Here is a 120,477-nt window from a genome sequence, read left to right as displayed (position 1 = left end):
GAAACAGAACCCCAAGGAACCTCTAAAGGGCTCCCATTGCCCTTTAAGCGAGCTGAAGATCTTCACCAAGTAGGCTTACTTCTGCATCCACATCTCCTGATCTTCCATAGTGCCAACTCAAACTGTCTCCAGCCGAGCTAATTGTTCCCCATACATCCTGTGCATTTTGGAGGCCGTTCATTTGTCACTCTACCCCCAGAATATAAAATCCATGAGATTAGGGACCTCGTCTGTCTTGTTCACTGATGTATCCCCAGCAATTTTTTTTAATTACAGTTTTGTTGCGATATAATTGACATGTAACACTGTGTAAGTTTAAGATACACAGCATAGGGAGGGAGATGCATGAGGGAAGGGATGAGGGAACAGATGTGTATGTATGACTGATTCACTTTGTTATAAAGCAGAAACTAATAAAAAAAAAGATATACAGCATAATGATTTATGTGTATCATGAAGTGATTATCACAAAAAGTTTAATGAACATCCGTTGTCTCATAGAGGTACAAAATTAGAGAAATTAAAGAATTTTTTCTTGTGATGAGAACTCATGATTTATGCTCTTAAAAACTTTCATATATAACTTACAGCAGTGTTAATCTATCATGTTGTGCGTTACCTCCCTAGTACTTATTTATCTTATAACTGGAAGTTTATACCTTCATCCAATTCCCCCACCTCCCTCACCTCTGGTACCCACAAATAAGATTTCTTTCTCTATGAGTTTGTTTGCTTGTTTTTGAAGTATAATGTATCCCCAGCACTTAGAACAGAGGTTGTCACAGTTTAGGTGTGCAATAAATATTTGTGGGCTGAATTTGGGCCTCCCAGCTCTGGGAAGACCATGCTTCAAAGTGAAAGCAGGTAGCACTCCCTCTACTCTTTAGTTTATCCTCCCCGTAAAGCCCCAGGCCCCTGAGTATCCACTTTTATAGTTCGCCTTCCTATTAGAAAAGGTGTTCTATAAGCTTCAGTTTGAATTAAGAATGAATGAATGAATGAGCCACTTGGTGCCTACTCATGTTGGTTTCTTTTATTTATTTTTTTTTTGCGGTACGCGGGCCTCTCACTGCTGTGGTCTCTCCCGTTGTGGAGCACAGGCTCCGGACGCGCACGCCCAGCGGCCATGGCTCATGGGTCTAGCCGCTCCGCAGCATGTGGGATCTTCTCGGACTGGGACACGAACCCGTATCCCCTGCATTGGCAGGCGGACTCCCAACCACTGCGCCGCCAGGCAAGCCTCATGTTGGTTTCTTTAGCTGAGTCTTCTTGCCTGATCCTTAGGAGCTTTATGATGCCTTCACTCACCCAAACCCTGAAAGTACTTCCACTGCAGTTCTGGAGGGATGAGCAGAAGCCCTAACTTTAAATAGAGAAAACATCCTTGTCCTGCAGCTGCCTCTGATCAAGTCCTCAGCATCCTTCACCTTGATTATTTACAAAACTTCCTGGGGACTTCCCTGGTGGTGCAGTGGTTAAGAATCCCCCTGCCAATACAGGGGACATAGGTTCGAGCCCTAGTCCGGGAAGATCCCACACGCCACGGAGCAACTACGCCCACGCGCCACATCTACTGAGCCTGCGCTCTAGAGCCCGCGAGACACAACTACTAAGCCCACACACCACAACTACTGAAGCCGAGGCCCCTAGAGCCCGTGCTCCGCAACAAGAGAAGCCACCGCAATGAGAAGCCCGAGCACCGCAACGAAGAGTAGCCCTCACTCACCGCAACTAGAGAAAGCCCACCCGCAGCCAAAAATAAATAAATAAATTTATAAAAAAGTAAAAAATTAAAAAAGCTTCCTGAAAGGACCTGGGCCTCCACTCTTACTTTCTCTAACTTATCCTCCACACCTGTGTCAAAGGTGTCTTTGAAATGCAAATCTAATCCTGTCACTCCCCTGCTTAAAGTCCTTCGGTTGCTTCTCTGTCAGTAGGGTAAAGTCCAAACTCTTCAACTTGACCAGGCACCTGATAACCTGGCCTCTGGCTATATTGTGATCCTCTCCCTACCTTCCCCACCCCCATTCTCCCAGGTGCTGAGCTTTAGTTCTATTTCACTACTTCACATCTTTGCCCGGGCTGCTCCCAACTCCTATTTGCCTAGGGACTCCTAATCATCCTCTAAAAGTCTTTTGAATCCCTTCCTAATCCCCTCTAGCAGAGTTAACAGATACCTTTTCTGTTTTTCCAAAGCATTGTGTCTGTATCTCCACCTTGATTGTAATGTCATTTTTACCTGTCTGTCTCCTCTATTGGGCACAACAGCAGAAGGAAAGAGATGACTCTATTTTCCTAAATCCCCTGCACAGGACACAGTGGCTGGTACTCTGTAGGCACTCAATAAATCCAGTGGAATGATTAAATACTGCCATGCTGACAGCATTGCTGGATGCAGCTAAAGAGTCCAAAAACAGTGATCAGGACTTGTGACAATCCTTTGCAGGGGTTGCTGTTAACATTTCTTAGATAACTACTTAATTTTTTCAGTTTTAAATAATTAATTTTTGAGATTCTGATTGAGAGTTTAGAAGCTCAGGCCTGGATAATGTGGCAAAGCATTTCTCCTGGAGTTTCAGTGATTGCCTAAGTTAATTAGATGTTACAGTCTTAGACACCACACACGTAAGAGTGCACACACACACACAGTTGCGTGCAAAATTTCTCTCACAGGATAAAGGTTAAAACTGATTTTCTTGAGAATCACATATGAGCTTCCGTGGAGCCCAGGGTCCAACTCAATAAGCTCACACCTTCTGTATTTAAAGCCTTTCAGGACACAGCATCATCTATTGGGACAGGAGTTGATGAATACAAGTTCATAAACTTGTGTTTATGGCAGGGTTCATAAGAAAATTTTTATGGCAAAATATATATTCAAAAGGGTGTATAAATATATGTGTATGAGTTAAAGAAAAGTAACAAAAAGAATACCCACACTCACCATGCAGCTTAGAAATGGCAAAGAAATGGCAAAGCCCGGGCTTCCCTGGTGGCACAGTGGTTGAGAGTCTGCCTGCCAATGCAGGGGACGCGGGTTCATGCCCTGGTCCGGGAAGATCCCACATGCCGCGGAGCAGCTAGGCCTGTGAGCCATGGCCGCTGAGCCTGTGCGTCCGGCGCCTGTGCTCCACAACGGGAGAGGCCACAACAGTGAGGGGCCCGCGTACCGCAAAAAAAAAAAAAAAAGAAATGGCAAAGCACTATGTGACCCTCCTTCCTTGCTGGTTGTCCCAGAGTTAACCACTGCTATACTGAATTATATATTAACCATCCCCAGGCTTCCATTGCAGCTTCAATATGCATGTGTCCTAAACTGTACACGTTTTTGTTTATTCTTTAAATTGAGGAAAAGATGTATTTAGTTTCAAATTATATAAGAAAAAGAAATGTTTCTAGGAAGAATAAATGGCTCAGTTAATTTATAAAAACACCACAGAGAGGGCAGCTCAGCTTAAATAATACACACAACATTCTTTTTCTTTAACTGAAACTCCCCAGTATTCATAAGTGTGGTCTGAACTATACACTCACATCCTTACTTATATTTTTTCTAATATTATTGACCAGATGATAGATGGAGCTAGAGCCTGGGGTCCATAAAATAAAGACTATACCCTATATTCACTTTGAATTACTCATGATACCTAGATTCCATCTGTCTATCTCTTCATTCAGTTGTAATTAAAAATAATGGATAGATGAGTACTCAGCGAAAATCTACACATTTTGGCCTATTTTTAAACGTAATATAAATGGAATCACAGTACCTGTGTCATTCTGTGATTTACATCTTTCACCTAACATTACATTTTGAGGCTTTATCCATGTTGAATTGAGCTTTAGTGCATCGATTTTCATTGCTGTATTTCACAACATTCACTCCACTTCCCAAAATGAAGGAGGAGAAGTTGCTAAAATTCTAGTGATGTTGGGGGGAAATGATTTGGCCAGTGAGTTCTCCCCAGCTCTGCCAAAGAAGGGGGCTTTTGGCCCAGCAAACAGCCTCCCCAAAAGTGTTCAGACCTCTGCTGGAGGGGGAAGCCGCATAGCCTTCCTGCAGAGCTGAGATGCCATATTTTTGGTGCTGGCCTGGTTTCCATATCCTCAGGATGCGTGAGGGGTAGAGAGAAAGATGTTCACTTTGGAGCTGACTCTCTGGAGAATCTGGAAGCTGAGGTCAGGAGCTCCCTGCTGGAGGCCAGTGTAATGGGTGAAGCTGGGTAACTCAGTCTCAAAATATCAAGGGGCTCCGTGGATCCTTAGGCAAGGACAGAAGAGATGGCATTTCAAGAAGGTCCTCTCTGAGCTGGCTTTTCTGGACATCTGAGATGCGGTGGGAGTGGGAGATGGCAGGGGGGCAGCCAACCAGCTCTGGCCTCTATCTGCATATTCATAACCCCCCCACACTGGTTGGCTGCGCTAGGCAGCCCTCACTGTCCCCAGTGCCAGCGGCTGCAGCAGGGCTGGGTCTGTCAGATGGTGCCTTGCACTGAGAAGAGGTGGGAGGCTTCCCTTACCCAGCCACAGGCACCAGGCCTGCCTGGGGAGGAAGCAGGGAAACCAAAATCACTTCAGGACTGTGGCTGTGTTGCTGCTCCAGCTCCTGGGGTGGCGAGCCCCACCTGGCTGAAGAGCCCAGGACCGGACCTCCCTGAGGGCGTCTTCTCTGTGAGTAACACCATCCCTCCCATTTACCTTGCCAGAGCACTTTTTATGATGATGGAATGTTTATTTTAAAAAATTTCAAGTATGCAGAAAAGTGGAGAGACTAGAGTAACAACACCTATCTATAAACCTATCACCTAGATTTAACCATTGTTCATATGTTGCCATATTTGCTTCATCTATTTTTGTTGGCAGAAATACTTTCAAGTAGATCACAGACAGTGAGACTTTTCACTCCTAATACCTCACTCTCTAATACCCTGGTATGCATCTCCGAGCAGTTTTGAAGCTCATCTTTCATTAGGTTCTCAGACAGTCTTAGTGAGGGGGTGATTATCATCCCCATTTTAGAAAAACAGATAAGGCGCAAAGTGTGGCTTGAGGGCAAATGGCTGGGAGTAGAACCCAGACCTACTAACTCTCGGCTCGGAGCACCTGTCTCAGCGACATGAAAGGAACTCTTATGTCCAGGGCTGTTGTCCTAGAGAACAGTGAGACATGGAGCCACTGTGTGACCTTGGGCATGTCACTCTACCTCTCTGGGCTTCAGCTGCCTCATCCATACAGCGAAGGTATGGTTTGACAATCAGAGATTCCTTAACACTGGTCTGTGATGTTTTCACTGATTTTCAGAAAAGGCAATGTAAAGAGGTTTTTTTACAAAGCTACATTTATTTGGATAGTATGCCCTTCCTGTTTTTTTTTTAAACAGAGTGGTTAAGATTCTTTTTTTTATGAAATAAAAATAATAGTAGGTTGCAGTCTTTTATACTTATTTTTGTGCCCTTACCACAAAGAAAGTGTCAGCAACTCTCAAGCTGATCCTTTTTTTTTTTCATTTTATTAATGATTGAAATCTAAAAGTCTGGAAACCACCCACTGTACCAGGTGATCCCTAAGCCCATTCCAGTGCTAAAGTTCCAGGGCGATGGGGCCTTCCAAACTTACCCTACGGGGAAAGGAAGCTGCAATTTAAGGAGCACCTATTATCAGTGCTGGAGAGTGCAAGCACTGGACGTGTGTTAACACCTGTGATCCTCACCGAACCCCTAGTAAACGGCATTGTTATCAACCCCATTTTACAGACAAAGAAACTGAGGGAGGGAAGAGGCAAAGTTAACTTGTATGCGATCACCTAAGAGCTGGTGAGTCTGACCCAGATTCAACACCAGTAGATAATTCTATAATTCATGGGCACTAGTCACGCAGACAACTAGGGCTTCCGACTTGGTTGTATCTATGTCTGTCGATGGTCAGGGCTGTGCCTATTGGGCCGTCAGTCTGACCTCCTCTCACCATTTCCATCATCAGCCAGTGCAGTGGGGAGAGCTACTCAGGGCTGGACCAGAGATGAATGGGTGCCCCCGCTCCCACCCACAGCCATGTGGGGGTGGATGATGCAGGGGACCCTCAGAAAATGAAGCAGAAGTGAGGTCGTATATGAAAACACCTTAGTAAAGCATGGAAATGCTGTATGTCCTTGAGATGTGCCACCTTGAACAAGTCTTAGGTGGCAGCTAAAGTTTGCTGAGCCTGCTAAGTACGAGGATGGGAGGCTGTTCAGAAATACTATGGATCAGGCAAAAAGGCATTCGTATACAAATGTGTGATTAAGTGATCGCTATTATGAATCACCCGTGGTGGGCCCTTAGATCCCATGACATCTGCACAGAAGAGGCTGTTTCAGGATAAGGCATTTTCCTCCATATTTCTCCAACCATATTGGAGTGGTGATCTACTAGGCTGGTCCAATCGGAATCCAACTGAGTCTAGGAAATGAATGAACAAAATCCTGCAAAGATAAACACTAAATTTTCCCAACAAAAACTTTGCAGGAACATTATCAAGGAAGTAACAATAAACCTCATATAAATCTGGTCTGAGCATCAGTCATAGGGATGAGAATGACCTAGCATCTCTTGGGCTTCACATGGGGCCTCTTATCTAAGGACTCCTCATAAGCCCACCTTTTTTTATTGATTGGTTCTTAGTGGCCCTGCTGGAGTTTGTCAGAAGTGTTTGCTGTTCCCTAAATGTAGACACACCACAGAAGGGGAAACACAGCCTGTGAGCTGCTGGTCTCACCCCAGCTGGCCCTGTGGGCAGCTCTTCCCCTTTGTCCTCTTGGGCAGAGCTTTTGGGAGATCTCAAGGGAGATCCCATGGAAGGGCACAGACTCGCAGGGAGAAAGGCTCTCATGTCAGGAGGTGATCTGTGCAGTTGAGCTGTCTTTTCAGCTCGTACCCATGGTTTCAAATATTTCAGCTGAAAAGAGATGACACACAGCTTCTTTCTTATGTCTATTATTTACTTGAAATTCAACCTCGCCCTCATTTTACACTTTCTAGCTAAAAAATCCTACATACCTTTGGAGTTAACTTATAAGCCCTGTGTTCTGTGCTTGTGTTTGTAGCTGAATTTTCTTCTCCAGTGAGGTTCTTCCTGTCTGGTGCCCAGAAATGTGTGTCTGGGAAAGTCAATAAGAGCAAAATGCCAGTTTTGTTTGTTTGTTTTAATAGACTTTATTTTTTAGAACAGTTTTAGGTTCATGGCAAAATTAAGCAGAAAGTACAGAGGTTTCCCATAAATTTTCTGACCCCAAACATGCATAGGCTACCCTATAAATGCAAGTTTTATTAAATTATCCAAGGCAAGGGATGCCTTTTTTTTTAATTACGAGAGTGAGAACATACCCACTGAAAATATGGAAAATACAGAAAAGTAAAACGAAGAAATAGAGAAAAAAATTACCTATGGTTCTATCACCCATGAGGAACTATTGCTAACATTTTAATGTATTTCTTTCTCATCCTTTTCTTCTTTGTATTTTTAATACGTGATTTTTCTCTCCTCTCTACTTACTATAAAATAATGTTTGACAAACTCTTCTCAAACATGATTTTTTAAATGGCTGCATAATATAGCATCACATAGATGATATCATACTTTATAATTTATTTAACCACTCTCTAGTCTTATAAATAATATTAAGATAATCATTCTTGATATAAATCTGTGGGTATCAGATCTTTTTTTAAATTTTTTTTTTTTAATTTTTATTTAAAAATTTTTTTAAATTTATTTTTGGCTGCATTGGGTCTTCGTTGCTGTGCGTGGGCTTTTTCTAGTTGCAGCTAGCGGGGTCTACTCTTCGCTGCGGTGCACAGGCTTCTCATTGTGGTGGCTTCTCCCATTGCGAAGCATGGGCTCCAGGAGCACGGGCTTCGGTAGCTGTGTCTCGCGGACTCTAGATCACAGGCTCAGCAGTTGTGGCGCATGGGCTTAGTTGCTCCGTGGCATATGGGATCTTCCCGGACCAGGGCTCGAACCCATGCCCCCTGCATTGGCAGGCGGATTCTTAACCACTGCACCACCAGGGAAGCCCTCATTTTCTTTTTTTAATTTTTAAAAATGTATTTTATTTTTTAATAGCATCTTGATTTTACTTCGTAGATGTAGAGTCATTGACTCAAATGATATAAACATGTTTAAGTTTTGTAATATACACAACGTAACTATTTCTCCCAAAATATATGAAAAATGAGCAAGAAATACAAATGATGAGATAACATTTTCACCCATCATATTGGCAAAGATTTAAAAGACTGACTCTGACAAAAGACTGACATGCTCAGTGTTGGTGAGGATGAGAGGATATGTGTTCTTTTAAAGATATGTTGGTAAGAGAGCAAACTGGCTATTTAAAAGTGTATATACAAGTAATGCATGAGTACTTTCTTATGAAAATCAATTAATACAGAAATATACAGTCAAAATTGAAAATTCTCCTTCAGACCCTCATCTTTACTCCCAATCAGTTGGGTGTAAACTGGAGGGCAACTGTGTGACAAGTATGAAAGTTTAACATACGCCTTGTTTTTGACCCAGAATTTCCACTTCTAGAAATGTAACATAAGAAAATAATAGGATAAGTTGCCAAGGATATAGATAGGAGTGTTCAACCCAATACTACTCATAATAACAATAGCAATTTACTATGTGCCAGGAGCTGCTCTAAAAATGTGACATCTGTTAACTCATTGGATCCTCACAACACCCCTATGATAACAGTAGGTACTATGGTTATTCCCATTTTGTTGGCTGGAAGGCTTAGTACAGAGAGGTCACAAAGCTAGTAAGTGGCTCTAGGGATTCAAATCTAGGCTGTCAGGGGCTTCCCTTGTGGCACAGTGGTTAAGAATACACCTGCCAATGCAGGGGACCTGGGTTCAAGCCCTAGTTCAGGAAGATCCCACATGCCTCGGAGCAACTAAGCCCGTGCGCCACAACTACTGAGCCTGTGCTCTAGAGCCCGCAAGCCACAGCTACTGAGCCCACGTGCCTAGAGCCCGTGCTCCGCGACAAGAGAAGCCACTGCAATGAGAAGCCCGCACACCACAACGAAGAGTAGCCCCTGCTTGACAAACTAGAGAAAAGCTCGCGGACAGCAACGAAGACCCAGTGCAGCCCCAAATTAATTAATTAATAATTAATTAATTTTAAAAAAAATCTAGGCAGTCAGACTCCAAGGTCCATGCTACAAGTATAATGGTGAAAACATAAGAATGAACTAAGTGTCCCTAGAAAGGGAATTTATTAAATAAGTTATGGTATGGGAATTTATTAAATAAGTTAACTACTGTATGGTAGTTATCCATACAGTGGACTAATTGACTTTCACAGTGTTGCTGTAGATTAATATTCATTGACACAAAACAGGGAAAAAATTGGAAGCTACAGAACTATGCATTTATGATTCCATTGTTGGTTTTTTAATGAAAGTAATTATGGAAATTTATCTGCACATAGAGAAAAACATTGGAAAAAATGATGAACACCAAAATGTTAGCTGTGATTTTTTTTCTAGGAGGAAGCATTATAAGTGTCTTTCTTCTCCTATTAATACATTTCTATATTTGGGGTAAAATGATTCTATGTTACTTTCATAATCTAAGAAAGGCAGTAAACCTGTTTTTAAAGGGTTGTGACAATGGCTACTTCGATCAGTGAATGTGAGAGTGCTGCTAGTTAATTTTCAGACAGAAAGCATTGTTGCTTCAGGCCACACCCAGATCAAGGACTCTGGGCAGCAGGCTGGCCCCAGCACAGAGGTTTCCTGTTTCTCAGCTGCCCAGATGCAGAGTTTCCATGATTGTCCTACAGAGACGGACGTAAACGTCTCTGGGCACCCAACCACAGCAGAGTCTGGCTGGACTTCCAGTTTCTGACCTCAGGGCATTCTTGCTGATTTTTGCTTCATTGAACACACTGAGTCCTGTCTTTTACTCTAGCAGTTGTGCCTTCCGGGGGCACAAAGACTACACGGAACACTAGAAACAATACCTTCAATAACCCACAAGGGAGATTTGGCAGTTGGTGGTTCTATGCTGTTCTATCTACCTGTCTGTCTGTCTCTTGGTCTGTCTGTGTTGATTTTGTTTCATGCACAAGGCTCTGTACTAGGTGCTAAAGAGATCTGAAATAATGTACCTCTAATGAGGAGACAAAAGTCAGTCCAAAGTGCTGAGAGAATAATTTATTTAACTGAGTCACCACAAATCTGTTTGGTGACAATTCGCGGTCAGGCACCACTTGGGGACACAAGGCGGGAGCTCAGAGTCTGAAGGGGAGATGCACTGATAGCTTCAGAAAGGAGCTGACATTTCAGTTGGATTTTGAAAGAGGAGTAGAGGTTTCTCAGGTGGAAAAGCAGGAGAAGGGCCTTCCAGGCAGAGGGAACAGTAGGTGCAAAGACCCAGAGGCATGAAGGGGTTTGGTGAGCTCAGGAAACACAGCCCAGGACAGTGCAATGCAGGTAACTGTTTTTTGTTTTCTTTTTTACAAATTATTATTGTTTGTTTGTTTGTTTGTTTGTTTGTTTATGGCTCCACTGGGTCTTCATTGCTGCGCGCAGGCTTTCTCTAGTTGTGGCGAGCGGGGGCTACTCTTCGTTGCAGCACATGGGCTTCTCACTGTGGTGGCTTCTCTTGTTGAGGAGCACGGGCTCTAGGCGCCTGGGCTTCAGTAGTTGTGACATGCAGGCTCCGTAGTTTTGGCTCGCGGGCTCTAGAGTGCAGGCTCAGTAGTTGTGGCACACGGGCTTAGTTGCTTCACGGCACGTGGGTTCTTCCTGGACCAGAGATCAAGCCTGCGTCCCCTGCATTGGCAGGTGGATTCTTAACCACTCAGTGCAGGTAACTGTTGAGGGTAGTGGCTCCAGAGGAGTTAGAATAAGAGGAGCTGAGACATCTGAACCTTATGGTCGATAGGAAGTCAGAAAAGGCTTTGATTCTATAAGCAGACCTAAAGTTCAGAAAATTCATGCCAATGACAGTGTTGCTGAGAAAAGTGAAACAATCAAAAGGGACTTCCCCCAGCTCCCATCACCGCATCTACCCACATGCCAGCACCTGCCCACGTACCTGCCTTTCTACTGCCACCACCGATGAACTGAGGGTTCTCCTCTCTAAAATCAGCCCTCCTCGTGTGCAGCACGTCACACCCCCTCCTTCCTACGCAAGGACAAGGCTCCAGAAATTCTCCCCCTCTTGCTTATATTAACAAATACTATCTTTCTACAACATCATTGCTATCAGCCTGCAAATATCCTGTTATTCCTCCTGTCTTGAGAAATCCTCTCTTTTTTTAAAATTTATTTTTTATTGAAGTATAGTTGATTTACAATGTTGTATTAGTTTCGGGTGTACAGTTATACATATATACTCTTTTTCAGGTTCTTTTCCATTATAAGATATTGAATATAGTTCCTTGTGCTATACAGTAGGTCCTTGTTGTTTATCTGTTTCATATATAGTAGTGTGTATATGTTAATCCCAAACTCCTAAATTATCCCTCCCCCCCATCTCCCCTTTGGTAATCATAAATTTGTTTTCTATGTCTGTGGGTCTATTTCTGTTTTGTAAGTAAGCTCATTTGTATCACTATTTTTAGATTCCGCATATAAGTGATATCATATAATATTCGTCTTTGTCTGACTTACTTCACTTAGTATGATAATCTGTAGGTCCATCCATGTTGCTGAAAATGGCATTATTTTGTTCTTTTTTTATGGCTGATTAGTATTCCACTGTCTATATATACCACATCTTCTTTATCCATTCATCTGTTGATGGACATTCAGGTTGCTTCCACATCTTGGCTATTGTAAATAGTACTGCTATGAATACTGGGGTGCATGTATCTATTTTTTTATTTTTTTCCACCCTGCATGCGGGATCTTAGTTCCCTGACCAGGGATCGAACCCATGCCCCCTGCAGTGGAAACACGGAGCCCTAACCACTGGACTGCCAGGGAATTCCCAACATGTAATCTAATTCTTTTTGAATTAGAGTTTTCTCCTGACATATGTGCAGGAGTGGGATTCCTGGATCATACGGTAGCTCTATTTTTAGTTTTTTAGGAACCTCCATACTGTTCTCCACATTGGCTGCACTGGTTTGCATTCCCACCAACAGTGTGGGAGGGTTCCTTTGAGAAACCCTCTCTTGACCCACTTCTCCTTCCAGCTACTGTCCCATTTCTCTCTTCTTTACACCTTGAAAAAGTTGTCATAGTTAATGTCACCAATTCCTCTTCTTGTCCTCTCCCTAAAATTCAATCCAACCAGGCTTTCCCCCCCTCCACTCCACCAAAACTGCTCTGATCAAGATCCCAAATGACTCTGATTAACATCTGGAATTACTAACTTGAATGGTCAATTCACAATCCTTATGTGACTTGACCTCTCCCCACTCCTAGAAACACTTTCTTCACTTGGCTCCCAGGACCTCACACACTCCTAGACTAGACTAGATTTCTTCCTAGGACTGATTGGTCTTTGTGTTTCCTGTTCGGGTCCCCTCTTGCCCCAGCCTCTTCATGCTGTTAAGTCCTAGGACTCAGACCTCAGCCCCCTCTCTATCTACACTGACTCCTTGATGAGGTCACCCATCTACACACCAGCAACTCTCAATTTTATATTTCTAGCCCAGATCTCCCCACTGAACCTGAGGCTTAGTTATCCGACTGCTTTCTCAACACCCTCATTAGATGTCTAATAATTACCTCACATTTATCATGTCCAAAACTGGACTCCTGGTATTCCTCCCCAAGCCCGATCCTTCTGCAGCCCTCCCCAGCTCAGTCCATGCAACTCCATCCTTCCAGGCCAGACACTTCAGAGTCATCATCAGTCATACTTCTTTTTCTCTTGAGCCTCACATCTAATCTGCTAGTAAATCCCATTGGCTCCAACTTCAACATATATCCAAGATTTGACACAAGTTCCCACTTCCATTACTGCCACCCTGGTCCAAGCCATCTCATCTGGATTATTATCATCTAGATCATCGCAAAAGCCTCCTAAGTAGTCTCCCTGTTTCAACCCTTGCTCCCCACCCCCTAGTTTATTCCCTACCCAGTAAAGTATGACCCTTTTAAAACTAAGTCAGGTCACATTGCTCATAACCTTCCAATGGGTCTTCGTTTGTCTGCGTAAAGCCCAATGTTTTTACAAATAACCAACAAGGCCCTATATAACGGCCTTCCATTACTTAGTATGTTATTACATCTGCCTCCCTTTTTATGGATGTTAGCTTCACATGGGCAGAGGATTTTGTCTGTTGTCAGCACTCAATCCATGTTTGTTGAATGAATAAATGAATGAATGTAGAAGAAGGACCAGAGTAAGGAGAGGCTAGAAGATGGGGACCAGTCATGAGGTATTGGAATTGTCCAGGTGAAAAGTTATGAGACGTGGAATCAGGAAAACATAATGGGAAAAGCATGGCAGAATGTAGTTCAGAGACATTTTTGCCCCAAAATTTACCAGCCATGGTGACCAAATCAATGTTGAGGATAAGGAGGTGGGCAGGGGTCAAAGAGACTCTCCAGCTTCTGGCTTGAACAATAAGATAGGTAGCAGAGAGGTAAGGCAGAGGGGCAGCTCTAGAGTTTGGGTTTGAAAATGTTGAGTTTATGGGGCTTCCCTGGTGGCGCAGTGGTTGAGAGTCTGCCTGCCGATGCAGGGGACACGGGTTCGTGCCCAGCCCGGGAAGATCCCACATGCTGCAGAGTGGCTGGGCCCGTGAGCCATGGCCGCTGAGCCTGTGCATCCGGAGCCTGTGATCTGCAACGGGAGAGGCCGCAACAGTGAGAGGCCCGCGTACCACCAAAAAAAAAAAAAAAAAAAAAAAAAAAGAAAATGTTGAGTTTAGGAAATATTCACTAAATAGTTAGAATAACTATAACCAAACCCCTCTTCTATTTGGAAGCTACTTAACTGAAAATATACACGGTTTATACTATTGTTGTATAGTTCCTCTTGGTTAAAATATCAATTCTTCCAGTGTAGTGATCATTATTAGAAAGCAGCTAAGGCATGCTCAATGACCCAGTTATGCTTATTAGATGATATGATTTTAAAATAATTTTTTCATATGATACAAATAATATATATTCATTGCCAAATGATCACAGGAAGTTAAATCTTTCTCTCTCCAAGAGGTGGTAAACCATCCAAACTGTTTGTAAAACTTGGCGATAACAAATTCTTTAATTTATATTAATTTGGTGAGTCACTTTTTTTTTAGTAATTTACAAATGTATTACTTACTCGAAGCCAGAATCTTCTAATTACTCTGACCTGAGAACCTAGCCTTCTTTCAGTGGCACTTCCCCCATGACGGCACAGCAGATGCCACCACCTCCCACCCTTCGCCCTGGCACTTGGTATGACGTTGCTCATAGAGCGCTTGTGCTCTGCGGCTGCCAGTCACCTGCCAGATCCAGGTGGAGGCTGTGGTCAAGTCTACTGACTAGAACCCACTGGAGGCAGAGGAGCTGAGATTTCCTGGAGCAGAGAATTCCAAATAAGCTTCAGGATGAAAGTGGGAAGAAGAAAGCAAGCTCTCTCCCACCATCATTTGGACCAGAGCAGCAATCGAGAGTGAAAATTTGTAGAGAAAAAAGAAATTCACTTACCTTTTCTAGGAAAGGATGAAACTTTTTAACAGGCAGAGAAGTCGGTCTCTTATGCAGGTCTTTTCATCTTCAGGGAGGGAGCTGAAGTGTGGCTGCATCAGAAGACTTGGAATCTTGTAACCGAGAGCCACTCAGTCTCACTGAGCCTCAGTTTCCTCATCTATAAAATGGGAGAATTACACTGATTCTCAAGGTTGGTGTGAGATGCAGTGATGTTACATGAACGAATGTTTCGTAAACTCAAAGTGCCTTATACCTGCTACCGGAAGCCTCCTGGTTCAAGTGCAGTGTACTTTGATATTCATGGGAATAAAACAGCTTTACTCAGTCTTTTCTAACATAGCTCTCTCCTTCTCCCCATAACTTCATCCCAATTTCCAGTCCCTTATTGTGCTTTTTCTTCATAGCAGTTAGCACAACCTGAAAATGTACTTATTTATTCTCTCTTCTCGTTACACGCCCAGCTCTGTGAGAGCAAGACTCTGCTGTCTTGTTCACCACCGACTCACCAAGTGCCCAGAAGCCCTGATGTATAGTAGATGCTTAAAAAGTAGCTGTGAAACGTTGAAAGATAGATGCATAATCTGACACTTCCAGGAGAAAGATAGCATAGCAGTCAAACAGCAGGTTCTCAAAATTTAGTTTGCTTGTTTCAAAGGCAGGTGCCCTGCCCCAGCACCGAGAGATTCTGATTAATTAGGGCTGGCGGGCCTACTGAATTTGCTTGTTTTAACAAGCACCCAGGGTGTTTCTGTGGCAGATAGTCACTCTGAATCAAGACAAATATTGTTCTGACTCCAGCCTGACACTTACTAGCTGTATGACCTTAGGGAGGTAACTTCTTAACTTCTCTGAGCCTGTTTCCTTATCTGTAAAATAGGACTGACAACATTCCCACGGAGCTGTTATGAGAAATAAATTAGGTAATGGATGTAAAGTTTTTGGCCCAGTGCCAGTTATGCAGTTAGCTGCCATTATCATTATCATTACAGATTATTTTATTGTTATGCCCTGGCAGGAGAAGAACCTTCTCCTTGGAGGATTGCTCTTCAGAATCTCCTCAAAGTGTGGTCTGGACCAATGGCATCACCTGGGAGCTGGTTAGGGATGCAGAATCTCTGCCCCACTCCAGACCTGCAGACTCAGAATCTGCATTTTAACAAGATTCCAAGGTGATTTGTTTGCACGTACAAGTTTGGAAAGCACCGCTCAAAGTCACATGTACTGTTTTCTCCTGTCTCTGATTTCAGAGTCTGACCGGGAGGTGGGTACGCCCCAGCATCGCAGAGTCTGAATCCTTCCTCTTAGTGAAGAGAAGCCCCCAGCTCACTGTAGGTGCACCTCCAGCTGAGGACCTGAAGGGGAGGAATTCTCTCACGGAACCCTGACTAACAGCCTCTGTGGAGCCAAGGGATGGATCCAAACTTCAGCTTGCTTTCCCAGCCATCCCGGGCCTGCTCATACCTGGCAGAACCTTGTACCAAAGATGGAAGAAGCCCGTCCCCCAGAGAACAGGGCAGAGACTCCCCATTTCCCTGGAGCCAGGTCCCCAGCTCCAGCCTCGCTGACCCTGACTGGTTTTGGGATGAGCACATCCAGGCAAAGAGGGCCAGAGTAGAGACCATCGTCCGAGGCATGTGCCTCTCCCCTAACCCTCTGGTGCCAGGCAATGCCCCAGCCAGGGACAGCCCGTGCTGCCCAGAGAAGGCCCGGGAGCGGAAGAGGAAGCAGAATCTTCCCATGCAGCAAGGCCCCCTGAAGCCAGGCCCTGCCGGGGACCGGGGAAGCAGGAAGGGGGGCCCTCAGGTGAGAGAACAGCTTCACCTGCTGAAGCAACAGCTAAAACACCTGCAGGAGCACATCCTGCAGGCTGCCGAGCCCAAGGCCCCAGCTCAGGGCCCGGGAGGCTCAGAGACAGGGAAGGACCCTCTGAGTGTAAAGCAGAGGAATGGCTCTGGGTCTAGGTCCTGGGCTGTGGACAGTGACCACCACCAGTGTTCCAGCGGGGACCTCTCCAGGGTGGAGAAACACAGAGTGTCTGAGGTCAAACACCAGTCTGAGGAACCCAGGTTCCTTCCTTCTGGAGCACGAGCTTTGCTGGAGATTCTGAAGAAAGACTTGACGGGGGCCATATCCCAGGCTGTGGACTCAGTATTACAGAAGGTGCTATGGGATCCATCAGGCCACCTGACTCACCTGGGCAGAAGCGTCCTGGGGCTGGGGCCAGACGGTGGAAGCGAGCCCTCGCCTCCTGAGGGAGGGGCCTATAAAGATCCACTTCCCCTGGCTGCCTTGCCCAGGAGGGCCCAGCCACAGACAGGGGCTCCACTGGGAAACTTATCTCTGGCCAAGCCTCTAGATTCTCCCAGGTACCCTGTCTCTCCGAGAATGATCCCCAAACCCTATCAGGGTCCCCCAGCAAACTGTCCCTTGACTGTGCCTGCCCACATCCAGGAAGATCAGATTCTCAGCCAGCTACTGGGCCATAGGCCCAGTGGCCACTGGAGGGGCAATCTTCCACAGGACTCATCTCCCCTGAGCCACCCCTCCTCAGAGGCGGCCCTGCGACCTTGGCGAGCTTCCAAACTGCGACCACTGGCTTTGAGCCAGCAACAGTGCCCCTGGCTCTTCAAGTCCACCTGTTTGGAAAGACTGCCCCTCGTTCCCTCAGTGAAAATGGAGCAAGGTGGCCTGCAGGCTGTCACGGACGCACTTCCTTTCTCTTCAGCCCTTTACATATCCTTTACTAGTAATCGAAGTTCTCATTGTCACAGCCCAGAGAGACAGGAAGTCTGGACGATGAGGGGAGGGGGGGACAAATAACTACCCAGCGTAGGGAACAGCTCTTCTTTCCCGATGGTCTTCTTTGTTTGTTTGTTTGTTTTTAATTAATTAATTATTATTATTTTTTTTTTGCGGTACGTGGGCCTGTCACTGCTGTGGCCTCTCCTGTTGCAGAGCACAGGCTCTGGACGTGCAGGCTCGACGGCCATGGCTCACGGGCCCGGCCGCTCCACGGCACGTGGGATCTTCCCGGACCGGGGCACGAACCCGTGTCCCCTGCATCGGCAGGCGGACTCTCAACCATTGCGCCACCAGGGAAGCCCCCGGTGGTCCTCTTAACGTTGCTTCTGGGCCTCCCTGTGGCTCGCATTTGTTAGGTTCCTGAGAAAGTGTTGACCACATCCTGGGATTTAAGCATGCTTGGAGGGGTCTGTCACCTTCTTCTGTGACACATCAGATTCTCCCACTACTGACTTAGTCCTTTGGATTTGAAAGGGTTTTGTCTGTTTTTAAACCCAAATTGGCTCCCAAAATACCCTGTGGAAGGAAAAACCCCATCATTTGGTTGTCAGCTGCCCATATACCTTGGCAGCACAGGTCAAAGAAATGGCCTCACCTGAGGCATGGCTCCTGGAGCCTCTTGGCTCTACAGGCAAGAGGCCTGCTCTGACCAGATAATCAACGGGGAAGAGACGAGGGACCAGAAACTTCTGGAGTAGATGGGAAAGGGGAAGTTTTCTGCAGGGACTAGACCTGAGGGGTAAGCTGAAAGGGGTAAGAAGATTTCAGTTTAAGGACTAGCTTCTAAGCTGCAGCTGAGGAGAGAGCCTAGGGTTGCACACATGTGGAGGAAGAGAAGGCCCTCATGGGGAAGGCTGCAGGGCCCAGGCTGGTCTGAGAGGGTCCGAATCTTTTTTTTTTAATTTTTATTTATGTATTTTTGGCTGCGTTGGGTCTTTGTTGCTGCACGTGGGCTTTCTCTAGTTGTGGCGAGTGGGAGCTACTCTTCGTTGCAGTGCATGAGCTTCTCATTGTGGTGGCTTCTCTTGTTGTGGAGCATGGGCTCTAGGTGCGCGGGCTTCAGTAGTTGTGGCACTCAGGCTCAGTAGTTGTGGCTCGTGGGCTCTAGAGTGCAGGCTCAGTAGTTGTGGCGCACAGGCTCAGTTGCTCCGCGGCATGTGGGATCTTCCTGGACCAGGGCTCGAACCCGTGTCCCCTGCATTGGCAGGCGGATTCTCAAACACTGTGCCACCAGAGAAGTCCCAACGGTCTGAATCTTATTGCATCATCTTTGCAACCCTTAGGCAGACCCCACTTTTAAACAGTTTTTTCTTCAGAGTAACTCTCCCTCAGGATGTTAACAGTTGTTGAAGTAGGAGAAAAAGTGGCTTGGGTAAATAAACACTGGGTTAGTTCCATTACTGTGGGACTCCTCAGAGCCATGCTTAAGTCCAATGAAAAGCTCTAAGAGGAGAATGTATGCAGCCCCAAACTCATATGACCAAAGGACCCTTTTCCAACAGGCATCTGTAGGACTCAAGTTCCTGAGAACATATTTTGGATGTTGCTTTTTTAGGGAGACAAGCTCACGCTGCTGCTTCACAGGGACAGCCTTAAGTCGAATCTCCTTGTGCCTGTGGAGTCACACAAGCAGGTGTGAACAGTCGTGCCCTCTTCCTGGCAAGCTGTGGTGAGGGTGCAGGATGGGGTGGGGCCAGCTCACTACCACGCCAGGCCCGCCCTTGTGTCCTAAATGCTATGAGCACCCCCTGCTGGTCACAGGTGTTGGAAACACTCCCGAAGCTCTGGCACCGCTGCTTGCTTTCCTGGCAGGCAGTGAGCAGCTACAAAACCAATGCTGAGAGCACCTCACCAGCCACCAGCAGGCATAGAGATAACAACATAGACAGAATTTCTCGTCAGGTGATAGCCCTCTGTGAGGAAAGCTGTCTGTTGGGTCTTTGATAAGAGGCTACTGGTTAAGACTCTCTGTCAAAATCAGGTGGTGGAAGAACCTCCAGAACTCAGTCCCCAAAGATTCTCTGCTGTCCTTCCCCTGTGAGGAGTGTGCTGCTATTCCTCAGGCACCTAGCCCTGAGAAATACACATGAAGGGGTGTGCCTGGCCCTGCCTCTTGAAATGAGGATTGGGCTCCAAGAGCTTCAGGAGGTTTGGGGGGGCACCCACGGAGCCTGGCTGCCCGGGTCAGGTACTTGGCTTCCTTTGGAATGATTGGGGGCCCCCAGACAGCATCCTGGCCCCAATTATTCCCTCATTCCAGCATTAGAGATTTATTCCTCTGGGCCATGAAAGCCACCTAAGAGCAAGTTCTTCACGTGGCACGTGGAATACAAAGATGAATGGATAAGGCTCTTGCTCTCAAGGACCTTCACATTCACGATACCCCTGTGAAACAGGTAGAGCGGCAGGCACCACGACTGGCAGTTCCCCTGCTCACCCCCACTTAGCCACAATTCTGAGACACAAAACGCTCTGAAAATCTCTATGATTTCTTTCCCTAAAGGTTGATGGGAACTCACTTGGTTGCAAAACCTGACCTGCACTGATAGGAGGCTATGTATAGACTATCTCACTTAGCATAATGAGTCATTGATTTTGCTGTGGGAATATTAAACGGATTAGACTCCTGCCACAGACCCTGCTGTGGGTGTTAACACATTGTACACGCACCATATAACCTTTACAAAATAACAGGGATTCTGAAGTCTGGCCTCCCTTTGGCCCAGCGTTTCACATAGCGGATTGTGGGCCTGTGTTATCTTACCCTCCTCAATCATCCACTCTAGATCAGTATCAGGGAGGCAGGGACAGAGAAGCAAAATAACTTGTCCAAAGTCAAAGACAGACACATGCAGAGACAGGATTCAAACCCAGCATCTGACTGCCAAGCACAAGCTTCAACCACTATACTCCATAGTTTAGAAATGAGGCCCAGAGAACATTAAGTGGCTTGCCCAAGGTCACATAGGGTCTTGGTGGCAAAATCTGTATCTGAAACTGGGTCTTTGGACTCAATCCAGGATTCTGTCCACAGCATTTATGAAGGATAAGAAGTAGGGCCAATGAGGCAGGGGGCAGGGGCCTCCTGGACAGCAGCCTGGGTGCCTGGCCAGCTATAATTATAATCAGTTGCTTGGTTTCCTTCGGGTAGACTGACATATCCTACTGAGAAGTCTTTTATTGTCCTAGGGCTACAGCTCTCAGGCCTGAGCTCCAGGGTAACTCTGTATGCTTGTCACTCAGCCCTAGGAGTGTTCCTGGGAATGCTAAGGGTTCTTGTGTAAGAATCTTTTATTTCCCTCCCACCCTGGTGCTAGTTTTCACACCACAGCCCCCTACTCTTATTAAAGGGGAAGGAATCTGTTCCCAGAGTGAGGAATGAGTTGGAATAGAATTGCCATATTTGTGTATGGATTAAAGTTGACCATTTAAGCACTCACTCATTCCTTCATCCAAGAAACATTTATTGAGCACCTACTATGTTCCTAGCACCGGGCTAGGCACGTGGAATACAAAGATGAAAGGATAAGGTCTCTGCTCTCAAGGAGCTAAGAGTCTAAATGGGGAGACAAACATGCAATAAAATTCCAATAATGTCATTGTTACAAAAAAAAGGTTTATACAAAGAGTGTTGGTAGCCCAGGGTAAGGAAGGCCTAATTTGGCAAGAAAAGGTTTCACAGCAGAGAGAACATCTGATCTGAGACGAGAAGGATGAGGGAAAATTCTGCCAGGCAAATGGAGAGCAGTTGCAGCCCAGCAATTCAAGCTTCGTGAGCCAAAGTTAACTGTGATCTGGTACTCAGTCTGGTTAGATGCTCGTTGGCATCAACACTGCAAAGGCAATGATGAGAGCCAGAATGGGGACCATCTAGTCGACTCCTCTCATTTTACAGATGAGGAAACTGAGGCAGAGAGAAGTAAATCTCTACTTGAGGTTTTGAAATGGTTTATCTGGGAGAGAGTTGCCGTCTCTGCCTATCGTATTGTGAAAGCACACACACAGTACAACAAACTGTATTTGATATCACATATGCCATAGAACTTTCACACATCAAAATGTTTTGTAAATTCTGCAACTTTACTGTACATATATGGTATTCAGCATCTGGAAAGAAAAAGCTTATCTGATCATACTTGCTAGAGGCAGAAAAACAGAGCAAATACATCATTCAACCAGGAAAAATAAATAAAATAGAAACCATAAGGAACAGGGCAATTTACTATTTGGATAATTTGACAAAATTATTTGATAAACTGGTATTAGTTTTCCTTGACCCTGGGACAAATCCAGGAGGGCCTCAATCCTGGTCACCTGAAGAAGGCCAAACTAATGTTTTTCTTCACACGCTATCCCAGTTCCAACCTCCTGAAGGCTTATTTTCCTGATGTTCAGGTAAAGTCCTTCAGCCTCTGCAGAACTCCCAAGTGGCAGCGGGTTTCTCCCATGTGAGGCAAGTCCTAGGTCATCATACGTGCACTTTAGCTCCCCTTCAGGTTGTGGATAGAACTGGTGGCATTTTTGGTCTGGGCTGAGAAACTGCCTGAATCATCAGGGGTAATTGTGGGGGTAGGAAAGTTGGGTGTCTGAATTTAAGCTTTTGAACTGTAGGTATACCCAGAAACACATGGGGAGAGAGGCAGGGTTAGAAAGAACACTAGGAAATGGCATCTTTGGCCTAGTGTTCTGTCTTTGCTGGGGACACTATGAAAAAGAGAGTGTATCAAGAGTTGGTCGTCGTCCCTGTCAACTTTACATTCAAACTGCTGTGTTTCAAAATCGACTGAAGGTGCATACAGATCAATGTGACAATAAGAAAAATCAAGGTCTGATGGTTGGAACCAGGCCTTGCCTGTTTCCATAAAGTTTCTGAGAGCCTCCTTTACCCTGGGTATTGGGTTAGGGGCTGTTAATACTTTGTATCTATATCATCCCTTTGCTGTTTTTGAGCTCTTTCCCTCATATCCAATTGCTTGGTTGATCCCTGCACCAAGCTCTCATTCTGATTCATTCTGCAACTCTGAGGTGCCAGTAAATGGCTCTCTGATCTACACCTTTACCCCTTTCCTTGGCTCTTTACCTGGCAGAGGGCTCTGGGGCTGCCATGCAATCTACCTGGGTGCAGCAGAAGCTGGGACCACACTAGTCTTGACCCTGGACCCTCCCAAAGTCACACTTCAAGAGTGAAAAACCTTTATAAATCTAGGCTATAAAATACAACTATTTTCTAATGGGCATTATGGCTAATTCAGATTTTTCTGTGTGTAACTGTATAGGCTTAGAAAATAGCTGTGGCTTCTTTTTTAAAGAAAGCCCTTTTCAGTGTTGGTTGAAGCCATTCTTGTTAACCCGTGTTGAACTGGAAGCTGACAGTTCTGACTCTGAGCACCTCCTGGCAAACGTCTGACTTCATGGACCCTGTTGTTTGTACAGTTCAACCGCTGCATTACCTCCCAGATGATCAAGTGGTTCAGCAACTTTCGTGAGTTTTATTATATCCAAATGGAGAAATTTGCCCGGCAAGCCATTTCAGACGGTGTCACAAATCCCAAAATGCTGGTGGTTCTCCGCAACTCAGAGCTTTTTCGAGCTCTCAATATGCACTATAACAAGGGAAACGACTTTGAGGTAAGATCATGTGCTTGGGTCCCAGGTCTGATGAGTGCCTTCCCTTTGTGACTGGAGTTTTAGAAAAGATCCCCTTCCGTGTCTGTCCTCACACCACGGAGAGCAGGGCAGCTTGGGGCCAATCTCTGTACCGTCCACAAAGATTACAGCCCGCACATCTTCTCTTAGGCAACTAATGGATGCTGCAAACTGAATGTACAGCCAGTCTTTATTCATAAACTTGGCCAGAGGTCAGCCGTTACGCCATTTTAGACAATACTCTGTAATGACCGAGTTACACAGCCTGTCGACCTTCTCACCTTAGCGCCAGGAGGCCCAGGACTGAATGCAGGGCTCGGCTGCAGCACCTAGTCTTGGCCTCGGTTTTCTTTACAACAGTCTCTGTTCTTTCCATCATTTGGTTCTTATCTTTATTCTCCCTTGAACAGTTTTATCTGTGGGTCTTCCATGGCAAGTCACCTCAAATCCTTTCTGGAAATAATAAACAATACTCAAGCTTCTCAGTCCTTTGGGGATCTCTGTGAAGGCACACTGGTGGCACCTTAGAGGTAAAGCATCAGTAAAGGGTGAGCAAGTGGCCTAAGTGTCGCCGGTGAGAACTCACCGTCTTCCTTGTGCGTGGCCGACAGCTCTGTTAGGCTGGCATCTTGTTCTGCAGGTGCTGGGTGTGTCTGGTCACCGGCTACACTTCCCTCTTCTCGCATTTCTCACTTGACTGTGATCACAAAGCAGTGTACTGACACCTCCAAAAAGGAGAAGAACTGCTGGCATCCACTGGTTAGATGCTCCATCAGAATATGTTTGGAAACCTAAGCCTACCTGTGGGGAAAATGGACCATGCCTCCTTTGTGAGGCTCGTGGGGGTCAAGGCATGTGGACGGGAGGCAGTGCTGCCACGTCGTTCCACGTGCAGGTGTCATCTGGCACGCAGGGGTGGCAAGCCCCAGGCCAGGCTGGATCTGGGGGCCCTGTAGGATGTCCCATCATTAATGGTGCCAGTCTGGGTGAGGTCCTGGAACATATCCTTGAGGCCCGCCCCCAACCCCCGCAAGCCTCCTGGTTGGCTTTGGGAGCAGGAATGATTCCAAGTCCTTCGAACCCAGTCCCAAAGGATGGCAGAATGAGGTACGACAGTTGTAAGTTCTTTCCGCGTGAGGCACTTAGGAAAAGAATACTAAAAACCTCTTCTGAACCACAGCTTTAATTTCAATCAGAGTCAGTCTCCCACTAACTAAAAACGTCACTCATTAGTGGAATCAGCTACTCCTACAAAGGGAGTGTCCCTAATACGCTTTCTCCCAGGGCTGTCTCATCAGTACCGTCATTTGAAGGTACGTATTTGATGAGGGAGGAAAAGATTCCACAAAAGTCAGGGGCCAGTAGAGCAGGGATGCTCTGATCAGCCCACAACCCTAGGAACAGGCAGCATCCGGCAGTGAGGTCTGTATGGTGTCAGTGCTTCACAGCCTCACGTCTTTTCTTCCTTGTGGGTCTCTTTGGGAGTGCAGGTCCCAGATTGCTTCTTGGAAATCGCCAGCTTGACATTACAGGAGTTCTTCAGGGCTGTCTCCGCAGGCAAAGACTCAGATCCTTCCTGGAAGAAACCCATTTACAAAATTATTTCGAAACTGGACAGTGACATCCCAGAGATATTCAAATCTTCCAGCTATCCCCAGGAGCTGTTTCGGAATTAAGGTCCCACAAAGTGAGGGGCGACTGGCCTGGGTTTCCTGGGTTTATCTTAAATGGCAGTCAGTACAGCTGTAGTCATATAAAAAGAGCATAAGGAGAAACCCCTCAAATAGATACCATTACCATTTTTGATCATTTATTTCCTTTTCCAGAATTACCAGAGGTTTAACATTAACTATAAAATATTGTAAAAGGAACACAACAGTTTGGAACCGGAAGAATCTCCACTCGTTTCCAGGTATCATGACCCTGGGAACTTGCAGGTGTCTCTGCATCTGTAACATGAGGTTGTAAGGATAAAAAGACATGTCCTAAAGAGCTTTGTGAAATGTTTCTCACTACACAAATGTTATTTTTTTTCTCCTTCATCTTTCAGATAAGGCTATCTTATTTGGGGTTTTTATAAATGGCTGTTTTGAGTTACCTATTTATCAAGCTCCACTTATTTGCAAGACACTTTCAAATACATTACCTTTAAGCTTTTTACCCTGAAACATTTTTAAAACAACCAAACACAAGTTTTAGAACTGGAAGATAAGTCGCCAAAGGCTATGAGGCTAAGACATTTGGGTTGGTAGGGGCAGTCAGGAGTGTGGAGGAACCCATGGCCTTCTGATGCCAGGCTGCGTGTGGACCACCTCATGCTGCCGCCCATGCTCTCACACAGGCCACCATCCCCGGTGAGCATCCAGCATGATGCAGCACTATCTTCTGACAACCCCTGCCTGGCACTTCGGAGTGCTTCATCACCCGGACGTCCACTGATCGTTCCAGCAAAGCCGACACAAACTTTCTGCAGGACCTGAGTGTTGCTGTACATTCACATTTATCTGCTGGAAGAATTTATCAGCTGAATAACCCAAACAGTCTCTAGGTGAGCAATGCAATTAATGCCCCAACTTCCTATGTGCAGAAGAAACTGAACTTCAGACCGTGAAAGCTAGAAGGGCCGTAGGGGCTCATCTGGCCTACCCTGCTTAAAAGAGGAAGGAGGAAACTGAAGCCCAGATGCGAGGCTTTACACAGACTATGGATGGCTTAAATGGGACAAATACAGCATCACATAGCAATGGAAATTCTCCTGCTCCGTAAGGACATTACAGCCCATGGTCAATCTTTCACAGATAAAGGAATTCATGAAATCAACATTTCTTTCACCTACTGCTCCAACACAAATTGTGACTTGCTCTGAGCATATAGGCAAGACATCTGCAAAGCTGAGTAACTGTATCTAGCTTCCCAGCTAGTCAGAGTCAAGTCTTTGAAAGCATGCCAAAGGTGCGCAGGCCAGGATAGGCATCACAGAGCTTGAGCTCTGTGTTCTGATTAAGGGGTGTCTGTGACTTCATTAGTTTACTTCTTTTCCCTCTGTGCAAAACAAGTTTCCACATTTAACTACTCCACTTCCTTGACTTTTCAGGTCAGCTGGATCAGATAAGATGAAATCCCTAAATTATTGCTAGATGTATCAACATAAAAAGGTAGGAAAGATGACTTTTTCTTTTGAATTTTCTCTTACTCCAAACAGCTAAGAGGAAAAACTAAACAAACATACTCAGCCCGAACCAGTCTTTTTGGGTTGCTTTAAGGCTATTTGTAAGTGTCCTTCATCACATCCAACTGCACTCAGATGATCTTTGCCCTATTTTCTCCCACAATGTTCTCTTTACAAAAATGAAGGACTCCGCCAAACCTCAGTTTTAAAAGCAAGCAAGCACTGAGTATCCTGAGCAAGGGCAATCAGGCATCTGTGTTTGCGGACAGGAGAAGAACCTGCTGTCCAGAGTGACATTACATAGTTATTTAAGACATTCCTGGGAAACAATTCCAAGTTCACATGATTGTCCAATATGAACAGCCACTTTCTGTCCCAAACCTGAAATTCATTAGTGTTTTAAACACTGAGCCAAGCCACCTCCAGGGCAGTGAACCTTGTCCCAGGGACCAATTAGATGAAATGTACAAGCTCAAATTGAAAACATTTGGGTACTGCAGTCTTTCCAGGAAGTGTTCTCTAACCACTGAGCTAAACACACAAGAATGCATAAATATATATGCTCTGCCAACAGAAGAATTCTAGTTTACTATATTTTTCTGTTTCTACCAAGCATGGTGGGAACACATTCGAGCATAAGCTGAGGTGGTGGTTGTGTTCTTTTAGGAGCCATAATATTGCCAACGGTCTGCTTATTCTTTCCATCAAGGTGTATGTGGATACTATTCTCTCCCAAATTAGACATGCTCAGTGTCTGGTCAAATACTGCATAACTGTCCAATCCTTGTTGGACAGTAGGGGCTGGACTGTGGTTTAAGATGATGGCACTACTGAGGACTTAATGTCCAATGATCAACTGAAAGCAGGCAGTTAACTGGCATTCCATGCAGAAAAATGTTCATTAGGACCCTTTATTTCAAACATGGTTGTATATAGTATACACAGCTCCAGACCGGATTCCTACGGTGAAGAGGCGAAAGGCATCTCCTAGGTATATAAGGGGTACCTGAGCCATTTTCTTTCCATCAGAGGAAGGGCATACCTGGCAGTGATAGCACAGCACTCTTTAATAAAGTTCTGTACCCCAGACCCAGGGAGGTACCCAGGTCCACTTTTAAAAATTGTCTTTGTTTTCAATGACGTACTATAGAATCCTCAGAAAAAATAATTTAAAATAAGGCTTCCATAACATAATTTTACATGTGCCTTTAAGAAAATATTTCTTTTAAAATCTTTATAAAATTTGCTGAAATTCTGGTAACCAGTTTCCTGGATGAAGTATATATTCTAAATATTCATAATCTTTTTTTTTTAAGTGAAGTACAGTTGATGTGTTAGTTTCTGGTGTACAGCAAAGTGTCAATGTTCATAATCTTTGATTCTTTTTTCTTTTATAGTTTTGAACCTTTGCTCTGTAAAGCAGATCAAACATAGTTTGATGATGCATGCATTCAAAACAAAAATTTTAAAAATCCATTGATTTTTTACACAAACTCTATTAGTGTGTATTTGTATTTCACACAGTGTAAGATCATTTTCTCAGGACTGAGAAACTCAGAAAAGATAATGAGATAAAGTGATGAGGGGGAGAGCTAAAGTTATAGTTCTGTCAGGCTGATGCTTGTGACAGTATGGCAAATACAATACTTCTCATGAAAGTATACACGTACTCTTGGTCAGATTTAAGTATATACAACACACACTGTAAAGACAGCTCTGGTTACGCATTTGAGAGCATTAATAATGCACGCTGTACCTCTGAGGTAGATCGTGGTACCTACACTTAAACCTGTGTACTAAGTGCTCACCCATGGAAAAAGGTAATTCATGAAAAGGGTATTTTTCAGGGGTAGACAATTCCTAGAGACCAGAAGAAGCTCTTTCAGACTATATAAACCTAAAGAGTATAACCAAGTGTCCAGGAGTTGAATGCTCAATCATATTCTTTTAGAAAACCAGATGCTAGGCCCCAGAGGAAGGGAATGTCTGATGAAACGCTGAGGGCAGGTACAGACAACGAAAACAGTATAGGAACACCCACTCCAAACCCCACCAGTTTCACACATCCATCTACTCACACTGAGGAGTCTGCCTTCTCTTTCACCAAGAGTCTCTCGGGGTTATTTGTTTCTAACAATCTTACCCTTCACACTGACAAACTCTTGTTTTGCCATTTCCGAATTCTCCAGCATCACCCCTCAAACAAACGTCAGGTCCTAGAGTCTTCCCTTAGAAAACCCTTTTTCTCCCCGTATGTACTGATTTCTGTGGCTCAGACTCCTATCTCCTTGACAACTGCTTCTCCTTAACTAAGTCTGAAAAGTAAGCAAGCACTGAGTACCTCAAGCAAGAATGTCGTCTCTCCCCTTCCCTTTCCCCCACTTTATCCTCAGCTATCTGATCTGCTGCCCCCCCACCCAACCTTCACTTTCCCCCTCAACCAATACCTTTCCTAAGTAGAGTTCTGTGGTTAGGTGCATGAGTTCTGGAGTGTCTTGTCATTCCGGCTCAAGTACCTACCTACCAGCTCTGATCTCTGCAAGTTACTTATTCCCTTGGCCTCAGCTTTTCCATTTGTAAAACAGAGATAATAAAATAGTACCTACCTCATAGTACTGATCTAAGTTTTAGGTAAAATCATACATGAAATTCTCAGCACACTCCTAGCGTACAGTAGGTGCTCAGTAAATATTAGCTATATTATTACTCAGCAGTCATAAACTGTTAGCAAGATCATGAACTTGTACTCCTAACAGTGAAGAAGAATTGTTTCTTAAGAACGGCACTGATGTGTGACATTACTGATATAAAACATTCTGAATTTCATTTTTACTATAACCATGTAGTAACATGCACTAATACCTGTAAAGATAGCAAAAAACTTAGCTTTAAAGTGGTATGTTAACGTTTTCTGAGAGGTACACAAAACCCAGCCTAAAAAAAAAGCCATGTGCCATAAACTCTATATGCTTCCCTCACTCTTTAGAACAATCCTATGTTGATGTGTTTACTTGACACATGACATAGCTATTATTGCTATTTGCTAGTTGGTTGCTAAGACATCAACCTGCTTTTCTTTTCTGTAGGCCAATACATTGCCTTTTTGACACCCTTTTAATTATAAGCTTTGTGACTGATATAGTATTTCTAAAATTATTCAACTTGCTGTCTTCAACAGCTGCTTTTTGAGGCTGTTATCAGGATCCATTGGATAGAACGTTTTTGGCCTGAGTATTTTCTGAATTAACTTCTGCTATTTATTCAAAACATCTTTGTAGTTGTTCCACTTGTTAAAGAGGCTGTTTCATTGTTTTCTTGATTGGGTGGGTGGGTGGGTAGGGGGAGCATGTACTGACACAACCCTGATTTTCCTCTCTTAACCTTTAAAATCTATTTACATTTCCACAAAGATAAGCTTGCTTTCTTATTGAAAATAACTTGACCTCGTTTCTGGTTCTTTTTCATTTACTAGTCATTAAAGTTGATTATTTTCTTCCTCTGCTCTTTCATGAATATGGGTCAGTGATTACCTTTTTCAGAATATTTAAGACTCTAAATGTTTTTTTGGCTACTGTTTCTAAATAAACTGACTTTTTCAAATCAAGCTTTATGAGACAATAGGATTATCAATTTGATGCTTTGCTGAATTCTCACTATTGAATCCCTAACAAAAAAACCACATTACATTTGGTAGAATATATTCTTTATAAATACCCCAAAGCTGCTTTTTATTCAACATTACTATCTTGGTGTTTAGATACTTTATTCCTCATCATCTATCCCCTTACTTCATCAGGGCTGAGCTTACTGACTCTGGACCAACCAGAACAAACTCCAGAACTCCTCTCCTATGGAACTCTTGCCAAAAATAGTGTCAGAAATAAGAGTTTCTAGAGAAGAGAATGGGGTGCAGGTATTAGAACAGAACACACATATAAACAGTTTATGCTAAACTGTAGATTTGCCAGCAAATCCTGGGAACAGAAAGCTTAAAAACACTGGACTTACATTCCTAAACACCTTAGTTTTGCTACACTAGATGCAAAGATAATTAAAATCCTCATACCACGTGAATGGTAGTTATGATAATGTATCCTTTGGCTCTTGAGTGAGGCAGTTTAATATGTTGACAATGCTGAGAATATGCTATTAAGTGACAGTTTTCACTTCTTTACTATAGAATCATGCCTATTCACTTCAAACGTATCAGGGCATTTCTCTGGCAGATGGACAGTCTTCTCACTGTTTCAGGAACTAGAAAGAGGCACTATTTATTGAGCAAATCTCAAATGTTCTAAAACTTGGCAGAAAAAGAACTCCCAAGCATTCAGTCCATTGCTGTTTTGCCAGAATTGGTGAATTTGCCCCCACAATGAAGATCAATAACAGATTTTTCGGCTTTGGGGTATATACTTATCAGTTCACTTCCTTTAAATAAAGTGACCACAATTTACCTCTTCAAAGCATAGCTATTGAGAAACACACTTGTATTGATGATCCCAAGAATAAAAGACCAAAAGCCACTTGAGGTTGCAAAAGCTATGTGGCACCTCCCAGCAATACAAAGTCCTGAACTCAAGTTGGGGATGGGACTACGAGCAAAGTGACCCATTCCATATCTTTTAACAGTTCTTCAAAATCCCATGTGAAGTACTGTATCATGATTATGGTAGTGGTTACACAAAGCCACACATGATAAAACAGCATAGAATTACACACACATACACACTTGAGTGCTTGTAAAACTGGTAAAATCTGAACAAGCTCTGTGGAGTATACCAATGCTAATTTCTTGGTTCTGATACATAAACTCTACTTATGTAAGATGCTAACATAGGGGAGGCTGGGAGAAGGATGCATGAGGACTTCCCTGTACATTTTTTTAAACTTCCCATGAATCTATAATTATTTCAAAATAAAAAGTTAAAGAAAAAAACATAACCCACATAGAATCAGAATCTTTAAGAAAGGGTTCTATTGAAGGAGAGATGTACTCTAAGGAAGAAGCATATAAAAGCCCACACCAGCACAGACTGGAGTGCTTCTATAAGGACACAATTTTCATTTTGTTAGGGTCTGTTTGCTTTTGTTCTGTTCTGAGTACATAGATGATCGAACTATCAGCTAGTTCTGCTCTCTTTGGGATCAGAAAGAAGTCATGGAAAAACAACCTGTCCTGCGTACTCACCACACTCCTCATCTATCTACAACCTCCCCACAAATCACATTTCCCCTCTAAACTTCCAAGTTTACGTAACATTGTACAGCAATTCATTTCTTTGTATTGTTAGGAATCTTCACCACAACTATGAACGTCTTGGCTTGTTTTCAGGTCCAGGGGCACATATGTGTTTTAGATTAAAAGACTTTTTAAATCTTGGCTTTATTTGCTCCCAATAAGCCAGATTCTTCCTGTGCCTAAGCTGTTCCTTGGCTATCAAGTACCTTTGGAAACTACACTAACTCTTTCAGGCTAGTTGGATTTTATTTTTCACTTTAGGAGTTCCCTATTAACAAACAGCCTTCCTACACCTCCAATTTCTTCCACACATGCAAAGTTACTGACAGACCAGGGCCTTTGGAAATTGTGATCAATGAACCTACCTTCAGACAGAGATAAAATAAAATTTAAAATCTCCTTTAGCCTACCAGTTCTCAAACTTGGCTACACATTGGAACTACCCAGTGGACTTTAAAAATTACAAGTGTCTGAGTCCCACCTCTAGATTCTGATTTAATTGCTATGAGGTGTAGCCTGAACTTTGGGAGTTTTAACAGATCTCTAGATAATTCTTTTTTTTTTTTTTTTTTTTTTTTTTTGTGGTACGCGGGCCTCTCACTGCCGTGGCCTCTCCCGTTGCGGAGACGCAGTCTCAGCGGCCATGGCTCACGGGCCCAGCTGCTCCGTGGCATGTGGGATCTTCCCGGACCGGGGCACGAACCCGTGTTCCCTGCATCGGCAGGCGGACTCTCAACCACTGCGCCACCAGGGAAGCCCCCCTAGATAATTCTTATATGCAAAGTTTGATAACTACTGCTTTAGCACACAACTGTTCACATGGAACACTTTTCATATTCATCACTCTTCCAAACATGCATAAAGAAAAGAGTAATCATATGCTTGAGTGCTCATGAAATAGAAGCAATTATTCAACTTGAAACATATAAATTATTGGATTAGGGCCTCCACTGTCAATACCCTTCCCTGACCATAAAACTTTGGGAATGCCTTGTAGAGTCCCTACTGACACGCTGAGGTTCATATCTAATGAAAGCGGAAGGCTCATATGAAAAACAGGAGATCCTCTCTTTTCCTCTCTCTCTCTCCCCCTCCCTCTCTGTCTCTGTCTTTCTATATATATATATTTTAAAAACACACTTTACTTTTTAGAGCCATTTTGGGTTCACAGCAAAATGGAGCAGAAGGTACAAAGACTTCCCATATATACTCCCTGCCTCCATTTAAGCACAGGCTTCTCCATTATCAACATCCCCACCAGAGTGGTACATTACAAATGATCAATCTACATTGATATATCAGCATCATGCAAAGTCCATAGTTTTCATTAGAGTTCTCCCGGTGTTGTATATCCTATGGGTTTGAACAAGTGTATAATGACATGTATCCACCATTACTGTATCATACAAAATACTTTCACTGCCCTAAAAATCCCTCCTTTTCCATTAACCCCTAGCAATCACACTAATCTTTACCGTCTCCATAGTTTTGCCTTTTCCAGGATGTCACGTAGTTGGACTCATGTAGCATTTTAGACTGGCTTCTTTCATTTAGTAATATGCATTTAAGTTTCCTCCATGCCTTTTGATGGCTTGATAGTTCAATTCTTTTTAGCACTGAATATTCCATTGTCTAGATGTACCAGTTTATTTATCCCCTCACCTACTGAAGGGTATCTTGGTTGCTTCCAAACTTTGACAATTATAGAATAGAGCTGCTGTAAACAGCCATGTGCAGGTTATTGTGTGCCCATAGTTTTCAGCTCCTTTGGGTAAACACCAAGGAATGTGATTGCTAGATTGTATGATAAGAACATGTTTACTTTCGTAAGAAACTGCCGAACTGTCTTGCAAAGTGGCTGTACCATTTTGCGTTCCTACCAGCAGTGAATGAGAGTTCCTGTTGCTCCACATCCTCACCAACATTTGACACTGTCCACATTCTCGATCTTGGCCATTATTAACAGGTGTGTAGTTGTACCTCAGTTTTAATTTGCATTTCCCTAAAGACATATGATGTGAAGCAACTTTTCATATGCTTATCATCTGTATACCTTCTTTGGTGAGGTGTCAAGGTCTTTGGCCCATTTTTAAATTGGGTTGTTTTCTTATTGTTGAGTTTTAAGACTTCTTTTTGATTGTGGATAATAGTCCTTTATCAGATATGTGGTTTGCAAATATTTTCTCCCAGCCTGTGGCCTGTATTTTTATTCTCTTGAATGTGTCTTTAGCAGAGCAGAAATTTTAATTTGAATGAAGTCCAACTTATCAATTCTTGCTTTCCTGGGTTATGCCAAGATCATCTAGATTTTCTCCTATGTCCTCTTCTAGGAGTTTTATAGTTTTGTGTTTTACATTTAGGTCTGTGATCCACTTTGAGTTAATTTTTGTGAAGGGTGTAAGTCTGCATCTAGATTCACTTATTTGCACGTCAATGTCCAGTTGTGCCAGCACCATCTGTTGAAAATACTATCTTTGCTCCATTATATTGCCTTTACTCCTTTGTCAAAGATCAGTTGATTATATTCATGTGCGTCTATTTTGGGCTCTCAATTCTATTCCATTTAATTATTTTTGTCTGTTCTTTCACAAATACCACACTGTCTTGATTACTATAGTTGTATAGTTAAGTCTTGAAGTCCAACTTTAAGTAAGTAGTACCAGTCCTTCAATTCTGTTCTTCAATACTGTGTTAGCTATTCCAGGTCTTTCGCCTCTCCATATAAACTTTAGAATCAGTTTGTTGACACCCACAAAAAATTTTGCTGAATTTTGATTGGGATTACACTGAATCTATAGATCAATTTGGGAAGAACTGACATCTTGACAATACTGAATCTTCCTATCCATGAACATGCAATATCTGTATTTAATTTCTTGCATCAGAGTTTTGTACTTTTTCCTCATATAGATCTTGTACATGTCTTGTTAAGATTTATACCTAAGTACTTGATTTTGGGGGGTGATAACGTAAATGGTATTGTTTTAAATTTCAAATTCCACTTGTTTATTGCTGGTACATAGGAAAGCAACTGACTTTTATCAATTAATCTTGTGTATCCTGCAACCTTGCTATAATTGCTCCTTAGTTCCAGGAGTTTGATTCTTTCAGATTTTCTACATAGACAACCACATCTTCTGCGAACAGCTTTATTTCTTCCTTCCCAATCCATATACATTTTGTTTCCTTTACTTGTCTTACTGCATTAACTAGGACATCTGATAAAATGTTGAAAAGCACTGGTCTGAGGGGACATCCTTGCCTTGTTCCTGATCTTAGAGGGAAAGCTTCAAGTCTCTCACCATTAAGTATGATGAAGTAGGTTAGCTGTAGGGTTTTCATAGATATTCTATATCAAGTTAAGGAAGTTCCCCTATATCCCTAGTTAAATGAGAGTTTTACCATGAATAGGTTGGATTCTGTTAAACACTTCTTCTACATCTATTGATATGATGTGGTTTTTCTTCTTTGGTCTGCTGATATGATGGATTATATTAACTGATTTTTGACTGTTGAACCAGCCTTGCATACCTGGTATATTTCCCACTTGGTCGTGATATATAATTCTTTTTCTACATAACTGGATTTAATTTGCTAATATTTTGTTGATGATTTCTGCATTTCATGAGAGAAATCTGTAGTCTGTAGTTTTCTTGTAATGTTGTTGGTTTTGATATTAAGATAATGCTGGCATCATAGTATGTTAGGAAGTATTTCCTCTGTTTCTATCTTCTGGAAGAGATCATAAGGAGTTGGTATAATTTCTTTCTTAAGTGTTTGATAGAATTCCCAGTGAACCCATCTGGGCCTGGTGTTTCCCGCTTTGAAAGGTTAATAATTATTGGTTTATTTAATAGATATAGACCTATTTAAATTGTCTATTTCTTCTTGTGTGAGTTTTGGCTGATTGTGTCTTTCAAGTAATTGGTCTGTTTCATCTAGGTTATCCAATTTGTGGTCAAAGAGTTGTTCATAGTATTCCTTTGTTATCCTTTTAATTTCCATGGAATCTGTAGTGACATCTTCTTTCATTTTCAACACTAGTCATTTGTGTAAGGAATATTCTTTTAATAAAAGTTTTAATACCTAAATAAATGAACTAGATTCTCTTAAGAAAATTGACCTTCACTAACACAATATATATTTTTTTTCATGAAAAGGGCACAGTATCAAAACCTACACTTTCCATGATTATTCAAACTACTATTTTTTAAAATGTGTGATGTGAGAAAATATTTTCATGGCTCCTATGGATTTAGCTGTTATAATTCCAAAGGGAGCAGAGAAAGACTTGGAGAAAAGAACTTCATGATTAAGGGAGATTATCTTCTCAATTGAAAATTTAATTTCCCCACCATTGTAACACATCATCCAAAAGCTTATTAATTTTGAACCATGGCTAGAACTTAGAACCTATTTTGCTTACCCATATCAATTCTGAATTAACTGAAAAGGCAGAATTCAAATGACAGCAGCATAGAAAATTAGAATTCTAAAATGCCACACAGAAAACTAGAATTCTGAAATTCGAAAACTAGAATTCTAAATACAAAAGCATTTCTTTTGAAACCCTGGACATTAAGTTCGGACTCTCTCTAAAACACATGGATAGATAATTATTAGGAGGACATAAAAACTGTTTCCCTGTGGCCCAGTAATTTAGTTCTGTATTTTCCCTGGAAAATTTGAAGACATACCCCAAAAGGGGCATTTACAAGGATGTTCAATGCAACATTATGACAGTGAAAAATTATCACAAATAAGGGAAAATAATCTATGTTATATACGTATAATAGAATATACACATACACCTATGTATATGTGTACATGTATATGACACAGTGGGTCTGCAAAACAACGTGTAAAGAATATCACTCATGGAAAAAAACAATAAAACTATATCCTTATAGATACATGTATATGTATACAAATGCGCAGAAAATGGTTTGGAAAGCCACACTCCAAAATGATAACAGTAACTACCTCTAAGACTTTAAGGTGTCTGTTGCTCTATGGGGGGTTTTAGTATCATATGTCATATATTTTTTAAAATAATGAGTTCATATTTTATGGCTGAAATGAATTTGAAAAAGATAATGCCCCAAAACATACTTTGAGAAATCAAATATATCAAAAGTATACCCACCTTGACACTGATAGGTGCCAACAAAGAAGCTGAATGACACGCATCCTCTTCCCCCAGAGAAATAGTAGAAAGCAATGGAGAGTTAAGAGAACATTCTGGTCAAATTTGCATCCAGGTATGGCTGCTTAGCTGTTCCACTTAACCAAAGGGAATTCTTGCTGTCTTCTTTCTGTGGGACAGGTGTGCGCCCACTATTTAACTGTGCACACATAAGGTGCTTACCTGCATCTTGATAAATGGAAGCACTGGAAGGATGTTAGCCAAGGAGGGGGGCAATACACATGCTTCCATGTCAAAGCAAGCAATGGACAAAAATCAACCCACTTCAAATTCAGCATCAGTACATTATGTATGTATTACCATCTGGCTCAATGAAAACAGAATTGCTTACTCCAAAACATCAGTTAAAAGGTGCTGGTCAGGGCTTCCCTGGTGGCGCAGTGGTTGAGAGTCCGCCTGCCGATGCAGGGGACAGGGGTTCGTGCCCCGGTCCGGGAAGATCCCACGTGCCGCGGAGCGGCTGGGCCCGTGAGCCATGGCTGCTGAGCCTGCGCGTCCGGAGCCTGTGCTCCGCAACGGGAGAGGCCACAACAGTGAGAGGCCCGCATAACGCCCAAAAAAAAAAAAAAAAAAAGGTGCTGGTCAAAATATTTTTATACCACCTATGTGATATAACCTGTTTCCTTTCCTATAGAATATCTTCTTTGCAATAACTGTCTTTCAAGATTCACCATCCCTTATGGTATATGTCAGAAGTCCCAGAATGATGGCTGAAGTATGTGACTTTCAGATGTGATTTGTTTTATCTCTACTGTATTGTCCCCATGGTATTTTTGAGAAGACTATTTCACACAAAAATCCAGATTTCTACTTTATCTTCATCTGGTAACACTGGGTCTACCTTGCTTCATGGCAACCACTGGCTGGAGAAGAACTGTCTCACTGAGATAGGGCAAGCACTCTGCAACATCCCAGTCCCCACCATGCCTTACTGCCTCCCCAGTACTGAGGCTGAGAGTCAGTTGCCAATATCATTCTGTTTCCACTGCTGTTTTTCTCACAGGAGAGTTAGGAAGAAAATTAATACTTGTACTTACATTTCTACCAAAAGTGGAAAAGCTAAAGATACAGAGTGTCAGATGTTTTAAGAAAAATGGAAAAGAGGATATTTTTCTATGAGAATGAAGAATATTTCTACATGTCCAATTGCAAAAAAGTATGTTTCTGCTGAAAGAATATAACTTAACATGCCATTGTGAAACTACTGGCCAATTCTCTCACTTATGATATTTTCCTGTCCATATTAGGCATTTGAATTTCTAATGCCTGATTTATATAACATTTATGGATATGCCACCAACCAAAAGATAGAGGCAGTAAAGAAGCAAACAAAAGTTGGAGTTCTGTAAATTATATACATTTTTACCGACATGAATTAACTTCACATTTAAATATACCATGCCATCAATTCTAAATATGCTTGTTGAAAAAAACCAAAAAACAACAAAAAAAGGAAAGTATAAATAAATAAATAAATAAATATGCTTGCTGAGCACCAACTATACATAACAGGTACTGCATAGTCAGTATTACAAGGATGAAGATGAATAAAACACTTCTTACTCTCTAGGAGCTTACATTTGGGAGTGGGAAGGGATGGGGAAGAAGGAATAGAGAGGTATGTAAGTTACTCTCCTAGAAAGGCAAATTAAGATAGTTATAATTTCTAAAGGATAAGATAAAAAGGAGGCAGTAAACCAAGAAATTTCAGGGAGTGCTGCGGCAACAGTAAGTCACACAGTGTACCTGCAGTATAGTTAGCGTACATATGGTAAGAAAGGTAGAAGAGAAGGCTGGAGTAGCTGGGATCATGACATTGACAGACGTCACTGCTAAGCTGATGCGTTTGTCTTTAATAAAGTGGGTATTAGGGAAGTTCCAAGTGAAGTAGGAATAACACTTGTCATTGGAGCCAAAGCAAATAGGCTGGTTACATTACATAATAAATAATAAATTACAGAAAACAAAATTATTCCTATAAGCTATCTGAGCTTATAGCTCAGATATAAGCTTCTACATAAGGTAGATAAGCTAGCTGCTTCTATAAGCATAGATACATGAGTGGTTTTCTAGAGAAAACCCCACTGCTCTTGCACAATAATCGATTCAATACTCTTGTCAAATTTTTAAGCTTCTGTGATTAAAAAGAAATGTCAACCAATCTAATAAGTAATAAATGAGAGCCCATGTGTATAGCTATTTTTTGCTTCTTGAGAGGTCAAGATAGTTTCAGAGGTAATCAAATGAGTCACACTGTTCCAGGACCACAGAATTTAGTAAACACACACCTGTGCACATGCACACACAACATACTCAATACTGGAGGATGTGCTATCCTAGAACTTATGAAGGCCCTCATAAAGGGGGTGTTGTAGTTAAGGAAAAAGGAAGTGCCACGTTACAGACTTGGAAAACCAAGTTTTAGCCTTGTTCTGCCATCAAGTAAGTGAGCAAGTCATTTCTCTTCTTTCAGCCTCAGAAACTTCACCTGTAAAATGAAGGAACTCAACAGGAATGAGCTCTATGGTCTCTTCAACCTCTTGCCTAATATCAAGAATTTCAATTCACAGCCTTCAAGTGTGAAATGAAAGGCAGCCTGTGTGCGCTGAAGCATTTACAAACAAACCAAACAAAAAAGTTCCTAGTGCTGAAATATTGAAGATCTCACATAAAAATCCAGTTTTCTCACTTCTCTTGAAACCCCAGAAAATCTGGCAACACAAGATCCAAATCCCCAGATGGCCACAGTCTGCTGTGGTTGAGCAGGTGCCGCCTCCCCTGTAACAGGACCTACCTTGTTTTCCAGTTTGCCAGTCTCCACCCTCTGCCTCACACATGTGTCACCTGTCCGACTCTGAGTGACCACTGCCATACACATAGGAGGCATCCCCTCTATTTATTCACTCTATAGATATGTGAGCCATGCACTGAGCTAGATGCTGTAAAAGAAAAAAAAAATTAGACATGCCTAGTCAAGAAATAGGAACTCACTATCAGAAACAATAGATCTGAGAGTGGGATTTCAAGTCATGGTGGAAGAATTTATTTTAATTCTTCAAATATCAAAGGAAAGGGATCTATAATCTAGATCAATATTGTCAAAAACAAGAATGTGAATATTTGGTAAAAAATTCAAGCTTCTTAAGTAGAAGATTCAAAGTCAAGTTTTTCCCTACATAATAAACCATTAAGTCTACAGGTTCTTCGTAGGATCACAAATGCAGATTCCTGCTAGCAGGCCGAGGGCTGTCCATAACTGCAGAAGCTCAGCCTCAGTCACGAGGATGCTCCTTGACTACAGTCTGATGTGAAAGCAATAGAGCCTGAGATCAGATCAGTCACTGAGGTGCAGAAGCATAAATACCTAGGTACAGAGAACAGTGGACTAAGGTCTCAACTCTTAGTCATGTGTGGACCATAATCATCAGTCTGGCCACTCTAGCCCTCTAAGACACACAACGGTTCTTCACTCTGTCAGAATTCTATCATGCAGGATTTTCCAGGAAACAAGATTTGCCTTTTTCATTTCATTTGTCATCTGCCTTGACAGTTCATCGCTGTGATGTGTTGTGTTGGCTCTTAAGCACCTGTCACCCTCTGAGGATGTCTATGTAAAGGATGCCATTAGTAGTGTTCCTTCATTGATAGAAATTAGGCAAGTATAGAAGTGGCGGAATGATGACAATATATGAAAGTCACAATTTATAACAGCAAAAGACAGCCTAAATACCCATCAACAGAGACCTGGTAAGTTAAATTATGCTAAAGACATAAAATAAAACATTCTACAGCTATAAAAGAGGATGGGATGGAATGCTATTGAGGAATGAAAAGGGAACAAACTATTGATACACATATCAACTTGGATAAATGTCAAGGGAATGACACCAAGTGAAAAAAGCCAAAACACCAGTCCCCAAAGGTTACATACTATATGACTTCATTTATATAACATTCTTTAAATGATAAAATTACAGAGATGGAGAACAGATTAGTGGTTGCCTAGGGTTAGAGATGGGGCGGTGGGAGGGGGAGGAAGATGAGGGTGGATACACAAACCTACACACGTGATAAAACTGTACAGAAACAGACCCACACAGTATATATTCCATGCCATCAAAAGAACAGAAATACAGATAAATTTCTAAAAATTATCAGTAAAGCTTCTTACAATAAGAAGGTACCTTTGGGGCCTCCCTGGTGGCGCAGTGGTTGAGAGTCCGCCTGCCGATGCAGGGGATACGGGTTCGTGCCCCGGTCTGGGAGGATCCCATATGCCGCGGAGCGGCTGGGCCCGTGAGCCATGGCCGCTGGGCCTGTGCGTCCGGAGCCTGTGCTCCACAACGGGAGAGGCCACAACAGTGAGAGGCCCGCGTACAGCAAAAAAAAAAAAAAAAAAAAGAAGGTACCTTTGGAAAATTAAAGAGGAGGAAAGAGAAGAGGGGGAGAAGAGGGAGAGAGGAGGGGGGGGGATGAGAATGGAAATGTTCTATATGACCAGAATGACCTCTAAGACATACTACAAATCAAAAAACAAAAAACACCATAGTAGTGTGTGTAGCACTCTACCATTTGGGTAAACCGAAGCAAAAATGTTAATGCTTATCCACAGAATTTTTCTGAAAGGACACAAAAGAAACAGTCAACACTGGTTGCCTCTATAGATGGGATAGTAGGAGGCTGAGGACTTGGATGGAAGGGAGATGTTACTATACATACTCCTGAACCTTCTGATTTCATACCATATGAATGTATTACTTATTCATAAAAATTACTATTTTCTTTTCACTGGTTACCTGAAAATGCTTCTAAATTATTACTCTTCCAACCTACACTCACTGCACTATTTCATATGGCCTAGCTCAGTTATAGCAGCTGACTATAAAAGGTGACAACTATCTTCAAGCCAAGTGAAAATTTTTAATTTTAAAAGCATATATGAGAACAAGTCAAAAAATAATGATGATGATGACAGCTACCAATTTTTGAGCTTGATACTGTGCCAAGCAGCTTTACAAGCATTATCTCAATTTACTCCTCACAGAAACATTTAATAGGTGAGTTTTGTTATTTTTATTTTATAGATGAGGAAACTGGAGCTCAGATAGGGTAAATAATTTGATTAACGTCACGTAGGTTCTAAGAAAGGAACTTGAACCTGTATTAGGGTCTGTCAGTACTAGAAATGAGGAATCATTCTTCTATAGCCTAGGAAAATGCACCTCAGTTTTGGTAACTCTGAACTCTAAAATCCATCTGAAACAGCTGTATGGTCTCTTTGTAGCTGACACCCTGCTGCTTTTACAGTGCTAGCAGTAAGCTGGCTCTAGAGGTCTATTATTACCAAAATACCTGCACCTTGTGTAGTTAGGAAGATAAAACACTAAACAAAAAGCTGAGGTGCCTCCAAAGTAACACATTTTTAGGCAATCCAATTCAGAACTTAATACTTGGTCTCCAGATGAGATGGCACTTACTTTGATCTGTACAATCAACAATCGGAATTCTTTCACAAGAAATGAATCCAACTAGAAAATTTAAGATTTTATCTTTATCCAAAAACTTCTGAACTAACTATTGATATCTTAACCAAATTTGAACTTCTGGAAAATTATGTGAATCACATAAGTGTCAACAAGCAGACTACCGTGTATTATTAATGGCTTTTGACCTCTGTATCAGTCACAACATATTTTGAATATGCCAGCTTAACCCTAAATAAATGATTCCCAAATAGATAAATTTCTGCATCTCATCTACCACATTACTTGCACGGGAGTTTACAAGTAGAGTTGAATTGCTGAAGTGAGAGGTTTTACATTGAGTTTAAAAGATCTGAAACATTAAAGATAACTGGAACTTTCCCCAACATCGGACTATTTTGTATTAAGACACAGATACCACAAAAGATTTTAAACTTAGTATGTTTAAAATAAAAATTAAAAAACACGTACCAAGCAGCTTTCTGAGATAAGGAAAACAATGTTAATAAATAACAGTGCTACCAAATAAATGCAACCCAAGTTTGGTCCTCTGGATTCCAAGGACATCTCTTAATAAACTTAAAGTATTTGTGTTATCAAGGCAATTTCTAACCACACCAAATTTCTCCAAGATGTTCCTGATCTTTTTCTTCTATTCTGCTTCTAGCAATAATGTAAATTTAAGAATTTCTTAACAGCAAAGTCAAATATCAACTGACTACTACTTTATTTTTGGTGCCTGATCTTTTTTTCATTAATCTCCTTTCACTGAGGTTATGTGTTATACCAATTTCCTAAAGTAGGCAACATACTATGTTCATCGCCTAAGGTCATGTTAATCTGTATCTTCTAAAAATCAGCAGAGGCTATTTCTGACCCTGTTCATTTTTCTCTCCCCCCTCTTGGCATAAGATGGCAGACACAAAGCCATGGCTGCAAGGCAAAAGCATGACAGATTTAAAGGGATTCGTGGGTGATTAACACTTCTAATTTCATTGGCATTCTGAATACTGTCAGTCAGAACATAAAAAGGTTAAGAAAACTGAAGTAAAACATTCTCTATAAGAACAGATATACCTCCTGAACTAAAGAACACATTCTGGAAATTTTGTCTTTTGATGAGAACGGACATTTGGTAGGTTCAGTAATTAGTAAGTTGGTCTTTGTATAAATGATAATTCTATTGACTATCTTGTGATGTACCTTAATTCAACTTGAGAGGCGGCTGAGAAAGATCACTACATAGAAATGTCTTGTCGGCCAATAAGCAATCAAAGTAGCTTGTTAAACACTACAATCACCAGAAGTTACTTAATGTAGCAAATTATACATTCAGTATTGACTTGTTAATAACATAAAGCCTCTTACATGTAAACATTCAGAATTGCAGAAAAGATAAAAAAAGTACAGAGAGCCATCAGAATTTCCCGTTAGTCTTCAGCACTATAATTTCAAGTTCTTGAACCCAAAATGATACTATTTGAATGGTAATAAACATTATAATAAATAATAAATATTATCTCTATTCACACAGTATTTAATGTAGGTCATAAAACTAAAAGGTTTTTATTTGTAGCCCAAAAGTAAACGTTTCAAAATATTCAAGCCTTTTGTAAACAAATTTACAGCTTACTGAGTTAAATTACATAGTGGGAATGATGTTTGAGAAAGAAGTCTCTTCTCTGTCTTCTCTCATGCTGGAAATAACTTTTTTTTTCTTTGCAGAATGAAAAAGGGAAAAGAGATCCTTTTCTGTTTTTAAACAGGAACGATATTTGGGTTTTAGCTCTGTATATTTCTAGGCTCCACCTGGTACCATTCACAAGAGAGGAAATTCTATGCAGAAGGCCATGCTTCCCAATAATGAGCAATCTGGCAAGAACCTGAAAACTTGACAGGCTTAAAGGCTGCCTACCAGAGCACTCTGCATCGCCATACTCCTGCCCTGCAATCTTGACTTAAAAAATCAACAATTCAAGGTTAGCAGTAAGGCAACAAGCTCCCAAGCTTCACGGAGTACATCAGTTTTGTCTAACAGGAGTCAAAGCCAGATCAGGGAAAAATCAAAACATAACAGAACGTGAAGGGAGAAAGTAAGAAGAGGAAGGAAAGAAAAGAGGGAGGAGCAGAAAAAGGATCCAAAAAATAAATAAAACAATAAAACATCATGATACAGAACAGATGTGCTCCAGGGAACTGAGGAATATGTGAAATTGTCTCTACTAGTCTTCAAGACACAAAGATAGAGAAAGAAATCAGCTATAAAACAATGGTAAGTGTTGTGAACATCACTGAGCCTTGTGTTTATAACATGAATGATGGAATCATTGAGCTATATAATATTGAATGGAAAAGAGGTTTTGGGATGTTCAATTAGCATGTAATTAGAACACCATATTAAAAAAGCAATAAAAATAAAATTAAGAATACAAGAGAAAGGGGCTCATGCTGTACAGCCCATGAATCTCATTGGCTTTATCATGAAAGTTTATTTTTTTTAATCCTAGTACAATCAGCTACCAGTTACATACAGTAAAAAAAACAAAAACAGCCACAAAGCAATGATGATAGAGATAGTCTGCAACACTGTACAGTGGAGGAAACGTTGTCTGTTGGAGTCCTCCGGCAGATCTCCACCTGGCCTCGGCAGTTAAGCTATCAATCCCTCCCTCCCCAAAGTAGTTAAAAAGAAAAATCAATGTCTTGCTTGGGTAGAGCAAGATCCTAATACCTCTTGGGGACACTGGAGAACTTTAAAAAACTAAAGCAGTAGAAACAAAACAAAAACTGAAATGTGGAAGCAAGGTGACACACAACGAAGCTCCATGAGGCGTTGGCTTCAGACCACCTCAAAACGAACCACCTGGAAAGAAAAGAAAAGGCTGTCACAGCAGGAAGGAACAGACAGAAAATTCAGCAGACCTTAGTCTCTCTCATCACTCCACTCCTTACCAAATCTATAGAATCCAAGCTTTTCTTAAGTCTTATATTTTTATAAGTAAGCCAGGTTGCAGAAAATTGCTTCCTTTTCTAATACCCTGTATTGCAAATGCTGGCAACTAGCACATACTTACTCTTTTAGAACCAGAAAACAATACAAGAAGAGAAGCATTTTTAGCAAAGCATGCTGTCTTCTTTATCTCAAACTCTTCAAAACAACAAACAGTAGGCTATTTATATGACTGTGTACCCTTACCTCAGAGGAGTAATGACTCCATTCAAAAACTAAGTCTCATATATATTTGGTTCGATTGAGGGCTTTTTCAGCCAGGTGACCACTTTCATCTGTGATCTTCTCCCAATCAGTCTGTCCGACCACAAAACCTATGGCCCTTTTCCTATCTGCATCCTTCTTTTCTTCCAGGTCTGCCCATCTCACCTAAAAAGAACACAGCATTAGGCTGGGCTTTAGAAAAAATAAGTACGCAAAGAGCCTCTTAGCTTTCTGAATAGTCTAATGGGTAGGATAACTAGTTTAAAGCCAGGAGGTTAAAAAATTAGAAGTTAACTGTGGAGAATTGAAGAAAGCCATATACCTTAAGTTACAGAAAGAAAACTCTCTAGTCAATCACGAAGTCCTAACCACCACTCCAGCTCCTGAACAGTTCAGCCCTCAGTTCAGTCCTATCCCCTTCCCCCTCCTGTCGCTCCTTTTTAGTTCACTGGCCTCATTTTTTACCTAAGGAAAAGCACTAACCTCTACCTAGTCTTCCTATCTTTATTCTCGCTCCCTCCGATCCACTCTGCCAGAGGAATCGTCCTAAAATACACACAGGTTTAAATCTGTGCCCTACCTATGGAATAAAATCCAAGCACACAGGTCCCTCTGGATCTGGCCCTGTCTATTCTCCTGCAGCATCTCTGGGCAGTACCTATGGCACTTTATACAGCAACACAAAATTACTTCCAGCTCTCAGAACACACTGGGCCATTCCTCATCTCCGTAAGGCTGCACAAACTAGACTCTCTTCCTGAAACGTCTTTGTTCTAACCTGGTCCACCTGGCATGAGTCTAGTCATCAACCCTTGCTTTATCCCTCTTGTCCTTTGCCAATCAAATAATTAATCATTGCTTCCCTGGAGTTACTTCTGGATTTTGACATGTCTAGTTTTGAACTTCCATACTATATTGCAATTATCCACTTACAGATCTCTCTTCCCTAACAGACTATATACACCCTAGATCAAAGACTGAGTTGTTTTTTTGTTTTTTAAAAAATTTATTTATTTTTGGCTGCATTGGGTCTTCGTTGCTATGCGCAGGCTTTCTCTAGTTGTGGCGAGCGGGAGCTACTCTTCGTTGCAGTGCGTGGGCTTCTCATTACAGTGGCTTCTCTTGTTGTGGAGCACGGGCTCTAGGCACCCGGGCTTCAGTAGTTTCAGCACCTGGGCTCAGTAGTTATGGCTCACGGGCTTAGTTGCTCCGGCATGTGGGATCTTCCCAGACCAGGGATCGAAACCATGTCCCCTGCATTGGCAGGGAGATTCTTAGCCACTGCGCCACCAGGGAAGTCCCGAAAGTCTAAGTTTTATTTATCTCCACATAATAAATATTTTTGAAATTTATCCTTAGAAAACAGGGAGCTGGTATGATTACTTTCATTTATGAGATGAAGAGACCAAGAGACAGACTCAGTTGATACCATTTATGGCAAGATTATAACTACAAATATATAGATCAGGGATATTTTCTATTGGTATTCTGATATTTTTAAAATATGGATTCTTACATGTTATAGTAATAATTTTAAAAATATAAGCAGATATATCCTCTAAAACATGAAATACTTAAAAAAGAGAGACTATGAAACTGTGGTTTGCAGTACCTAGTACCAAAGTCTGCCAAGATTGTATTTTAAATATGGCTTGTGATTTATTGTGATTGTGATCTGTGACAAGGAAAGGGAACCAAAGCATGCTCAACCATGCTGCACCTGGAAATGTGTAATTGCTCTTAGAGGTACACTGACCCTCATTATTATCATTTATAGGAATGGTAATCAAATGACTAGGCTTCTCCCCCCCTCCCCGGCACCCCTGTTTTTAGCAACCAGTTAGCTAAAGATAAGATACACAGTAACAGCTGTGGGGGAAAACTGATAACACCTGACTCTTTTTAAAGTAGATTTTTTGTGGGTAGAAAACCTATGACTCAATTTCTTTCATGGGCCTCAGTAAAAAGCTATTTTAATAAACAGTGTGGGCTTCTGTGTACCAAGATCTCTGGGCCTTCTGCCCATTAATGCTGATGTATTTACTTTGACAGATTCATGCACCCTCTCTCAGCTCTCCCTGGGATCAAGCATACACATTTTAGCAAAAGATGACTATGGTTAAGGGGAATGAAGAATGGATGGACGGACGGACAGATGGATTGTGGCCACTGAACAAAGAAACGGTAACCAGTCCACAGTACTTCCTTAGCACAGAGTTAAACACACTAATCAATCTTGCCCTGAGTAAACTAACAGCTAATTTTTAAATCTGTAGTTTAAATTCTAAGTCTTTAAAACGGATGCTATATCAACATTATTTATTTACATGTTGGGCTCCTCCAGTGGAGGTCCACTCCTTAAGTGGCCTCCAACTGCACAGACCTGACACACAGACATACAACGCTGTAGAAGGAATGAATAATTACCCAAAACACTCAAAATATATGGAGCAAAATTATGACTTTCAACTAGAAATAGCTTCTTAAATGTCAATGTCCCTCCTAATCTTCCTAGAGGTACTTTTATTGAGATTTACAATCACAAGTTTTTGCCATTTATCTTAACTGTAAAAAGAAAAAAAGTTATAATAAAGAAAACTCTTGACCAATACTCAAAAGTTTCCGATACATATATTTTACCCGTTGTCACCAAAAATATTTCTGAAATGTGTGAGTTCAGCAAACAAGAGAAATGTTCACTTTTCCAGTTATCAAAGAAACACAAATTAAAGTCCATTTTATACCCAACTAAGCAAGTAGAAATTTAAAAAAATAAATTATATTTTAAAACCTAGACATTTTGGTAAAATTCGAATATGATCAACTCTACAGAACTACCTTTGTGTTACAGTGTAAATTAATCCCAGAAACCTGCCCAATATTTATAAAAAGCTGAATTATAGAAATCAAGAGACCCCAGGAGGGCTTCCCTGGTGGCGCAGTGGTTGGGAGTCCGCCCGCCGATGCAGGGGACACGGGTTTGTGCCCCGGTCTGGGAGGATCCCACATGCCGTGGAGCAGCTGGGCCTGTGAGCCATGGCCGCTGAGCCTGCGCATCTGGAGCCTGTGCCCCGCAATGGGAGGGGCCACAACAGTTAGAGGCCCACGTACTGCAAAAAAAAAAAAAAAAAAAAGAGACCCCAGGAAAGGAATGAGTAATGAGTCCTGCATTCCTTGCTACCTGTAGGATTTCCTTGATTTTGGTAAGTGGTTTGAGTGTTAAAAACTATTTGAAGCTGATTCACTTTGATATAAAGTAGAAACTAACACACCATTGTAAAGCAATTATACTCCAATAAAAATGTTAAAAAAATTACTATCTCCTCAAAAAAAAAATAAGCTATTTGAAATGAGGGTGGGAGGCAGGGAGGAGAGTGAAAAGAGGAGCCACAAGAATCAGGATGTGTACCGCTCATGCTCTTTGTCCACCCAGCTTACAAAGTAAATTACATGGGATCACATACTCCTGATTGAAGAGAGTAATAGTTACCTGACTAAAAATGAACTAGAGAAAAATATTTCTCACTTGGAATTACTCACTGTTACACCAAATTATTAGGCCCAAGGAAGAGCTATTTCTACTTTTCTGTTGCCCCAACCTTAAAACTGGAATAAGAGGTATCAAGACAAGTAGTCCCTGCGTGGAGCTGGGCACATACGGAAGGCCACTAACCAGGTCTCAAGACACAGACGAGGGCAGGTCTAAGGACTGTCTGCAATATTTTTTTTCTTTCTTTTTTGCGGCACGCGGGTGTCTCACCGTTGTGGCCCCTCCCGCCGCGGAGCACAGGCTCCAGACGCGCAGGCCGGCGGCCATGGCCCACGGGGCCCAGTCGCTCCGCGGCACGAGGGACCCTCCCGGACCGGGGCACGAACCCGCGTCCCCTGCATCGGCAGGCGGACCCCCAACCACTGCGCCACCAGGGAAGCCCCTGCAATATTTGAAAGAGCTTTGAAACCTGGAGTCCTTTGTAATGGTATCCACTGGCATTTTTATTCTCTTACAATAAATATCCTTTTAATATTGAATTACTAAGGGAATTCATAAAAAAGAAATGATGTGTAATGGTAAAGAAATTATTATTAACTTCCGTCTTGCTTAGAGCGATGAAACATGAGATACCGTTTTTTCCACCTGTTTGATTGTCAAAAGTTAAAAAGTTCAGTGACAGCACCGCTGGTGCAAGTGTGGGAAAACAGGCGTTTCCTCACACGCGGGTGTATAAGTAGGTGCAACCGTTTTGGAAGACAACCTCACAGTATCCGTCAGAATGATAAATCATATTCTATGAGCTTGCAGCTTTACGGCTAAACATATTCCCTAGAGATATACTGTCAGAAAGATGCCAAGGGCTTCCCAGGTGGCGCAGTGGTTGAGAGTCCGCCTGCCGATGCAGGGGACGCGGGTTCGTGCCCCGGTCCGGGAAGATCCCACACGCCGCGGAGCGGCTGGGCCCGCGAGCCATGGCCGCTGAGCCTGTGCTCCGCAAGGGGAGAGGCCACAACGGTGAGAGGCCCGCGTACCGCAAAAAAAAAAAAAAAAAAAAAGATGCCAAGATGTATGCATATGACTTTCACCAGAGTATTATATTAGCAATAAAATGAAAACAGCATAAGCATCCACCGATAAGGGACTGGATAAATAACTGATTATTCAGCCAAACAATGGCACACTAGGCAGGCATTTAAGAAGAACGGTAGGGAATTCCCTGGCAGGAAACTAAGATCTTGTAAGCTGCGTGGCGCAGCCAAAAATAAATAAATAAATAAATAAAAAGAACTGTAGGTTTGTATATACTTAAATAGAAAGATCAAGACAGACTAGCTGGAACAGGTTTATGCAAATCATATGTAATATGATCCCTCTTACTTTATTTTGTTTTAAAGGATATACACAATTATCACTTTTATTGAACTTGACATCTACATGGAAGACTTACCCAACATCCTGGCTTCATTACTCTGCCCCCTATCATAGCAAAGCTTCTTCAAAAAGTTATCTACATTTGCTGTTCTGCACTTCCTCATTTCCTATTCTTCTACCATCTCCAAATTGGCTTCTGTCCTTCAACTCTCTAAGAAAGCTTGACTTTTTTTTTTTTTGATCAAACATCAACAATCTCCATGTTGCCAAATCCAATGGCTATTTCTCTTTTCTCAATTTACCTGTCTTCCCTGTATCATTTAACAATGGACTATTCTTTACTTCTTAAAACATTTACCTCTATCTGAACTTCTAAATTTTGGAGACCTGAGTCCTATTATCACTTCTAACTTAACTGGTACCTCCCTGAACTTCTGATTTTTCAGTCCCAAACTTACGTCTCCCCTACTTTTCACTAACTCAGTAAACGGCACCACCTACATGGAATGCTTACGGCCAGAACCCTGAAGAGTCACCTTTGATTTCATCCATCCTGGACCCTCTACATCTAATCCATTAAGAAGTCCCATAGATTCTCTTTAATACTCTACTTTGCACCTGGCTCTTTTGCCCCATGACAAAATGGCACAAGCAGCCATTCCAAACTCCTTTAAGGTTGACAACATGCTAGCCATGTGAGGTTCTGTTCTCCATTTTTTAAGTTACTTGTACATTTTGATCTGATCATTTGTAAGGACTCTTTTTTTTAATGTGTAATATGATACAGTATAAACCAAACCACTCTAAAAAAACAGCATTCATATGATTATCTAACTATAACTTTCTAAAACCAGATGCTAAACGGGCCCATTATCTGTTGGTAGTTATTGACAGTCTCTTACCCTCTTCTTCCCAGGCTCAGAAGCACGAGTGTCATAATCATCAGGGAGCTGAAGATAATCCTCCATTCTGCTGGCAATAGCCTCCCAGTCACGTTTCCTTTTAGTACCAGTTCTCAAGCCATCCAACTTGTCTGAGGGACAAACACAGAGCCGCAGCATTAAGGACGAGTGTGAGCTGGCACACGACACACAAACAAGGGAAAAGAAGGCTGGAACACTGTCAGAGGGCACATCCGCATTTTTGAGAGCAGCATCACTTGTAGATCCAAACTATCTTCTTGGCTGAGATAATATCAAGTTCTGTGCAATTTCCATTGTTTATCTGGTGTTCATACTGGCAGCCTTTATATTACTATGTTGGTTTAAGTAACAAGAACGAGAGAAGGCACTTGTTTCCTGGCCTCCTTATCCTCCCACCCCACCTAAAATCACAACACTTCAGCTCTCATGTTCTGATGAAAATGCAACATTGGGTTTTTCTAAAAGCAATTTCTTCCATTCTTTTTTTTCTTTAACACAATATTAACACCACCCATTAGATGTGCAACCATGTGTGTATCGTATTATATGAAAAGCAGGTAGTTCAAGAACTTAATGAGCCAAGCTAACGTTCAGAAAGGTTTTAGATTAACAGTTTCTTGGGATTTTGACCACATGAGAATGTTTATGAGTAAGTTGACTATACAAATCACCACTTTCTTTGGTTATACTGTGAAGTGCTGTTGACCATCCTGAGGCTAAGGGCTAGTCAGCCAAAGTGGCTGGATCTGAATTTTCTTTCTGAATCCTCAATCTGAGAGGCTTTCCAAAAGCCCCAAACTGTAATCAATTAAATGAACAGGGATTGCTGATTCAGAAATTATTAGATATGAGTTTAGGTGTCTTCAAGAACACACGATGAAAATGTGTGGGTTTTTTTATTGGTTGTTAATTCTGATTTTGAATTCTACATGTGAAATATTATGAGTTATACATATACATATATATATATATGTATGCACTACATTGAAGCACTACATTTTTGGAGCATCTGTAGTTATAAACACACTATTATTAAGTAGGTCAATAAAGGAAAACCTAAACACTTCAGAAACACACAATAACCACACTTCATTTAAGTCCATAAAGGGTGCAGAGTGTATATATAATAGAGACCTTTTAGGCATCATGGTGGAGAGAACTTGACATGAAAAGAAAAGTACAATGGAAGCAGGAGGGAAGGTGAGTTTATGCTTCAAATGTAAAAGTTATACACACAACTAACTGTGCATACCATATAGGCCTCAAAAACCAGTAAGATTTTGCATACTTGGCAGAGCTTTTATTTCCTAAGTTCCTCCCCCATAAACGCAATATTATTGAAATATCAGCAAGGCAAACTACAACACTTTACAAAACCCAAGAAATTTTTATCATATCACTTCGGAAAATTTTTAACACGGATTGAGTTCAACAGAAACAGTCTTCTAATCTCCTCTGTAAATCACATGCTGTACCAAATGGCTCTAACCTACATGTAGTATATGACAGGCCATATTATACAAGATCTTAAAGAAGTGACATCTTGATTGCACAGGGACATGGAACATGGTATTAGAAAACCAACGAAGTCCCATAAACAGTAAAACTGTTCTCAGTTCAACAGTGTACAGTATTAGCAGAAGAGTAGGCAGCTCCAATACACTTATTGAATAAACCTCAAAGGATTTCCAAACTTAATAAAATCAACTTCCACATTAACATACTTCAAAGGAAGATTCCATATTTCAATTCTAAGAATAGAACATGGCCAGGCAGCAATACAGAAGGGCAGTGAGAAAACTGCAAGAACTTTTCCTCATACACTGGGTGTATGACAGGAGTTACACACCAGGAGTCCCATATTTGCAACATGGAAGTTCAGAAGAGCATGTATTTCTAGTCTGAACACCCTTGTTTGTAATGTTTAATTTGAATTTTTATTGTGCACAACATGTTTAAAGTTTCCTTCTTGGGGCTGAAGAAAGGTTCATACCTCTTCCACATGGCATCCTGGAAACCCAAACACACAGATGTATGGCATAAGGTGAAGGAAGAGGAATCTGGGGTATTTGTTAGTTACAGAAGACGACTGGTGTCCAACACACTCATACTAATGATTTTCAGAGGTCTGAATTTCAAAAGGTGAAGTTTTAAGATGAAGATGAAAGTATAAATATACAACTTGGCAGGTCACAGAATTTTACCACATCTTCAGAACAGTATATATTATTATTACAGCACAACAGAAAAAAAATTTTTAGATATATCTATATATTTTCTAGACATAAATGATATTTCTGAAAATTTGATCACAGTGAACACACAAGGGTTACGTGCCTATACAAATAATAATTGCATTCCAACTGTGGAGATGAAACTGCCTGACATGTAGAAGGCCAGTACACAATAACTCATAAGCAGAGACAAATGACACTGAGATGAGAAAAGCAAAAGTACTCGATATGAAGAAGACTAAATTAGGATGACAACAGTCTCAAATATTCTTTTGGTTTTTCAGTTTGAGAAACCAAAATCATGTCAGTGGAATTTAAGTAGCTTGAATGCTGAATCCCAGCATTTGATGTGGCATGTAACACCCACCCTTGCATTAGGGTGCCTGTGTCCCAGCTGGAAAGGAGCCATTCAGGTGCTACTGAAGGTGGGCCACAGGCAGTCTTCAACAACTCCATGACACCCATGCCAGATGCAGCTCAGGCCAGTTGTGAATTTTTCTAAAATTACACCACTTCCAATTTAACACTCACACATAGGCTGAACTGTATACTGTACTTAATGAACACAGATCAAGACTCTACAATGAGATTTAACAGCTCTTTGAAAGATTATAGGTTAAGTATTTTCTCACTGGCAGACTCATTTGTAAATCAAAATTCCTCAGTTACAGATTCAGCTTGTCTAGCTCAATGTATGACACTGCTAAAGCTTAGTATGTTTCCACCCAGCATAATCATGTTACCAAGAGTAATTTAAGAAATGTTGGTAAAATACTCAGAAAAATAAAGTGTACCTGCTAATCAAATCTACTGAATTTGCTATGATAAGGAAGGCAACATAAATAGGCTAATTCTCAAATGAAGAGCCTCATGTTTTAGGCTCTTCTTCTTTTTCTCAATTGGCTCCATGGGCCAATCTCAAAGAAGCAAGCACTTTCAGGAATGCTCACACTCCATTTGCCTTTCTCTACAGATGATATAGCTCTCAAGATAACACAGTGGTGCAAGAGGCAAGTCACTATACGAAACATCACTGTCACAAACAAAAACCCAACTGCAAACATGTAAGAATTTATTTCCTAGATTCATTACTAGATCTTCAGTGCCTTTAATTGAAATGGTTTATTTAACAGTTCTATTTCTGGATCACTGTCTAACATTCTGCCTTTAAAATGGGCTGAATTTACATAAAATGTATTTTCTGAGAAGCAAATAGTAGATAGGCCAGAATTTTTTCCAGAAATTGATACCAAGATTAATGTCATATTATCTTGAAATCATCATAACTAAATTCCATTTTCCTTTCTCTTTAGAAATTAGAAAGGAAAATAGAAAGTGGACTAGCTCAAGTTAAAAAAAAGCATTATCCTAGATAATATATTACATAAGGCCTCTAAAGATTATATGCTTAGCTAAAATATTTTACAATCCCCATGTCTCTTTAATTACCATTTCTCTTTGCCTCAAAAGATAATCACTACTTAGAGAACCAGAAAATAGGGAAACGATCTTATAGTCTTATAGGTTATTCTGTAAGTACAGAACTTCAGATTTAATCTAATCTTAAAATAAACATATCTAAAGCATTATTATTAAAAAAGTAATTTGTGATTGTTATTTTCCTACATATTTAATTGCATTTAAACACTTATGAATACTTTAAAAAGTTTAGGGAAGGAGATGGTTTATTATTAAGATTTCCCACAGAGGGAGGACGAATGCAAGAATATGTCAGTAACCACATATCATTTTCACATGCCATACACTAGAAAAAAATCCTAGACTTTGCAACAAAGCACCTATCGCAACAATATGGTAATACTAAGGTTTACGGAATTATCTTTTCACATAGGACCTGGTCGTCATCAATGGCTCACATGATCAGCTGGGCAAAATAAAAAGCATAGCCTATGCAATTGTGTGTAAAGTGCATCCCTCTGATGTCAGAAACACAGATAATATGCCCCAAACAGTGAAGTAGCTAAATGACTCAAATTTGTTCTATAAATTTAAGATATATTTCTATGGTTACTTCAGCTTTGGAGTTCCAGCATAATTCCAGGAGGAGAAATGCAGAGACCAACAGTCATACTTCATGTATTAGTAAGGTCCATCTTTTCAAAAAATCTTATACCATTATCTTAAATTATTTACTAATACATCTTAATCAACATGTTAAATGGTTCTCTTTAGGTGAGGTAAAAAAAAATTGTTCTGCAATATTACAGTGAAATATTGGGGGAAAATCCATTGGATATGTATGATTTTCTGCTTGACAAAGAACCTCACGTTAAGCAACTCCAATTTTTGATTTAGACAATAATTTTCACCAGTCTACCTTGTAATCTGGCACTAAAGACAAGCTGGAGGAAAATTTAAACGGAATCTTACAAAGCAGGCTCCTCAAAGACCTGAATTATATATCTACCTCCCCAACTCAGAAATTCTAATTTATTATACAAGGAAAATAACTGCCTTTTAATTAATTTTTAAACTTCAATATTTATTATTATTACTACCACTATTACCCAAAGTATTCATAATCAGGTTCAACTTTGGACTGCAGTTAAATATTTTTTTTAAAAAGTAGAAATCTCACCTACACCAACATTTCTGATTAATATAAATGAATGGATTTTAGAAGCGACAGTGTTTTATTACTAAATTTATCACATATTTCCATTTACTCTAAAAACTTTAAGTGGTACCGAAGGTAGTTCTTTTAAAATAGTCTTCTTTCACTCTGTCACAAGACATAAATGAAAGCCAACAAAATAGACTGAGGATGTAATAAGGTAGGCCAAAAATCTTCATTTAAGCAGAAATTTTGGGAAATTTGTTCTTCTTATAGCAGAAAGATCTATGACCATTACCATCAGGTATCACATATAAAAACAGGAAAAAGGAAATACCCACCTAGCTTTGCCTCAGATGTGTCCATCTCCCATTTGCTTTTCGGAATGTAACCCTAAATCGTACACAGAGAGAAGCTCGAAGGGTTAGAAAGAGACACATACATGCACATCACTTTTGAATTGGAAAAGCATTAAAACTGGGAATGGATTCAGTTTCCACTCACTATTTATAAATATATCCTGAGGGAAAACACAGTTTCATTATCTTTGAAGAAACTGAATTACCAAGTTCACCAAACTTCACTGCCCAGATTTCAGAATGGTCACTTTAGAATAGTATCATGAAGGCGCTTGGCGGCAACTACAGTTCAGGACACACAACTGTAGTCTGAACAACAGCTATATAGCCAATATGGTAAGAATGTATGGTAGTTACTGTGCTCAATTAATACCATTCAGAGTAGCAGAGAATTTATAATACTAGCTAGGTTATTTTCTAAATACAACTGCTATCATCAAGTGATAGTAGCCATGAGGTCCAAAGAGTGTTCTTTAAGACAGTTACTTTATATTCCAGTGTACTTTTAGATACTCAAAAGAAGGGAGAAAACTTGGTATCACTGAACACAATTATGAAGTTCAACTTCATTTTTAAATGACTCAATCCATTTACCAGTTAGATCTTACAAACACTAATTTTACTGAATCAATTTCAGAGCATTACTTTTCATCAGTTGGAAACTAGATTATTATTTCTGATGTCTTTTCAAAAATTACATCTTTCTATTATATGAAAACCCAGAAATCTCCACAGGCAATTTATATCTTATTTAATAAAATAACTGGGTGGTTTATTTCAAACGAAGTCCTACATAAGATTTTCAAATTTCACAGTGTACCTATTTAGCTATGTAGTAAGCCTTTCGGTTTATTCACCTAGCAAGTGTATGCTTTTTCCACATAATTCACTGATTCCCCCTTTCCTTCATTTTGACTCTGTTCTCTATTAGGTCTTGACATACAGAACTTTAATATTAGGACTTATTATATAGGACAGATTCATCAAAGGTGTCAGCATCTTCTTTTAAGAATCCATATATCTTTCTACTATTGGGAATGTTCAAGTTCATAGAACAGACTGACACACAGGTAAAGTTGGAAAGTATGTTGAACATTTCAGGACAATAGCTTCTGTGTAAGAGTGTACTAGAGCATCATCATTCTTCCAGGAAATCTACATGTTTTATACATTTCTAGTCTTTAAGCCAGACTAATAAGTCAATTTCAACTAATTAGGTAGTATTTCAGATTATAAATTATACCATCCTTTCCAAATACATGTTTAGAACAAACCAAGACAAAGGCTGAAATGATGGTGCTAAAAGTTTAGTACTGATGGAATTTGTACAGTTGTACCTCAAAAAATCATCTGAAAACCTTAAACATCACTAGAATAATATATTTATAAATTCTGAGTCAGATCTATGAGGTTCACTGAAGCACTAAAGAAGACAAAATATCATACCAATGATCCCCCCCACCAAAGGAGTCTCTTAACCAAGAAAAGTTTGGATTTCACCCAGCTATAGTAATCAGTACAGAGTAGAAAATGTAAAGTTCAGTGAAAATTCCATTAAAATGGTCTGAATGACACAAGACTTGCTCTTAACCCTTTCCAAGGGTCAATTCTCCAAGAATCTTTTACTCTTGGGATAGAACCCAATAGTAGAAGATCTCGATTCTGCATTTTGAAAGAAGGTTAAGAGAAGTTTTATAACATAAAGATAAGCAAAATGAGTACATTAATTTCCCCCTGCTGGAACCACCTTTTTCTTCCTTAAAACTTAAAATCATCTTCTCACTGTTTGAAATATTAGGCTACTTGGAAATAAAAGAGATAGCTCAGCAGGGTAGAGTTCTAAGGCTTCATTCCCATGTTTCTGATGAAAAAATATAGTATTACAGTGTGTTTCACTTTTAAAAATAATAGTACATTCAATTAAAAGTTCCAAGTTTTGACCTACACCTAAGCAAGTCAGATGTTATGAACCATATGCTGAACTGAAATCTCCACAAAGGGAAGACAGAGCTTCAGAAAGCTAACATTAGAGACTTCTCACATGATCGATTGCTAGTACGCACGCTGCAAGTAGCTTAACTGGTCATTAGCCATATTCCAGGACAGCGTGGACCTTTACGTGAATTTCCTGCCTACATCTTAGATCATGTATGTCAAAATACAACCTAATTAATAAAAATACTTTGTTTAAAGAAAAAAAACATAGGAGACTCAAATGCCATTAACTTTAAAGCTTATTTTTTAATCCACATATGAAATCTAGGAATGTAGAGATTGACACCATCTCTATGCAAACACACAGTTTCTATTCAGAGTCCTCTATAACACACATGGGTTGATGGGACCACTCCTTAGAGAGAATGTATTCTCTAGGGGTTAGGAATCAGGGTTCTCGCTTTGCACATTTTCAGAAGAATATGAAAAGCAGCTTTAGCAAGGGCTGAAGTATTAAATAAAACAAATAATATTTTGAGTTTAAAAAGCAACACTATTCCAAGGCACTGCTAAACTCTGTACCCCATTAGCAAACACTGAAAATAACGTAAGTCTATAGGTCGCATATTCTTGAATGACAGGGTAAGGCAGACATCACTACAGAGGTGTGATCAAAAGCATTTACAGTAGGTACACGGGATCTTTGAATTCGCACTACGTAAGCCTTTAATCAGCCTAAGCAAAATGCATTGCCTACACAGTCAAATCATTTTCCCCATCACTTAATAGGATAAAATGCGGAAGAACAAATCCAGCAGTCAGTGGCAACCCTCTGCCTCCTCATTCAATAAGTTCTTCTGCCTCAGTTTATAGAAAATCAATTTTGAGCTCTTATAGTGAAGAAGAGACAATTATGCATACATTGGGTAGGCTGTACCACATATCTGCTGGAATGTAAGAATACCCTTTCAAATGTAATCGATTTTCTTAAAAAGTGTATTCCCCTAGAGCCACCCACAAATAGATGAGTGAGTACAAGGGTAAGTTTCTTAGCATTCTAAAAATTGTCTTGTAACAACACAGTAGAGGGTTCTTTTCCTTTGGTCAGGGGAAAAACAAAAAGTATCCAAAAGTCTCCTTGAAGATGATTATGGAAACTTTTACCATTAAGGTGCATATCAACAATAGTCATCTGATCACAGAGCTGAATTTAAACCCTTAAGAACTTTAATAAAGAGACACTTTGTTCAAAGTGGTTGTTCTGTCTCCTACCAGTTCGCTTTCCTCTTCCTCTGCATCTTTCTTTTCATCCTTCTGTTCTTCAATATTTGCATCAAAATCTTCCATCTCCACCTACAATACCGCAATAATCACACACAAAAAGACTGAGTTAACATTTAGGAAAATGTTGAGTCCCTCACTGAGATATGAAATGAGCACAGTTGCCCAGAGCAAGACACACAGACTTGCTGTTACACGCTAAGTAATTTCTAACACCCTAAACTTTGAAACAGAACTGACAGACAGGATGATATTCCTGCTTTTCATTTTCCTGGGATATCCATCTTTGTAGTTCTCTATGAAGTTGAGTATAATGATCTAAATTGATGGTTATATGTTTTGAATGACAATTGATTACTAGGATTTCTTTTTAAAACCTTTAGCAAGTATTTTTTCAATCAAGTAAAACAGGTATGATTCAAATTTCAAAATGTAAGAAAGGGTATAGTGAAAAGTCAGATGATAATAGCTTGGCCCAGAACAGCAGCAATGCAAATAGAGAGTAGATAAATTAGAGGAGTATTTATAACGTAAAACTGACAAAACTTGTAGACTGACTACATGGTGGAGGGATAGAATCAAACACTGGTACAAGGGGAAAGTAAAGAGTCAAAGATAATGGAGAGTAGAGAGTCAGGGTTTCAGCAACCAAGTGGATTGATGGATCTAATTACTAAAATAGAGAATGTGAGAAGAGGAACAGGTTTGGATGACTTACATATTGAATAGGTTGAGTTTGAGGTATACTAAGATAATACATATTTTTTGGTAGAGAATTTGGAAAATAATGGTAGAATTATAAAAATCACCCATAACCCCTCCACACAGATATAATTACTGTTAAGATATTGATAAAATTCATTCCAGCCTTTATAATTTAATATTAAGGGCATAGAAGTGGCAATCCAAGGTACGAAAAAGCCTGATTATCTATACAGAATGTGCAGATTGAAAATAGAGCCTAGGATAGAGCCCTAAAGAACTCCAGCATTTAAGGACTGTGTAGCAAGAGAAGCCAGCAAAGGAGACTGAAAAGGGATGGCCAGAGATGCAAGAGGAAAACCAGGAGAAGGTAGACTCACAGAAGCTGAGAGAAAAATGGTTTCAAGAAGGTGGACATGGTCAACCATGTCATATGTGGCTGCAAAATTAAGCAAGAGAAGTGAGAATTGTCCACTGCCATGGAAATCTTTGGTGAGAGAGTCTCTAGAGAATGGCTGGGGCAGAAGCCAGAGGAAATGCATGAGGAGTGGCATGGGAGGTAAAAACACATAAAAATACAGTGACAACATTGAGTACAGATAACTCTCATTCACAGGAAGAGGTCAAATAATACAGAAGTATATAACTGATTAAAAGAGAAAAATCTCTCCTTTTCCATAATAAAGATTTATTTATTTCAAACTAGTAATTGATTTAGACAAGAATTTGCAATCTGTGAAGATCTGTCGGGGAACAGGACATTAACAGTTTCAAAGTATCTCCCTACAGGTTACTTATTAGGAAGAGAAAAATGCAGAAAAATTTGATGGATATCACCTGAACCAAGTGATCAACACTTAAATCACCAATAATGAAATAAGATGACATCATATGACCCCTGATATGATGCAGTGAGAACACAATGTCACTTATATAGCATTCCTGCTAATGTTTAACATAAAGCTAATCATAACAAACCCAAATTGAGGGGCATTCTACAAAACAGCTAAGTGGCCTATACTCTTCAAAATTTTTTTGTCTTTCATGACAATGACATAGCTGAGAAACCATTTTTTGTATTAAAGGACTGGATCCTGGATTTTAAGAAATTCTTATAAAGTACAGTATGGGAACAACTGGTAAAATATGAATATGGACTGTATATGAAAGAATTCAGGAAATTTATATTACCTAATATAGTATCTTATCAATGTGAAATTTCTTAAGTTTGATAATTGAGTCTTCTAGATTTGTAAGAGAATGCCCTTGTTCTTGGGAGATATCTGCTGAAATATTCAGGGCTAAAGGGCTTATGAAGTCTGCATTTTAACTCTCAAATGGTTCCACAGTAAGAGGAATAGTAGTAGTAGTAGTAACAAGAAGAAGAGGAAGAAGAAATAGAAGAACTCTAAATAGAGAAAAATGAGACAAAATATTAACAACTGGTGAATCTCAATGAACGTCATGCAGGTGTTCTTATATTGGGTTGGCCAAAAAGTTTGTTAGGTTTTTCCATTATGGAAAACCCCAAACGAACGTTCTGGCCAAAGCAATACTATACGTGCAATTTTCTGTAATTTATATTTTTTTCAAAATAAAAAAAGGTGGAAGAAGAGGTCGCTTTTGCACTGCTTTCGAGCCAAAGGACGCTCACCTCTTCAATAGCAGCATCCTGCAGCAAAGAACGAATGTCCAGACGCATCATATGACGAGGTGCAGTTTCCCAGTGATCAGCCATCTAATTGAGAGATTTAGGAGGTCAAGTTATCTCTGGAAACTACTCAAAGACAGACCAAGAGAATATCCAAGACAAATTTAACTAATACTGTGAAGTCTAACAGGCTAGTTCCAGGAAGAGCTAGGACACCTCGTACCCTTAGATACAAAGGGTAAGAAACATTTACTAAAGCAGGTAGAAAATATATTTTGAAAGTAAAGGGGATAAATAAGAATTTCCAGACAACAGTGATGAAACAGGCAAAATGAAGTTTAGAATATTACACCCTCTGTGCTTCAAAAAAATCACCTTATTTATTTCTTTAAGCTTTCTTCCATGAATATTCCTCTTGCTACAAGTCTGGTTATCTGCACTCATTTCAGCCAAATACACCTAAGAAAGAATGAATAATGATTAGGCAAACAAATGCAGCACTTACATGATAACATAAAGTACTCTGAAGTTCTTTTAAATCTATACCTCAAATCCCTTGGTTTTTGCTGCACTCCAAAACTGGTCAAAATGTCTAACTCTGTCATTGATGGCATCCAGGATGATGAAAGGGAAAAAGCCATCATCCAGAGTCTTTTTGAAAGTTTTGAACATGCTGGTGCGGTAGGTTTCCTCCATCTCAGCTTCATATTCATATTCCATCACCTAAGATCCCCCAAAAGAGATATGGAGTTAGCAAAAGCAAAGAATCATCTTAAATCTCTTCCCTCGTTAGCATTTGGATAGAGACAACTTTCTAGTCTTTCCTTCACACCTGAGTACTAAAGTTTGTGTTCAAAAAAGCCACATTTCGGGCTTCCCTGGTGGCGCAGTGGTTGAGAGTCCGCCTGCCGATGCAGGGGACACGGGTTCGTGCCCCGGTTCAGGAAGATCCCACATGCCACGGAGTGGCTAGGCCCGTGAGCCATGGCCACTGAGCCTGCGTGTCTGGAGCCTGTGCTCCGCAACGGGAGAGGCCACAACAGTGAGAGGCCCGCGTACCGCAAAAAAAAAAAAAAAAAAAAAAAAAAGCCACATTTCTCTCTGAACATGTTTTCCTTTCAATGTTATTTATGAATCAGGATGTAATCTGAGAGGAATATACCATACCTTTTTTTTCACTTTCTTTCCAGAATCTGGATCTTTTTCTTCTTTTTCCACTTCAGCGATGAAGTAATCATCCAGGCTTAGAACTCTAGGTGCAGGTCCTCCAAATTCTACCTCCTTATCCTAAGAATCACATATTCAAGAAAGTTAAAGAGAATTTATGGAATAAGTTAATAAATGTGCACAAAGTTTTTCTTGTGGCTAAATACCACGCAATCTTCTTGTAGTTTCAAATCAAGCAGGGGCAAAGTATCTGCCTAAGCAGATCAAAATTTATGAGATAGCATCTACCAGATGGGCCAACTAGAATGGATCAAATGGGAAATAGCTGTATCAATATCATATTACTTGCTAAGAAGGCAAGTGGCTAACAAAAGCAACTGATTCTTTCACTTTCCCATACTCACTCGAATAAGTTTCGCAACATGTGTCTTTCCACTGCCAGGCAATCCTCTCATTATAACAACAATCTGAAACACAACGAAAAAAAAAATCACCCAGAGAAGATTTTATTTCACAGTGAGATCTCAGAGTTAACAATGACCTATCATTCTCCAGGACAGACCATATGATAGGCCATGAAACAAACCTTAATACATTTGAGAGCATAGGAATAATACAAAGCATGTCTCTGACCACAATGGAGTAAAATTAAAAATTTGGGAAATTCACAAGTATGTAGAAAGTACCATACTCCTAAATAACCAATGGGTCAAAGAAGAAGTCAAAAGAAAAATCAGAAAATACTTTGAGATAAACAAAAATGAAGACACAACATAAGACAGTGGAAGAACAAACTAAACCGAAAGCAAGCAGAAGGAAGGAAATAGTAATATTAGACCAGAAGTTAATAAAATAGAGAATCGAAAAACAAAGAAAAATCAATGGAACCAAAAGCTAGCTCTTTGAAAAGAGCAACAAAATTGACAAACCTTTAGCTAGACTAAGAAAAAAGAGAGAAAATTCAAATTACTAGAATCAGAAAAAAAAGAGGGGACATGACTGCCAACCTTACAGAAATTTTAAAAGGAATACTATGAACAACTGTATACCAACAAATTAGATAACTTAAATGAAATGGACAAATTCCTAGAAAGACACAGCCTACTGAAACTGACTCAAGAATAAATAACCTGAATAGACCTATGACAAGTGAAGAGGTTTCATTAGTAGTCAAAAAACTGCCAAAAAAGAAAAGCCCAGGCCCTGATGGCTTCTTCACCGAATCCTAACAAACCTTTAAAGAATACCAACTCTTCCAAAAAATAGAAGAGGAAGGAACAATTCCCAACTTATTTTATGAGGCCAGCATTTCAAATCAAGCATATAATCTGAAACCAAAACCAGACAAAGACATCACAAGAAAATTACAGATATCTCTTAGGATTATGGATACAAAAATTCTCAACAAAATACTACCATATTGAATCTAGCAACATATAAAAAGAAGTACACAACATGACCAAGTAGGGTTTATCCCAGAGATTCAAATTAATATCTGAAAATCAGTTAATGTAATACATTATATCAATACAATAAAAAACAAAAAAATCTCAATGCAGAAAAAGCATTTAACAAAATCCAACATCCTTTCATGATAAAAACATTCAACGAACTAGGAATGGAAGGGAACCTCCTGAACTTGATAAAGGACATCTAATGAAAACCCACAACTAACATAGTACTTAATGGTGAAAGACTGAAAGTTTTCTTTCTAAGATCAGGAATAAAACAAGTATGTCCACTCTCACCATATCTATTCAACACTGTACTGGAGGTCTAGCCAGAGCAATGAGGCAAGAAAAAGAAAAAAGGCGTATGCCTTTACAATGCCTTACATTGTGAAGTAAGAAGTAAAACCATCTCCATCTGCAGATTACATGACCTTATATATGGGAAAAGTCCTAAGGAATCCACTAAAAATCTATTAGAACCAATAAATGAGTTCAGCCATGTTGAAGGATATATAATCAATATGAAAAAATCAATTGTATTTCAATACAACTGAACAATCCAAGAATGGAATTAAGCCATCTATGTCTTCCTTTTTTTTTTTTTGGCAGCACTGTGTGGTTTCCGGGATCTCAGTTCCCCGACCAGGGATTGAACTCTGGCCACAGCAGTCAAAGCGCAGAATCCTAACCACTAGACCACCAGGGAACTTAAGCCATCTATATCAATAATAACATTACACGTGAATGGATTTAAACAATCCAATTAAAAGGCAAAAATTATCAGACTGCATAAAAAAGCATGATCCAACTATATGCTGTCTATAGGAAACATACTTTGTGTCATTGAAAGACACAAATAGATTGAAATTAAAAGGATGGAAAAAGATATATCAACAGCCACAGGAAAGCTGGAGTAACTATACTAATAATACATGAAATAGACTTTAAAACAGTGACATACATACATATACAGAGTCAAACTTCTGATAGAAATCTCCCATTTTATTTAAATGGAACCATTTTATTTAAATGGAATCTGATTATTTTGCAATATAAGATAAATTTAAGAATGTAAACATATGGAGGAAAATATGTCTAAACTAATCAAGTCTCCTAATTCTCCCTCTTTTAGTTCCACGTACCATAAAACCAAATCCTCTTTTCCCTTCTTCAAATTGCAATTAATTGAGTTCTTATGAATTATTTTCTAAAATTTTCAACATTTTTTTCTGCCAAGCAGTTAAGCTCTAATTTCTTAGATTCTATAGGGTAGGCAGTTTATGAGATTTTATGATGATTTGGAGATGCCTTGAATCTGATATTAATACTACATCACACATGGAAACAACCTAAATGTCCATCAACAGATGAATGGATAAAGAAGATGTGGTACATATACACAATGGAATACTACTCAGCCATAAAAAGAATGAAATAATGCCATTTGCAGCAACATGGATGGACCTAGAGATTATCACACTAAGTGAAGTAAGTCAGAAAGAGAAAGACAAATACCATGATATCACTTATATGTGGAATCTAAAGTATGGCACAAATGAATTTAACTACGACCCAGAAACAGACTCACAGACACAGAGCACAGAGTTGTGGTTGCCAAGGGGTGGGGGGGGATGGACTGGGAGTTTGGGATTAGCACATGCAAATTATTATATACAGATGGATAAACAACAAGGTCCTACTGTATAGCACAGGGAGCTATATATATTCAATATCCTGTGATTAAACCAAAATGAAAAAGAATGTATATATCTGTGGAGCTGAATCACTTTGCTATACAGTAGAAATTAACACAACATCGCAAATCAACTATACTTTAATAAAATAAAATAAAATATTCTTAAAAATTAAAAAAAATACTATGTCACAAAAGTACAGAAATTCTGTTCAGGGTACTAAAAAGATTTCTTATCAGCTTCTAATTTGCAAGAAAACTAGTCATTTACATAGGACTTACTCTCTCAGGTCTGCTCTCTCGGCCAGGTGGTTTCAAAATATCATCCACATTCTTAGATTCAGGTTTCTTCTCAACCCGTGGAGCTGGAGGTGGCTGGTGGCTTAGTGAAGGAGCTGGCAGGGGCATTCTCTCCTCTGGGTAAGTTCTTCGTTCTCCTAGGATTCCAGTAGTTGAACAAATTACTATTTATACAGTAATTATTTAAAATTTTAACTCTCTCCACTCCTCCTAAGGTAATATAACTTATGGTGATTTGGGGGCTATTTTTATCCTTAATTAGAGTTTAAGATAATATAAATCTATTGAAATCAAGAAAATGAAAAGATTTAGGTATGATTTCAGGCAAAAAGAATGTTCTGAAAAATACTGAATTCATCCTTGTTTGTATTAAACTTAGGAAAAAAGTTAAGCAACAGAATATAGAAGAATAACATGTACTCCTGAATAGTCCGGAGTATGATTTATAGTCCATCTGTATGTAACTTCTGCTTTACAATTTTGAGAACGAGTCACCAGCTCAGGAAAGCTTGCTTATATAAGTAGGTGTGAATTTCTAGTTTAAGTGTAATTTGTAACAGTGAAAAACTAAAAGCAACCTAAATGTCCAAAAATAAGAGCCATGTATCTCATCCACTTGATGGACTATCATAGAGCCATTAATATAATAGGTTTATGTATGGAAAAATGTATATAGTACACAATATCAATGGGAACAAGCACAACAAAGAAACTGTATTTATACTTTGATTACAACTTCATTAATATGTGTGTGAAGAGAGAATGACAGGGAATATACAAAATTACAATAGTTGTGGTATGGTAGGTGGTGGGATTATAAGCGATTTTGTTTCTAGCTCCCAAAATTTCTTTAATAAGGTAAAAAAAAGCAATTTACATTTTATTTCATCAATTACATGGCTATTTTTGGTGATAATGTTGTCACCTCTGAGAAATCTGTGAGTGCATTTTACTCTGAAAGTTTAAATCCATAACTACAATGGAAAGCATCTCATGTTGTTTTCAGTTCTCAGCATCTTTATAGTTAACGAGGCACTAATCTACCTCCAAACATGGACGGTCCTTCATAGGCTGGTCGGTCAGACTTCCGATCATAGGATGGCCTATCAAATCCCCCTCTTCTGGATGAGGAATGGTCTTTTTTGTCTCGATATGACTGAGTCCTAGAAGGTTTAACAGGGAGTGCTTTGGTAAATAAAAAACATATGGAGGTCTCTTATAATGCAACACCATTATCTGCCCAAATTTTTCTATGGGTACTTACTATACATAGTCAATACTTATGTTTTCATTTTGCTTTCCCATTTAGATCTGCCTTGCATACACACATCCACAGAGCTCACAAATTGCAAAAATAAATTGTTTGCCTATTAATTAAGCAATGACAACAACTTTGTTAACAATACTCTTTCCTCTCCTTTCTGGCTATCTCCATCTCCCATTTAACTCTCTGGAATTCAAGCTCACAAAACTCAACCACCTAGTTTCCTGAAAATTGGTACTCTTCCCTCTCCAAATTATACACACACACGCATGAGAAAAATACATCATTTACTAAATTTCCTTTAACTACACTGAGTTTTGCTGAACTTAAGTATACGGTAGTTTGCATACCTGGCAAAGATATTTCTCATAGCATACCTATCATCTCGAGGTCGGCGTTCTCTGTCAAATCGATCCCGGTCATAGTCAATAACACCACGATCCCGGTCTCGATCTCTATGTGTCTCCCGATCCCTTTTGAAATCTCGATGATCTGCCATGACATTACTCTGACGATCAAAATAAGGCTCACGATCTCTGTCTCTATCGTAACGATCTCGTTGGCCTACATGCTCTATAAAAACAATATAAAATAAGAACTATATCCCTTTTTTTCTGAAATAAAAGCAGAAATGTACAAATCTAAATTTAGAACTAGTATAAATTGTTGCCCTAAACTCAACTCATAAATAAATCTTTTAGCTATATTAAAGGGAGGCCCACATTCTAAGAGGCTTTCTGTGAGCTGGCCCCTGCCTAACCCTAGTTCCCTCTCTGATCTCACCTCCTATTACCTTCCCCACCTCTTTGTGATGCAACCACACTTTCCTGTTCCTGAGACCTACCACCTGCTGTTCCCTCTGACTGGGACCGTCTGTTTGCAGATGCTTCATGGTTGACTCCTTGTCATTCTCATTCAGCTCTCAGCTTCACTGTCACAGGGGCCTCCTCTGACCACTCTGTCTAAATTAACCACCTTCACTATCCATCACATCAAATGTTTCATTGTCTTTATAATACATTCAAAGGTCTGAAATGATCTTGTTCATTTATTCTTTTTGTTTGTTTTCCCATTAGAATGTAATTTCATAAGCACAGAAACTTTTATTTTTCTCATGTTGAATTCCCAGTGTCTAGAACAGGAATTAGCAAACTTTTTCTGTAAAGGGACAGATGGTAAATGTTTTATAGGACATACAGTCTTTGTCACAACTACCCCAGCTCTGGTCTGTTAGCATAAAAGCAGCTGTAAACAATAGCTAATGGGAGTGTGTCTGTGTTCCATTAAAACTTTATTTCTGGGACTTCCCTGGTGGCACAGTAGTTAAGAATCTGCCCACCAATGCAGGGGACACGGGTTCGAGCCCTGGTCCGGGAAGATCCCACATGCTGCAGAGCAACTAAGCCTGTGCATCACAACTACTGAGCCTGTGCTCTAGAGCCCACGAGCCACAACTACTGAGCCTGCGTGCCACAGCTACTGAAGCCCATGTGACTAGAGCCCATGCTCCGCAACAAGAGAAGCCAATGCAATAAGAAGCCCGTGCACCACAACGAAGAGTAGTCCCTGCTCGCCACAACTAGAGAAAGCCCACACGCAGCAATGAAGACCCAATGCAGCCAAAAATAAATAAATTAATAAATTTTAAAAAACCCCACAAAACTTTATTTCTGAACAGTGGGAAAAAAAAAAAAAAAAAAGGGAGGCCCAGATAATCTTACCAAAAGGGAAATCATATGATAATTGGGTCCTAAAAGGTTTAAAAATACTGATCTCTCTGGGTCTCCTACCTGTTTCAAAAGTTGATCTTTCAGGTAGTGGATCTGGACGCAGAGTTATTCTTTCTCCATAGGGTATCTGTTCAACTTTATTAGTGGATATGTCTGGTAAACAAAGTCAGGGATAAAAACACTCTAAGAGTGAAGCTTAAGGAAGCCAAAGCTGAAGCTAACAATTCCTTTAGAATCCCAAATACAAATTTGCCACTTTCACTCACCTCGGCCATGGCCATAATCGACAGTCTGCTGCACTGGTGGTGGTTTGGACATTGGTGGCATACCCATAGGCACTGGGCCAGGAGGAGGGATGGAAGGGTGAACAGGTGGGGGTGGTAACACTGGAGCAGATGGAATCGTTGCAGCTTCAGGTTTAAATTCCGAATTCAGTCCTTGTTCATCATTTGTATCCCAGAGGCCATAGAAAGAATCTTCATCCCAGCGTTCTTGTTCCATAGCTGAAGTCTGTGGCTTTATCACAGGAGGAGGAGGTGGCGGCGGAGGAGGAGGGGGTGGCGGTGGCGGTATTGGGATAGGCGGCCTGGTCACAGGAACAGATGATCTTGCTGGTGGAGCGGAGGGTCTTACAATTGAACCTGGTGGTTTACCCATAGGAGGGGGTGGTCTATAGGACCCTGGAGGCTGGAGAACAGAGTAAATGACTTAATGAATGAGCATACCATGTTTTCACATATCAGTAGAAATTAAAATCTGGTTCTCAATCCACAGATGAAAAATTTGATATATTGAACTTATTCAAAATTCAAAACTTTCTGTACTTTAAAATACACCATTAGGGAGAAAATGTGTGCATATCACCTATCTGATAAAGGACTTGTATTCAGAATATAAAAATCTCTTATAAGACAAATAGTCAAAAAAAGTATGGGCAAAAGATCTGCATATATTTTTCCAAAGAAGATATATGAATGGCCAATAAGCCCATGAAAATATACTCGACATCATTAGTCATGAGGGAAATGCAAATTAAAACCACAATGAGGTACCATTTCATACCCAGTAGAATGGCTATGATTGATAAAACAGACAATAACAAATGATGGCAAGGATGCAGAGAAACACAAAGACTCTTAGACTGCTAGTAAGAATGTAAAATTTCCACTTTGGAAAATGGTCTAACAATTTGTCAAAAAGTTAAAACTTCAATTTACCAAATAATTCAGCAGTTCCATTCCTAGGTCTCTAACCAAGAAAAACATGCCCCCCCAAAGACCTGCACACAAATATTCACAACAGCATTATTCGATAACCCAAATGTCCATCAACTTGTGAATGGACAAACAAAATATGGTATAGCCATACAACAGATTGTTACTTGGCAATAAAAAGAAATGAAGTACTGATTCATGCTATAACATGGATGAACCTTGAAAACATTATGCTAAGTGAAAGAAGCCAGACACAGAAGACCACATATTGTATGATTCCACTTAAATTAAATGTCCCAAAAGGCAAATCTATAGGGACAGAAAGTGGATTAGCTGTTGCCTGGGACTTGGGTAGGAATGAGGATTAACTGCAAATTGGCACAAGGGATCTTACTGGGGTGATGAAAATGTTCTACAACTGGATTATGGTGATGGTTGGACAATTCTGTAAATTTACTAAAAATCACTGAATTACAAACTTAAAATGGGCAAATTAGATTATGTAAATTATACCTCAATTAGGTTCGTTTAAAAAAGGAAAAAAAAAATGCCCTCAACACTATCACCTCCTCCCTTCCCTGCAATGAACCACCCTCTTTCTTCTCCTTCCAGAAAAATTAGGGTGCTAGCCAATTTGATACAAATATCCCAGGCCCACCTCAAACCTACTGAATTTCTGTGAGTGAGGTCCTGGCATTAGTTTAAATTAAACAAAACTTCTGTAATTCTGATGTTCACCAGCCGGTTAAGAATCTCTGCTATAAACTATCTCCTCACTATGGTAACCTATCTCCTCCACAAAAATAGTGAATTTCCAGTGAGAGAAACAAACTCTAGCTAGCTCCCTCACTTCTATCTAATTGTCTGACTGACAATAGTAGTTTGTGGCAAGGCTGGTACCAACACACAACATCAGAACCGGGAAACAACAAAACAAAGAAACCAAATGGGACATTTAGTAATCTCTCTGACAACCAGCAAATGTCAACAGAAATGTATATTAAGGAAACAGTAGAATCTCTGGGCAGATAGGTTCTATTTACTTAATACTGAAACCCAATCATCAAATTTCATTTTAATCTTTGCAATTAGAGATAATTTTAATCTCTGATTCAAACACTCTTTACCCATTTCTCTTAGTTCTATGTTTCTGGTTTGTTCTATTGACAAACAAATTGACAGCTGCTTTAGACCTTGGAAAGCCAACAATACACATTACTTATATATTTATTCATACACAGGCTGCGTGTTAAACTTTTTGAGTAACAAAATTACATTGTGGCTAATACGTAAGAAATATTATTTAACAAGAGGCCACTATAGGCTGGAGTTAAAGACAAATGACTATTAGGTAAATGATGTAAGGTAAACTTTAGGTTACGGCACTTTAAACTTTATTAAGGAAATGCCTATATATGACAAAGCTACTGCATCTGGAGTATAGCTATCCAGACATGCTTTAAATATCATAAGAATTCTGGACTATGTCTACAAATAAAAAGTGTTTTCTTGGGGCTTCCCTGGTGGCGCAGTGGTTGAGAGTCCCCCTGCCGATGCAGGGGACACGGGTTCGTGCCCCGGTCCGGGAAGATCCCACATGCCGCGAAGCGGCTGGGCCCGTGAGCCATGGCCACTGAGCCTGCGCGTCCGGAGCCTGTGCTCCGCAACGGGAGAGGCCACAACAGTAAGAGGCCCGTGTACCACAAAAAAAAAAAAAAAAAAAAGTGTTTTCTTCATATTACATAGTGAAAGCAATACATACATTTGTGAAAAACAGAACACTCCTACAGTATTTACATGAGAAAGGATTAGTATCTGTACCATACTAAGAATAACATAAATTAGTAAGAAAAACCTTAAGAGTCAAATAGATAAAATAGGATTTTTATAAGAAATGTAATTAACAATTATCAGAAAGTATTCATGTTCACTAATTATCAAAACTACCAAACATTTTATTATTTTTTAAAATATTTATTTATTTGGCTGCACCGGGTCTTAGTTGCGGCACGCAGGATCTTCGTTGCTGTGTGCGGGATCTTTAGTTGCAGCATGAGGGATCTAGTTCCCTAACCAAGGATCAAATCTGGGCCCCCTGCATTGAGAGCGCAGAGTCTTAACCACTGGACCACTAGGTTAGTCCCATTACCAAACATTTTAAAACATTTTATTAAAATATTAAATCTTCCAAAAATATTAAGTAGCTGATGCTTGCAAGGCTATAGTATAGTTGTTATATAACTATTTTAGAGAGCCGTTGGCTATATTAAAGGAATCATTAAAAATGTCCTCGTTCTTTAACTAAAGTATACCACTATAGGACTTTAAAAGTACTTTTAAGAAGTTATCTAAAACAAGAATTTGAAGCATAATGCATAGTGGTTTGTAGAAAATAAAGAATGCAGATGTAAGCTTTTATCTATAGAATGGGTAAACAACAAGGTCCTACTGTATAGCACAAAGAACTGTATTCAATATCCTGGGATAAACCACAATGGAAAAGAATATTAAAAATGTGTATGTATGTATAACTGCATCACTTTGCCGTACAGCAGAAATTAACACAACATTGTAAATCAACTATACTTCAATAAAAAATATTAAAACTAAAAAAAATAAGAATTTGATACAAAGACATTTATTAACATTGTATTAATAAAAGATTAGAAACAAAGGTTTAACTTTGTTAAATGGAATAGTTTTAATAAATTGTGCATCAAAAATATAAAGCATGTAGCAATATGTTAAAATGTTTATGACTGATTTATCAAGTGAATAAAGCAGAAATGTGGATCTATAATCTAGAGCTTCTACTATTTGCTAAGAGAGTCAAAGATAAAAGATGTAGTTCCTATCCTTATGAAGGACAGGCAAGATAAGAGAAGGCAAGACAAGACAGAAGACAAGACAGACAAGAAGACAGACAATCCAAATACAGTATGATAAGGGTTCTGACAGAGGCCCATAAGATGTTACAGGCATACATGCAAGGGCAATTGTCTTACACAAGTGGAAGAGAAGATACAGAGATGAGTTCTAAAAAATAAACAATTAACTAGTTGGAGGAGAGGACAGGAAGAGAAAAAAAAAAGAAACTCTAGGTTTAGAGAACAACATGCATATGCAAAGGCATGGAGAAGTAAGAGCCAGTCACACTTACAGAATTGTCAGAAGCTCCATGTGGAGGGAAAGTAAAGAGAGGGAGTAGCAAGTAATGGTAAGCAGAGCTTGGGCCAGCTCAGGAAGAACATAAAAGGCCAGGCAAAAGAATCAAGATTTTATCCCGAAAGGAACACAAGAATACTGAAGCGTTCTAAAGCCAAGGTACACATGGTGAGATTTATGTTTTAAAATGTCCATTTTGGAGACTTCCCTGGTGGTGCAGTGGTTAAAAATCCACCTGCCAATGCAGGGGACGTGGGTTCAACCCCTGGTCCGGGAAGATCCCACATGCCACAGAGCAACTAAGCCCATGAGCCACAACTACTGAGCCTGTGCCCTAGGGCCCATGTGCCCTAGGACCTGACGCCACAGCTACTGAGCCCGCATGCCACAACTATTGAAGCCTGTGTGCCGCAACTACTGAGCCCGCATGCTGCAACTACTGAAGCCTGCGTGACTACAGCCTGTGTTCCGCAACAGGAGAAGCCACCGCAGTGAGAAGCCCGTGCACCGCAACGAAGAGTAGCCCCCACTCGCCACAACTTGAAAAAGCCCGCGCACAGCAATGAAGACCCAATGCAGTCAAAAAAAAAAAAAAAAAAAAAAAAGACATTAAATGTCTATTTTGGCCAGCAGTCACATCAGTGCTGCCTAAAGTAGAGTGTAGGGTAGTCCTAACTACAAAGTGGCATGACAGAACTTTTGGGGGCAATGGAAATTTTTTTTATCTTTTGGTATACATTTCTCGAAACTCAAACTGTGGGCTTAAAACATATGTAAATTATAACTCAAAATTTGATTCCAAAAATATTTTTAAAATAATCACTCTGGAAGGAGAATGAAGAATGGATCAGAGGGGAATGAGATGGAGAGAGATGAATTAGGGTGTTTCTGAAATAATCTAGGCAAGAACTGACAAAGGCTAGAACTGAGGTTGTAGGGAAGTGGAGGATAGAATACTTGAACAATATTAAAAAGACAGTAAAACTAATCAACAGAATGACTGAACACAGAAGGTTAGGACAGAGGAAAGAGTTAGGGCTGACTTCAGGTTTCAAGTTCAGGTGACTAGGTGATAATGAGGAGAAAGAACAAGTTTTCATGGAGGATGGTAATGAGCTCCATTTTAAATATGTTGAGTTTGGCAGGAGACACACCCAGAGAGAAACCCTGTAGGCAGATGGATGCATACACAGGCCAAGACATATGATTTGGGGAGTCAACATCATGGTGGTTGCTGACATCAACAATTACGTCTGAGTGTTGTGTGTTAGATTAGGATGGAAGGGAACATTGAGAAATGAAGAGTTAATCTGATGAAATGGTTCAGCAGTGTTTTTTCTCTCTCTCTCGCTTCTATTTGCATGGTAACGTTTTTAAAGCCCATCACTGACTTAAAGGCAAAACAACAACAACAACAAAATGAAAGCAAAACAAGGGGAGAGTTAATCACACAAGTCCTTAACGTAGCTTCACTGCCTGAACTGGGGCACGATGTTCAACCCTTTCCCTAGCTAAGGACTAGTGGCTTGAAGAGGCACGGAGACTACGAAGCTCACATGAGCAGGGCTCACAGGGAGTCCCTGCACTGTCCAAACGGAAAACAGGACTATCTGAACAAAAAGCATTACCAAGAAAATTCTACAATTTTGTGAACACACAGCCATATATATAGTTCAGGTGTGCTTGGTGTACTTATCAAACCCTGGGGGAAAAAGCATTTCTGTCACACTTTCGACCATACTCATAATATTTTCAAAGGTCCATTACCATTAGCTTTTTACTTTTCGAAAATTTACATTTTTTATAGAGGAAATTTATACTTATTGTAATACAAAAAAAAAATCAAACGACATACAAACATACAAAGTAAGAACCATTTCATTTTCTGGGCACATATTTTCCCATACCGGATACATTCCAGGTCTTGAAGATGTATTCTGCAATCTCGAATCCTGGGGTGGTAGATGGTCAGGCATCTGTGGCTCAGACCCATAGTCTTTCATCTTTTGAAGCTGTTCTTTCTGTTCTCTGTAAACAAATAAAATTGCCATTGTACATAAGGCATGTGTTCTCCATTCCTAAATAACTATAATTAATATTGAAGAACAAAAAAGGAAACTAGAACCTTTTTTCAAACCCTCTACAGTGCCCATAAGGCATCTCCAGGGTAATACTCTCTTGCCTTTATGAGCTAACTGATCAGTCACCTACAACCTATAAAATAATGATAAATTATTGAAGATCTTCAAGGACCGATTCTAGAACCTGCCTCTTTAGTCTATTTTAATATCTCACCTACTTGTCATGTTTTTCTTTCATCCAACAAAAATCTCTCTTGCTATTTTTTTTTTGTTCAAGTCTTTAGATAAGAGGTTGCAAAATGGTGGCACATAGGCCAAATATCAATGTATTTGGATATATATGAATATATAAAAAGGTTTTTTAAAATTTAGCTTCCATATTAGTTTTAAAATCTGAGACAGCTGCCATTACTTACAAAGCAAAATAATACATTTTTCCATATAAATTCAAATTTTAAAGAGATCTGCAGACACCGGGCCTACATTCCCACATGCCAACAATCAGCTCAGTGGAGTAGTGGCTGCCCGCTTTAGATGAAGCAATTTGCCACAGTCCTCACCAAACCCAGTAGAGTTACACTGGCCCACTTTCACTCATTTTAGTTACCTGTCTGGTTCTTGTGGGCATGTTAGTTTACAGCCCCTGCGGTATACAGTGAGAACAGTTGTCAGTCTAAACCTTTAAAAACAACACTTCATACTCCTAAAGAGTAATTACATAACTCTTCCAGTTTTTCTTTAAATCACTGGTCAAATTCCCTTCACTTTTCCTTACAATGCCCACAGTAAACACATACAACATCTACCACAACCTCTTCAGACCTTTTACAATTTTCTCCCTACCATTTTGTAAAGTGTAATGACCCAAATGGACACAAAGTAAGGGTCAAGTATAAAAAAAGATTATTTTCTGCCTCATGTAAATCATACTATGACTTTCCCAATACAACGTGACTGACCTGTATTCAACTATGACCACTCTTACCCATCACTTCACCTATTTTATTATGTGGCCTAGAAAGAGCTTTAAAAAAAGGATGATGAGGCACCTTGTATCCAGCATTTCTATACAAAGCAATAATGGGTGAAAAGGAAATTTCAAAAAGGAAAGGAAAGAAACCTTGGCAGCTTAGTAACACCAATCAGCTTGGTGTTCTCCATAAACAACATAGATTTTAGAGTTGGACAGACTGGGTTCAAATTCTAGGTTTACCAGTTCTAGTAGCCAAGTGGTACTCTCTGAGCCTTAGTGTCTTTGGTGAAGTGGGAATACTACTGCTTATCTTTGCAGGCCTTTGAGATAGGGATTTGAGATAGGAGGATTGAGATAATACATGCTAAATTATCAGCACAGTGCCAGCACACAGTAGGTGTTAAATTAAAGGTGTCCATAATTTAAAAGTGAACAGAGAATAGCTAAATGTTCTATAGCATACTTTTTCCACATTTACTACTTTCTTCAGGAGTAATCTGGAAAAGTCAAATCTCTTAGAGTGTATCTTCTATAGACCACAGAAATCTGTTTTGTTTCCTGAGGCACCTGATCTTTCATCTTTACTTACAGGTATTTTTCCTCATTATACTTTTTTAGTCAAAAAGCTTCAGTTATAATTTCAATCAGCATAATCCACAAATGTAGACCAGAATTGAAAAATGAAAAAAACACAATACATTGGAATATATAAAAAACTAACCATTATTTTCACAAAACATTGCTAATTCCTAAGAAATTACTCAAAAAGTAATTTCTCATTGCAATCTGTCAGGGACTCCTAAATTCTCATCTCAGGATATAGTTGGTATAAGTATTACATGAATTAATACATACAAAGCACTTAGTACAGTTCCTGGTACATAGTAAGCATGCAATAACTGTTAGCTTTTATTATTACTGCTACTAATGGGAAGCATTATGTAGATACCTATACATAGTTGGGTGATTGTAAATCAAGAAATCCAAATTCTATTCTCCATCTCACAAAGAAAGTATTTGATTATGTAGAAACAAGTAACATCCCCAAGTAGAGATACCTGCTTCTAGTTATAATGAAAGATAAAACATCCCAAAAAGAAAGAATAGTTAGATATATCTGAGGCTGCTTCCAGGTAAACCATTCTTAGCTTCAACAGAGAAAAATATAAATCCTTCCAGCACTTTCCAAAGTTATACCAAAGATTACCGAATATGAAGTCTATCAGATCTAATACCAAAGAACAAACTGCCTCAGGGGAAAAAAGGGATTTTATACTACGTATGAGCTCTGTGAAATCCAGAGCACTGGAAAGTTGAAGTTTGAACTTGAAACAATCACAGGCATGACACGTCGGCAACATATCTACAAAAGCCAAGAATGGCTATCAAATTTTCATATTTCAGGACGTAAGTTTATAATTAATACAGTTAATTAATACAGTTCCTAAATATCCATCCTACCCTAAAACAGCACTCAATGACTAGAAATTAAAATTAAAATCATGTGGTAAGAACTTGAAAAAAAATGATTCCATTCAAATATAACACATCATTTTAAAAAGAGCAGTCTGAATGCAGTTTTGACTAAAAGAAATGATCTTAAGTTAACTTACCGAAGCATTTTCAGTTCTTGTGCAGCTTTCAAAATGATTTCATGCTGCCTCTGACTGAGAACCATTACCCCTCCAAGGCCTTGGTCAGAGTCTAAGTTTGCATCCGACCCCATCATTTCAGAAGAATGATGTGAGGAGGGCATATGTTCCGCCATGGGGGAATGTCTATCCACATCAGATGGGTACCATCTGTCTGACAATCGTTCTCTTTCCCAGTCCATTCTGTCAGGAATATAATCTCGCTTTTCCCGCCATGTATCTCCTCTTTCTGGGTACTCTCGGATCCTCAACTCACCCCTATCACGGAAATCTCGATCATACCCATGGTCTCGATTTCTTTCTTCTCTCCATCTATCATCCCGATATCTATCCACAGGTGGAAGAGGTGGGAGGGGTGGTAAAGGTGGAAGAGATGGAATATCTCGTTCACGGAACTGTGATTCTTGTTCATCCAGTGGTCTCCCATAATCTCTGTCCCACTCATTATCCAAATTTCTATCATACATATCCATAGGTCTTCCAATCCGATCCACATCCCTGTCCAAGTTCCTGTCCATTTCCCTGTTGTAGTCCTCGTCCATATCCTGATCTCTCTCCCAATCGTCCCACCAAGGGCCTCGTCTATCTCCATCATGAGATCGAGATGGTGCCGAAAACCTGTCCTCTCTGTTATATGAATCTAGTGTATCATCTTGATAGTCATGTTCACATTCTCTCCAGTATCTCTCTCTATCCCAATCATCATGTCTTTCTCGTTCCACTGGAGCATTTCTACCATCTAATGGGAACTCTTCATGCCCTCTCTCTTCTCCATGGTTCCACGTTGCCCTAGGAGGCTCATCTCGGTGATATGAATACATTTTTTCCCCACCATCTCCTGGTTCTGGTCTAAATGGACCTCTGTCACGACCAAAATCTGGTCTTCCCAGACCCCTTTCCCGACTGCCAGGCCCTCGAGGTGGTCCCCTCTCCCTGCTCCCGGCTCTTCGGGGTGGTACTCTCTCTCTACTCCCAGGTCTTCGAGGGGGTCCTCTCTCCTGACTGCCAGCCCTCCGAGGTGGTCCCCTTTCTCGGCTGCCAGCTCTACCCCTCTCCTGGCTGCCCTGCAGACCACCTGGCATTTTCTCCCGACTGCTTCCTGGCCTCACCAAGCCTCTGTCCCGGCTGCCTTCTCCTCTACTCATCTTCTCTCGACTGTCTTCTCTTCTACCCATCATTTTATCACGAAAGTCTTCTTGCTTGACCAACCCTGGGCCACGGCTGATTGCCTGGCCTCGACCTCTATTTACTAGTCCTTTATCCCGTGTGTCTTCCATTCTGCTTTGCCCAGGACCTCTGTAAGATGAGCTGCTGCCGCGATTGCCTTCTAACCTATTATCTCTGTTATCTGGCCGAGGCAGGCCTTTATCTTGGTTGTTTTCTGAATGGGGAAGACCAATACCCAAAGGTTTAAAATCATTATCTGCAGTTAGTGATGATGATGCTGCTACTGCTGTTCCTCCCTCCATCCCCCCTGTTTTTGAGGGAAAAGTAGATTGAGAAGGTACAGGTTTATTTGCAAGGGGTACAGGCTGAGTAACAGCTTGGGCTTTGTCCATTTGAGTCTCCATACTTTGAGAATTCTGGTCCCAATTAGAAGGCTCTATGGGCCCTTCCGAGACTTCGCTTTTAGGTGGCTCTTGTTGAGAGTCGCTTAGATTCTCATTTGACTGAGCCGCCTTGGCATCCTTTACATCTGCAGCAATGGAAAATGCAGCTGATTGCATTTTAAAATTCTTCTGCTGGTTACTACTGGTGTCTGCTAATGGTTCTTTGTTTCCTGGTTCTGCTTGTGACTTAGGTTGCTGCTGATGTTGCTGTCCAAAAGCTGGTTTGGGGCCTTTCCACTGTGGTCCACTCTGTCGAGGACTGAGGGATGTATTGGGGGTAATATAGAACTGAGATGCTGGCCCCCGGGGAATCACTCCCCATTTGCTTTTAGCACCCTCTGTTGGGTGACCTTCATATCTGGGTCTTGGCCCATCGGGGCGATTTCCTTCAAAACGAGGCCCTTTGGGTCTCGGTCCTTCACACCTTGACCCTAAATCCTCAAATCTTCGAGGACCATCAAATCTACAAGTAAAACAAAAGATATTACTCAAGACAGTAAAGCAGAAAAAAAAAATTCTCCATGTAAAAATATTTAAGGCAATCTTGCCTTAGTATCTGTTTACAAAAATGACTCTTGGTCATTAAACAAACCCTGAGATATCTGTATCTTAGAACCAGTATGTTAAGGTGGCAGAGCTCAGAAGGTCTCAGGACAAATCTCCTGCGGCAAGTCACGGATATGCTGAATTGTTAAAAAGCAATTATAAATATTGTGCCTTAGTAGACAGAAAAGTCCACTCATTTCAAACAGAAAAAAAAAGTCCCGTAGCTAATTCTGAGAGTACTTTTAGAGTTCAATTATAACTAAAAACTAAATATGAAACAATTAACAAGATAATATAGGATGATTATAGATATTGTTGGAGCTAACATTATCATCTTGACTAACTGACAAAAGTTTAAGAAACAGCAGCCAGCTATGCCTTAAGAGCATGCCCTGACATTTAAACATCTGGACAGAGATATGTTTGCTATAGACCCACTTGCATGTTCGGTTAATATCTAGTGTATATCCTCTGTGCTCCATCCAAGGGATACGTGAATAAAATGTCTTCTTGACCCTCAAAGGGTTTACAATGGAAAAGAAAGAATCTAAGTGTAAATAACTGCCAAAAGGTACAATGACGAAAGTCTATCTGCATATAATAAGGGCAACAGAGGAGAGAGTGGTCAGTTCTACCAGGGTGAAGGTGGTGCTCTCCAATAAAGGCTTTATATAATAGAAGATGCTTAAGTTAACTCTTGAAAAGCAAATTCTCAGAGATCAGGTTAACAGAGAGTATTGGAGATGACGGGAGTGGGTGGCAAGGACATCTCAGGCTAAGGAAGCATTATGAGGAAAGGCAGAGAAACACATACCAGCATAGCATGTTTGGCAAACAGTTTAGCATGGCTGAAAGGAAGAGGAAACAAAGTCTAGGACACCTAGGAAAGGAGAAGGAGTGGAAAAGCAGCACACTAAGAGATAAGGTAAAGAGGCAGGCAAGGGTCAATCTCCAGAAGACCTTGTATACCTCGGTGGCATGGACTACTGGTACACCTCCAATATTCATTCCCCCTTTTTCTACAGTAATTGAGCCTCTCCATTACTAGCTAGACATAAGGATAGCCAGACTAAAAACTCTTTTTCCAAAACTCTCTGGCAGTTGGAACTTTTAGCCATGTTCTGGCCAATGAGCTGAGAGTGAAAATGATTTACACATCCTTCCAGGTTGTAAACTTAAAGGGAAGAACACATCCTTCTCTTCACCATTTTCTTTTTCATGCTGGCTCTGACATGGTGGTGAGGCATCCTGAACCATGTAGATAAGGGCAACATACTAAGAGATGGTAAAGTAACAAATCAGAAGGAACCTGGATTCTTGACACTGTAGAGCCACCATACAAGTCCTGAGAGAGAATAAACTTCTAACGTGTTAAAGCCATGTGACTTTGGATCTCTGTTACAACAGATGAATTAATTCAGCTGGGTAAGGAGTTGGAAATTACCTTAAGCACGTAGAGCCACTAAATATGACGTGATTTTTAAAAGATTTCTCTAGCAGAAAAGTAGTAGATGGATAAGTGGGAAAAGCTAACTGTAGATTGTCTCTACAATTTGAGTAAGTGAAGGTGAAGTCTGTTCTAAGGCAGTGATTGATTTGAGGATGTAAAGGAGGAGGTAAAAGTGAGAGATGTGAAGGAAAGTAAAGCTGATAAATTTTCTAACACGTGGGATTAAAATAATGGAAAAGGAAGAATTTAGGATGGTTCCAAGGTTTTTGGCTTCGGTGATGGTGATGCCTTTCATGCCTCTAATGAGAAATAGAAGGGTTTTTCTTTCATTTGTTAGGGAAATAAATGAGAGTAATAAATTCGGTTTCAGCAAAATATTAACTTCCCATCCCTGTGACATCAGTCTTTGGTGATCTAGAAGTCTTAGTTTCAAAGGGAGAGTGCGTCTATCAGGGGACACAACAATGACTCTATTAAACTCCAGTTCAGACTGCCATCTGGCCACTTTAGGTTCTGAATCAACAAGCAAAAAAGGGAGTTATTGTACTGGCTGGGGGGGATTAATCCTGTCGTTCAAGGGGAAATTGGGTTATTTCTACACAGTGAGGGTGAGGAGTATGTCTGGAATGGAGGAGATCCTCTAGGACACCCCTTAGTACTTCCATGTCCTGTGATTAAAGTCAACAGAAAACTACAATAACTCAATTCAGGCAGGGTTGAGAATAGCTCAAACCCTTCAAAAATGAAGGTTTGGGTCACTCCACCAGACAAGGAACCAAGACCAGCTGAGGTGCTCACTGAGAGCAAAGGGAATATGGATTAAGTAGAGGAAGAAGGCAAGTTATAAATACCAACTGTAATTACATGACCAGTTGCTGAAATAAGGGCTGTGATAGTTACGAATATTTCTTCCTTAACGTTTGATATTAAATGTTTAAATATATATTTATTAGTCAAATATTTTTGATTGATTTTTCTTCCTTATCATCTAACATAAGATGTATTAGTACTAGCTAGCTTTATATCTCAGAATTTAAGTTACAGAATATCAAAGAGGGGATGTAAACCAGCTAGGGAGAATGACGATTTCCCCAAAGACAAAAAAGGGGCTTTATAATCTTTTCTGGGGAAAGGGTTAGAAAATTTCTGGTTGTCCAGGGATAAATGTTTCATGTTAGATACAAAAATCTCCCCTGTGACCCACCCTAATAAGAAACATAGAAGAAAGAAAGAAACATGGCTGGAAAATGTACTTCAGCCCAGCCAAGTTGACACTATATAGAGTCATCGCAAGGAATTAAAAAATACATAAACTCATGCCGCGGAGCAACTAAGCCCATGCGCCACAACTACTGAGCCTGCGCTCTAGAGCCCAAGAGCCACAACTACTGAAGCCTGCGTGCCTAGAGCCGGTGCTCTGTAACAAGAGAAGCCACCGCAATAAGAAGCCCGCGTACTGCAACGAAGAGTAGCCCCCGCTCGCAACAACTAGAGAAAGCCCACGCGCAGCAACGAAAACCCAATGCAGAAATAAATAAATAAATAACGTTTTAAAAATAAATAAATAAAAATAAAAATACATAAAGTCACTATAAACAGAGAGAAGGGGCTACCAGTAGATGAGAATTTTGTTTTTAAATTCTGGAAGACAAAGAACAAACATGGGGCCTCCCTGGTGGCGCAGTGGTTGAGAGTCCGCCTGCCGATGCAGGGGATACGGGTTCGTGCCCCGGTCTGGGAGGATCCCATATGCCGCGGAGCGGCTGGGCCCGTGAGCCATGGCCGCTGGGCCTGCGCATCCGGGGCCTGTGCTCCGCAACGGGAGAGGCCACAACAGTGAGAGGCCCGCATACCGCAAAAAGGAAAAAAAAAAAAAAAGAACAAACATGAGTGGTAACATATGGAACAGGAAGAAGCCGCAGTTTAGAGTGCTGGTAGCAGAGAAGGATACAATCAAAATGGGGCTGGCCTGCCCACAGAAACCCAGAGAGGATCAGGACTCTCAGAATCCAGGGATGCTGGGGAAAGACAAGTAAGACTTGGGGCTAAAATTATGTAAATTAAAATCTATATTCAGAACCACTGATCAGCCTTTCCCTGGTCTTGAATGTCTCTAAATGCCTGAATTTGAGAGTCCCGTAGCGTTAGCACAGTTTTTGCCCTATCACCTAAAGCAAAGTCTGACAATTGGTTAGCCCTCTACATACACACAGGGCTCCCAATCAGCTTCAGTGTCTCCCACTCTTAAACATAAATGGACAACCAGAGATCACAATGTATTTGAGAAATGTCTCCAAAATGAAAAGAAGAGACCAAAGATAAACAGAACATGGATCTGGAGGAAACAGACATAATGCAAAAAAAAAAAAAGAAAAAAAAAGAAAAACAGAAAAGAACTTAAAAAAAAACAACCCTCAAGTTAGTATCCTCAGAGACATTCTTAAAGATACTGTATCAGTAAATTGACAACAATTTGCTATATATAAAAAAGGATCAGGACTTCCCTGGTGGCACAGTGGTTAAGAATCCACCTGCCAATGCAGGGGACATGGGTTTGAGCCCTGGTTTGGGAAGACCCCACATGCCGTGGAGTAACTAAGCCCCTGCACCACAACTACTGAGCCTGCGCTCTAGAGCCCGCGAGCCACAACTACTGAAGCCCGGGCACCTAGAGCCTGTGCTCTGCAACAAGAGAAGCCATTGCAACTAGAAGCATGCACACCACAACGAAGAGTAGCCCCCGTGGGCTTCCCTGGTGGCGCAGTGGTTGAGAGTGTGCCTGCCGATGCAGGGGACACGGGTTATGCCCCGGTCCGGGAAGATCCCACATGCCGCGGAGCGGCTGGGCCCGTGAGCCACGGCCGCTGAGCCTGTGCGTCCGGAGCCTGTGCTCCACAAGGGGAGAGGCCACGACAGTGAGAGGCCCGTGTACCACAAAACAAACAAACAAAAAAGAGTAGCCCCCACTCACTGCAACTAGAGAAAGTCTGTGCAGAGCAATGAATATCCAATGCAGCCAAAAATAAATAAATGAATAAATTTATTTAAAAAAAAGGATCAGAACCAGAACTGTAGAACTGTTTTTTAATTCTCAAAATTTAAAAAAACGCAATAAAAGGATTAGAAGTATCTCAGAAAGTACAACAAAATGAGAGAGAATAGAGACAAATATGATCAATCCAAGAGGTCCAAATCCTACAAATGAAGAGTTCCAGAAAGATAAAAACAGAAAATAAGAGTACATAAATAAATAAATGAAGAAATAGGACAAAGAAATTTCCCAGAGTTAAGAGACTCTAATCTCCAGATGGAAAGGGCCCAGCTCACTAAGTATCCAGTACAGTCAATAAAACTAAACAAACAAAAACCACTATAAAATACTAAAAGAAAACGGATTAAATAAAAAGATTCTGGCAGTAGGGAGAAACCATCTAAAAAGGAAAAGAATCAAAACAGTACAACAGCTACACTAGGTAACAGAAAAAAAGAGGGGGCTTCCCTGGTGGCGCAGTGGTTGGGAGTCCGCCTGCCGATGCAGGGAACACGGGTTCATGCCCCGGTCCGGGAAGATCCCACATGCCGCGGAGCGGCTGGGCCCGTGAGCCATGGCCGCTGAGCCTGCGCTCCGCAACGGGAGAGGCCACAACAGTGAGAGGCACGCGTACCTCAAAAAAAAAAAGAAAAGAGAATGCTCGCTGACCCTAAAACCTTGACATTAAACGCTGATCCTAAATTATGTTCCACTTCAGTAAACAGTATATAAACAGTATTAAATAGTATGGTACAAAAACAAACACACATATCAATGGAACAGAATAAAGAACCTAAAAATAAACCCATGTTTATACTAATTCATGATGAAGGAGCCAAGAATATAAATACAATGGAGAAAGGATAGTCTCTTCAATAAATGGTATCGGTAAAACTGGACAGCCACATGCAAAAGAATGAAACTGGACTATTACCTTACACCATACACAAAAATTAACTCAAAATAGATGAAAGAAAAACAAATAGATGAAAGACTTGAGTGTAAGACCTGAAACCATGAAACTCCTAGAAGAAATATAGGCAGTAGGCTCCTTGACATAGATCTTGGCAATGATTTTTTGATTCTGTCACCAAAAGCAAAGCAACAGGGACTTCCCTGGTGGTGTAGTGGTTAAGAATCTGCCTGCCAATGCAGGGAACATGGGTTTGAGCCCTGGTCTGGGAAGATCCCACATGCCGTGGAGCAACTAAGCCCATGCATCACAACTACTGAGCCTGCAAGCCATAACTACTGAGCCCACGTGCCACAACTACAGAAGCCCATGCACCTAGAGCCTGCGCTACACAACAAGACACCACAATGAGAAGCCCACACAACTCAACGAAGAGTAGCCCCTGGTCGCCACAACTAGAGAATAGCCTGCGTGCAGCAGTGAAGACCCAATGCAGCCAAAAATAAATAAAGTAAATAAAAATTTTTAAAAAGCTCACTTAAAAAAAAAAGCAAAACAACAAAAGCAAAAATAAAGTGGGACTACATCAAACTAAAAAGCTTCTGCACAGCAAAGCAAACCATCAATAAAATGAAAAGGCAGCCTACTGAATGGGAGAAAATATTTGCAAATAATGTATCTGATAAGGGGCTAATTCCAAAATATATAAAGAACTCATACAACAGCAAAAAAAGAAACAATATGATTTTAAAATGAGCAGAAGATCACAGACACTTTTCCAACAGACAAATGACATTTTTCCAAAGAAGATACACAGATGTCTTTCCAAAGAAGATACACAGATGTCTTTCCAAAGAAGACATCATGAAAAGATGCCCTACATCACTAATCATCAGGGAAATGCAAATCAAAACCACAATGAGATAGTACTTTACATTTGTTAGAAAGGCTATTATCAAAAAGACTAGAAATGGCGCTTCCCTGATGGTGCAGTGGTTGAGAGTCCCCCTGCCAGTGCAGGGGACACGGGTTCGTGCCCCGGTCCGGGAAGATCCCACATACCGCAGAGCAGCTGGGCCCGTGAGCCATGGCCGCTGAGCCTGCGCATCCGGAGCCTGTGCTCTGCAATGGGAGAGGCCACAACAGTGAGAGGCCCGCATACCGCAAAAAAAAAAAAAAAAGACTAGAAATAACAAGTGTTGGCAAGGATACAGAGAAAAGGGAATCCTTGTGTACTATTGGTAGGAATGAAAACTGGTGAAGCCCACTATGGAAAACAGTATGAAGGCTCTTCAAAATATCAAAAATAGAACTATCATATGACCCAGCAATTCCACTTCTGGGTATTTATTGGAAGAAAATGAAAAAACTAACTCAAAAAGATATATGCACCTCCCCCCAACCCCATGTTCAATGCAGCATCATTTACAATAGATGAGGTATGGAAACAACCTAAGTGTCCATTGATGGATGAATGGATAACGAAGATGTGGTATATACATTCAATGGAATATTATTCAGCCACAAAAAACAATGAAATCTTTTCGTTTGCAACGATATAAATGGACCTGCAGAGCATTATGCTAAGTGAAATAAGTCAGAGGAAGACATACTGTATGATCTCTCTTATATTTGGAATCTTAAAAAAATTTTAATTAATTAAAAAACCAAGCTCATAGATATGGAGAACAGACTGATGGCTGCCAGAGGCAGGGTATGGAGGTGGGAAAAATGGGTAAACTTTTTGTTTTCTTTTGTTTTTTAGTTTACATAAATTATAATAAAAATATATTCAACCTCAAATTATATATCCAAATTACTAATCAAGTGTGAGGTTAGATTAAAACATTTTCAGGCATGCAAGGGCTCAGGAAACTCCAACCCACAATTTCTTAGTTGAGCATGCGCTCCAGGAAAAGGAGGCACTAAACCACAAACTGGAAGCCATGAGATTCAGTAAACAGTGAATCCAATCTAGAAGGAGAGTCAAGGGAAATGCTGGAGTAACAGCCATATGACAGATCTTGAGAGCAGCAAACCAGCCAACCAGCCCAGGCAAAAGCAAGAGAATGCATGAATCTGGGGGAGAGATCTCAAGAGAAAAAGAGATGTTGCTTTTGAGACTGGAGTTGGAGGATTATTTTAAAGATGCTGTAAGAAGAGGGACTTACCTGGTGGTCCAGGGGCTAAGCCCGCGTGCCACAACTACTGAGACTGCGCATCACAACTAGAGAGCCCACATGCCACAGCTAGAGAGAAGTCTGCGTGCCACAACTAGAGAAGCCTGTGTGCCACAACTAAGAGCCCATACACTGCAACAAGATCCTGCGTGCCACAACTAAGACCCAATGCAGCCGAATAAATAAATAAAATATTTTTTAAAAAAGATGTTGCAAGAAGAAAGGCAATTGGAAATTCTAAAAAAGTTATTATGCTAAAGGAAATGTAATCACAGTACACCGCTTGCCTCTATGAACATTATTTACTGAATGAAATAAATATATTGGGCAGATGGGGTTAGAGAACAGTATAAGAACTAAACTTTTATCTATCAGAATAGGAAGTAAACATGTAGTATCTAATGTATAAGTATACATGTATAAGTCAAGAAAGGAGCAACACATTATTTAGTGATATGAAGGTAACTACCAAAAGAAACAGCTAAAGAATTAAAAGATGTCATTAGGAAACACATCTAGGGTGGTTTGGGGCAGTGGGTGGTTGTTTATCTTGATTTTTAAAAAACTATGTGTATGTATCACTTTGATAAAAATGTAAAATGTATTTCTTTAAAAGACACACAGAGAGTGTTAGCCCTAACCAGGAAAAGGGCTTCTTCTGAGACTACAAGAAAGATAAGGATGGCAACTTAAGTAATGGTAAGGCCTGGAAGTGAGTTTCACTGGGCCTGAAAGCCTTGATTCTCTCTGTGAAGCAGGAAGCTAAATGAAAGATACAAAGAGAAATAATAATGTTTGCTAAGACGGAGAAAGCAGCATTAGCACAGATGGTCTATGCAAAATAGTGAAGGCTTGACACAGCTATTGTTGGACAAAGAGGAAAGGAGCTGACCAGGTGCTTGACAAAACTATGTCACAGGGAACTCCTGGTTAGGATTCTGAGCTTCCACTTTGATCCCTGTTCAGGGAACTAAGATCCCACAAGCTGCGTGATACAGCCCCCCCAAAAACAGGTACGTTGCAATGCTAAAGATAAAGACCACATATTTATGAAGGAAAAAAAGTATGCCATTTCAGGTTTTGTGATGATTTTGTTCCTTTTCTTGAAGTTACATTTATTAATTCAAAGTGTCTGAAATAACACCTTAGGTCATTAAAGATATGTAAAGTCATCTGTTTTGTATTGAATTCAGCAATTTTTAGTTCATGTAAGTGATAAGACTATATATAATACACAAGTCAGTATAAGAACACTTTTCAACATGTTAGCTAGTGTTATAATCAAATTCTGAATATGAATGAACTGCTTTCCAACTAAACTGTGAATGCCTTGAGAATTTTACCCATAACTAAGACATTCTGACGTAAGCAACATTTATTGAACACCTACTAATTGTCATGTACTGTGTTAGTGCTGGAAATAAACTGATACCTAGCCTCAAGGAGTTCACAGTCCATAAGAAGAATGAAACAAGTAAATCAACAGTTAGAACAGAATTCGAGAAATATGGGGCATGTTGGTCTTGCTCACTTAAGTATCCCCAATGTCTGACTCACTGAAAGATCTCGACACATAATTATAGAAGTGTCATCCCCAGGGCAGGAAAAGTAGGAATTGATAAAGCAAAAAATGACAGAAAGGGGATTCCAAACAAGGAAAAGAGCATATGCAAAGGCCAGAGGGAAGGATAAAGAAAGCAGGAGGCACTAAAAGGTGTGAAGATATAGAAGAAGTGAACATGGCAGAAAAGTTGTAAAACGTAATGAACTCACTTCTGTAAGCCTCATGCCTGCATATATAATATGCAGTGTTTATGAAAAGGTAGGGTGCTTTGCTTTTAGATTTAATTGTTGACCAGGAGCCAAGGGTCATCATTTTATTTTTATTTGGGGAGTCAGAATATGTTAAACCAATTGAAATATACTTTCAACACTACATATAAATGGAAATTAGTTATCAATACTGCACTTCAAATTTTTCAAAGTTCAAGGATGTTAAAAATGTCAGACTATCAAAACCTTTTTGATTTATAAAAGTAAAGAGCTTTTAGGCCTTTGGCATAAATATATTAAGAGATACTCATATTAAACATATGTACGAAAATAAGCCATCTTTACATCAACACAATGAACTACTATGACCTTTTTAACATATAAAAACGTACTGGAAATAAAGTACAAACGTAGTATACATTCACTAAATACAACCACACAAAAACACACGCATTGTACATTGGTTAGATGAAAAGAAAAAAAGACAAATATCTGGTGTTTAAATATTTTGAAAAATTTTGCTTGTACAGTTAGGTATTTCATAAACTTCTAAAAAATAATATCCCTGAAACTAGGTATGAAACCATTAGAACTAGGTATAAAAATTTCAAAACTTGATACAAAAAATATACTCCAAATTGGGTACAAAAACTTAAAGAGGGATGCAGAAATACAAATACCCTTAAACAAGATAATGTCTGATTATCACAATATATAAACACATTCACATCAGCAGACCACGGTAATTACAAGATTTTAAATTCTGGAATCAAATTCCTGCCCTTTTAGTTTTCATGTGAAATAATGCCATTTTCTAATATGTATAACCAAGATCCTAAAATCAAAATTCCGAAGAGAAATAATCACTATAAACAGAAAAAGCCATGGCAAATGGAAGCATTAAGAAAAATTATGGTGTTCATAGTCCCTTGTTAAACCTAGTAAGACAGCTACAGAATGGAAGAGGTCACAATTCCAATCCTAAAACTAATCAAAAATAGGTATAACTGATCAGAAGCCTTGATATTATTAAAATGTCAGTTCTTCCTCAACATGGTCAATAGAGTCTATGCAATGTTCAGCAAAATTCCAGCGGTTTTTTGAAAACTGACAAGCTGCTTCTAAACATTACATGGGAAACAGAAAGGACCAAGAATGGTCAAGACAATCTAGATCAGGGGTCAGCAAACTACGGCCCAGGGCCAAACCCAGTTAAGACTGACTTTTAAAACATTTTTATAGGTTAAAAAAGAAAGAAAGAAAAAAAGGAAGAAAGAAAAATATTTGACAGAGACCAAACATGGCCCACAAAGCCTAAAAATATTTACCATTCAGCCCTTCACAGAAAATCCCTGATCTAGAAACATAGAACTGGAGGACTTACACTAAGAGATATCAAGATTTATTATGAAGCTACAGTAATTAAAACTATTTGACACTGGTGCAAGGATAGACAAATAAACCAAAGTAACAGAGTCCACAGACAAATCCACATATATAGTCACTTGATTTACGATGGAGACACTGTAAAGTAGTAAGAAAAGGATGGCTTTTTCAATAAATGGTACTGGGGTCAACTTGATAGCCATATGGAAAACAATGAACTTTACCCTACCTCATACTATACATTAACAGAAAAATCAATTCTATATGGATTGTTGATTTTAAAATAGAAAGGTAAAACAATAAAAGAAAACAAATACAATAATGTATTTATGGCCTTGGAGTAAGCAAAGATCTCTTAAACAGCACATGAAAAGGCACTAACCATAAAGAAAAGATCAATAAATTAGACTACTAAATTAAAAAAATCAAGAATTTCTATTAATCAAAAGATACCACTGGGCTTCACTGGTGGCGCAGTGGTTGAGAGTCCGCCTGCCGATGCAGGGGATACGGGTTCATGCCCCAGTCCGGGAAGATCCCACATGCCGTGGAGTGGCTGGGCCCGTGAGCCATGGCCACTGAGCCTGCGCGTCCGGAGCCTGTGCTCCGCAATGGGAGAGGCCACAACAGTGAGAGGCCCGCGTACCACAAACAAACAAACAAACAAAAAAAGATACCATTAACCCTTGGGGTTCATTTGGGTTCACTGGAATCAATTATAGTTTTTGAGTTTTTTAAAAACAGTTCTATTTGTAAGGATTGATATTTCATGACTTTTTTCTTCCTACAGGCTTTCCTAAGAACAAAGAGAAAATTTACTTTTTGAAAAATAGAATGAAGTTTACATTATCTTGCAATTACCATATAGGTCCACTGAATTCTTTCATAAACCTAAGATACATTATGGGATCTTCTTTCTATATATTGAAACATTTTGTGATCTTCTTATCCTAGAATTCATTATTACTCATCATTCCTTATCAATTATCCCCAACTATGCTAAAGATCAAAATACAAAGACAACAAAAGAATGATAGAATTGTAAAATAAGCTGTCACCCCTCCTTGCATTGCCCTAAATATTGCAGCCTGCTTTTAGGCTTCATTGAGCACAACTGAGAATTCAGAAATTTTCATTTCCTGACAAAGAAAAGTGACAGAGAAAGTTGTGTCAAAATTATTAGACGGGCCTTCCCTGGTGGCGCAGTGGTTAAGAATCTATCCACCAACGCAGGGAACACAGGTTCAAGTCCTGGTCCGGGAAGATCCCACATGCCGCAGAGCAACTAAACCCGTGCGCCACAACTACTGAGCCCACGCTCTAGAGCCCACGAGCCACAACTACTGAAGCCCGCGTGCCTAAAGCCCATGCTCCATAACAAGAGAAGCCACCACAATGAGAAGCCCACGCACTGCAATGAAGAGTAGCTCCCGCTCGACAGAACTAGAGAAAGCCTGCACACAGCAACGAAGACCCAACGCAGCCAAAAATAAAATAAATAAATAAATTTATTTTAAAAAAATTATTAGGGCTTCCCTGGTGGCGCAGTGGTTGAGAGTCCGCCTGCCAATGCAGGGGACATGGGTTCGTGCCCCGGTCTGCGAAGATCCCACATGCTGCGGAGTGGCTGGGCCCATGAGCCGTGGCCGCTGAGCCTGTGCGTCCGGAGCCTGTGCTCCGCAACAGGAAGGGCCACAACAGTGAGAGGCCCGCGTACCGCAAAAGAAAAAAAAATTATTAAATGAATCAAAAGATAAATGCAGAGACAGCTACACTCTAGGTCCTAATAAAGATGTGAAATTAATCATACAAGCAAAATCTCTGACCATGAGTCCTCGGATGACAATATCCTAGATGAATATTCTCAAACTCAAGACAGATGAGTGAACAATATATTTCTAAGGACAGAAAGGAAATGTGGTATCATCATCCAGTTAGTTATTAAACAGGAAAGACTTCATCACGTATTTTTGGCAAGAACCTGGACCATTCTGCTTTGCTAAAAGAATATGTGACAGAATTATTTCATCTTCTATAATGTTTGTGTGTCAAAATTTACTTGATGCAAAGAGTTTTACTCTTTTAAAATTTTTAGGGGCTTCCCTAGTGGCGCAGTGGTTAAGGGCCTCCTGCCAATGCAGTGGACATGGATTTGAGCCCTGGTCCGGGAAGATCCCACATGCCACAGAGCAACTAAGCCCGTGCGTCACAACTACTGAGCCTGCGCTCTAGAGCCCACAAGCCACAACTACTGAGCACACGTGCCACAACTACTGAAGCCCACACGCCTAGAGCCCATGCTCAACAAGAGAAGCCACCGCAATGAGAAGCCCACGCAACTCAATGAAGAGTAGCCCCCGCTCGCCGCAACTAGAGAAAGCCTGCGTGCAGCAACGAAGACCCAACGCAGACAAAAATAAATAAATTAATTTAAAAAAATTTAATTAAAATTTCTAGTAAGTTGTTTTCATTATGCCTTTGTAAAATTACTTTTAAATTAAAAAAATAAAAAGGTTCCAGGACTTCCCTGGTGGTCCAGGGGGTAAGACTCCATGTTCCCAATGCAGGGGGCCCGGGTTCAATCCTGAGTTGGGAAACTAGATCCCACATGCATGCCGCATTTAAGAGTTCATGTGCCGTAACTAAGAGTCCACAACTGCAACTAAGAAGCCTGCGTGCTGCAACTAACAGCATGCTGCAACTAAAGACTGCGCATGCCGCAACTAAAACCTGGTGCAGCTAAAATATAAATAAATTAATTTAAAAATATATATATATATATATATATTTTTTTTTTTTTGGCGGTACGTGGGCCCCTCACTGCTGTGGCCTCTCCCGTTGCGGAGCACAGGCTCCGGATGCGCAGGCTCAGCGGCCATGGCCCACGAGCCCAGCTGCTCCGTGGCATGTGGGATCTTCCCAGACCGGGGCACGAACCCGTGTCCCCTGCATCGGCAGGCGGACTCTCAACCGCTGCGCCACCAGGGAAGCCCCTAAATGAATATTTCTTTAAAAGTTCCTATGGACCATCTAGATGGTAAAGTGAAGACTACTTTCTTTTAGTATACTGAAGGATAAGAATGCAAAAAGTGCTGCAGAGTGAGAAATAGTCAAGACAATCTAGACATATGAACTGATATCTAGTATATATAAAGGACTCTTACAAACCAATAAGGAAAAAACATAACCCAACAGAAAAACAGGGAAAAGACTTGAGTCAGCATTTCATAAAAGAGGAAATCCAACTGAACGAAAATCAAATGGAATGGAAGTCAATCTCATTCGTCATCAGGGAAATATAAATTAAAGCCATATTACAATACCACTAGACATCCACCAAGATTGCTAAAATTTTAAAGTTTAATAACACCAAGTACTAATGAGGATACAAAAAAACTGGAATACAGAAACACTGGTGGTGAGAGTGTAAACTGACACAACCACTTTGGAAAACTGTTTGACGATATCTCTCAAAGCAGAACATATTTGTACTCATGACCAAGCAATTCCCGTCCTTGGCATATATCTAAACAAAATTAAACACACACACACACACACACACACACACACACACACACACACACACACACACACACACACACACACACACACACACACACACACACACACACACACACACACACACACACACACACACACACACACACACCCAAAGGGACATATACAGCACCAAAGACACAAAGCAGTGTTTTTCATAATAACCACCAAAAACTTAAATGACCATCAATATTAGAATGGATAAACAAATTGTGATATATTCATACAATAAAATACTGTAAAGAAATGAGAATGAGCGGAGATCACCTTCCTCCCCACAGATACACCAGAAATACAGCTACACGTGGAACAACTCCTACAGAACACCTACTGAACGCTGGCAGAAAACCTCAGACCTACCAAAAGGCAAGAAACTCCCCACGTACCTGGGTAGGGCAAAGTGGAGAGACTGCCGCACAGAGGATCGGTGCCAACCGGCACTCACCAGCCCGAGAGGCTTGTCTGCTCGCCCGCCGGGGCGGGCGGCGCTGGGAGCTGAGGCTCGGGCTCCAGTCGGAGTGCAGGGAGAGGACTGGGGCTGGCAGCATGAACACATCCTGAAGGGGCTAATGCGCCACAGCTAGACGGGAGGGAGTCCGGGAAAAGGTCTGGACCTGCCGAAGAGGCAAGAGACTTTTTCTTCCCTCTTTGTTTCCTGGTGCGCGAGGAGAGGGGATTAAGAGCGCTGCTGAAGGGAGCTCCAGAGACGGGCGCGAACCACGGCTGAAAGCGCGGACCACAGAGACGGGCGTGGGACGCTGGGGCTGCTAACGCCGCCACGAGGCCTGTGTGCGAGCGCAGGTCACTGTCCACGCCCCCCTTCCAGGGAACTTGTGCAGCCCGTCACTGCCGGGGTCCCGGGATCCACAGACGGCTTCCCTGGGAGAACGCACGGCGCGCCTCGGGCTGGCGCAATGTCACGCTGGCCTCGGCCGCTGCAGGCTCGCCCCCGCACTCCGTGCCCCTCCCTCCCCCCCGGCCTGAGTGAGCCAGACTCCCCACAGCGGCTGCTCCTTTAACCCTGTCCTGTCTGAGTGAAGAACAGACGCCCTCCGGCGACCTACACACAGAGGAGGGGCCAAATCCAAAGCTGAGACCCGGGAGCTGTGAGAACAAAGAGAAAGGGAAATCTCTCCCAGCAGCCTCAGAAGCAGCGGATTAAAGCTCCACAATCAACTTGATGTACCCTGCATCTGTGGAATACATGAAGAGACAACGAATAAGCCCAAATTGAGGAGCCAGGAGTCAGTGCTGTGCCTCTGAGGTGGGAGAGCCAACTTCAGGACACTGGTCCACAAGAGACCTCTCAGCTCCACATAATATCAAACGGCGAAAATCTTCCAGAGATCTCCATCTCAACACCAGCACCCAGTTTCACTCAACGACCAGCAAGCTACAGTGCTGGACACCCTATGCCAAATAACTAGCAAGACAGGAACACAACGCCACCCATTAGTGGAGAGGCTGCCTAAAATCATAAAACGTCCACAGACACCCCAAAACACACCACCAGACGTGGACCTGCCCACCAGTAAGACAAGATCCAGCCTCATCCACCAGAACACAGGCACTAGTCACCTCCACCAGGAAGCCTACACAACCTACTGCACCAACCTTAGCCACTGGGGACAGACACCAAAAACAATGGGAACTACGAACCTGCAGCCTGCAAAAAGGAGACCCCAAACACAGTAACATAAGCAAAATGAGAAGACAGAAAAACACACAGCAGGTGAAGGAGCAAGATAAAAACCCACCAGACCTAACAAATGAAGAGGAAATAAGCAGTCTACCTGAAAAAGAATTCAGAATAATGATAGTAAAGACGATCCAAAATCTTGGAAATAGAATAGACAAAATGCAAGAAACAGTTAACAAGGACCTAGAAGAACTAAAGATGAATCAAGCATCAATTAAAAACACAATAAATGAAATGAAAAATACTCTAGATGGGATCAATAGCAGAATAACTGAGGCAGAAGAACGGATAAGTGATGTGGAAGATAAAATAGTGGAAATAACTACTGCAGAGCAGAAGAAAGAAAAAAGAATGAAAAGAACTGAGGACAGTCTCAGAGACCTCTAGGACAACATTAAATGCACCAACATTCAAATTATAGGGGTTCCAGAAGAAGAAGAGAAAAAGAAAGGGACTGAGAAAATATTTCAAGAGATTATAGTTGAAAACTTCCCTAATATGGGAAAGGAAATAGTCAGTCAAGTCCAGGAGGAACAGAGAGTTCCATACAGGATAAATCCAAGGAGAAATACGCCAAGACACATATTAATCAAACTGTCAAAAATTAAATACAAAGAAAACATATTAAAAGCAGCAAGGGAAAAACAATAAATAACACACAAGGGAATCCCCATAAGGTTAACAGCTGATCTTTCAGCAGAAACTCTGCAAGCCAGAAGGGACTGGCAGGACATACTTAAAGTGATGAAGGAGAAAAACCTGCAACCAAGATTACTCTACCCAGCAAGGATCTCATTCAGATTTGATGGAGAAATTAAAACGTTTACAGACAAGCAAAAGCTGAGAGAGTTCAGCACCACCAAACCAGCTTTACAACAAATGCTAAAGGAACTTCTCTAGGCAAGAAACACAACAGAAGTAAAAGACCTACAATAATGAACCCAAAACAATTAAGAAAATGGGAATAGGAACATACATATCGATAATTACCTTAAATGTAAATGGACTAAATGCTCCCACCAAAAGACACAGATAAAGTAAGGGGATGGAAAAAGATATTCCATGCAAATGGAAACCAAAAGAAAGCTGGAGTAGCAATTCTCATGTCAGACAAAATAGACTTTAAAATAAAGACTACTAGAAGAGACAAAGAAGGACACTACATAATGATCAAGGGATCTATCCAAGAAAAAGATATAACAATTGTAAATATTTATGCACCCAACATAGGAGCACCTCAATACATAAGGCAAATACTAACAGTCATAAAAGGGGAAATAGACAGTAACACACTCATAGTAGGGGACTTTAACACCCCACTTTCACCAATGGACAGATCATCCAAAATGAAAATAAATAAGGAAACACAAGCTTTAAATGATACATTAAACAAGATGGACTTAATTGATATTTGTAGGACATTCCATCCAAAAACAACAGAATACACATTTTTCTCAAGTGCTCATGGAACATTCTCCAGGATAGATATCTTGGGTCACAAATCAAGCCTTGGTAAATTTAAGAAAATTGAAATTGTATCAAGTATCTTTTCCGACCACAATGCTATGAGACTAGACATCAATTACAGGAAAAGATCTGTAAAAAATACAAACACATGGAGGCTAAACAATACACTACTTAATAACGAAGTGATCACTGAAGAAATCAAAGAGGAAATTTAAAAATACCTGGAAACAAATGACAATGGAGACACAACGACCCAAAACCTATGGGATGCAGCAAAAGCAGTTCTAAGAGGGAAGTTTATAGCAATACAATCCCACCTTAAGAAACAGGAAACATCTCGAATAAACAACCTAACCTTGCACCTAAAGCAATTAGAGAAAGAAGAACAAAAACATCCCAAAGTTAGCAGAAGGAAAGAAATCATAAAAATCAGATCAGAAATAAATGAAAAAGGAATGAAGGAAACGATAGCAAAGATCAATAAAACTAAAAGCTGGTTCTTTGAGAAGATAAACAATATTGATAAACCATTAGCCAGACTCACCAAGAAAAAAGGGAGAAGACTCAAATCAATAGAATTAGAAATGAAAATGGAGAAGTAACAACTGACACTGCAGAAATACAAAAGATATTGAGAGATTACTACAAGCAACTCTATGCCAATAAAATGGACAACCTGGAAGAAACGGACAAATTCTTAGAAATGTACAACCTGCCAAGACTGAATCAGGAAGAAATAGAAAATATGAACAGACCAATCACAAGCACTGAAATTGAAACTGTGATAAAAAATCTTCCAACAAACAAAAGCCCAGGACCAGATGGCTTCACAGGCGAATTCTATCAAGCATTTAGAGAAGAGCTAACACTTATCCTTCTCAAACTCTTCCAAAATATAGCAGAGGGAGGAACACTCCCAAACTCATTCTACGAGGCCACCATCACCTTGATACCAAAACCAGACAAGGATGTCACAAAGAAAGAAAACTACAGGCCAATATCACTGATGAACATAGATGCAAAAATCCTCAACAAAATACTAGCAAACAGAATCCAACAGCACATTAAAAGGATCATACACCATGATCAAGTGGGGTTTATTCCAGGAATGCAAGGATTCTTCAATATACACAAATCAATCAACGTGATACACCATATTAACAAATTGAAGGAGAAAAACCATATGATCATCTCAATAGATGCAGAGAAAGCTTTCGACAAAATTCAACACCCATTTATGATAAAAACTCTGCAGAAAGTAGGCATAGAGGGAACTTTCCTCAACATAATAAAGGCCATATATGACAAACCCACAGCCACCATAGTCCTCAATGGTGAAAAACTGAAAGCGTTTCCACTAAGATCAGGAACAAGACAAGGCTGCCCACTCTCACCACTCTTATTCAACAGAGTTTTGGAAGTTTTAGCCACAGCAATCAGAGAAGAAAACGAAATAAAAGGAATCCAAATCAGAAAAGAAGAAGTAAAGCTGTCACTGTTTGCAGATGACATGATACTATACATAGAGAATCCTAAAGATGCCACCAGAAAACTACTAGAGCTAATCAATGAATTTGGTCAAGTGGCAGGATACAAAATTAATGCACAGAAATCTCTGGCATTCCTATATACTAATGATGAAAAATCTGAAAGTGAAATCAAGAAAACACTCCCATTCACCATTGCAACAAAAAGAATAAAATATCTAGGAATAAACCTACCTAAGGAGACAAAAGACCTGTATGCAGAAAATTATAAGACACTGATGAATGAAATTAAAGATGATACAAATAGATGGAGAGATATACCACGTTCTTGGATTGGAAGAATCAACACTGTGAAAATGACTACTACCCAAAGCAATCTACAGATTCAATGCAATCCCTATCAAACTACCACTGGCATTTTTCACAGAACTAGAACAAAAAATTTCACAATTTGTATGGAAACACAAAAGACCCCGAATAGCCAAAGCAATCTTGAGAACGAAAAATGGAGCTGGAGGAATCAGGCTCCCTGACTTCAGACTATACTACAAAGCTACAGTAATGAAGACAGTATGGTACTGGCACAAAAACAGAAATACAGATCAATGGAACAGGATAGAAAGCCCAGAGATAAACCCACACACATATGGTCACCTTATCTTTGATAAAGGAGGCAGGAATGTACAGTGGAGAAAGGACAGTCTCTTCAATAACTGGTGCTGGGAAAACTGGACAGGGACATGTAAAAGTATGAGATTAGATCACTCCCTAACACCATACACAAAAATAAGCTCAAAATGGATTAAAGACCTAAATGTAAGGCCAGACACTATCAAACTCTTAGAGGAAAACATAGGCAGAACACTCTATGACATAAATCACAGCAAGATCCTTTTTGACCCACCTCCTAGGGAAATGGAAATAAAGACAAAAATAAAGACATGGGACCTAATGAAACTTAAAAGCTTTTGCACAGCAAAGGAAACCATAAACAAGACCAAAAGACAACCCTTAGAATGGGAGAAAATATTTGTAAATGAAGCAGCTGACAAAGGATTAATCTCCGAAATTTATAAGCAGCTCATGCAGCTCAATAACAAAAAAACAAACAACCCAATCCAAAAATGGGCAGAAGACCTAAACAGACATTTCTCCACAGAAGATATACAGACTGCCAACAAACACATGAAAGGATGCTCAACATCTTTAATCATTAGAGAAATGCAAATCAAAACTACAATGAGGGCTTCCCTGGTGGCGCAGTGGTTGAGAGTTCTCCTGCCAATGCAGGGGACACAGGTTCGTGCCCCGGTCCGGGAAGATCCCACATGCCGCGGAGCGGCTGGGTCCGTGAGCCATGGCCGCTGAGCCTGTGCATCTGGAGCCTGTGCTCCGCAACGGGAGAGGCCACAACAGTGAGAGGCCCGCGTACCACAAAAAAAAAAAAAAAAAACTACAATGAGATATCATCTCACACCAGTCAGAATGGCCATCATCAAAAAATCTAGAAACAGTAAATGCTGGAGAGGGTGTGGAAAAAAGGGAACACTCTAGCACTGCCGGTGGGAATGTGAATTGGTACAGCCACTATGGAGAACGGTATGGAGGTTCCTTAAAAAACTACAAATAGAACTACCATATGACCCAGCAATCCCACTACTGAGAAAACCATAATTCAAAAAGAGTCATGTACCAAAATGTTCATAGCAGCCCTATTTACAATAGCCCGGAGATGGAAACAACCTAAGTGTCCATCATTGGATGAATGGATAAAGAAGATGTGGCACATATATACAATGGAATATTACTCAGCCATAAAAAGAAACGAAATTGAGCTATTTGTAATGAGGTGGATGGACCTAGAGTCTGTCATACAGAGTGAAGTAAGTCAGAAAGAGAAAGACAAATACTGTATGCTGACACATATACATGGAATTTAAGAAAAAAAATGTCCTGAAGAACATGGCGGTAAGACAGGAATAAAGACACAGACCTACTTAGAGAATGGACTTGAGGATATGGGGAGGGGGAAGGGTGGGCTGTGGCGGGGTGGGGGGGGCATGGACGTATATACACTACCGGGCTTGGGGTGGATAGCTGGTGGGAGTCAGCCGCGTGGCACGGGGAGATCAGCTCGGTGCTTTGTCACCGCTTGGAGGGGTGGGATAGGGAGGGTGGGAGGGAGACCCAAGAGGGAGGGGATATGGGAATATATGTATATGTATAACTGATTCATTTTGTTATAAAGCAGAAACTAACACACCATTGTTAAGCAATTATACTCCAATAAAGATGTAAAAAAAAAAAAAAAAAGAAAGAAAAAACAGGGAAGACATACATGACCAAGAAAGGGTTAATATCCTTAATTGTTCATGTATTTCATTGAAATTTCTTTATATTCAGATTTGGAAATGGATTCACTTTTATGGTCTATTTTTTAAAATTATATTTTCATTTTTGCCAATTTCATATGTGAAAATGGTATTTTTTTATTGGTTTAATAGACATTTAAATGATTGACTTACTATAAATTAGGTTAAATATATTTCAAGTGTCTATTGACTATTTCTATTGCCTCTTCTGTGAATTGCCTATGTCTTTTCTTTTTTTAATAAATTTATTTTATTTTTGGCAAAAAAAAAATGAGAATGAAACAAACTACAGCTACACACAACATGGATAAATCTCACAATAATATAATGTCAAGTGAAAGAAGCCAGACTCAAGAGTACGTACAGCATGAGTCCATTTATATAAAGTTCAAAAATAGGCAAAACTAATCTATCGTGTAAAAAGTTGGAATAGTGGTCATCTTTGGGATGAGGAAAAATGGGGAGCGGCATGAGTGGGACTTCTCAGACACTGTTAATTTCTATTTCTTAATCTGAGTCGCGATAACAGAGGTGTATCTGTGAAAATTTACTAAGCTGTACACTTATGATTGTGCACATCTCTGTATGTTCCTCTTCGATAAGTTTTATTATTGAAAATAAAAGATTCTTGGAAACCAACATCCACTAACATGACAGTTTACTGGAGCTGTGGTAGTCTTCTACAAGACTTGATGAATCCAATGATACCTACACATATAAACAGTTTCAAAAAGCTGCCCCAGATGCTCAACAATGTGGTATGCTATTTACATATGATGCATTTATGTCACTTGACTTTTTGTGAACCTTCAGTTTTTAGAAAGCAGCCTAAATCTGGATTTTTCAAAAACTCAAAGTAATTTCCAGTACTTTATTTAACAGTGCATAATTGGTAAATCAGTTAACTGTGTTCTCAGTTCTTGTTTTTCTACCCAGGTTTGTTTAAGAAACAACACACACACACACACACACACACACACACACACACACACACACACACACAAACTAGAGTGGCTTACCGTATGTTATATATATAGCAAACTCTGAATTCAACTAATAAAGGAAATTCACAAGTTTTCTTAATAGTGTGGATTATTCTTACCTCAGTCTCTTTTACTCACTTACCGGCTTCCCACTGATCTTTTTTTCCCTCACGTAACAAGGTTAAAAAAAAAAAACAAACCATGCCTGGGCAACAGTCACAAACTAGACTTTACATGGGCTAAGTGAACAATAGAAGTAGAAGGGTAATAGAAATGGCAATGACACAGCTAGATCGGGGAAAGGTTTTTAAAACAAAGTAGGAAAAAAAAAAACAACAAGGTAGAAATGTGAGCAGGATACAATTCAAGGACAAAATATGCCATCCTTATCAAAGCTGCAGGTGGAAAAAGCCAGGAAGGGATATCTCATATCTAAAAACAGTGTAATCTCCATTCATGAAGATTCAGCAGACTAGAATGCAGTTCCACCTAACCAGATGAAATGTAAAGTCTTAGAAAAAAAAAAAAAACACACAAGACAAAAAACTGTACAAGTTCAGGGTGACAGAGAACTGGCTTAATAACAGTAAGGTGAAAAAGACCTGGCTGGCCAAATTGATGTAAGCTCAACATGAGTCAACACTGTGAGAGTACTGACCCCCCCCCCCCAAAAAAAGCAATTTGTTCAGCTATATAAGTACATTTTTATAACAAAGTTAGTAATAGGCCTATGGTCTTCTCCATCTGAAGTAAGTGTTCATTCTGAAGGAGACTGACAAACCAAAGGCCCTTCAAAGGACAGTGAACAGAGACTTCCCTGGTGGTCCAGCAGTTAAAACTCCACGCTCCCAATGCAGGGGACCCAGGTTCGATCCCTGGTCAGAGAGCTAGATACCACATGCCACAACTAAAAAGATCCCGTATGCCACAGTGAAGATCCTGAGTGCTGCAACTAAGACCCAGCGCGGCCAAATAATCAATAATTTTTTTTTAAAAAGGACAGTGAACAATATAGCAGGAGAAAGCTAGCACCAATGTTATTATGCACAGAACTTCAGTTTATGTGATGGCACAGCAGAATGGTTAAGGTGGGTGGAGGGAGACAAGAGGATGGTCTTTAAACAACGGCAGGAATACACTTTAGAAGAGGGACAGGATAAATCATTATGTGTTGCACCACACAGGCAGATCTACAATCAACAGGCAGAAGTCAAGGCAACACATTTATGTTCAATGCAAGAAACACAATTTCTGTAAAACTGTCAGCACCTCGTAGGGCAGTGTTCCTTATCACAGTGCCAACGCTCAAGCAGAGCTCATCAGCTGCTTGCCACAGGAAGCACAGTGGACTTAAGAGTGTGTCAGAAGGCCCTGGATTCTAACCCCATCTCAACCATTTATTTGCCGTGTCATCTGGGGCAATTTATTTATAACCTCTCCAAATCTCTGCTCCCTTTATCCATTTACTTCATGAGATCACTGAGAGGAATAAATGAGATAATATGTGCAAGACCTAGGATGACAAAATGCAACACAAAGGTGAGTTGCTATATAGAGGGAAAGTTGCACTAGGTAACTGCTAAGTCCTCCTAGCACTGAAATTATTAACTGTCCCCTGAGGCAAAAGAAAAAAAGTTAAAGTAGGTCCTAAATTTACAAAGTCAAGATTTGGTAGGCAAAAGAGAGAAAACAGTATTATGACAGAAAAAAAGGGAGCAGGAAATCTGTGTTTTATGAGGTTATAAGAACATACTTCTCATATAGCAAATCAGTTACCATATCTAAAAGGTAATGCTCAATCCAGGAGATAAGGAGGAATTCAAATCAAGATGAAACACATGCCAAATAAATCAGTACTACAAATGCACTTGTAATCACTGACAGGATGAACATCACTGAATCACGGCATTAAACACAGTGCTTAACTAGTGCTCTTGCTCTGGGGACCCTCTGGATTCAGCTCCCACTATGTGGACTTAGGCTCTACTCTCCCACCTACATGATCCTGAGCAAGTTACTCAATCCTCTCAGCCCCAGTTTGTAAAGGGTAAATGTAGGGTATGAAACTGCCAAGTTCACAGGCTGTCGAGAAGACTCCATGGGATAATGTATGTAAAGCTTCTGACAAGGCTTCTGGTACTCGGTGGAATTCACGTTAATTGCCTTTAATTAGCTTTCATTTTTGGATGGAGTTCTGTTTTCTGAATATAAACTTGGAGAATAAAAAATATATTTTGTTTTCAAATATTGAAATTAGGTTTAAATTTAAAATGATGATGTAGATCCATCAACACTGAGATGGAAAACTAACCAATGCTGACAAGTGGAAAAACCAAGTTACACAAGTTACAAACTAATACACTTAGTATGCTTCAATTTTTTATGACATATGTTTTAAAAATTATTACCTCCAGATAGTAGAATTAGGTGACTTTTACATTTTTTCAATACTTTCCTGTCCTGTCTAAATTTTGTATAAGGAGTATTTCCAGTACAATTTCCAACTGGAAAAAAATCTGATTGAAAATGTTTTTCTATAAGAAAATTATCATTTAGGCCAACTTGGGGAAAAAATACTTTTACAAACTTGGAAAAATAAATTTAACACCTTTTAAAAGGTAAAAGAAAAAATTTAGAAACTACTAGTAAATGTTTTGTGTGCTTTTCTAAATAAAAATGTGGTTCAAACAAAAACATCTCCTAAACTGAGGAAAATATAAAGGATAAAAGTTCCATGGGGGCAGGGATTGTGTCTGTTATGTTACATTCACTGCTGGAAGCACAAATATTAATAAATATTTGCTGAACAAATGGATAAAAGTCCTATTTACCCTTACACTAAATTCCATTACCTTATTTCACTAGATGCTTATTCATTTTTATCTCCAACAGCTGGCATATCATGTCACAGAAAGTTACCAATCCAGTTATTTGTTACATAAACAAAAAGCAAAAAAGATCAATAAATTTAATAAAAATTGCTTTTGAAACTAACAGTCACTAAGGAATTGATAAGCATTACTCTAAACCACTACATTCATCCTGGACTAAAATCGCTACATACAGGATAAAAGCAATGACATCAAAGAAAGGGGGGCATGTTGCCATTTCTAGATTTCATTACATCATGTCTAATAAGTGAACAACACTAACATTATTAACTGTAAACCAGGAATGTATATAGAAGTACAAAGAGAACGTAAAAGCCTACCCAGTCTGTATCAGCAAAGCAGCAAAACCACCACACCCCCACTCCCCACCCGCTCCCAAAAGAAAGGCAGACCTACCTTGGGCCTCTTGGACCTTCCAAGTAACTGCTTCTAGGAGGATCTGGAAGCAATCCACCTGACCTCCCTGGCATGTCCTTGACTGAAGTGATTGGCTGAGATGGAGCAGCTGAAGACTCCCCAAGTCCTTGCTCAGATGAGAATGAACTGTACGGCAGAGCAGACTTGCTCAGTGGAGCTTTAGAATTCACTTGTTCAGATGGGCCAATGGCTGATTGCAATGGAGGATGGTAAGTTGAGGGTGGGGCTGAACCAAAGGACACAGGAGTGGGAAGCAGTGCTGGTCTAGGTTTCTCTGGAACTTGGGAGTTCTGAGAACTGGAGGCTGGTGGAACTGGGGCTGTTGTTAACTGAGGAGGTATCCCTTGTGGAACTCCAGGGGGAGGTATTCCTGGAGGAGGTGTGGCTGAAGATAATGGTGGGAGGGGCATAACAGGTGGAGGTGCTGTTGAAGAGAGAGACGGTGGGGGAAGAACTGGTGGCGGCCCTGCAGAGGAGAGGGAAGGCGGGGGTAGAACTGGTGGTGGCCCTGCAGCAGAGAGAGATGGAGGCATCACAGGTGGGGGCACAGAGGTTGGTAGAGAAGGTGGCATCACAGGTGGGGGCATGCCAGGTGGTGGCACTGAAGCAGGCAGGGCAGGGGGCATCACTGGTGGTGGCAATGATGGAGGCAATACCGGAGGAGGCATTGTTGGTAGAGGTGGAGGCATCTGAGAATATGGGACAAAAGGTGGCGGCATGGACATGTTCCCCATATACTGGTTCTTCATGTTCTGAAATGAATTGACTTTCTCCTGGAGATAGGTCTGAGTGGCTTTCATATGTCCCTGCCATGTTTTCCACTGCTTCTCATACTCCTGAAGCTGATCTTTATGAGGATAGGAATGAAGCTGTTCCTCCCACAGCTGAAACTCTCGCTCCCATTCTTGGTAGAGATGTTGAAACTGCTGCTGCTGCATCTCATAATGCCGCATCTGCAAATCTACAGACATCGTCTACAAATAAAGGGATAAAAATTATTTCAAGACATTCGTATAAGAAAATTAATCATAAGTTAAAATATGAATGAATCAAGGGCATTTGCAGCCTTAGGAAATTAGAACACAAGGCTTTGGGAGGCTAAGGATAAGCTTGTTAAATCCTTTCCATGATGATCATTCGCCTTTATCCCTTTGACTTATTTATATGTTATCACTGAGTTGGAAAAAAATCTACCAAACACTAAAGCAAATACCTATCTCAGCAATAAGTATTTTTCAAGTTTTTATTACTACTATGGGTCATTTTAAATATTACTATTGAAAATGATCTGTTATAGACATATAGGCCTAAGTTTATACCTCACAGATACAAGACAAACAAGTATCTAAGTCACTTCATCTTTTGTGGTGCATTTGCTTAGGTTTTTTGTGGTGGTTGCTTTGATATTGCTGGTGGATTTCTGCTTGTTACTGCAGTGCTTTTCAGGCAAAATCACAGGTTAACTTGAAGCGACATAAGAAGCCCTGGTTCTTCTTCTTCTTTTTTTTGGCCACTCTGCGCAGCTTACAGGACCTTAGTTCCCCGACCAAGGATTGAACCCCACGCCCTCGGACGTGAAAACACAGAGTCCTAACCACTGGACCACCAGGGAATTCCTTTTTTTTTTTTTTTAATTGAAGTATAGTTGATTTACAATATTGTGTTAGTTTCAGGTGTACAGCAAAAAAAGAAAAATATATATATATATACACACACACACATCCTTTTTCAGATTCTTTTCCATTATAGGTTATTACAAGAGAGTGAATATAGCTCCCTGTGCTATACAGTTAAGTCCTTGTTGTTTATCTATTATATATATAGTAGTGTGTATCTGTTAACCCCAAACTCCTAGTTTATCCCTCCCCCTGCTTTCCCCTTTGATAACCATAAGTTCGTTTCTATGTCTGTTGAGTCTGTAAGAAGCCCTGGTTCTTAAGTCCCTTAGCAACAGTACCCTAACATCTGCCTGGGTTAACATGATCAGAAGATTCCACTATACCTGCCCTTCCCCAAGAGCGTTTTCACAATACCACATTTCCCAAGCCCCAAGTAATGGGACAAATCACTACTTGGGCACTCCAGGGGAAACACCTGATACCTTTCCTTCTTCGTACTTAAATCTCTTTCATGAGAAACCAATCCCTTTAACATCCTGGGGCAACTTCCCGTGTGGCAGCGGAGGAAGCGCTCACCTGTATGTGTGGTGGATGCTGTATGATCTGCTGGTACTGTTGTAGGATCTGCTGCAACTGAGTGTGCTTCTGCATTATCCCCTGATACTGGAAGCCAACTCGATGCTGCTGGTGCTGCTGCCAGTGCGCTGCTGCAGCCTGCAACTGTTTTAACCTGGCGTCTTCTTCCGGGTCCTCAGACTAAAGATAAAAGAGAGGGTACAGTGTTTTTCTAGGTCATAAACAGCAACCAAATTAATAAGAGACCTGAATATTTTATAAAGTACTGTGTTGTAACAGTATTGTGTTATAAAGTCCAGAATCCCTGCAACTCTGAGAAAAGCTATTCTATCTTTAGATAAAATACCTAGTTCTCTATCTATACTGTGACCATGGATACTAATGCAAAGGAATTTATAAATCCCACGGTCTTTACGAGAATAATCACCTCACTGTTCCTAAATAGGATAACCATTTCCCCAGCAGAAAATCAATCCACAGTTACTATCCTTTTCACTATATGAGAACTCTCTTTTTCACCTTAGTCACTTTTCACCAGCTGACTACAGTGTAATCATCATGTTTCATTAATGTTTCCACATAAGGCTCTTGGGAGAACAATGACCTTTGGACCAATGTGAGAACTTTCCATGTGCCAGTCAGTACGCTAAGCGACAAGGATTATCACATTTAATGCTTTAATAGCTCAATAAGAAAGCTACTATTTGAATATGCCCATTTTGTAGATGAGGAAATTGAAGCACAGAATGGTTAACTAACTTGCTCAGAGTCACCACCAGCAAGTAGCAATGCCTGGACTACAGCCCGGGCAGTTTGACAATAAAAGCTGAATCTCTTAATTATTGCCCTGTGCTGCCAATATGAAAACACCCACCCTTGCATCCCTTTAGTGCTTAGAGACACTCAATTCAGAAGTGTCTAATTCTTCACGCTCACTTAAACGACGAAAAAATGCCTTTTCTAAACCTGATATGGCACACATCTGACTATTCCACAAATGAAATTTTACATGCACTTAAAAAGAAAACACATGAAAATATATATCCATTTATAACAAAGGTACATATATATATGAATCATAAAAAAATGGAACAACTTAATAAATACCAAGTAATTAATTTCATGGTTACCTGGGGTTCCTCAGGTGGGAGAGGAGGTGGTACGTCCTCATTAGGGGGCGGTAATGGGGGCTCCTCCGATGGAGGGGGTTCTGGTACTTGGCTGGTGGCAGGTACAGTAACTTCTTCCTTTACTGGCTCAGCTGCATCCTTTGCTACAACAGGACCTTTTTTGTGTCCCGGCAAATGCACTTTTGTCCTCTGCTGCAAACTAAGCAGGTGCTGTCGATACCAATACTGCTGCTGTTCCTACAACAGAAACCATTTTTAAGTCAGAAAGAGAAAAACAAATATCCTATATTAACGCATATACGTGGAACCTAGAAAAATGGTACAGATGAACCGGTTTGCAGCACAGAAACAGAGACATAGATGTAAAGAACAAACGTATGGACACCAAGGGGGGAAAGTGGCTGGGGTGGTGGTGGTGTGATGAATTGGGAGATTGGGATTGACATGTATACACTGATGTGTATAAAATGGATGACTAATAAGAACCTGCTGTATAAAAAAATAAAGTTAAATTTTAAAATTAAAAAAAAAGAATTTTAATCGACAATCCTGTATATCTGCAACTTGGTTTTGACAGGGAGCTACATTTGTGTCTGTGTTCATGTATTTATACATAAGAAAAGGCAAATCTGAACTGAGAAAGGCAAATAAATAAACACGATCTTTCAATTCCTCCCCCAAATTTATATATTTAAGTTAAACCATACATATTAATTCAACATACTTCTCTATTCTCATTAAAAAAACATGCTTTTGGAGGTGAGAGTAGTCTTTCTGATAAAAGATCAGAGTAAATCTTTTCCGTATTCATAGCTATTGTTTTTAACTTGCCTTTAGTTGGTTCAGTTTTATCCATGGGGGTCTCGTGATTAATGAACGTAATAGTCCTACCTCTTCTCTCTGTCTTCTCTTCGGCAGTGTCCTTCCCTCTTTTAAACACCTGCTGTATCATTTATCTTGCCATACCCAGGTATATATACATAAATGAAAATACACTGTGTTTTAGAATGCTTTCTACTTATTTTAAAAGTTTCACTTTGTCTTCCAAGTTATACTGTAATTTGATTTTCTGGAAGCTTATTTTGTGCTTCCACTTTCTAAAAATTACCACAATAATAAGTTTAATGTGGAAAAAAAATTAGAAGATACAGCCTATCCTGATTATTCATGGATTCTTTATCTGTGAATTTGCCAACTTGCTAAAATTTATTTCTAACTCAGAAATCAACACTCAGGGAACTTTCACAGTGATTTGTGGACATGCGTAGATGGGCAAAAAATTAGTTATCTGACTTGCACGTTCCTGTCTGAGGCAGAACACGGCCATGCTCTGCCTTTTTGTTTAGCTCTTATATTGTAAATAAGTGTTCTTTTCAAGGTCTATTTAGGGCCACATTTTTCACATTTCTGTACTTTTTGGTTGAAGATTTTGCTGTTTAAAATGGCCCCCAAGCATTGTGCTGAAGTGCTGTCTAGTATTCCTAAGTGCGAGAACGCTATGATGTGCCTTAAGAAGAAAATACTTGTGTTGGCTAAGCTTCTTTCAGGCATGTGTTATAGTGCTGTTGGCTGTGAGTTCAATGTTAATGAATCAACAATATACATTAAATAAGTTGTTTTTAAACAGAAACACATATAAAACAAGGTTATGTATTGATTGGTTGAAGAAAATGTGACCAAAGGCCCACAGGAACCTAACCCTGCACTTCCCCTAGGAGCAATCGTTCAGTATTCACTAATTCAGGGCTCTTGACAACTTTATAAAATATAAATACCTCAAATAAAGAGACTCAACTACAAATAAGCAATAATTAAAATCAATTTAAAAAAATCTCACCGCTCAGAAATAACTACAGGATCTTCATTATCCCAGTGTTCACTATATAATTTCCCATGGTTACAAGGTGGCATAAGGAAAAAAAAGTTGTCATAACACTAAAATATTCACTAATGAACTGCCCTATATACTTCTATAATTAACAACAGCATATAAACAAAAATAAAAACAATAGCATACATTTCTACTACAATTATAAAGATGCAGGATCTAGCAGAAGTACTACCAGTTAACAACCAAAAAGAATTTTTATAATAGGAACTGCAAAAGAGAATGACGTGAATATCAAATGTTGAAAAACAGCCCTTGGAAAAATGTATAAATCCCTAAAATATTTTTTCAACATATTCAAAAATGAAATAAATGATGATAATATAATGTTGTCACACAATTTTGTCACAAAAATTATAGTACAGAAACCTAATCTACACTTTATTCTTTATAAACTCTAAGACTCAGCTGTCCTTTATGATTTTTGAGCTTTATTTTTCAAGATTGTGTCCCAAATTAAATTTTTTACTTTTTACAATAAACTTTTGGTCCTTGTGTTAAATGGATTCAATTTACTTGCATTCACTGAGATTCATTATCTCTGGATAACCAGGATTTCCTATATTGTTACTATTTTACTGTATAACCTCTCCAATTTTACACATGCAAATATACATGATACTCTTTGTCTCATGAAACATACTGTCTTGTTATCTGTTTTCTCATTCGCAGAATGTAACTGTCTTGGGAGAGAGGTGTTTCATGCTTTTCTCATATCCTGTCTGGTGCTTATGCATAGTGCTGGAACACACAGTAGAATGTCAATAAATAGTTGCTGATCAGCTAAAGAGTTCCCTTCTAGGCTACTAATTTCTATGACCTGAAACTTGCTACATCCCTTGGGAAGAGTAAATTCCATCTCACTAACTCCATCCTGAAGTTTGGGTCATGACTGGGTTTTTCTCTTTTTAATTATCATACACATAATCATCAGTTCCTGAAATATAATTACTTTTACTATTCAACATGAAAAAAAGAGAAAAAAACCCAACACACTGTTCATGATAGTCCACAATTATGTGGTATTAAAACATTTTCAACTTTCTTCCATTATTGTATGAAAATACTGAAAACAGCAACAGGCTTATTTTTTAGCTTTAAAAAATTAATAAACTCTTTCAAGTAGAAGTTAAAAGTTTCCTTTTTTTAAAGTTACTTTGAAAGCATCACCAAAAGATACAAAGATGCAAACTATCTTTCATAAACTAGAAGCTAGTGGCTATGGATAGGAAGATTATTCAGGTCTCGATTCCTTATCAATTTATACCCACCTTATTCTCGTGCTTTCTATCTTTGTCTTAGACCCAGTCTAAGGTTAAGAACCTTGTTAGGAGCTCAAGTACTTGTTGATTTACTAACAGTATGCACTGCAGATCAATTTCTATTTAATATGAACCCAATAAGCAGAAACCAGATCTAATTCAATCCTAGGACGAGGCTTTGGCACATTTTTAAAGCTCTGCAAATGAATAATGATGAAATCATTCAGAAATGTCTTCATTGACCCCAGAGAAGGTTGCTTTATCTCTATTTTAAAAAGGAATAAAACCTGCCTGGACTTGCTAATGAAGCTGAAATAGTAGCCAGTTCTTCTGAATGTCCCATTATATCAGACAACTCCATCTCATATGGGATGTTAGTTCATAGGTAGAGGAAAATCACAGTAAATGTCACATTCAAAAAGAGACTGAATAGAGTTAAAAAGTAAGGATGTACTTGTCATAAATACCATTACCCAAAAAGATGCTAATTAATTCAGCAAGTATTTACTGACCACTTGCTACCAGTACAGTAAGGAACTAGGTACTAAATGATTCTCCAAGTAGGTAAATATAAAGAAGGAGGGACAGGGGGAGAGAGAGAGAGAGGATGAATGAATGAATGGATGAATGAATGAATGGACACATGTGTCTATGTGTGTGATGTTTTAAAGATTAATTTTGAAAGGTTGCCTTTCCTGTCCAGGTTGATTAGGATAAATGCCTGTAACATTAAATGTTCAATGTCATACCCTAAAGCAAGTGGGATGGGGAGGGGGGACTTGGTAAAATAATGAAATGAATTTCCATTTTTTAAATTTATTTAAAATATATTTATTTTCAACATTTTTGAAGTTCACACTCTATTCCAGGAATTATGGTCCCATCTTAAAAAAAAAAAAAAAAAAACTCCTTTACTGTGCCTCTTCCTCCAGCTCCTGCCCACATTCTCTCTCTCTCCTTCAGTCAAACTTCTTAAAAGAGTTGTCTATACTCACCATCCCCATTTCCTCACCTTCCATCACTCCTCAAATCAATGCAATATGGCTTCAGTCACTATGAAACTGCTCCTGCCAAGGTCAACAATAATCTACATGTCAGTAAATGCAAAAGATAACTCATAGTCTTCATCTTCCTTGACCTCTCAGCAGTAACACAGCTGACTATACCCTCCTCCTAGAAACAGTCTTCCCTTCACTTCTGTGGCACTGCACTGTCCTGATTTTCCATCTACCTATTTGGCCTTTCTTCCCATTGGTTCCCTTAGGTACTGTGGTTCTGCAGGGCTAGGCTCAATGTCCTTTAAACTTTATTCTTACTCTACACACACTCCTCAGGAGACCTCATCTATTTCTGTGCCTTCAAATACCATTTTTATGCTGATGACTCACACGTCTATGTCTCCCAGATCTCACTTCTAGACTCCAGACCTGTATCTAACTTCTAACTGGACATCTCCATTTGGAATCTTATGTCTCAAGGATCTTAAACTCAGTACAAGTCTAAAACTTAACTCATCATTTTCCCTTCATCCCCAAACCTGTTCTTCCCCCTCCTGTAGGTTATTAGTATATGGAACCACCATCCACCCAGTTTCCTATTCCAGAAACCCAGGAATCGTCCTTGATGCTTCCGTCTCCACTACTACTCAACCTCCAACTGGATTCCGGCACCAAAATATTTCTCCAGTCTTTCCACTTCTCTCCATCTCCTCCATCACCATCCAAGTCCAAGCCACTACTAACTCTTGCCTGGATCACTCTATTCACTATTCTCTCTAAATCACTCTTGCTCCTTTCGATTCCACTCTCCCCAAAGCAGTGTGAACTTTCAGAAAAGCCAATCTGTCACATTTGCCTATATAAAATCCTTCAATGGCTTCCTACTGCCCTTAGGATAAAGTCTTCATAGGTCCTCCCTGGCCTGGTTTGTACCTTCAGTAAGCCCTACTGAACTTAACTCTTTGAACTCTTATCTGGTTATTTCCTACCCATTCTTCAGGTTTCATTTAAATATTACTTGCAAAGGGAGATCTCTTCAATTAGGTCAGAGCTCCCAGCTATATTCAATCATTTGAAAAATATTTATTCTTCACCTACTATGTGCTAGACCCTGAGCAAAGCCCTGTGAATACAATGGTGAGCTTAAAAAAAAGCTAATCCTTATGGAATGGTCTAGTGATATTTTCTATTTTATAATTCCACAGCACCTTACACGTCTTCAATTACTTTTTAAATGTCTTTTCCCCGCATTGGAACAAGTGAATGAGGGCAGGTACCTTGTCTATTTTGTTCACCATTTCATCTCCAGTACTAAGCACAGTTCTTGGCACACAGCTGTTACTCAATATATATTTAAGTATTAAATAGTGACTAAGAACTCTAATCAAAGTCAACAGCTTTACCTAAATAAGTTTTAAGAATAAAAGAATAAATCACAGTTCATTAAAAAAAAGACCAGTATACATTTTAACTAGCCAGTCCTTTAAACACACAGAAAAGTTAATTCTTCAAAAAAGACACATTCCATTACATCACCACTTTACTCTGAAAACTAGAAATTAAATGGAAGAATATCAAGCACTTATCCTGTCTTTTCTATGCTAACTGTATGTCCAATCAAACAGCCCTAGTTCATGAGTGAAAGTTTTTCTTTACAGAATTCCTTATGGTAAATATAGAAGAAACAGCAGAAAAAAAATCACCATATTGTAACCTCTAACAAAGAAACAATTTACTCAAGCAAAGACCATCAATGGATGAACCACTACATGAAATATTAGATGCAAGATTGATGGGAAACTTTACAGCAGAGAAACCAGTCACCCCCCTTGATCAATCTTGGCACCACTAACTATGGGACAACCAGTGAGTGGGGGCATTGAGTGACTCCTGATGGGATGCAAATGAAGTACACAGCACTACCTAGGTTACGAAGTACACTTGCCAAAAGAAAGGTGAACTTAAATCTAAGAAGGCTGCACAGTTAATGCCTAGTTTACAAAAAAAATGGGAGAGAGAGGAACAAGTCAAATGACACCAACGAGACAGCAGACAAATCCAGGACGTGGGACATTCTACAGGATGACTAACAGAGATTTTTCAACAAGCTCAACGGCAAGGGTAGAGAAGCAGAATAGGAGAGACTGACCTAAATCAGGGATTCTCAAGTGAGAGTGATTTTGCCCCCCAGGGGATATCTGGCAATATCTGGAAACATTTTTGGTTGTCACAACTGGGGGCTGCTGCTGGCATCTAGCAGGTAGAGGCCAGAGATGCTGCTAAACATCCTACAATGCACAAGACAGCCCCACAACAGAATTATTCTGCCCCAAAATGTTTATATTGAATCCCAATTTGAACAAACCATCAAAACTTTCTTAAGTCCATGGGGGAATTTTAACATGGATAATATCAAGGAATTTTTATTAGTATGATGAGACAATAGGGGAAATCTGAACAGATCTGGTATTAGATGATAGAAACCTGTTAATTTTGTTAGGTGTTATAACGTGTTTACCTTAGAAAAAGTCCTTTAAAAAAATGTCTAAGAATGTAGGAATGAAATGATGTGAGATCTAAGATTCATTTAAAAATATTTCAGCAAGAACAACAGTAAAGGGGCTTCCCTGGTGGCGCAGTGGTTGAGAGTCCGCCTGCCGATGCAGGGGACGCCGGTTCGTGCCCCGGTCCGGGAAGATCCCACATGCCGCAGAGCGGCTGGGCCCGTGAGCCATGGCCACTGAGCCTGCGCGTCCGGAGCCTGTGCTCCGCAACAGGAGAGGCCACAACACTGAGAGGCCCGCGTACCGCAAAAAAACAAAACAAAACAAAACAAAACAACAACAACAATAAAGAACAACAGTAAAGGCCTAGGCGAAGCATACATGGTAAAATCTTGACAGCTGTTGAATCTGAGTGATGGGTATATGGGGAGAATCATACCATTTTCTCTACTTTTGTGCATGTTTAAAATCTTTCACCATAAAAAAATTTTTAATGAAATATTCCAAAAATAAAATATGAATCAACAAAGAAGGGTTAATTGTCACAGATTGGCACTGGCGTGAAGAAAATGTTTACCACCTAATAAACCGAAGTATCCTAAGTCTAGAACACGACAACTCTTGTATCTTATTCAACAAAACTTTGTGGAGAGCCGACAGTTGGCAAGACACTGTCCTAGGTGTTACAGGGGATAAAAAGGTAAGTGAGGCAGTCTCTGTCTGCAAGGGACTTACAATTTGAAGAACAGAGCCAAACCACATGGGTAAGCTGAAGCACGGCTTCACAGAGACCCTGATATTTGAGATGTGCCTCGAAAGCAATACAACTGTAAGGGGGGAGAGAGGGTTGAGGAAGTTGGGATGAATTCTAGAGAGGTAAAAAAAACCTAAAGAGGCTCAGCAAGGGCCTTCTTGATCTGGCCCATTCACACCTCTCAAATCTCATCTTCCACCACTTTCTTTACGGCTCTCATCAAAGAATTTGAGGCACTGAATAGTCAAAGCACTAAAAGAAGTTCACTATAGACAAAGGTACAAAGACAGAAAAACAAAAACAGTGTTCGTGCTAAATATTCATATTAAGGACCGGTCTGATTCCCGCCCCCATCCCCCACTACCAAAAAACAATTCATTTGTCTAAAAGAGGCCAGAAAAAGTCCAGTAGAGATGAGGATATAAATGTCATATTTTGGCTTGCACTAACTCTGAGAGTGCTGGACAACAAAGGCACTGGAAATTTCAGAGTGAGGTGGTAAAGGGGGCAAAAATTCCATCTCTGTTATAATGGAGGAATCAGGAGAAATAACCTGATGGAATAGTACTAATTTGGTGTAAGCTAACAGAATCTCTCATTCTACTGTTTTATCCCAGCATCTCAAGTGTCTTCTCCTGATGATGTGCCAAGCACCACATCTTGCTTACTTAAAACAACCTGTTTCTCTTCTTAATTTCTAATGCCAAACCACTGTAAAATTAGAATAATGTCTTTTGGAAATCTTTATATGTAAATCTGAGCTTGTAGATTAAAAGATTCTCTTTTTTCACGAGGGAATCTAGGTAGATTAGTAATTGCTAAAAGTGTCTATTTTAAGAAACCAAAACAAATTATTTCTTCCACTTTAATTTTATCTTCTTTCTTAAGAAAGGAATTCATATTACTGCTACCCTATCAATCTTTGACAGGGAAGCATCACTTGAAAGAGAAGTTTAGAAGAATGGCTCTCTCATGAATGAAGAGATGTCACAACCATTTTTTTAAAACTTGGCCGAATTCCAAGGCTGCTACTGTGGAGTAAATGGTAACAACAATGCAATGCAGCAAACTGGTCATGTCTTAAAACTATCTTTAAGTGATGTGAGAAAAGGATGTACGGGTCAGCTCCTTAAATGAACAACAGATTCCCAAAAAGGTCAAATATGTAGACTTCCCTAGGTATGGCATATATATCTATAAACATAATTAGGATGTTCCTGATTAGAACAAGATTTCCATCCTTCATTTGCTGAGACTTCTTAATTCAGGAAGCTGACAGCTATCAGTGGCCCTTAATTTTCTTTTAAAGCAACTAACTGGTCATAAGATTCATATGCATTTCAGGTGTCAGCTCTTTGAGAAGCTTCTTTTTTATGCCACCTCTAAAATAGAATTTTAGTTTAAGTTACAATTAAACAAGAACAACAAAAAAGCCCTTTGCAACAGCAACAAAACCTAGAAGCATGGTCAAAGGAAACCAAGGAATATATCTGAGAAGTAACTCTTGAGCCACCCCATCACTCTGGTGTCTAGAAATATCTTCACTGTTCTTTTAATAATCCACATTTAGCTAATTAAAAAGCTGGGATGTCAGACCTTTGACTTTTATGGAATACTCTGGAGTGTAAATTAGCCAGTTATTGTGTGTTGGAATTAGGCTAAGCACTGGGTAAAGCCCCCAGGCCTGCTCACTTAGGGCCCTCTAGGTGAGAGACGCAGCTTGAGCAGATGTTTTCTTACCTGTGGAGTCATCGTAGAGGGATCTGGCTCAGGGGCAGCTTGCTGCTGTTCAGCACCCTTGTTCTTGGCCCCGCTCTCCAAAGGCTCTTGCTGGACAGTTGTCTTATTCCCAGAAGGGGCGGACGGCGGTGGCGGAGCTAGCAGCTGGGATTTAGAATGGCCTTGGGAGGGGCGGGAAGGAGATGCCTGAGAAGAGGGCAAGTAGGACTGGGAATGGCTCAAATAGGACTGCGAGGAGGAGGAAGAGGAAGAATAAGATGGAGTGGGCGCCAGGTAGGACTGGGAAGGTGGGGACTGAGAAGGGGACGGCTGAGCGGGAGGCAGGTAGGGCTGAGACGAGGCCGGGGGATAGTACGAGGGTGGTGGCTGAGGTGGAGGCATGTAAGATTGAGACGGGGGCATGTAAGACCCCGGCGGTACTGGGGGAGATTCAGGGGGAGAATCCAGCTCCATGGGAACCAAACCAGGAGGCCCGTCTCGTTGGTGGTGGAGCATCTGGTGTTTGTACTGCTGCTGCTTCTGATAGCTGAGAGCCGGCCCAGGTGGCGGGGGCATCGGCGGCGGCGGTGTCTGCCAGTCCCCGTAGCCGCCCCCCGGCATCACCGGCGGGGGTGGCAGGGGGGGCGGAGGAAGGTGATGGGGCTGGAGCACGCACTGCATTTGCTTCTGGTGCATCTGCTGCAGCTGCTGGAGCTGCGCCAGGTGCTGCTCGCGGAAGCTCATGAAGCCAGAAGAGGAGGGGGCCGCGGGAGTCGTCGAGCTCGAGTACCCGGGCCCCGGCGAGGCCTCAGGAAGCGCCACCGGCGGTGGCGGCGGGACCGGCGGCGGCGGATAGTGGCTGCTCCCGCCATACCGGCCCCAATTCGGGTACATATCGGAGAAGAAGGCGCAGCGCTCGTCCCGGCGTCGTTACGCTTCGCAACCGACCTCCAGGAGCTGCGGCGACGACGGCGACAGCCGGAACTCGCGGCGCCTACAGGCCCCGGAGCGTGTAAACGGAGCGCGCCAGTGCGCCGGCGCTACCGAGCTGCGCCCGCGACCGGGAAGGTGGGGACGGTACCGGGGCGATTACGCCTGCGCAGTAGCCACCGAGAGGAGAACAAAGGCAAGATAGAGCGGCCCTTTGCTTGGCGACTCTCGGTTGCCATCTTGCTTCCGGTTGGGATAATGTAGGGGCGAGTGAATGTTCCTATATAGCCAAGGAACCATAGAGTCTCACAGCTGAGAGCGGTGGTAGAGATCCTATCGCTCTACGGGTTCGCTTTTGAATGGAAAAAAAAAAAAAGGTTCCATTAACAATAGCAACAACAACAAAAAAACATGAAGCAGGTAGGAATAACACTAATAAGAAATATGCAGAATCTCTATAAAGGAAACTACAGAACTATACAGTCTCATATCCGAGTGGAATAAAATTAGACTTGAAATAATGGAAAGGTTTACCATGGTTCTGAATGAAAAGAGGAAAAATTATAAAGATGTCAGTTCTACTCAAATTAAGTGAATAGACTTAATTCAATTCTAACAAAAAATCCAATTAGGAACAAATCTGTGAAGATGTATTCTGAAGACAGAATGTAAGAGTACATCAATTCCTGCAGGTTTTGTAAAAGGGAA

General features: G+C 40.3%; 2 protein-coding genes across 7 annotated transcripts; one reads left to right on the top strand and one right to left on the bottom strand.

Annotated features, from left to right (window-relative positions):
• Positions 1-16,063: 16,063 nt before the first annotated feature.
• Positions 16,064-24,906, top strand: PROX2 (prospero homeobox 2; the record flags this gene model as incomplete). Of its 2 annotated transcripts, XM_082619026.1 has the most annotated exons (4): positions 16,064-17,399; positions 21,741-21,850; positions 22,889-23,083; positions 24,592-24,906. In XM_082619026.1, 4 exons carry the CDS (start codon positions 16,064-16,066, stop codon positions 24,775-24,777), a joined length of 1,827 nt encoding a protein of 608 aa, XP_082475152.1. In that variant the 3' UTR covers positions 24,778-24,906. The 2 variants fall into 2 exon arrangements, with proteins under 2 accessions (XP_082475152.1, XP_082475153.1); XM_082619027.1 differs by lacking the exon at positions 21,741-21,850 and having other exon boundaries at positions 16,064-16,813.
• A 19,761-nt stretch (positions 24,907-44,667) lies between these two features.
• YLPM1 (YLP motif containing 1) lies at positions 44,668-119,911 on the bottom strand. Of its 5 annotated transcripts, none has more exons than XM_082618661.1 (21): positions 118,861-119,911; positions 109,715-109,951; positions 108,585-108,764; positions 106,369-107,363; positions 78,588-80,699; positions 75,828-75,948; positions 69,808-70,228; positions 69,602-69,694; positions 68,189-68,384; positions 67,592-67,710; positions 66,530-66,684; positions 63,508-63,570; positions 63,104-63,223; positions 62,483-62,659; positions 62,312-62,395; positions 61,940-62,023; positions 59,575-59,655; positions 56,350-56,401; positions 51,179-51,309; positions 45,395-45,577; positions 44,668-45,061 (listed from the first exon to the last, which is right to left on the bottom strand). In XM_082618661.1, exons 1-20 carry the CDS (start codon positions 119,731-119,733, stop codon positions 45,431-45,433), a joined length of 6,441 nt encoding a protein of 2,146 aa, XP_082474787.1. In that variant the 5' UTR covers positions 119,734-119,911; the 3' UTR covers positions 44,668-45,061; positions 45,395-45,430. The 5 variants fall into 5 exon arrangements, 4 of the variants coding, with proteins under 4 accessions (XP_082474787.1, XP_082474788.1, XP_082474789.1 ...); XM_082618662.1 differs by having other exon boundaries at positions 68,189-68,303; XM_082618663.1 differs by lacking the exon at positions 69,602-69,694.
• Positions 119,912-120,477: the final 566 nt, after the last annotated feature.

Source organism: Mesoplodon mirus (genome assembly GCF_964341445.2).
Source record: "Mesoplodon mirus genome assembly, chromosome: 4".
NCBI classification, from domain to species: domain Eukaryota; kingdom Metazoa; phylum Chordata; class Mammalia; order Artiodactyla; family Ziphiidae; genus Mesoplodon; species Mesoplodon mirus.
This window is presented reverse-complemented; position numbering and strand designations above follow the sequence as displayed.

What these genes read in the sequence shown, in the direction of transcription:
- YLPM1 (XM_082618661.1), bottom strand. Translation starts at nt 119,733, where the DNA reads ATGTACCCGAATTGGGGCCGGTATGGCGGGAGCAGCCACTATCCGCCG. An exon ending in GAGAGAGCAGACCTGAGAGA is followed by an intron (nt 63,571 to 66,529) that starts GTAAGTCCTATG and finishes GTTGTGTTTCAG; the next exon opens with ATTGTTGTTATAATGAGAGG. An exon ending in AGCTTAAAGAAATAAATAAG is followed by an intron (nt 62,024 to 62,311) that starts GTGATTTTTTTG and finishes TCTCTCAATTAG; the next exon opens with ATGGCTGATCACTGGGAAAC.